Here is a 144,179-nt window from a genome sequence, read left to right on the forward strand (position 1 = left end):
AATACAAATCTCAAGGAAAACTAGTGAGGAAAAGCTAAGCCGTCACTGTGTCCACTGTCGAAAATAAATGCGATGGAATCTTTCTCTATCACAATGAATAATTGGTTTTATTTTTGCTTACATGCTGTGTTTGAACATGAGCTGGTCATGAGCAATAGTGTTCTCTGTCACTGAAAACACAAAACAACCAGCATGGAAGGATGACAATATCAGAAGTAGAACTGAAACAGGTCTCTCTCGATGTTTGAAGGGGGACTGGTTAAAATGAGGGGGTTCCGATGGCTAACTTGGCAGCCTTCCCAGAAGCCCTAGGGTACTTAAAATCAGCCACCATTTATTTCCCATAATGCTCTGGAAGATGCTATCCTTGGGTGTTGTGGAAAGGCAAATTAAAACAGTGGCTAGACAACATCAAGGATTGGCCAATGTCTGGCCGTTGTTGTTTTTTTTTTAATATGGCAAGCTCAGAGCAAATGTCACCAATGCCTCAGATGCTTCCCCGTTTTAATTAACTTTAACATGTTTATAATTCATGCATTTTATTTATTATTTATAATTATCAGATGCCAGACTGGTGAGTTCTCTACATATCCCACAGAACTGATTAAAAATACAAATCAGCAAGAAAAACCAACTGTATAATAAAAATGCAGGACAGAAATGCAGCTGGCTAACATCAGCAGGTTGGGGCCATCAGGAGTAAAACTGCAAGCTGGAGAGATTTTAAAAGACCTGGGACCACAAGCATGCTTTTGTCTGAAAAAGCAACAAATAGGGTGCCAGGCCAACTACACTAGGAGAAGCACCCCACAATTAGGATGAGTCTTCTCTCTGTGACCACTAATCTTTTTGTTCCGTCGGAAAGAAGATGATGACCGTGGTGGTGATCGTGATGATGGAGAAAGAAGAGGAACAGGAGAAGCTGACATGTTTCAAAGCAAAGTGACCGCCTTTAGCATCATTTTCATTTTCATTATAGTTCAGGATTGCCTGAGAGTGTCCATCTGTCTAAGAAAGAAAAGAGAAAGAAGAAAGCAAAGGTGCAGGTGGCAATCAAACTCAGGGACAAGAGGCAGTGGTAGGAAGCACACCCACCATTTTGGCTTGTGGTAACTGGGTGTTTTGTGGCTGGCAAAATGGGTGACTCGTCAATGAATGTTTTGGGACCAGGCATTTTGTGATTTGCAGCCTGGCTGCTATTTGGTGAATGGACCAGTCCAGTCCTTGGCAGCCACTGGCCATGAGCATCCAGTATATGGTTGACATTCCAAAATGTGTTTACCAAAACTTCTGAGTACCTGGGAGTCCATTGAGGGCTTGCTTGGTTCAGGTCAGATGTTTCCAGTGCATTCCCCATCATACATGCAGAGAGTATGTATTAAGTTGCTTAGGTGATTATTATGTATTTCCCAGAAGATTTTTTTATTCCTCTCCTCACTTTTTCCCTTCCCTTCCCTTCCCTTCCCATTATATAGTGAATCTGCAGGTCTTCTCCAGTAATTCTAATTTACAGTTGTATTATTAGAATATATTGAAATCTATACTTCTTGTTTCCTCATCTCCACTTACATTTATATATATATGAAATCTGCATATTGATAGCTCAGTGATTGTGAAAACAAAGGAGAGTCAATTTCAGAAGAGAGTTCCAGGTTGGCTGGATTAACTCGGTGTGCCTTTTCTCAATAGTATCACACAGTCAATCACTGTCTATGGCCCATCACTACATTCTGACAATTTCTGCCTCCGCTTCTTTCTGTGCATTCACATTAATTAGTTTATATGAATGTTCCTAGGAAAGCCTGGACTAGATTCACATCTTTGCGTCGTTCCTTTGGCAATAGCTATGATACAAAGCTATTTCGAGATTAAAACAGGAATGCCGATTATGTATTATCTGCTGTTCTAAGAAAAGGAGTTGAAATCAGTGGCTCTTGCTATGTTGCTGAACGGTGATGTTTATCATTCCTCACTACTGAGCATGCTGCTTGGAGGCGCTGGGATTTGTAGTTCACTAACATCTCAAGAGCCCCACGTTCCTCCACTCTTGCCTTGGTGGGAGACCAGAAAGACATATGATGGATCCATGAGAAAATAGCTGGATATTCATGTGATGTCTCTTGCTGCCAGTGGTGAACTCTGGAGGAGGAAAATACTTTGGAGAAAGCAATAAGGGGAAAGTAGAATGGCTTAGAATTTATAATTTGTGCCAAATTAAAGGCTTCATTTGCAGCTCTTCTCTCTGTCTCTCCCTATACCAGAGCCTTCTGCTTTAATTCTGAGGCTAAGTGGCCCATACAGAACTCTTTAGGCTGCCTCTGAGAGTTGGAGCGGCAGTTCGCCACCTCGTGGTTGCTTCGCAGTGGCAAAGAGGGGTCTGTCTTTACAAGAGAATAATTTAACGCTACTTCCAGTTAAGCACCATATCTACAGGGCGTGAAATTAGTTCCAGCAAGCAGCTAATAAAAATATTTAGCAATTCACTAGTCTTTAAATCAGCAGCAGAATATTTCTTTATTTGCATCAGTGCTTGTTTCTTCTCGTTCTAATATTTGATGATCAAGCCAGAACGGCACTACTAAAACTATAAATTCCAAAGTTATATTTTTGTGCAGAAAAAGTTTGGAAGATACCATGTATTCCTTTTCAGCATTATAAAATGGGGGCGGGGGCAGGGAATCATTAGCCCTACAGATGCTGGATTGCTCTCAGCCCAACCATATCCCCAGTGTTCATGGATGATGGGAGCTCTAGCTTGAAATCATCTGGTCAGTGGCAGCTTTCACAACCTCAACTTTTCTCAATCTGGTAGTTCCTTTCAGATGATCTGAAACACAATTCTCAGAATTCCCCAACCAGTATGGAGCAATTTCCAGAGGTGGCCTCCTAACACTTCTAAAGCATGTCAGGTTGGAGAAGCCTATTAAATACACAAGCCAAATTAATTTGAGCCCAGTGTTCCTTTTTCCAGTCCCTGTAACACTAGTCCACATTTGCAAACTTCTTTATAACTTGGATGGAAGTTGAAGTCCACACATCTTCAAGTTGTCAAGGTTGAGAAACACTGCTCTAAACTACCATTCCTCTATTGGGTTTAAAGGCCCCTGTGAGCTGTGAAAGTGAAATAGTAACATGTTGTCATTTTTGCAGTCAGACACTTTCTCCAGGATCACAAACTCTGTTTGTAGGCTGTTATGAAGGACTAGCTTGAGAGGCAGCCTGAGGCAAGAGTTCCCACCAGAAGAACTTAAGAATAGCTCTTGGGTGATCAGGCCAAAGCTGTGTAAATCTAGCATTCTACTTCTCACAGTGGCCAACAGATGCCTCTAAGGTGCTTGCAAGCAGGAACTAAAGACCTACTACTCTCTTGCTATTCTTCCTCTGCAACTGGTATTTGGTGGCATGCTAGAGGTAACACCAAATGTCCAAAACTAATAGCCCTCACAGGCCTGGCTTCCATAATTCATCCAATTTTCTTTTTAATCATCCCAAGTTTAGTGACCATTACTACCTCCTGTGGCAATGAATACTACAGGTTACTTATATACTGAGTAAAGTGTTTTCTTTTGTTAAAATGGCAACAAAATCAGTCAGTACAAATGAGAAAATAGACTATGCATAAACTCTGCAGAACTGAAATTATTTAAAAGAGAATACCCACTTTGGTGTGGTTTCAAATGAGCTGGAGCAGAGATAGAAATAAATTCACTCCCCAAAAAACCCACAAAACTGTTGTGAGATCAGACAGTGCTGGCTGGTTATTGATCCCAAGGTGACACAAAGGACTTATGTGGGACCGCATTGGACTTGTCCAATGAGCACATTAGAAGCACTAAGAAAGAAGGTGAAATCTTAGTTATATCAGACCCTGAAAACTAATATTTCAACGCGCTCTGGAAGTGTTGATCAACGTATCTTTTTCCCCCAGCCTCAAGCATTTCTATGACACTTTTGCTCCCACTTCTATTCTTTCCTTCAGATCTAAAACCCATAGTTTCCATTAAACCTTTAAGTTCCTCAGTGTGGCACCTGTGAACAACCTCCTTTTTTCATCCATCATGCTCTATGCTTGATGTGAGCTGTAACTTTTTCAGCTATTTTAATTTATTTTTTCATGGTTTGTGTACATTTGTATATACTTAGGTTCTTGGGCTAGTAACCTCCTTTTAGCTTCACTGGTTGAATGCAAATACTATGATTAGCCATGCTCTTCACGCCAATTATTTTGACAATAGACTAGCCCTATCCAACAACAGCCATTTTACTATTATGGATTGTGTCTTTTGGAACTGTAAACCTTGTTCTTACAGCCTGCAACTTATGGCCTCCAGATCTTGCTCAGCTTTCATTCCCAGCAGCCTTAGCTAATGATGGGGAACGCTGGGAGCTGTAGTTGAAGAACATCTGGAACATCTACTGGTCACCCCCTGGTTTTCATTAAGGATCCATCAGTGCGGGATGTAAGAAAAATAGTTTATCAGTACTGTTTCAGCACCCTGAATACACTGTGGATGATCTGGGAGCTTTCTACTTGTTAGATGTCATCTGTAATGTTTTCAGAAACTTGGTTTCTCCTGCCTCTTCCCCTGCTGCAGTTTTTCCTTGATCACCTATAATAAATGGCTAGCACCTTCTCATTCCTCAAGATCTTGTGATAACTGGCAAGAACAAAGAAATCAGGCCTAGAAGTAACAGCAAAGAACTCTTTGCCTGACTTTGAACATTTACAATGAACTCCTTCCCACATTCCCACCCCAATATCAAAACCCAATGAGAACTGGCAGAAGGCTCCCAATTTTATTTCCAGCTCTCTTGCCTCATTTTGTTAAACTTATTTTGGGAGGAGGGCAGGCGACCCAACTCAGATTATAGAGATGTATTAAACAAACAAAAAAAGGAGCAAGAACAGATTTTTTCAGCATGTCACACAATGGTATTTCCTCTCCTTCTCTCCATTTACTTGTCAGGCATCAGATGCTGCTTCTCGAAATGCAAACTGCTTAGACAGTAACAATGCAATTTGCTATTTTTGTTCAACTCACTTTCTTTCCATACAATTTCAGTTAATTAAAGCATACTTTGCAGAGTAGTAAACCAGCTCTTTGATCACCTTGTGCTGATTGTGATTATACGTTTGCACACCCCCAGCAGAGTGGGAGGGAGACAGATGAAGACAGCATGGGCTTAAGGTCCTACATTCTCAGGGTTGGTGCTAAATCCTGACCTGACCTGAAGATGATGACCACCTTCAGATCTTCTGAAGGGTCATTATACTGAGGATGGAATAGACTTCTTTGTTATTCTAAAGGTAGTACTAAAACTAGTGAGTCATAATTAAAGGAAGAAGATTTTAGCTAAATAATAGGGAACAGTTAAAATACAAGCTGTTTAGAACAGAACAGGTAGTCTTGGGAGAATGGGTTCTTCTTCACTAAAAGTACAGTATGGTGAAATGTCCAGAAGCTGGATGGATCTTTATCGGGGATACTTAGTACAGGTCCTGTACTTAGAACAGGATTGAACCTGATGTCCGATATTCCTTCTAGCCCTGTGATTTTGTGATCTGAAGATCTTTACTAGCCTTCATTATGGGGAAATCAGTGGTGGATATAGTAACAATGACCTATTGATGGGTTTGCTGTGAGTTCAGTGTGTAAGAAGCCATTACAAGGATATGAATTGTAGTGAGAATTCTTATTATTGTCCTTCCTTCTCCAGCTTTTTCTCCTTCAAAGTTTAGGATAGCCAGTTGCAATCCAGGAATGATCTCTCACTCTTGAATGTCAAATTCTACATTACAGCAATTCCTTTATCTGGCCTATCAAAATGTCACAAACTACCATGAACATCTTTGAGTTCTCCAGAACTGATTATTATATTAGGCACTGTGATGGTTTCAGATTCCCCAGGAATATGTTCAAGTCTTCAGGGATAAAGAAGCAATGGTTGTCAGTTCTGAACATTTTGTATTTTAAGTGAGTCCTACTATTTAGCTTGTCTCCACTTTTGAAAATATAAAATCTATCACCCAGAATTGTCTTTGACCTCAGAAAATTTTTCCTTTGTAAGGTTTTTTTTTTTTTTTTACTAAGAATTATATATCCCAGGAGAGAAAAAGATAATTAGCTTCTAATCTAAAATGCCTTAAAACATGGAATTTATCTGGGAAAAAAGTCTTCATCTTTTAATTTCCAGATATCTAATATATTGGGAAAGCTAAAGCATAAATTAATATTAGGACATGTTGCATAGATAGATAGATAATGGATAAAAATAGATAAAGCTTGATTTGTTAAATATACATATACAACAATTACTTCTGTGCAGGCACTGTTCTGCTGCTACAGTAGCTGTTAAGTAGTTAAGGGGAAAGTGAAATATTCTTTGGTTCAAAATATTATGAATTCAATGCTGTAGATAAATCACATAAAATGTTGCAATCTGGAAATGCATGGAACAACAATTGTGAAATGCCATTTTAAGAAGCCATCACTCATATATGGTCTTAATGCTGTATTTATTCTGCTTTGTTAAAATTGGCACCACTGTCTCCTATTTTCTCTCAGCATAAGGCTTCTATTTAGATATAACATCAGCTGTTGTGATTTCAAGAAAAAGATCTCCAGCTTTAATTATTTTATTGTTCCACTTTTGCTCTACAAGTATTCGACAATCTCAGCATTTGATTATGATCACAACGTAAGAAGAAGAATCTCACCTCAATAGTAGCACTGAGTTTTGTTCTTTATGATGTGATGATAAAGTTTTGAGCATTCTTCGTATATTTTTAGGCCTTGTGTAGCAAAAGAAGAAGTAAAACAAAAATGGATTCAGAGTTGGAAGGGGTTGGCTGGGTCAAGTCCAACTCCCATTCAATACAGGAAGTGAGTTTAAAACATCAGTTTTAAACATCTTGTTGAATATATCCAGCAAAAGAAAGTCACCATCTTTCTTGATTTTGATTCTTGAACTGTATCTACTGTTAGGGAGTTTCTCTTAACGTTCAGCTTGAATCTGCAGTCTTATAATTTCAGATCATTATTCCATATCTTTCACTCTGGAATTATACTGAACAGACCTTGACCACCTTCTGTGTGAGATCTGTTCAGATATTTCAAGTATGCTACCTTTCCCCCACTCCTGTCAGCCCTTCAAAGAAGACAAGATCAGAAAACAGACACCACAAAAACTACTGTAACTTTATTTTCTTGTTTTAGAGAATAATAACGGAACCTTGAAGGCCTGTTAGAGATTCCCCTTCCCCCCTCTTATACTAAAGACAATCAAGGTGGGGCAATCTTGAGTTTCTTCTTCCCACTCCTATCTATCTGGGCTAAGTTGATGCTTGAGTTCCTTCATCAAAGCCATCTCTGTGCTCCTCTAGAACATCATTATCTTTTGTCAAGGCTAAATGTTCCTAGTTTTCTCACTTTAAGTAAAAATGAAACATACAAATAACTTTTAACAACTATCTATGTATCAATAGCTTTATCCAGCTGATATCTTTCTATGTAGAGCTCTATGGGAGTGGTGAGCAGACCTTTTCTGAATCAAACATCACTGTAAGTTGGATGTCACTGACTAGGCGATACCACTGAGAAGCTGGTTCTCCATGAACACAGCTTGATTGTAGAGGAGACTTTACTTATATCAGGGTAATATGAAAACCACTGCATGGTTGCAAAGTCTCCATACTGTGGATAATCACACTACAACCATGGATGGCTCTCTGTGTACTATTGTCAGCCCCACTAGAAAGACCAGACCAAGAAATCAATTCCACAGAAAGGCTAAAACTACTTTTACTGAGATTGGTTATAATAACAGAATTTGGTAAGTCTGACTGTGCTGGACCTCCTCCCCCTTCTTATACTCCTGTGAATTAGTGAGATGTATGTCTGAGTCTTTTCTGAATATTTTCTGTCTGTTATGGACTTAAGATATGTTTCAGTCCTCATCGCTTGTAATGGAGCTTGCATCTCGGTCAAGGTCACCTTCCTTACTCTCTGCAACTGTTGTCACAATACAGTTTGGGGAGTTTAGGGATGGCTCATTACTGCTCATCTATTCAGTTCTATATGCAAGCCTATAACCTGAACAAGACTAACACTGAAGCAAATTTCTGTATGGATTAGCTGGAACAATTTGTGGGAAGAGTTGGGAGCTTAGTCGCTCATTCAATTGTTACAACCAGGTTCTTATTTTAGTGAGAGATGATGATACAGAGTTGGAGCGGGGCTTCAGAGAACTGCAGTAAAACTCCAGATCTGATACTCAGAAACCTGACATTCTCCATTTTGGGGAATAGATATTTAAATTAAAAGAACTATATATCCAACAGAGAAATTCATTGCCTGTGTAAATTTAAAAAAAGGTCAAAATAATCTTTCATTTTTACAAAGTAAAGACTTATTCTCGAAGCTGTCTTAATATTAGCATTTATGAGGCAGTCAGTCCCTCAGGGCATTTCTTATGAAGTACTGGCAGATCCACCCAGCCGGGAGTATAAATTGTTCATAGTTAAATGGATATTTGGCAGTTTTAAATTAAGTGAATTACACAGATCTGGAAGGAGTCTACTTCACTCCACTGCACTACAGGTAGTCCTCATTTAGTGACTGCCTTGTTTAGCAACCATTCGCAGTTACGATGGTGATGGAGAAGTAACTTTGTGACCAATCTTCACATTTACGACCTTCGCAGGTTTGTAAAGCAAAGGAAAGTTGAAGTAAGATCACAAGCACAGTCATGGTTTCGCTTACTGACTGCTTCCCTTAATGACCAAGTTGCCAGTCCCAACTGTGGTCACTAAACAAGGACTACCGGTAACACCAAATTCAGGGGATGGTCGGAAGGCACACGAGGAAGCAACTTGATGGGAACAGAATGGGTATGATTCTGTCAAAGAAAGAATGGTAGATTATCATCACCATCGTCATCATCATCACTGCATATACAGTATCCTGCTCCTCTATCCCATTTAGTAGTCTCAGCCCAACGATGAGGTCTTGTCAGAATAGGGGCTGTATGTGTGCATGCTAGATACAAATTCGACTTGCAGCAAGAGAAGCAGCAAAAGTCAAACAAGTCCCATGTCCCAGTTGAATTGGCTACAATTTTGAACTAAGGTGTGTTTTATTTTACTATAGCTCGTTGAATGAATTATAAATGGCTAGCTTCACACCTCACACTAAGCCATTCCTCTCCAACCAAGTACAGTGGTTAGGTTCACACAAAGCACTAAATCATAAGCCTAGCTTGTTGTGGTGAATGCAACACGCCATGGCCCAACATGATCCATAAAGCAAAACATAAGTCAGCTTCCAAACACATCAAAGAGGCCCCGGAGAGTTTCATGCCATGTTGGAAAAACAAACAAATTCAAACGGTCCTTCGTCATCAAATGAAACAATTTCAGACTTAAGAGAAATAAAACTGCAACTCAGCCTGGATCCTGGAGTTCAAATACATTTACACAAGCTGTCTGTGCTGCAAAGAAACTAATAAAATGTGAGACTCTTACACAGATTTTCTATTGCAGTGGAATTGTTGAGGGCCAATTTTCAGTGCAGAATCTCTCTTTTTGTTGTTGTTTAGTCGTTTAGAGACATTTAATGCAACTCCCCTTAATGATCGGGGTCTCATCATCATTATTAATTTTGCTTGCATGTATTCCTCCTCCTCTTCCCAGTATTTTCCCTCCCTTGGTGCCATAGCTTTTCAGCCACAGGCAAGTTTTAAGTATGGGGAATGCATTTTTTATGCCCAGGGTCCAGTACGTATTCTTTTCATTGACATTATGCTAGAAAGATACTGTACATACTTACTTTTTAAGTGTTGACACCAAGAATGTAACCATATAAATATGACCACGAAGAAGGGGGAAAAATTAGATACAATAAACTAAGTATTTCTTTTGCAATTTAATGAAGGCACCAAGAGGTTGCTATATGCTGGACCAGGCTGTTTCCTTCCTAGCTCATTGCTGCTTAATTTCAACCAGTTGGTTCTTCAGAGGTCATTCCAGTCATCTGCTGCTTGAGTTTTTTAAAGTCAGAAATGGTGAGGGCTGAACTTGTGAGTGTCTGCATACAGTATAAAGAACATGGTCTAGCCCTGAACTACAGCCCCACCCCCTAAATATGAGATGAAGATCTATCAGCTTACGTTCCAATAATTTTGGCAGTCAAATCAAGAGGAAAGCCGCATTAATGGGAAAGTTTATCTGTGGAATGTTTTCACTCTTAAGTGATCACTCAGGAAGGAAGTTGCTAATCTGGAATGTGTAATGAGTTCCACTTCATTGCTGAAGCACTTTTACACATTTCTCAGATTCTTTTCCTTCTCTGTGTTCTTTACTGTAATTTGGGTGAAAGAAGAAATGCGTTTCTTTAACAGTTTGGGGCGTGAAAAGGGGTTCCCCAGTTTTACCGTACATCTCGGTATTACTGAGAAAGCGCTAAACGGATTTATTTATTTATTTATTATTAAATTTGTAGGCTGCCCGTCTCCCCCCAACGGGTGACTCTGGGTGGCTCACAATTAAAATCAGAAACCCCATCAACAATTAAAAATCCCCCCCTAAATAGTTAAATAAATAATCCATTAAAAATCAAATCAGATTTTAGGTCAGATTATCTGAAGAATTTCCTCCTATATTACTCCTACACAAATTCAAAGATGTTCATCTGAGGACCTTTCCCAAGCACCCTAAGAAAATGAATGAATGTAGAATAAAGAGTCTCTTCAGCATTGGCACCCTGAATTCTGAATGCCCTCCCAAGAGCAGTTCATTTGTTTTATTGGCTTTATTTATTTATTATCATGTTGGCTTTATTGCAATTTCCATCTGTTGATTTGTTGTCATAATTATTATTGCTTTTATCTGTACAATGCTGCTGATTTATTGTATTTTCTTAATAGAGTTTTACCTGCCCAGGGATCAAAGGGTATTTAGTGGGCAGTTTAGAAATCAAGGCATAAACTAATAGATTATTACTACATTCTGGTTTTTTCTATATGAAATAAATCAATGTTTTTCTTTTGCTCATCTCTTGGCCCATCATAGCTTGGATTGCAACTCCTAATACATGGATTCAACTATCCATGTTCCATGCCTTCCATCTCGATGCCGTCATTGATTCAGGCTGTGGCATTCAACTGGATCATATCCAAGGTCTATTTAGTCCAGCATCCTATATCCCAAATGGCTACTCCCCAGCTCCTATAAGAAGCCCCAAATTGTTCTCCCACTGTTGTTCCCCTTTGCTCCAAAAGGTAGCACATATTTCCCATATTAGTGACAAGTGACAGAAAAATTGAAGGAGAACGTTAATTCTTTCCTTTTTTTTTTTTTAGCTGGGGGTGGTATATCATGCAGAGTACAAGCAACCCCCACGATCATGTATGATTTAAATGCCTTCTGATGAGGTTTAAAACAAACCAGAAGGATAGCAATTCCTTACACAAATCGCAAGTGGGAAAAGAAAGGACAGATGGCAAATTTCTCAGATTGATATTACAAGTGCTTCTATTTTAGATGTTCCCCTAATGTTGAAACTAAGCAAACACAAGCGTGAGATGTTTTCCTCTTATAACATTTTTAACACACACACACAAGTTCTTAGCAAAGTGGGATGAAAAAAATAATAACTGAAGGATGATCCCAATTAGCAGAAGTATTTAACAAAGCCCAAAAGAGAGACTGTTTTCCAAGATAAGCCAAGTTTGGTTAGGTGCTAACATGTTGCTGATGTTATTATAGTTTCTTAACCTGAAATACTATACGGATAATTTCTACACCAACTGGAAAGAAGATAACTGTTCCTGCAGTCTGTTCCTGCAGGTGCTTCAGTTTGACTTGCTATAGGGTTGGTGCTTTTTTTAAAAAAAAATTTTTTTTTTTAGCTAATCCTTAGTGCTTAACAATCAGCACGTTAAAAACTGCACCTATTTCAGTGCCATTAAATTGTGCTTGTTCTGCTTCTTTAACTCGGTGGACAAACTACTGGGCAGGGAAGGGCACAAGTTTATAAAGTAAGTTTTCTGATTAGAGAGAGAGAAAAAGCGGGTGGGGGGACCCTTTCACGTTGCCCCACAGTAGAAATCCTGCAAAGATTCCCCAGCACACAATCCCAAAAACTCAGACTCCCAGACTCTCAGTTATAGGGGAAGAAGGGACGATGACGACACGCCGAACGGGCAAATGCGATTGGTGCCGAGGTGCCTCCTCTGAACCAATCCGCAGGCATATTCGCGACGAGGAGGCGCGCTCGCGCTCTCTCTGTCTGTCTCTCAGCGAGGCTTCGGGTTGCCCCGAGCGACCGCCAATCCGATCCAAGAGTGAAAAAGCAAGACTAGTGCTTATTGGCTCTCCCCGGAGATATCTCTTTCAAAGCTTTGCCGGGATTGGTTAAGCATTGCACGCTTTCGGAGGGAAAGGAGATTGGGGGTAGGTCGGGCAACGCGTGGAGGGCCTTCTCTCATTATTGTTGTTGTTTTTGTTGTTATTTCTGTCTCCTGGCTCAATCCTTAGTAAAAATGTTTTTAGTCTGCCTTAGAGCAGGCAGGAATTCCACCGGGGAAACTTTGACCATGATAGCATCTCCCTGTTAGAAGTGCAGTAATTATTCCCTTAACCTTGTCTTTTAATCCTGTTTGTACTGTGAAGGCCACTTTGACTGGTTTGGGGTGGGGAAGAGAGGGAGAACTGAAGCATTTTCCCTTTCGTGCCATGATTAAAAGCAGGAAGAGGCAACGAGGTGCCCTACAAATATTTTAGGCAACAAGTCCCTTAATTCTTGAACGCTGGCTGGGACTTATGGGAGTTGTAGTCTGAAACGGTTCTCAGCTTTTTCCATCTAGAGTCCTGTCCATCAGTTTGTTAAGGAATGTGGGAGAAACAAAAATGTCTCTTGTTAAGATATACATGCATATATATAAATACATAAAATTATATATTATTTATGTGCTGACAAGGATTTCTGCATTACATTTATCACTTAGGGTTAAGTTTGAAAGACTTAACGTTTCAGTACCCTAAATTACTGAATGCCTTTTGGGCAGATTGGGGAGCGCTGATTTAAAACATGCAGAGTTGGATACACCAAGTTAGCCTGCTACCTTTTAGCACAACATGCTGGGTGAATCCAGCTGTTGTTTAGTCTTATGATAGTGTGCTGTACAAATTCAGAAAATTCATTTGATAACCATGCATAAGTTAACAGTGGACAAAGGTGTTGTGAGAATACAGGTACTGAGCTTCTCTTTCCCCAGGACTATCAGATCTGGGCTGCAAAAATCCACATGACTGGACCATGTGCTCTTTGCTGCCATCTAATTCTTTTTGGATTTTTCAAGTTCAGATCTGATAGTTTTGCTTCACCTTTTTGTCCCACCCTTTCCACCTTGGTGTTACTAACACTTTCTAATTAACCTATTTTACAGGCCTGGGAAAACTTATAACCTATTTTACAGGCCTGGGAATAGTAGCACAGCACATAAGTAAATGAAGCAACCAGAAAGAGTGGCATCTTTATTTCCTATTTGAAAGCAGAGGGGTCCTGATGCAGATGAAAAAGAAGTGGCAAGACTGTTAATAGGTAGGTCTGAATTATTCCTTTATTATAAATTTGGGACTGAGAAAAATGTAAGAATCCAGCTGGATTCAGTCAAAAGTCTATTCTTGCCCAGCACACTCTTATAATGTAGTGGTGAGACAAATGTATCTATGATGCCCAGTAAAAAGAACATAAATGCAACCATCTTCCTTCATTGCTCTTATCCCCCTCCCTAGCGTTCTGCCCCTGATCATGGAGGTTCTTTTCTCATAGAAGAATTGACTGGCCTCTCCTCTTGTATGAATTGAGCTAATTATTGTTTAAGGACATCCAAGCAGAGGGTGTTATCCTATGTATAGCCGAGATTTCCTAAATTAAGTTTCTCATAATTTTTGTTGAATATCCCTAAAGTACCAAATCATAGCCACTGTATCTTACTGAAGAATCCTGGCTTTGCAGACTTTGTATCCCAGATCTGAAAGGGAGAGATGGTATTATCTCTCTACTAGACCTTTTCTATATCAAATGTATCACAAGTATCAGATAAAAGGGGGAGGAGGGGTTGGGTTTCCCTTTGTTTTCCTCTCCTCCTCCTTTTTAGAGAGTGAGTGTATGTATATTATTTACTATTTTTTATGTGTATTTTTATATTTTGTAAATGTCTTTGAGGTATTTTCATAGCAAGTAACTTAAATATATTAAATAATAATAACAGGTTTACAGAAGCTTCCTTTGCCTTTTCTTGACCTTTCAGATAAAAGGATGACTGGTACAATACTTGGAGTTGGGCCTGGAGTATTCATTTTGGCTCTGGTATGGGTCTTGGCTTTACTGCTGTGCATGTTGTTATCCAGAGCTTCTGGACTCGCTAGGTAAGATCTCTACTACTGGCAAAATAAATGGAGGGGAAGTTACTCCTTATGTGGATTTTAGGCAAACCTTAAGAAAGCAGTCCTACCCCAGAGGAGATTTTTATGCAGATGCTTGGTGACCTTCTGCTGCAGATTCTTATCCTGAATTATCCTACCACTTACCTAATAAAAAGGAGATAAATGTTAACAAAGAGAGACTTTTCATGGTGATGAACGCTGGTAACCGGAGCAGCAGTGAGGTTATTTTTTTATTAGATCATTAAACTCTCTGGGGTGTTAGCTATGTCAGTTTCCAAATGTTTATCCTTGAGTATGTTTACCTGTCAGGGCAATAGCTCTTAGATAAGCAAAGCATGATCCAGTCTCCAGGAAGCTTCCCTAGCATTTCTTCTCCTGCTCATTCACCAAGTTCTATTTCTTTCCACTGCTGAGCATAATTCTGTACTCTTGAGTTGGCTGCAGCAAAGTGCTGCAGCGTACAGCAGTCTGGCCCTAACAAGGAGATTTTACATAGCCTGCCTGACTACCATTGCATGTCCCTGGTCCAGTGGAATGCTCCCACTTGACCATGCTGACAATTGGCCTGCTGACATGTGTACAAAGGTGATTTAGTCCTTTCAACAGAATCATTCCTCTCTTGCTCTCTCAGGCACCTGCTGTTTCTCATTAATGCTCATGTTGTCCTCTGTGAGTTTTCTTAATCATGTCTGGCATTGTTTTTTTGTATTAGTGTCACATTTAAAGCTTTCTTTGAAGTAGGAAAGCTTTTACACAATTTCAAACATCTTCACTCCGTGCTGTAGCTATATAGCATCTTCCACTTTCTGTTTTTTTTCCTTCATTCTGACTTGCTAGTGAACTGTTCTCTGAATATCTGGAGAGGCTATTCCAATGAGAATATTAGAGCCTGTAATAAGTGGTTGTTCAGTAATACCTTTTCTTCTCAAGCGAATGGAGCATTCTCATATTGTCTATTCATATTTAGCACTATAGTAACAGAAAGCCAAACTAGAGCTGCTTATGGTTGCTGGAAGTATCTCATAATGTACAATGTTAGGAAGTGGCTGAATTAACCACTTCTCATAATCCCTGAAGGTGACTACTAAACTTGAAAGAACCATGGCGTTCCTTTTTTTTAACCAGAAGTTTAATATGCATCATGTTAAGATTGTTTGTTAAGATTGGATGAAAGCATAAGAAATTTTTGTGAAATGTTTTGCACTTTGTTTTCAAAAATACTGTGCTTGTGTGACTATATGATTTTGCAGGAGAGAATATTGTTAAAAGGTACTCTAAAAAGTTACATGAAATGAAAATTGACAATCAGATATCTTGTACTTAATATAACAACACATGTAAATTCATTTTCTAGCTTCTCATGGCATGGCATAAATTATTAGACAACTGTTTGGAATTTCTTTTTTAAAAGTGAAATGGTATCAAATGGATTTCTAAAAACAATTTTTTTTTTACAACCTTGCTGTTTCTGTGTTAATATTCTTTGCAGTGGAGACAGATTCGCCCCAAATCAATTCAGAGCATCTTCATAGGTGTAATAGCACTTGTTCCTGTAAATTTTACCATTAGGTTGTAATCTTTAAAATCTTTGTGATATGACTAGGCCTTTAATTTGCTAGTAAATAGTTGAAAATAGTGATACTGCAATTCATTTGGAGAATTTCAGTAACTGGGCTGATTAGAAGTATAATGGATATATTTGTAAATGTATACATTATGTGTGAAGTTATCAGCTTATAACCTGATGCCAAGCACTTTCCATGGCTTCTTCCTTTTCCCTTCCTGGACCTGATGGTTCACAGAAGATGTTATGACATGGCTGGTAGAGGAAAAGATGGGAACCCCAGAGTTTACCTTCTTTCCTTCTTCATCAAAAGATGTAAAGACATATATCTAATTTCTAGCTTATGAGCAATAACTAATGTAGGTTATATACCAAATAAGTAATGCTGGTATTCAGATCTTGTGGTATTTTTGCATTAACTTTCTATTTCTCTAGGTTTTCAGTCATTCTGGTTTTCTTTGCTGCTGTGATCATCACTTTAACCTTGTTGCTTTTTCCTCGTGCCAGCAAGTTTCCAGCACCAGCTACTGAAATTAAGGTAAAAGTGTTTGAAAACCTTACACATGGTATCAACATGTTATGTCTCAGCTGTTGATGAAACCAAGAGAAACACAGTTTTTGAGCTGATTGAGCACATGGACTAAGTATAGTCTCAATGAAATACATCACCCCAAGCGGAGAGTTAATTGCCTGTTTCTCAACTGCTGTCAGAACAAGAGAGGCCTTGCTGGAGGTGATGAGAGAAAGAACAAGAGCTAGAATGCTGTTAGAAACTTCAGGCTGGGCTTGGCAGTTGGGTAAGACTTAGGCTAAGAGAGGGTGGATCCTTTGGATTCATGATGAACTTATGGCAGGCTAAGAGATCGAGGATAGGCTGGATGCTGTTTTGGAGCACATTGTCTGGCGGTAAAGAAGGAAAATGAAGTAGCCTCTCATAATGAGTTGTTTGAGAGAAATCAGAAGTTCCTGAAAGTTGCTTCTTTTACTTGCCTGAAATTATAGAGGTCTGATCAGACATTAAAAAATGAAGAATATTTTCAGAGTTTAACTAAAAGATCAGACTGTCTGGTTTAGATATCTGAATTCCCATTCTCTAAACCCAAACTATTTTGGGTGGTTGGAGGCAGGCAGTAGAAGATTCCCATTGGTTACAATGACTTGTCAAGTGACTTTTGCATCTGAAGCTTCTGCTATTTCTTACCCAGAGAAATCAAAAAGGAAATAGGAGGCATGTTGGAAACAGGGTATAGGCTTCCTATACTGGCTGATGGTTTATGAGTCTGAAATTTGATCCAGCTCGTCTCCGCATAAAGCATCCTACTTTATATGTAGCCATGTTTGAAGGATTTCTCTCCAAGATGTACATTTGCCAAGCAATAATGATGGATTCCTGTTGTATGAGTATAGTTGAGAATCAAGCAAGATTACAGTGCCATTATAATAGTTGTAATTACTAAGACTTGTATTGGAAATAAATTTACCACAAGCAAAATCGATTCAGATAATATTTCATGGGAAGTGTAACAGTGTTAATGATCTTCAGGATATATATTTTTTAAAAATAACAGATTATGTTTGATTTTTTCCTGCTATGTATCATTATATCAATCTGTATAAGGGGTATTGTAGTTTGGCTGAGATTAGTCAGAGGCTCCATTTGCAATACACATAGAATGTCCCATCTGATATTACTCTTGCATTCATTTGCTTCCATTATTTTGCTTTCTTCCAGTGTTGAACATTTTATTTGCATCTGTTGGGATTTCTTCTTAGGGTAGTGAGAACTTTTGATAGTCCAAATATCCAGGAAGTATGTGGAGGAGAAGGGGGAAGAGTTCAGTTCACATTTTTGCTCGTAGAAGGTTCTATCTGCACTATAGGTGGGATGGATTGTAGTTTGTTGGTGAAGCACACTTCTACTAAGTACACATCCATATGATCCAACCACCTCTACATTTTTCTTTCATACTGATTACTTACCTTTGTATTCCGTTCATATTTGTCTAGCCTCTGTTCATTCTTGACCCTAATGTATCTATCCATTTTTCCATCTTAAGTAAATATTACACAGTTTCCCATTGATTGCATTTATTCAAAATGTTGCACCTTTTATCCCAAAACTCAGCTCTGGTTCTTTCATCATTATCAGTCACTTAAGTGTATTGTGCATCTGTCGCCAAGCTATGGATTTTTATTTGTTTGTTCATTCAATTTGTATTGTCATATGTGACTCTGGGCAGCTCACAACAATTAAAAACAACAGCAAGAACAATAAAAAATATATAAATACGAGCAACAGACATACAACCATACTAAAACTGCTATTAAAAACCCAATTAAACACAAAACACAGCAAGTAAAAACAATTGGTACATCCAATTCAGTATAACCATTGGAGAGGCTCTCCACTACCACCAGACCCCTAAGCACAGTGGTACAGCCATGTCTTCAAGGCCTTCCTAAAATTCTTACTTTCATACACACTATAACAACCCAGAATATATTCATAGTTTCTGAAATGTATTTTAGGTCTTTCATTCTTGATTAAACCTATACCTTTACTGCTTGTAACCATCAGCTCTACTCCACAAGATCAGACCCCTTCATTCAGATCTATTACATTCTTCCCTTTTCTTTCAGTTTCACACATGCACAAAGTTTCTAGTTTTCTCTTTCATTTCATTCATTAATTCATACTGTTTGCCATTTATTCCTCTTCTATTTGAAGTCAAAATCTTCCATACACTGATCATTCATCACTAGATGGACACACTGATATTGACCTCCTCACATTCATCATGACATTATGTGAAAGTTTGGGCTGACCAAAGCCATGATGAATGGACAAGGAGTTTAAGACAGGTAAGGTGCAGACTGGTTACTAGCCTTAGCATCCATGCCAGATTCAGCACTCCTTTAAGGAGAATACCAGTAAGGTTTGGTACATTTTGGACAGTATTTCAAAACTTAGTTTTACCCAAGCATGCTCACACTGTTCTGTGTAAATGATGTCTCTAATCTAGAGGCTATCTTGCAAGTCAGCATATTGTTGCCCTGCATACCACCAACTCTGAGATACATGCAGTGTAACTGATATATACTCAGGATGTTTGGGCAAACAACATTTAAATTTAACTTCAAAATGAACAAATTCATTTAATATGATCTCCTGACAAGTATTTAATAATAATTTCCCTGTAACACATTAACAATTACAAAAAATTGGTAACTTTTGAAGGGTTTCTGGCACTGTAAGTTTTCGTTTTGATGTAAAAGGTACAGTGGTACCTCGGTTCACGAACTTAATTCGTTCCGCGACTCTGGTCGCGAACCTAATTGGTCGTGAACCAAATCAAATTTTCCCATAAGGTTCAATGTAAATACGGTTAATCCATTCTGACCCCTCCGAATTTGGTCGCGACCTGATTTTTGATCGTGTCCTGAATCAAATTTCCCCATAAGGTTCAATGTAATTACGGTTAATCCGTTCTGAACCATTTTTTTTAAAAAACCGCAAAAATATGACACAAAGTACAGTACGAAGAGAGAGAACGCTAACCTTGCTCGACACGACTTCTGGCGTGGAGGACAGGAAGGCGGGTGGGGAGGCGGTTACTGCTTGGAGGGAGAGTCCCCCTCCCTACAGGAAGCCGCGACCACGTGTCACGGGAGGGAAAATGGCCGCGGATCCTGTTCGTAACCCGATCCGGCGTTCGCGAACGGAGGCAAAATTTTGCGAACGGAGCTGTTCATGACCCGAATTGGTCGTGAACAGAAGCATTCGTGAACCGAGGTACCACTGTATTTGGCAACCTCATTTACAATGAGGATAAAAGATTGGGCTAATAGGTGATGGAAAATACTTAGAATCGTGGAGAGCCACCACCCGTAACAGGAAATAATATTAGGCTAAATTAAGGTTCTTTTATTCCGTTGGATACTGGAGACATCTAATTCCAGACTGAAGTTTTGTTGTTGCTGTTCTAACATTGGGACTGGAGGGTTTTTTTTGTTTTTTTTAATGTTTCTTACTGAAACTAAGTGGCTCTTTACCCCCAGACATGAAAAAACAGCTATAAAAAATAAAGTGTTTAAGCTGGAAAGAGAAGTCTTGAAAGGAACCCTTACATTACTCACCATATTAGGTACCTTAAGCAGCCCTGTGAGAGGAAATGCTTTTACACTGAGGTTTGTTTGCAAAGGGAATGTGCTTCCATGATGGGTTATTCATAGGGATTTTTTCCCCCATTAGATACAGAAAATGCCTTGCTTTTCTAGGTGTCTGTTGCATGTTAAAAGGAAACTTCAGTTATAACTGCTTGTTAAACTATTGGAGAAATTGTCTCATTTCTGCTTCACCTCTTGTTTTGATGAAAAGATTCTTCAATAGTGTCAAACAATTAGATTTGCATTCTGAAGTTTAGATTTCATACAATTTCCTACTTCCTGTCTCCTGAAATTCTGTTCTTTCTGCCTATAATCCTGATGTGGGACAGACTAATAACACCTAACCTTGTACTTTTTTGTTAATTTGGACTTGCACATATATTTGATTTGATAAATAGGGATAACTAAATGCACTCCTGGTGTGAGTCATCGGCACTTCTGTTGTGTTCATTTGAAATACTGATTTTCCAGTCTCCTGTTTTGTCCTAATACTTCTGAACCACAGGTAGCACACTAAAAAGTGAAATACAGTGGTGCATATCATGATCAGTCATGGTTTGATTAACAAGTCACAGTTCTCTGGGCATAAAGAACTGTTTTATAAATTACAATGGCTGGGTTTATACACCATGCTAAACCAAAGCCAAACAGGCTACATTAAGGCATAGTGCTGTATTTGAAACCAGCCAGTGTTTCTTCCCTGTCTTTGACTTGTTGTCCTGTTAGCTTTTCATACAACTATTTTATTCCACTTTATCTGTTTGCAAGGAAGGTCATAATTAACCCAAAGCAGCATTTTGTCCAGTATGTTGTCTCCCGTAAAGACTAATTAAATGACCCTACGCAGCATATTCAAAGGATAAGAAAGCAATGCCTTTGTGTTAGCTTTGCTTACAAACAGTTGGCGCACAGTTGAATATTGCCTCTGAACATAAAGATTTCATTTAGTCATCATGGCTAATATTTATTATTGGAGACATCCAATGTGGGTTTGTTTTAAAGTCAGCGGTCTTTGCTGTAATTTGCAGCATGTTCTGCTAATATTGTATTCACCAAATATTACAAAAATTGCCCTTAATGAATGCCTCTTTTCATAGCTTTTTATAACCACTAATAACCCTGTGTAATTTGAAAACTATTTTTCACTATTCTCCATGGTGGGAAGTCTTAAGCCAATGCTGTTCCTTTTATGGGACTGTCCCATATCTGACTCTTCACCTAATAACTTTTCTGCTTCTCATAGTCTCAGATACCTAATCCTACAATTAAATAGGGAAATTGATGCTTTATTATACAACATGTATCAAGCGGAATCTTTGACCCAAAGGATTCCTCGGTTTCTTCATTTTCTCTCTCTCTCTCTCTCTCTTTTTTAAAAGCAGATAAGAACCCTGGCCTGTTCTTTTACCTTTGGTTTTTTAAAAATTTCCACACTGAAAAGTTCTTAACTGTCTGAGATTCAATTTTTTTTAACTACTATTTTTTATCTAGAAATAAGACCCACCTTCTTTTGCAAAGAATGCTCTGTAATTAATTGGCAGTAAAGATTGCATTTTAATTGTGATGAACACAACTAGTCGTCTTTAATCTTGGGAGCTATTTTTATTTCTCTAGGCACAGACAGTTGGCTGGTGCTTTTACCTTATTAGAGAGCCCCCCCCCCCATCCTTCCTCCAGGGGCAAGTATAGTCCTACCTGTTCCCAGTGAATCACACTTTTACTAGTACAGCTGATGCTTCCAGCAGATTCCACCAATAATCAGATGTTCCTCTAGGCTTTTACCTGCTGCTAGATTAACCCTCCAAAGTGGTCTGAATTTCTGTTAAGAGCTGTGTGTCTCTTTCTCAGATCAACTTCAGAGGAAATTGATTCCTCCTTCACAGAGATTTCTCAGATCTAATTATTTAGATTCTGTATTCATTCTGAAGCCATTCGGTCCTTGTCTCCTTGATGATGGGAGTGCTGTGCTTCCTGCAGGGCTCCTTCCTGACCATGTTCCTGCACATCTCTGCCATCAGCACACTTGAGCAGCACAGAGGATTGTCTTAGCTGGAGCTTTCTTCTGAAGGGCTTTTTATCCAGTGCCTCAGTTTATAGGACAGCCAATGCTGCCCTTCACCACAAGGGAGGTAGATGTCATTTCTGAAGGGAAAGCATCTGTAAAAGCTCCATGTGTCTTTTTTGTATTGTTTTGTTTAGATTATTCCATGTTTCCTATGTCTAATTCAGTTATATATTCAGTCTAGCACTGGCAAAGAAAAAACACCCATCCAGTCTGGCCCATTTTTGATATTGAAGACAGGCCAATCACTACTGACTGCTAGATGAAGTTCAAGACAGGATGCAGGTAGAACCCCTGGTTCTGCTAGAAACAAGAATAAATCTATCCTTCGCACATCTCCTTGGTTTTTTAAATCAGGAGTAGCAGTGGAAACTGGACAGCAGAATAGCAGAATGTGTGGGCTTGAGAGACAGGGCAGTACCACAGAAGAGTTCATTTGGGGGATCTTTAGAGTTAACCTTAGCAGGAGGTTAAGCACAATAGAATGTCAATAATGCCTGCACAGAGCTTTCAGCACCCAAAATCTGCTAATTGGCTAATTAAAAAGTAAAGCTTGTTGAATGAGCAAACATCTCACCCACAGGAGGTTTGTCCTGTAGCTGGAGAGAGGTCAAACTTGCATTAATCTTGTTTTGTGAAACTTGCCTTCACTGTAAACACAGTGGGTCATGGAGGCCCAGGAGCTGGAAAGGTGATTTTGCATTGTTTCTCTTATTGCAGAGGCAAAGGTAAATTGGATCTTACTCTATGCTTTTCATATTGGGGGAGGGGGGGGTCTTTTATGTGCAGACAAAAGTTTTTAATTCCTTTTGTCCCCTCTGCCCTGGCTTGTAAATACATCTGCATTTTTAGGATAAATTGTCCATAGTTACTGTCAGAGCTCTGAGTGACTTATGCAGGCAAGGTGCAGTTAAGGGTAGCCAGAGCACAAACATATACCTGTACTGAAGTCTGAAACTATTTCACCGTGGATATTTCCTTGGTTTGCTTATTCATTCTTTGCTTATTGGTTCTTTTTTCTTTCCAACCCAACAGAACGTTGGAAAGAAATTATGTAAAGGAACTTCAAATTCCATTTGTTAGTAGCATAACCCTCCCCCAAACTTATGAGACTGAATTGAGTGTTAAGAAGCGAGCAAAAAAGTCGCTGGAAAACTGGAGCACGAAAACGTCCTGCTTGTGGGTCCCCAGTGAGATATGATTGGCCATAGTGAGAACAGATTGCAGAACTAATGGTTCTTTGAACATATCCAGCAGTGCTATTCTGTTCATAATGTTTCTCTATTTTGCCTATTTACATACTGTATTTCAGTTGTGTTTAGTCAGTATTTTAGTTTGAAAAATAATACAATTAGTAAAATCAAAGCAGTGAGCAAAATAAACCCATCCTATTAATAATTTTTTTAAAAAAAAAACCTAGCTGTTAAAGTAGATTCCGGCACAGAGGTTGTACCACAAAGTCTGGTAGAATAAAATCCCCCCAGCACAGAAAAGCTCGAGCAATAATATCAAGCGAGCCTCCCTAAAGAGGTGATTCTGGAAGTGGGGTGCCACAAATGAAACAGCCCTGCTCTCAGTCACCAACCAACTCATCTCAGATGACAAGAAAACATGTAGGGGAGCCTTAGCATGTGCAAAAAGTGATACAAGAAGTAGCATTCTTTCAGTTTAAAGACATTTAATGCTGAAGAGATCTTCTGCCACAATTGTGACTTATGATGTTATATTCTCAGATTGTAGACACCTTCTTCATTGGTCGCTTCATCCTGCTCTCCATTTTAAGCGTGGTTTTCCTGGGATGCTTGTTTTTGCTTCTGACTCACCACCTTCTGCAACCTGTGTACGCCAAACCAATGAGATCCAGCACCTAAAATAATTGGCTGCTACTCTTTGATGGTACTTGGCCATAAGAACATTTCCCATTCCTGTGACTGAAGACACAAGATTTAATTCCATTAATCAGAATGTATTGTTCACAGATGCTTAAAATATACAACATTTGTATAATATGGTATCTTGAGTTTTTCAAGATATGAGAAGTTTCAAATACAGTAGAATAAGTACAACCAAATGTAACATGCGTTCTAAGTTTTTCCTTTTGTTTTCTACCTTCAGTTAACTGAAAACGTATTTGTACAAAGATGTGTTTGAATAACAGTTCAGATAATGCTGATTGAATCTCACACAATATCTGTTGTAGTATTGGTAACTGCCCTTTTGCCAGAGCAGTATATTAAATAAATAAAAATGCATTCACATTAAATGATTAAACGTCAATCTGGTTTGTAACCAGTTTGTTTTCCTCCAGGCTCTGTATAGAGAAACCTTGCTTGTGAATTTCTTTTTAGTACTTTCTGTATTTATTGGATTTAATTTAATGGATCCCCAAGGGCTTATTTATTGTCTATCCCTCCTTCCTGATACAGGTGAGAGATGCTAATGAGTCCCTCTGAGCAGTCCCTTGGCCAAATTGTTCCAGGAGGACAAAAAAGAAACAGATCATTTTTCTTCACCAACAGATGATCACTGTTGCTAAAGTATAGAGAGAGCAACCCATATCATATATTTGTTCTGGGGGTTACATCTCACAGATTTGTTTGGCTGAGACAATATTCAGTTTTGTATCTGCCCACATACACAAGAACAAAATGCCTTAATAGGTGAGTCAGAAATGTCAGGTGCACATCCATACTTACAGTTTGATGTCCCCTACTGGATTCTGGATTTCGCATGTTACATTGTTAGTATGTCTTGCATGAACATATTCGTAAAATTCCGTTCATGTTAATTGCAATTATTCTCCAGGAATCAGATGTCCAGGACTACATACATTCTAGTGTGTTGGACTCATAATCTCTCATAATCTCTAACCAGCATGAGCAGCCTGGCACGGAATATGTAAACTGATTGAAATCAGTGGGCTGAGTCATATCTTAACTGTATCTTACATGTCAAATTAATATGCTGCCTTTCCACTAAAAATAATACTCAAAAGTTGGCTAATATTAAAATGTGCAAACATTACATCATAAAAACATAAAAATACATAAGAAAAAAAAACCCATTACTTACCAGATTACAATGTCACATGATTTCACAGTCATGATCATAAGGGCTATAGTTCTGCTTTACTATAGAATGTAGAAGCCAAACTTAGTAGCAAATTGTATATTATCATTACTTGACTTTCTATATTATTATGGGTGTTTAGTTGGTTTTGTTGATCATTACTTATCATGAATGTTTTAGCTGTTGATTTATGATTATGATTATAACGCACCAGGAGTCACTGGGACATTAGATGGTATACAAATGGAATGAATGAATGAATGAATGAATGAATGAATGAATGAATGAATGAATGAATGAATGAATGAATGAATGATATTTGTATCATGAAGCTGCAAAATTGTGAAATTACATTAATTTTAATGGTGGCTCAGTATTCATGATATTGTCTCTATAGGTTTGTTATCATGGTATGCCGTTTTGCATGACATTTCTGCTGTATGCACTTTTAAGGACATTGCAGACCCAGATCAGATCTTTATCCTAATATTCTACTTATCTCTTTGGGGTCAGTGCCTTTGCTTTGATCATCTAGGTTCTTGTTCAGTCATCCTCCTCAGGCAATTCCAGTGTCCTTGGACTGAGATCCCCCATTTTATTGGCATTAATCACAGAATAATTTTAATATGGGGTAAACCGAATAAAGTTGAAATGGAGAAGAGACTCTTACCTCTCTTTCCTTAATGAAAGAGGTATGGGAGATGGTCAAGGGCTCTTTCTAACAAGATTGTAGATAAGATATCCTAACTTCATTAGATACTTGCCTTGGGAATGAATAATAATAATAAAAAAAAACCTGACAGGATAATTTTAAAATAGCTGAACCTTCTTTTTAACAAGAGAAATAAGTGGGAAAGTAATTGGCCAACTAAGGAATACTTAAGAAGCCAGCAGGGACAGCTTCCTGAAATAGATTCGTGGTGTTTCCATATCATATATTAATTGGCATCAGATGACTTGGAAAGCCATAAAAACCAGGATGGGGGGGAGGTGGCAAGTCATTACAAATTATGGAGATCCTGGTTCTTCTGATTTTATTTTTTTTAAAAAGTGTTTTTACAGACCAAAATGGCAGTGGTCTTAGTGATAAAGTATAAAACTGTATTCATTTCTTCAGAGTAAAGGTTTAAAAACTAGGTGCTTTGGTGTTCCAAGAAGCTTTAATGTTACATCTTTATTATTTTTTTAGGTTTTTTTCCCATCTAAGGATGAACTTTTTGTATGCTCTGTTGAAGTGAATCACTTCGCATAATCTCCTGCTTCCCCATCTTTGCTTGAATTCTTTTTCTTTCTATCATTACATTGAATGTATTAAATTCTCCACTGATTACTAACTGTTGCTTATTTGATTGGCTTATATTTTATTAGCCTCAGATATTTTGAGGGGATGAATTCCTTATAATTGTCAACTGTGTGTTGTTTGATTGCCGTACATACTGTACATCTCAAATATTATTTAATCAATTGTATTGATTGGTTATTAATTATAGTTTCAATATTGGGCTTCCAGAATGCATAAACCCGTTTAATGACCTACAGTATAATATTATGGTCCCAATGGCACCGTTGGAGTCTTTAGCTCTACATGCAGCTGTCCTCTATTAAAAGGGCTATCCAGCCTGCATAACTTTAGGATTAAAAAAAGCATAAGGGGGAGAAGACTTTGTCTATAAGACGTAACTCCGAAGAGGCAACTTCATTCAGACCCAGGGCCGTATGTGGCTGTGAGCAGTTCTACATCCTGAAATAATGGCAGGAGCAGAAGAAAAAGATGACCACATCTAGGACAGAAGCTATACGTGTTAATTTAGTTGCCACATTTAAAAAGAGCTGGGGGGGCAAGACCCCAGGGATTAGGAAAGTGTATACTGTACCCGATGCTTGATGTTAGGTTGGGCACCCGTGATAGGGCACCTTGTCAGATGTTTTGCTGCTCTGTGAGGTCAGTGCAAACGAGCACGTTTCTGTATCTGTGCTTGCTTTTGTCCTTTATGGATAAGTGCTCAGCCTAACCAGGAACTCTCACTGATGTGGGGAAGAGATTGTCCTGATGGGAAATCTCTTCTCATTGACCTATTCACAAGACCTCAAAGGAAAACATCCTCTTACAGTCTTTCCAGCCTAAGGTTGTTAAAGTGGTGGCTCAGCTCTTTCCTCCCCTGTTTGTTTGAACAGCATATACCGCTGGTCTGAGCCCTGAGAGGCTTAATTAAATGTGTTAATTCTGCAGCCTCCTGCTGCAATTTGTCAAGTAGCTCTGTTTTAACTCTCACAACCCTATGGTCCGAGAAAGAGTGTCTGGGGAGACAGAAATGCTCCATTGATTTCTGAAGGTTTCCAGTGTAATATCCTGATTGGTTTGCTTTTATTTTCTCAGCATAGGACTGGCCCACTTGCTACATAAAGCACTGCTGGGGATTCCTTGGTAATGGTAGCATACAAAGCATTCTCTGGCACAACTGGAAATGTGTTTCATTCTGTATCTGGGCCCAGAAGTAAAGGGAAAGAATCCCTCAAGCCAAGCTCGGATCCTGTGGACTACCTAGATCTGTCCATCTAGGCATCTTGGCAATAGTACGCAGTTTTACACTGCCGCCTTTTTTGACGTGTGGGATTACCCTTTCAAATACTAACCAGGTCCTGTCTCTGCTCAGCTTTTTTCAATACTTCACCTTGGTAAAGTATTCCAGTTATAAGGAGATCCTGCTAAAAAAGTCTTTTTACCAAGCCACTTCTAGATCTAATTTTGGATGGGCCTAATCCCTTAGCTACTGTTTTCAGAAGGGATGGGAAGAGGGATCAAGGCCCTGACTGGAGAGACGGTAAGTAGTTTGTGGATTTTGCCAAAGGTTCCCCATCTCCCGTATCCACTATAATGAGTGCACTCATAGAAAATAAGGGTGCCAGAGATGTGATGGCTCTCTGCAAGGGATGGGTAGAAAGAGATTAGGAGTGCCTAGTTGTTCCCTAGGTGAGATGCAACGGATTGGCATGGGCAAAGGCAGTCACTGGATTGTAGAATCTTTGTCTTCTTGATTTGCAAAGAGTGGAATACTGAATCCACTGCTTTCAGCAAGCAAATCCCCCCTTTCCATCGCTGAGAAGGACATAGCTGCAGAGCTAGACTTTTCACTGGCAAGCGTCACTGGGCCCTGCCTCAGTTTCTGTTTTCAGTATAAACCTCTGGTTTCACGAGTGAAGGGGAGTCTGGCTTGTGCAGAGAAGCCTACTTGAAGAGCAGCACCACTGGCTACCTGAGGACCAAAGTGATAGCACAAAGGACCTGAAGTCGCCTGAGCTAAAGTCAGCCCCCCCTCCGCTCCCAAGGTGTTGATATGCTCAGGCTGCCTTCTTCTAGTAAATAACAGCGGTGGCACAAAGCTTATCCTGATAACTTGCAGAAGAGGCCAGGAGAACGCAGAGCCAACTAGTGAACAAGAAAAAAATCAGGAATCGGACCTTCTACTAAAAGCAGCTCTGTGTCTCCCTCTTGAAAGATATGTGGGAATAGCAGCAAGGCAATGACACTTTCATTCTGATAATCTTGTTTGGGCTGCCTTGTTTCACCTTGGCTCCGAGCAGTTATTGAGATCAATTGGACCAGAATGCTGCAAGAGCTGACTGTGCTTTCTTCTTCGACTCAGAATATCACCAAGCAGGCATCTGTTTCCTGCTTCTATTGTTCCAGTATTTCAGTAGATAGGATATTAGATATGTTCAAACTCCCACCCCTGTAACAAATCAAGAATCCCCGTTCTCTTCCTTGCATGTTGGGATCCCTCTAGAGATTCTTTTCAGCATGTAACCATCCTGTCTTTTTCACAGAATGTTAGGGGGCATCCAGATGTAATGGCTTTCATCTCATTTCCCCCCACATTTTACTTCTCACCAAAATAATAAAAATAATATCCATTATGGGGGGGAAAGCAGAATAATTTTGGATTGGCAGCACAAGGAGATTTACATCTGAAAGGAACCTTGGCCAGTTAGAACACCCACCTTGGGCAAGGCAAGATGGATTCTTCTCCATCATTCAGTGACATGACATCCTTCCAGAAAACAGCTATAATTTAGTCTGGATGGTACAGTGGAAATGTATAATCTTTACATGCATGCCAAATTGTCCTCCCATAGCATAGAGGTTGCTTGGTATTCATCTTTCTCAATAATAATATATACTGAGAAGAAATAAAAATGTATTCATAGCAATAAAAATAATAATTAAATGAAGAGCAATAAGGAGCTCTTGTGTAACATCAACCATCAGTTGACTAAGGTGGCCACATCTCCCTGCTAATCAGTATGGCTGGAGATGGCGGTGGCTTCTTTTTGCATCTGCCTGTTTTTTAAGATAATCTTCCAATACTTACTCTAACAAATATAGCCTTCTAAGGCAATTTAGGTAGGAGCTAACCATGGGCATAGGATCTTTTCAGTGTGGGTGCTGGTTTTTAGGGCTATCTTCTGTTAAGATATTAAGTGCTCTCTTGTTAATATAAGTTAATTTTTGTGAGCTTTCTGGGGTTAAGTAACATTGATCTAGAGCAGTATTTCTCAACCTTGGCAAGTTTAAGATGTGTGGACCAACTCCCAGGATGCTGGCTGGGGAATTCTGGGAGTGGAAGCCCACACAACTTAAACTTGCCAAAGTTGAGAAACTACTGGCCTAGAGGATTTTGCAAGTTTTTTTTCACTCAACTTTTTGTGCTTCAAGTTTAATTATTTTAAAGTTTGCAGGACACCTTGGCAGATGGAAATCAATATCCTTTCAAGTTAAAAAATCCCAAGCACAACAAAGAAGGGATGGAATGTAACATTGAAACAGTTATCAGAAGGGAATCACAGAGAATCGTGTACAGTTCAGTTCCAGAAACCAAGAAGTCTAGTTTTAAGAAATCTTGCCATCAGTCAGGGTTCATGTCCATCCAGGAAATTTCATCAGATAACAGATGGTAGCATGAGCTGATAAGAGGACAAAGCAAGGGAGGAGAAATGAAAACAGAAAAGTGATATGCCAAACGGACAGGAAAGGAACATATGAAGGTTTAAGGTCAGGGATAAAGGATCTGAACAGCCCACTCTGAAAGATATAAGCAGCTTCCTGCAGTTGAGAAAACTGTCCTTCCATTTTACCTGGTAAACGTAAACTGCAAAGATTTTAAAGAAAGATTTTAAGAAATTGATTTTATGCAAATTGCAGCATGGAGGAGTCTTTTCCACTACTTTGGGGAGGGAGACAACTGGCAAGGAGAAAGCCTGGAGGGGCCTCTTTCTTTATGCAGGCAACATTAATGATTTTATCACAAGTCTTATAATACTTGGTGGTATTTTTAAGCCACTGCTGCTGAGAACAAATGCTTAGATTTAAAAAATCAGATTTTTTATTTTTCCTTTTTAAAAAAGATTGGGAAGAATTTAAAAGTCTGTGCATGTGCTTAAAAAAACAAAAATGTATCAGTAAAACAGAACAATGATAAGGCTTTAAAAATATTTCCTAATAGAAACTAAGATTCTACAAGTCAGAAAGAAGAAACTGAAAAATAGCTGATCCCAGCTGACTGTTTCCTGACTAAAATTTGGCTAGACTAAGAGGAAGTTTAAAGTTTCAGTCTTAGAACACAAGGGAATAAGCAAAATTGAAAAGAGTAGAGCTTACTAGCATATAAGCTTGGACATTTTGAAACAGACACCCAAAAAAGCATACACTATACTAAACTCTAATGTGATTTGCTTTTTGTGACTTAATATGTTGTGTGAATCCACCCAAATATGGTTTATTAAATCATAGTTAAACCCTACCTTACTGTTGTGCATGAGCTTACCATTGGCTACAACGGTCTGTAGCTGGTGCTCTTTCAGCACTCTTTTACTCTGAAATGGCACAGTGAAAATGGACCTATTTCAGTGTTGTCCAAACTTGGCCACTTTAAGATGAGTGGACTTCAACTCCCAGAATTCCCCAGCCAGCATGGTTGGCTGGGGAATTCTAGGAGTTGAAGTCCACTCATCTTAAAGTGGCCAGGTTTGGACAACCTATTTGATTGATCTGCTCCAGGCACCTCATGTACCCTGTAGGGTTCCAGAGGGAACTTGGGCTTGTCCCCGAAGCTCTGATGCACTGTTTGACCGAGCCTTGGTCACTGCTTGGAAGAAGAGGGTGACTAGGGCCTTGGATCAGATCGTGCCTGTGAGGATTGCTCTGTTTGTGGATCCTAGTGGATCTCCTGGTTTATAGAGGACCTCCAGAATATGACTTCCTAGAACGCTGCTGGAGAAAGTTGAAGAACGAATCTGAGCGAGCACAGGTAAAAGCCTTTCTTAAGGAATAAAACTTGTGGCAATAATGATGTACTGCCACTGAGAACTTTACTTCTCCACTCTAATTGTATTTATCGATTGCCAGCTGGCAGTGTTGTTTATGGTGATCCAGTCCTTCAGGTATTGGGCCAAAGACGTTAGAAGAGCCCATCTCAGGAGGTGAGTAGATGTTGCCATGCCCCGATGATGAGTTTGTTGTATTGATTGATTTTCTGTTGTTTGGTTGCTGGCATTAGTATAATTTTGTTTTTACTGTTTTATGCCACCTAGAATCGTGTTTTTGGAAGTTGGGCAGCTATATAAATCTTTTAAGTAAATGAATAAATGTTCAACCTGCATTGTAAGTAACACAGTAATCATATTGCAAATGTCAATATGATTACAACGATATAATAATATTCTCTGTTCTGGGGACTATCCTGAAAAGCCTGCACTGAATGTCTGCAAATCTCTGAAGACAGAGAATGAAACCATAGTGACCAAACTTCAGGGCTCTGCACATTAATCTCATTCTATGTGAGGGAGTGCATCCAAAGGAAAGATCCATTACACAAAAGGGATGGGCAGCGAAGGGGGCGGGTGGGGGGAACTGTATTGCAGTGATCGCTTCCTAAGGGCCATAGCTCAGTGGCAGAACATCAGTTTTGCATGCTGAAGGTCCCAGGTTCAATCCTCTATATCTCCAGGTAGAGCTGGAATCCTCAGAGAGATCAGCACATTTCAGGTTAAAGCAGATCTTTGCAATTTCCATTTTAAATCAAAACCTGCATTCTTCACCCTTGCTGCCTTTCATTACTGTTAAGAAGTAGGTGTCCTCTAGATCTCATTATCATTCACTGCTGTGAATTAATGGGCAAGAAGAGAAACACTTCCAATATATACAAAGAGATCGTTTAAGAATTCTGATGTCCATCATGCACAGTCTCATACAGGAGAAATCAAGGTATCTGAAAATATGCTTTGGGGGATCCAAAGGAAGTTCCTCTAAAGCAAGATGAGCAGAACAAATAACTGAGGGGAAGAGCCAAGCAGAACAAAAAACAAAGGTGCAAATGTTAATCGGGGGCTGTGAAGAGTATAATGGGTTGTACAGAAGCTGAGATAAAGCTGTCCATAAAAAAAGCAAGCTGAATAGGTCTTGATGCCTTTAACAGGCAGCTTCATTCTTTATAGTCAGAAATTCTGGCTCCCCTGAGGAAGCCCCAGCTTCCGTTACTCTGGAATGCAAAGACCTGTCAGGAAGCCCCATTAATCAAAATTACCTAGAGTGATTCAACATCCCAAGCAAGAATTTTTCAGAAGGGTGTCATGTGAATTCTGGAACCTGCAGAGACAAGGGCAAGTCTAATGGGATTGCCCACTAGGCTCAAGAGATGATGAAAAACGGTTAAGCTAAAATTAGCAGCAAGTTTGACTCTATAGTAGTTTGGTGAGTTTAAGAACTGGCATTTCCTACTCCACTTTGGACGTTTAATGAACATAGGAAAGCTTAAGAAATAATAGAGCAGTGATCAATGTATGCTGCATCCCTTTCAGTTTTGCATGGAAATATCAGATTGTACTGTTTTATAGTTCTGGGGCATCACTATTAACCCATTTTCCCTCCTCTATATCTGATGAATTGAGCTCTAGCCTACAAATGCAAAAGGCACTTTCTGTTAACTCTTAAAGGACACATTACTCTTGGTCAGCAAGCTGTTCTCCAAGTGTATCATTGGCAGTAGGCAGGTGAATGCATGTAAGCACACCTTATAGCAGTGTTGTCCAAACCTGGCCACTTTAAGATGAGTGGGCTTCAACTCCCAGAATTCCCCAGCCAGCCAGAAGTCCACTCATCTTAAAGTGGCCAAGTTTGGACAACACTGCCTTATAGCTTTGGTTGTTTCAACATCAGCCAGACAGAGGCAACTGGACATGCAGATCATTCAACAAGCCATCCACCCATAGACACCTCCATTCCACCCAGCCATCAATAGACAGTTTTCATTTGGTCATATCTGAAGGGAGCAATGAACAGTCTGTTGGGGGGGGGGGGGGATAGCCCTGAGTCCTACAGAAAGTTTCTACAAAAAAGGCGCACTTTTGGAGAACTATCACATGAGGTACCTCTATGTAAGTTTTCACACGTTTCATTGCTAATATCCTCAACCCTCATTAACTAACATAGTAATTTTCTTGAAAGGTATCTATTTTGAATGATTTATCCTCAGGGAAAGAAATTCTTCATTCTGGTTGCTGATACATTTATGTGCTTAGGGTATATGTTTGTGGAGGATCAACATGAAGCCATTTTGTGAATCTGTTGTTTCTGCAGCTTGATTTAGTTGAATGTAAGCATCTGTGTAGAACTACAGTTGACCTGCATATCTTTTAGGAACCATGAATTTATAACTGAGAAGGGAAGAGATAAAATAACAAATTGTAGAGGTGGAAGAGGTGCAAACAAGGCCAGTCATGAATGATCCAAGGGCAAGTCCTCTGTGAAGAATGGTTATTATGCTTGGCATTATCTAATGTAAATGAAAAGAGTATGAAATTTGATCAAGATTTAGAAAAGTATTTTTGGTGTAAGGAAAATGGACAATGAAAAATGTAATACGTTCCCTTGTAAGGCTAGGATTTGGGAGCACACAATGAAATTAATTCACAGTAAATTTGAGAAAGACAAAAGAATGCTTCACACAATGCATAATGAATTATTGTTTAATTTTTTTCAGATGTGTTTGTTACTTGGAAATGCATTCACTTGACAACACTGGAAGGTCTACAGAAGCTCCTAAGATAGTTCTCATAACAGCAGTGCCACCTAGTGACATTGGTTAGAAATACCAATCCAATATCCATTTTCCAAATTTCTCTTCCCTGATGTATTGTAATTTGTAAGACCTGGAGTTGGAACAGGAACAATTTGAATGATCATCCAGAGTACTCAATACTGGCATGCCCTGAGGTGTTGAAGGACCTTCCTTGATGGCTTTATTTGTCATTTATTTACTCTGAAGTTGGAAGGAGACAGACAGGGCAAAAGCGAGGAAGGGATCGTGCTCACCACTCTCTGTGCCATTTTTTTCAGAAAAGATGTATTATTTTCTCCTGGGTCAAGTGTTGTGGAAAGTTCGGAAGGATCCTTCAGCTCCAAAATTCCTTCCTGCCACACCCTTTTTGAACCAGAAGCTGGTGGGAATATAACAATTCAATGAAAATGTTCTGCCTCTGAAGTCAGAAGTTTTTCTCAAATATCAGAGAAATCCAATGGGTCCATTTTCTATTCAGTGGTATTTACTTCAAATAAATTACATCTTAACAGTATAAGCCTGTTCCTCAAATATACCTCTCTTTCTTAACATTCCCAGAGCCTTCTCTGACCACATTGCCAATGGTTTTAGACAGAACATAGATTAAAATTCTTTATGCTTTGGAATAGGTTTAAAACATTGAACCAAGTGTTAAACCCCTCCAACCCTGTCTCAAATCCACATGATGTAGCTCTATCCTTATTTTAAAACCCAGTTAATATTTGCTTGCCTTTGATATTCCAATATCAATAGATATTGTCTATTTGGAACCAAGTCCCATTATGTTTAATGAAGTACCCAGTCCTACCCCAAGCTACTATGTTATAGGACTACAGCCTTACTGTTAAGTTGTAGTACATCAAATTAGAAGTTCCATAATTTCAATGGTGCATTCAGCTATCTTGGGCCCAACCAAGGCTTCAATGGAAAAATTCCCTGGGACTCCACCCCTGCCAATACTCTCATTGGGAAAAAATACAGGATATAAATGAATGAAATAAATGTACGTTTTGGGCAGGACCCAGAATTTGGTCTTACAATTTGCTTTGTGGCCCTCTTCCTTCTCTTCCCCACTCCTTGTCTTTACTGGTGGAATCAGCACTTAGTAAAATAACATCAAGTACAAATGTTCCTCTGTGTGCTAAGTTCCAAGGAGGTGAAGTCAATTATGCTTTAAGTTTGTGCTGTACATAAACACTATATTTGGCACCCATCATGTTTAATACTAACAGTGGAAAGCTGTTTGACTACAACCTTAGCTAACAAAATTTCTCAGAAAAGGTTGGGTACTTTTACGTAAAGGAGTCCTTGAAAAGTGTAATTTCTTTCCAGTCCATGTATTACCTTAAAGATTGTACATAAAGCCATAGCTCTCATTTGAAAAACAAGCTGATTATTATCCATGTGTTACAATATACCTACTAATTAACAGTTGTAGTACTGGACTTGATCAAAGCTGAACATCAAATGCTACTTTCTTCCTGGTCCACTTTTTCAACCATTCTAGAAGTTGAAGCTATTTGGTCTAGGTGGCCTAGATGTCTTCTGGACTGCACTCTTAATTGCAGATTGATGGGGGGCGGGATGTATTTAGATTCACCCTGATGGTATGGTAGCCATCATAGAGAAAATGTACAGCACTTCAGCTGTTCCAATTCTCCCTTTAAGAAATCTTCTCTTAAAAACTGTATATAAAGTGTAAGAAAAGTTCTCATCCCCCACTGGGGATATTCCATGGTAAGTATTTAAGGAGCTAAACAGACATGCAGAACAAAAAAAGAGAAGGGTAGTTAAATAGTTCAGAGGCAAATCCAGGGGCTGTTTTGAATAGACCAGTACTATGTTATAAATGGTGGATGGAATTGCACTGAAGAAATCAAGCTGCAGAGATGGCTCCAGCCTTAGTCACACTAGGTCACTGTTTGTTTAACCATGGCTTCTGAAGCAAGTACAACGTCTGAATTCACTTAAAATGCTATGCCCAAACCAAATAAACTACAGGCTTAGTATGATCTATGAAACCCATCACAGAGATTGAAATTGAAATAAAGAGACACGTTAAGGAATGGGTCTGCTCTACTTTAGAGCCGGCCATTATTCTCACGCCACAGCAAACCTAAACAAAGTAGGCTACAGTGTAAATACAATTCACGGTGAGTCTTTACTTGTTACATGAATTGAACTAGTGCACCACAAGATTTCACCTCCAGCAAGTTGTTCTACATATAAGATGGCAAGCATTATATAAACTACCCAGAGCTTTCTGTCAGCCTAAAGCCTATCATGAGTTGTTATGGCATAAACTTTTGCTAGTGGAGTTCATCATCTTTCTTATTTGGCTGAAATACTTTCCAATTTAACTTGGCATTTTTGAGCTTACTGCTCTTTTGATCCCTTGCTTGGTTACCTTCACTCTCTAATCTGGAAAAGACCTAATTTGGAAGGGAGGAAGACATTCCCTTCATGAGGCCTTCTGTTGTGATTTGGAGTACAATCCCAGAGTTGGAAGGGACCAGTTAGAAGAAAGAGATGCGATAGAAGCTGCAGCTCTTGGAGAAGATGGCTACTTAATGAAAGACAAAACACATTCCTGGTCAATTTATAACTGAGTTAAAGGGAAGCACCCTGTGCCAACTCCCTATGAGAATTTCACTAGCATTTTCTTCTCCCTGGGGGAAAAATTCTTTTCCATAAAATTAAATGAGAATGTTTAACGAAAGCAGAACGGGGGCTCCACAGAGACCTAATTCCTGCATTCCTTCACATCTAACTCTAAGGAGTCTCCATACAATGGATGATCTGGAGACAGGTGTTTTAGCCTGGAGACCATCCTGAACAAACTCAAACATTCCCAGAGGAATGTAGTGTATCCTAGATCATAATGGAACCCCCCATTCTGCTGGTTTGAATATTCTTCCAAACTTCCAGTGTGAATACTTTACCACACAATATACATTATTTGCCCTGAGACAATTGGGGTAAACAGAGCATAAAGTGATATATATGTTGGCCATGTTGCATGCATCAAGAGCAGCAGCTCTCTGTATTGGTGTGAACTATGAAAAAAAGATGATGCACAGACAAAGTCTGACTCTCTGAAGATGGGTGGTTTTTATTCCTGCCTGTCCAAATAGGCCCAGTTGGTCCAAGAACTCTTTACCACAAGCAGGGGAGGGTAGAACATTAAACATTTCTTTTAAAGAAGTTCCCAGATCTTTCAGTAAGAAGAAAAAATTGCTTTCCAGTTGGAGATATTTCAAGGATTGTAGAGGACATAAAGCAGGAATAGACAACAGGTTGATTTGGAATCTTCTGGCAGTATTGTGGAAGTGGCCTGCCATTTCCTTCTTCCAAGAAGTTCTGCAGTTAAATCTGCAGGTTCAACAAAAATCTCTTGCCATGCCTCACTTTGTGCAAATCACTAACCTTTCCCTCCCAAAAGTTATTCGCCTATAGAACATGAGTTCTGCTTACTGAGTTTAAGGATGGTTTATGGGTGATTAGCTCCATTCTGTGGCCACCATGTGATGGCCTCTGCCCGTGGTATTATTTTGCATCTAGCTTCATATGGCGGTCCTTGTAGTAGAAACATCTATCACTAACATAAAACTTTTAGTAAAAAAGAGTGTGGCTTAAGAGGAAAATTCTTTTCCCTGTGTTATTCTTGTAATTCAAATTGAAGACTTGGCAGTGGTTTTGCATAAAATAAAACCATCTCCAGAGAAGAAAATAGGACTGTTGGAGAGGCAGCAATTACAAGAGGACCAAAGTCTTTTCTTCCTCCAGGTAGAGAAATAAACCCTGGACTGGTTCTCTGTTTTTAATAGTAAAAAAGGAGCAGTAACAAAATGGGATGCAGCTGGCAACTGATAGAAAAACAAAGGCCTGGGGACTCGACCTGGATCCCAAATACGCCCATTTTTTTTCTCTTGTTGCTTCACTTTTCCTGCTTCCCACTGTCAATCATTTTAAACAACAGAAGTGCAGCCAGAGATTAATCTGGCTAGTGTTTTGCAAGAGAGTTCTGACTCTGGAGCACATTTGAGCTTCATTAATTCGTCCCACGTGAGTTGGGTGGGTGGGGGCAACAAACCCGGCCATCTTGGCAATGCTCTTCTTTTTTGCCCCGATGGGCTACCTTTGGTCAGGCAGGCCACATTAAAATTCTTTAAAGCTGCAACACACAAGGAAATAGCGTTAGAAATGCCGTCAGCTCAGGCAGCATCAGTGTGCAGAATGGATGGCTATCGTTCCAAACGCTTTTTGGGTGGGACCCAGACAGACAAGTATCTGAAGTTCTTCCCAGCTTGGACTCTATTTGGAATATGGACAAAGGGTTTGGGATGCCAAGAACTGCATGGTTTGAATTCTGTGTTGGGTCAATCAGTAATTTTAAATTTATTTGGGATTTCATTTAAACTGTCTTATGTACACTACTTCCCTAAATAGACCACTTAAAGGACATAATAATGAGTGATTGACTGATTACGTGCCATCAAGTCATTTTCGACTCCTAGCAACCGCATTGATATCTTTAAATAATAATACTAATAATAGAAGCAGTCATGCAAGCTAATCATGAATTCAGGTTGCAGGTTATGATCCTTAGGTAGCCAAAGCTGCAGGGGTATCATCAGGAATCACCTGGCTTGGGGACGCCCTAAAATTTGCAAAAAGATATCCATACACCCAGATTCTTTGCAGAAAAAATCGAAGAGGACTAATATCAGTGAAGTCAGGAAATACCCAGTGTCCACAAATACTGGCTGACGGTTGGAGAGATGAAAATAGGGAATGGGAGGGACAACTGAATAGAGGATCCAGGAAAAGGGCATATGTAGCTGGACCCTGAAAAGAAGGAGCAGTCCACACTAACATTCATTTGACAATGGTATTATTATTGTTGTTGGTCGCACAGTCAGCCAGATGTTTAGACTGGATGATGATGATGATGATGATGATGATGATGATGATGATTAGGTTCATCTAAAATTCGATTCCCAGTCAAAGGCTGGTGAAAACTTAACAATTCAAGTCCTAACCAAGGACCTAAGAATTATTAAGTAGTGTCTGAGGATATAGGCAGTTCCAAGCAGGGTATGTATGTACAGTATGTGTGTGTGTGTGTGTGTGTTTGTGTGTACATATGTGTGTGTGAGCAAACTCAGGGAGGCAGTGAAGGACAGGAAGGCCTGGCGCAATATGGTTCATGGGGTCATGAAGAGTTGGACACGACTTAACGACTGAACAAAAAACAAGAAGTGTGTGTGTGTATTGTAAAATTAGGGTGTTCAGGTCCAATAAATTCAAAATTTCCAAATATCAAGGGAGTCTTTTAGGAATTGCTCCAAGGGCTCCAATCACAATTGGTATAACAGCAGATTTATTTTTCCATAAGTCTTCAACTTCAATCTACAAATCCCGGTATTTTGTAATTTTTTCCGATTGCTTTTCCTCAATCCTAGCATCACCCAGCACAGCAACATCAATGAACTAGACTTCTTCTTTTCAATGACTGTTGTTGTTGTTGTTACTGTATTGTTATACATGGCATGAAAAGACCTGGATTTAAAATCTCCATTCAAACATTAAACTCCTATGTGAAAGAGAACGTCTCAGGATCCCAGCCAAGGCCAAATGTTGCCATTCACACATCCTACTCAAGAGTCACACCAGCATTTTAGGGTTAGCATTCAAGAGGCAGGAAAAGAACATGTCAGAAGGTTGATGTTAAGTTCTTCCTTTACTAAGAAAAGAGTGCAGAAAGCCAAGAACTCTAACCATTGTACAGGGCTCTTTCTCCACTCTCTCAGACCTCTTGATTTTTCTCCACCACCAGATGCTCAAGAAATAAGAGTCCCATTTATTATAAGAAGGTGTAGAAGGCCAAGAACATCTTTAACTATTGGAACCAAAGACACCCAAAACCAAGAGACTTATCAAGGTACACCAGGGGCTTGAAACAAGGACTTACCAGGATTTATGGCCCCAGAGCATGCCTGTTCAAAAAATGGTGATTGACCTGTAAATATAATCAACATAAAGTGGACCCAAGTTTCTTGGAGCAAGTTGAGGAAGAGTGTGCATTAGATACTCAGCAGGGCTCCATGCTTTTAAAGTAGTGGTTCTCAAAGGTCGTGCATACTGTCCCCAGGAAAGGGCATCTCCCATTGTCGCCTGTCTGTTCCATGCACATTCCCCCAAGCAACATCTTGTAGGAACTTGTATGTTTGCCAAGGCTGAGCTCTTGACCTGTTGGCCTGCTTAGGCTAGTGACCCTCAAATGCAGGGTCTTTTCTTTGGTGATGCCTTGCTGGTGGATTACCTTCAAACCAGAAACAGGGCCTATTTAGTAGCTGGGCCCTGATTTAAAGAAGAGCTTTAAAACAGCTGTTCCTACACTAAGGACAATAGCCAGAGTTAAAAAAAGAGAAAAGAAGGAGGGGATATGTGGCCATCACTGTTTCTAGTAACCAACACAGGGAATGAGTGCTGGCAGAAGTATGATGGAAACTGCTGGGTGTTGTTTTTGAGTCAGGCAATATAAAAATATAAGAAACAAACAAGCATAAGCCAAAACAAGATCACTGATGAGCAAGAAGGAAGGATTCTGATGCATGCAAAAATCTCATTCTCCCTTTCTTCCTTCCATCTCCCTTTTGCAAGGGAATTGCAACCCACCTCCAAACTCCCAACCATGCTTAGTAGACACCGATTATTAAGTAAAGATAGAGAACAGGACTAGAATGGAAGACACATGGCTGTCTGGCTTGAACCCTGAACATTAACATGATTAGGAGGTGAGGATATAGTGCAGCAGATACCCATAGTAAGATGCAGTAGGTTTTTGAAGTTCCTTAGTGTCCCCTAGGATAGAAGACATTCTGTAATAGCCAGCATGAAGATTGAAGGCCAAGCAAGAATGGAACACGTACATGATTGGGAAGTTTGATAATTAGGTTGGCCGTGTCTAAATATCTAATCCAACCAGGACATTATCTTCCATAACGATGGTCCATTCCTTTCTTGGGAGGCTCAATGTTGAGAACCACTGCTTTAAACTGCTCAATTTATTCATCTCAATTGCACACACAGACAATAAAAAATCAATATTCTTTGTTAGGTGATTTGTTAGTACACAAAGCATAATCATGGAACTACTGATGATTGTGCAGACAAAGCCAAGTCCATGGTAATGCTGATTGTTTCCCAAGATGTCTTGCTGTGAAGTTTCCTCAGCTTGAAATTCATTGAATTCATTAATTTATCTCTAGATGAACTAATTAAGGGGCTTAGTAAAGAAGGAGACCAGCATGTGAATTTTATGCCATAGGCATGGCTTGGATTATCCTTCCCGAAATTCATGCCCTCCAACCATTGGACTTTTAGCACTCATCCCCAGCCAGCATGCTGGTTAAGATTTATGGAAACTGAAGCTTAATACATCTGTAGAGCAACAAGTTGGGAAGGATGGTTTAGCAAAACAAATTACCTGAAAATTGTGATTTACTCAAGTGAGTTCTATGCTGAACTCAACATTTTCAGACTTGTGTGGAAAATACAGTAGCACATCTGACATCATTACATTGTTGGGGAAAAAACTACTATCAAATGTGCATATTATTTCAGGGCTGGACATGGCTTTCTTGCTAAGAACACTGAACGTTGCTTTATAACTGGTCAAACTCTTTTTTCATTTAGCTTAGCACTGTCTATGCCAGAACTCCCCAAATCTTGGCACATCTTCTGCCATTCTAGCTTGTCCTTTGCATTTTTTTAAATACAAGTAGGCCACCAAAAGTATATTTTGCTCACAGAATTAGTGTGTTGAATACTGTCCAACTTCCCTCTACAACTGCGCACTGACCTCACAGACACCACAAAGGAGAAGGAAAATTGTTGGGGCAAAGAATCATACACTGAGATTTGCACATTTTTTTTCCATTAAATAGGAAGAGAGAAACAATGAACATACTCACACACTGTAAACTATTTTGTATCCAACAGTACTGGGTGAGTTAATGCCAAACAAGCACTATAATGACACACGGAGAAGGTTACTGTTAGTATTGGTTAAGGGGACATCCCAAGGTTTGGGGAGGGGAGATTTTTGTCTATCTCATGGCTAGAGAGCCAGTTTGGTGTAGTGGTGAAGGCACCATGCTAGAAACCAGAAGACCGGGAATTCTAGTACCGCCTTAGGCACAAAGCCAGCTGGGTGACCTTGGGCCAGTCACTCTCTCAGCCTTAGGAAGCAGGCCACGGCAAACCACTTCCAAAAAACCTTGCCATGCAAACTTCTGGGCCTTGTCCAGGCAGTCACAAGGAGTGAAAAACTGACTTGAAGGCACACATCTCATGGGTAAAACTCCACTTAGTTCTTTTGTACACCTTCAATATGACTAGATATTCTTCATGGTATGGCTGAAGTAAGAAAGTTCAAGCAACCAAATTTTGGCTTAAAAAGCTAAAATGAGCCTTTGCTAATGCATGAAGCAACTTTGCTTCTGCTTTAGGGATAGAAAGAAATGGCAAATTATGGTTAACAATTTTGGAATAACTCAGAATATTACAATTTCAAATCATGGTTTTACAGTCTGTCTTATTTTGAAGCTGCTGGCCATAATTTTCCAGCTTGGAGGAAACAGGAAACTAAAGCTAGTGGAAAAGATCCTGGGTGGTTGGCTCATGTGCACTATTGGAAGAGACCGTGTGCTTGGCTAGAATACTCATACATCTCTACTTAATAAGCTGGAATATGATCATTCAACTGCGATCAATAAACCTCCAATCCTAAGATTCTGAAATATTGTATGTATTCTCAGGACATCATTCATTCATTCATTCATTCATTCATTCATTCATTCATTCATTCATTCATTCACTCACTCACTCACTCACTCATTCATTCATTCATTCATTCATTCATTCATTCATTCATTCATTCGATTTTGATGCCATCTGGCTCCAACCAACTGGGTGATTCACAAAGATATCACCTGTAGCTTTCCTCATCCAGCATCCTAGGATAAATTACTTCTTAACTCTACTTCCAATAAAAATAAAAAGCAACTGCTCAAACTGGACATTTGTGAGGTACTAAGAGTAAAATATGGGTGGAACTCAAAACTGTAGTCAGTATTTAAGATTGAATCCTATGCATAGTACCTAGGAATGAACCACTTCCAAATAAACATGTATTAGATTGTGCTGTAAGAGCTATTGCAGATCAGCAAAACCAAGATGGTTACAGTCTGAGCAAAAACTCCTCTTGAAGAATACATGCCTACTCCGGACTTTTGAAGCGCTAGGCCGTTGCAACATTTAGCATATGGATGTACATTCAAGATCATGCCACACATTACAACAAAACATATGTGAGCATTAGAAGGGTAGAAACAGATGCTGTTTTTCCTTATACATCAGCCAAAAGGCTACTAGCTTTATTCTCTAAAATTCAACATGCCAGCTCCCATAGCCAAGACTTTTCAGGAAAATTAATCAAAAGTGTGATTCATAAACTTGAAAATCTAGGGAATTTTCTAGTAGAACTTTTCCAAAGGATTGGAACACAGGTTATCAACACCTCTAGGAAAATGGCTTTTTCAAACACCTACCCTCTTTTTCGTGTATAGCAGCCACACCATCCACGCATTTCTTTGAACACCACTCGTGAAAGGAGCTGGAAGCAGAAGATATACTCGAAATTACCTTTTTTGAATTGTATTCAATGAATTTTGTAGGCTGTTGCAAAGGTTGACATTTATCCCATTTCATTTTAATATAAACTTACTGAATTCCTGCTTGTCAAACCATTATCTTCTATTATTGCACCTTTCCAAATGTTGTGATGCAATTCCCCAATTTGTTTTTTTTTTTAAAGCACAATTGGAGAGAATTCACATGAAACTCTAGTACGTTTGATCATAATGTATGAAAATCCATTACCATTAGGTAACCCAGCTTGTAAATAAAAAGAACGTATTAGGAAAATGGTGTATATAATGCATAAACATTTTTGTGCAGGGTTTGTGGGGGAGGTATGAAAGACAAGGTGATGCAAAACATGGACAAAATGAACTTAAGGTAGGCAAAGTAAGGAAGTGGGCAAGACCATACTTAGCTGCTCATAGTCCCTTAGCATTCATTCCAGGGAATTGCAGGAATATACCTCTTAGTTAAAAACAGATCTCAGATGTTAAATTAAGTGACAATCCTGCCTGGACATATAATAAGAAGTGCTTTCTTAAAATGATAATCTCTCTATTCCAATACTTGAGCGGCAGCAACTTTTCAAATGGAGATGTACCAAGTGAACCTGGGATGATCTGCAAGCAAAACATTTGTTGTTTCACAAGGCCAGGACTGGAGAATCCATGGCCCTTCAGATGGTGCTGAAGTAGCAGCATGGCCAATGGTGAGTGTGCTACCGATTGCACCCCTTTCTGAGCAATTGTTTGGTGCTTCATAGGCTCCCCCCTCATCCACATTAATTAAACAAATGTAACTGATTGCTAAGTGAGAGCAGAATACACCATGAAAGGTACTTACTAAACAAGCCAAGATATCAGCTGAAATCAACATGTAGAAGACATTGTCCCAGCCAGAGCTGGAGATCAAACCCGCTAGCAAGGGTCCAAGAGCAGCACCTGAAAATGGAAACCGTGCAACAGATCAGCAAACAAGGAGCCCAGCTCATGTCATGGAGATGGCCCACACCTTCCAGCATAGTGGAGTTGGGAGTCCTTGATTAGTAACTGTACCCAAGGAGGTTGGGGGGGGGGCAGGGATGGGGAATGAGGCATCAAGCATATGGCTACAAACCATGACATAAACTGCCAGGCAGGAATAAGGCCCTTAGCTAGAATTCTGAAGCAAACAATGAACAATGAGATGTCTTTGGGAACCTTCTGGGTGGTATACAATCATGACAGCAATTCTTAATGTGGAGAGTGAATTGATAGATTGAACTATATAAGTTAATGTGTCCAAGAAGTAGTTCTTTCAGATGCAGCCACAAATGCAGGAAAGGGGTATGAGTATGCATGTGTGCACACATCCCTGCATGTACAGACATTTGAATATTTCTGGGACTGGGCAATGTGGAATTTGTGTCATCCGTTTAAAATTATTCTAAAAAAAAGAATTTGTGCCATCCATTCATGGAGTTGATTTAGACTCAAAATGGATCATACTGTACTAGCAAGGTATGAGCAAAAACCCTTGGACAAGGTTACTATCCATTTCTCATTGTAATGATCCTTGGAGACAGACCCCCCCCCCCAATTTTACTGAGATCTCTGACCAACCAAAGTTTCTTAAAACACAATCATAGATTAGACTGGCTGCCATCTAGCTACTGACCTACAGATCCGGTTCCATCAATGATGGCTGTGACTGTGGAAAGAGCTTTTGCATTTCCCTGGAGACTTTCATGAGTACCCTGATGTGGATAAGAGAAAACGAATCAACTAACAAATACAAAGGAAAAATAGCACAGATTGCACAGATTACAATTAGTATGGTATGCGTGCAATTTCACAGAGCTCAGAAATATCCTAAATTCTATCCTCCCACCATTCCATATGATTTGCCCATGGCTGTGAAAATGCTTAAGTTCTATTTATTTTGGGGACTGGCAAAGGAACGCGTTCTGAATCCCACAGGAAGAACTCAGTGCTAGAAACATTTACCAAGGTCTGGTAATTTATTTATTACATGTGCAATTTCTATGTTTCTCTATTTTTCGATAGAAAAAGGACTATCTTGTACAGGTCCTAGTGACAATTGCAATTCTTGCTACAACAAAAGTCCTCAGTTAGAAATGTATCAGTCTCAGCCAAAAATACTCGGACTAAAGATTTCTTTACATGAACAGTTGCTATGGAGAAGGATTGGCCCACAGGAGAATTTTGCAATCAGAAAACTTTCCAGAATATCTGGTGGATCACTGGAACTGCTTTGAATCAGATCTCTTCCAAGTTTCAAATCCCTTCCAAGTTTCAACTTCTATGGGTTGCTTTAAGCCAAGAATTTTCCTCCTCCTGAAGTTCACTCAGCCATGGTGTCGTGTTTATACTGAGTGCAAAGAAATTTCCTAGCTGTGCCCAAATAAATGAACCACTGTGCTGTGTATGTGAAATCTTATTCCACTGAGTCTGTTCCAGCCCAGGAATTTTAAAGCAGATGGATGCAAGGTGTATATGCACAACTACGTATATCAGCAGGCAGGGTGTCTCACATTTGATGCCAAACAAGGCCTGAACTACATATTACACTGATGCAGAGTCCTGCTTGGTGCTGGAGAAGACTCTTAAGAGTCCCCTGGACTGCTAGGAGGTCAAACCAGTCAATCTTAAAGGAAATCAACCCTGACTGCTCATTGGAATGATTGATAATGAAGCTCAAGCTCAGATACTTTGGTCACCTAATGCGAAGAGAGGACTCTTTGGAAAAGACCCTGATGCTGGGAAAGATTGAAGGCAAAAGGAGAAGGGGACGGCAGAGGATGAGATGGTTAGATAGCATCACTGAAGCAATGAGCATGAAACTGAGCAAACTCAGGGAGGCAGTGAAGGACAGGAAGGCCTGGCACAATATGGTTCATGGGGTCACGAAGAGTCAGACACGACTTAACGACTGAACAACAAGAAGAGTCCTGCTACCATTTTTATTCAATTAATTACAGTTGTGCAAAGTATCTGCTTGCTCCTGGAGTGACTGAAATAAAAATCTACAAACACATACATGCAGAGCTGCAAAACTGCACTTGAGTGAATTAAAAGTTGCATGTTACATATAAAGCCAGTGCTGACATTGATACTCAGGTGTTAAGCCAAAAGGTTGCAGGAGTGAACAAAGACAAGTTCATTCTTACCAAATCAGCTGACACTGCTGTCGTAATGAGAGCATACGGTCCGTTAACAAGGCCACCACAGATAATGAGCATCGCTAAAGAGAAAATAGAATATCAGCTCTACAACCCAAACAGGTTATTTTCCAGTTAGGTATTGAACAGATATAGTTAAACAACAGTGCTTCAATTACTTCTACATTTTATTAATCTGCTACCTCCTGGGACAAAGTCTGAAGGTGCTTTGCCCTGGGCTAAGGGTGTCTGCAGCAGAAGTAAGGCACCTGTAGGCCACCCAAGGAGTCTATGTTTTATGCCCTCTAAAGCCTACTCCAACCATAATTACACAAAATTGGAGGCCCAGTCCTGGTGCAGATGGGACTAGAAGGAATGGCCTCTCCATGTTTTGGATAAGCATAAGTAAAATGGCATATTCCATATATTTCCACTTATCACACTTGTGCAGTAAATATCTTGTTCAAAAGCTTGCCTATGAAATGGGGAACAATATCATTCAATATGCAATTCTACTTTCATGTCTAGATTTACATTCAGACCTATTTATTTTTCCCCAAACACACAAAAATGTAGTCTGGATCAAACAATAAATATTGCTCTTCAGATCAATGTAATGTGAGAACTGGTCCCAATGTTCTTTTGGGAAGTTAACATGCATTTCCAGCAAAATTCTCCAGAAAGTAATGCATTCTTACCTATGGATGTACCTAGTCCATTTTGGCCAACATAATTGTACAAAAAGAGCTGGAAGAAAAAGCAAAGCAACAAGTAAGAATCCCCAACCTTTGTAGAAGTCACCATCTGTTATTTGCACAATTATGCAGAGAAGCACTTAGATCTCTATTAACATTTGCCTCTGCCACTGGAGTTCAGTCCCTTTTTTATTATTAGGAAAGAAATCCTACCCAACAATTAAAAATTCTTATGCAATATCTATAGAGGAGATCTTTGTTCTCTTAGTGGACCCAAAATATTCTTATTTCAATTATCTACTTCTTGAAAGTCAAATACATTAAGACTTTGAAGTTGAAAAAAAGGGTGTTTGTGGCTATCATTTTAAGGACAAAAACCAGCATGGTCAGCAGTTAGAGCAGCTTTCCCCAATTTGATGCCCCTGAGATGTTCAAACTTCAGTTCCCATCAGTTGCTGTGCTCACGCGAGATGATGGAAGCCCAAAGGCTCAAACATCTGGAGAAACCCAAAGACTGGAGAAGACTGTGAGAGCAACATCTAGGGCAGAGGAGCTACAGCTGAAATCTCCACTTTGTCTTAAAGTTCATCACCTGGATTTTGGACCAGCCATCATCTTTAAAGCACAACCTAATATCAAGGTTATTGGAAGTATAAAATGGGGATGGAGGGAAGTTAGGTCCACTGCCCTAGGCTTCTTGGGGTAACTGCAGGACAGAAAGGTCAAGAAAAGTAAGGGCGTGAGAACCCAAAGGAGATAATTATATTATTTCTATTGCTGCTTAGGAACAACATCCCGATGCTATCAATCTAACCACAAAAGAGGCAATTCACAACTGCTTTATATATATAATTACTTTTCCTGCTTGCCCATTCAAACTATTTCTTTAGCCAGAGGATGAAACTTCCTAGCAGAAGGGCAAGAAAGAGCAAAAATAAGAGGGAGAGGTGTCCAAAAAAAGAAAAAAAGAGGCAAGGAAAAAGGAACAAAATGTTCCATTCACCTAGCACCTTTTTTTCCCTTAAAAAATTTTGTTTTTGGTGAGGCAATTAAAAATTGTGTGACTCAACTGCCAGATAAAATAGCTACAAATAGTACTGTAAACAAATCCAGGATCCAAAAGTCAGTCTTCTTATATATTTGGTTTTGTTTCAGCATAATGTAATTTGTAAAAATCTGTACTTTCAAATGAAAATATGATGTGGCTTATTTCAGTAGTCCAAAAGGAAGATACTCGTCATTAGAATATTTTTAAAAATTGTTCAAATATACATTGAACAGCTGACATAATGGAAAACACACCAGGAACCTGGAACACATCCTCCTCCTCCTCCTGAAATGGCCAGTGGCAATTGACCCTTTTTATACTGGCAATTATTTTTGATAATACCATCTTCACAGAATGTCTGGGACTTCCTTGGACTTTCCATCAATTTTAGCCAGCATGGCTAAAGGCAAAGGATTGTGGGAACTATACTTCAAAACAGCAAGACAACCTAAGGTTGACTGCTATTTCTGGCACAGAAACAGGACAGGAGCTTGAAAAAGGCTACTTACCTGTAAAATATAGGCCAATGACATTTGAATTGGGCTTAGCTTGTTGTACAATCCCAGCCAACTGTGGTTTATCTGGTTAAACATATGTCAAGATGGAACCATGTACAAACCAGATTACAGTATATAAAAACTGCCTGAACCAGGTAAAAAGTGCATTTAATTCAACATTGGCTTTTCCATCAGTGGGCAACCAGAACACTGCATGAAGGTAACAACCTTCTTACATAGTTACTCCTCCCAAAATGACCTTCAGTGATATAGAACTCATGAACCTGAAGGTTGATATGGGAATACTCACCATGGGAGCTGCCAGGATAAGCATTGCACAGCATGTGGTGGCCCTGCCACCAGTGTAGTCTGAGACGAGACCAGCCACAATGCCCCCTGCATGACAAAAAGCCATGTTTTCACTTTCTGCAACAGGGTCACAACAGAGGATGCAAAAGCTAAGAGTTGGTGGGAAGGGAGAGGCTGAACCTAAACTCAGTCCAGACCTTTGTTTTCCAGGGCAGAGCTGAGCTCCCAGGCCAGTTGCACAAACAATCATTCCACTTTTTCCTCCTTCCAGCTACTTTCCATTAGGGCTACCAGATCTGGGCTGCAAAAATGGAGATGGCAGCAAAGACATAGAGAAAAGAGTAACCTGGGCACAGAGAGAACTGCTCCTGTCTGTGCTCCTGCACTCTGAAGATGCCGGTCACAGGTGCTGGCGAAACGTTAGGAAACAAAATTTCCAGAACACGGCCACACAGCCCGGAAGACTCACACCAGCCAAAAGAGTAACTGTTGGCTGCCATCTAGTGTTCATCCACATTTTTCTAGCCCTAATCTGGTAGCCCTATTTTCATTTCAGCAACCTAAATTTAAATGCAGGGAAGGCGTTTGATGATTGCTACTTGGGAGTCAAAAAATGCTTTGTGATCTGTAAATCACTGAGGAAACCACCCAAAGATTGCAAATCACTTCCTTCCCACGCCTACTTTAGATCAGCAACTCACAGCCCCAACACAACCTCTTTTCCTAGACTCTTGATGCAGAAATGCAAAGAAAGCACCAATGAAAATTAATTCAACACACCAACAATGCCACCAGCATCAAACAAAGTTGACATATCTCCAGCTTCTTTTGCACTTAAGCGAGCTGCAACAACAGAAAGGGAGAGGAGGAGACATGAATGAGTGATGGTCATTGACCAATGACAGAGAACATGCTTTGCTTGGCTGTGCAGTACGTAGGATTCAAAGTAGAAAAGGTGTTTTGGAGTATGCAGAGACACAAAGAGCACCTCTTGGCAAATCCTTAAAGCAGCCAAGTCTTACAAGTGCTATGTGTGCAACTCTTTGCTCGAAAGCCCCTTTTTCTCTTTGGATCTGAAACACTGCACAGCCACAATTCATTACATGCAGAAGAATCCAATCCCTCAAATTTCCAATTTGTTTTAAAAAAGGATCTTAATTAACAGTATTGGGAAGACCACTGCTGGTAATCTGAGGAGACATGATGAATCAACCTTGACAATAGTAAGGGATAAATCTAACTTAGTTTGATCTAAAGAAGCTTGGTGTGTTCCAAAATAGTTGTCTTGGAAACCTTCAGCACATGAGGATCCACATGGCACCAAAACATTCTTGGATTTCTGTTTACTTTTCTCATTCAATGTTCTATCAACTTGTTGGGTGATGTTTCACCGACCAGGGGCCACATTCAACTTTTTACAGGGAGGGGTTAGGACTGCAGTAGGCAAAGTGATGATGTAGAATGAGCAAGACCCAGTGCCATTTGTGGGTGGATTCTGGAATTTTTAGTGTTAGGAGATAAAGCCTGTGTCTTTTTCTTTGTTTTTTAACCTGTTAATCCTGATTTAGAGTTGACACAACAGTTTTAAACCTCCTGCAGTTGTGCCACTAAATTTAGCTGGCATGCAACTGCTGGAATTTGATAGCTACGTGTCAAAACAGTCCTTGGAAATGTCATGAATCAAACTTGCTTAAATAGGTCAAAACTTCCTGTACAATTGTTGTAATTTGGGGATCAGAAGTAACTTTCTCCCAACTCACCTACATTCACGATATAGAGGGGCAACCAATAGAGAAAGGTGTAGCTGACTAGTTTGGCAAATAAGAGGCAGAAGGAAAATTCGATCACTCCCTGCAATGGTGAGAGAGAAAGAGGGAGGGATTAATCATCAGAAAATATCCAAAACCAGCTGGGAGACAGAAAGAGCAAGATCAGATGTAGGACAGAAGATCAATTATCTATTTTCTCAATTTCCTGTATTACTGCCCTTAAATGCCGCTGTGAGAGTTTTGAATTTTAATTTGAACAGCAAGACATGGAAAAGAACCAACCTAGTCTTGCAGGAAATTCTTTGATTCATTTATTTTTGTTAAGAGCAGCTCTGATTTTGTTCAGAGCACAACCGCAGAGGAGAAGTGATCCGATCTTTGTGCCTCCATCCCATTTAACCCTCCCCCCTCTGAGTGGCCATCAACCCCAAAGAGAATGCTAAGCATAAGAAAGTGAATTTCCCATTTGGCTCAAAATCACACACATCCAGTTGCTATTAAATCCACCGTGCGAAATATGCAGGCATGATCCTTTTAAACTGGTTGCCTGCTGAGAATAATTCCAAGGAAGAGGAGAGTGATTGAAATCTGACTCTGTATGTGGAGAGAAAGGCTAAGCATGGCCCTTCCCCACACTCTGTTTAGACCAAAATCAGACTGTCATCCATAGATGTTGGTGGGGGAACAAATGATATCACCCAGGTCATGACATCATCATGCAAATGATTTAACTACATCATTTTCAGGATGATGTCATGACACACTGATGTCACTTGGATGTCACCGTGGATTCTAACTGGTGTCTTGACTGCCATCCCCACTGCTGAAAGTTGGACATCCACTTTTTTAACCTCCCCTCTGGTCTGTAACAGTCTTTACAGCTTACTGGTCAAGGCTGCCTGCAGGGCTGTACTCACAGGTATCTTGAGGGCACCAATGAAGCTGATGGCTTCTCGATCCTCCCCAGAGTCTTTGGGGTTTTCCACCATGTCAATGATGTTTTCTCGGCTGTTGGTAGAAACATTCAGGCTTCCGTCACTGATGGAATGTCCTGCCTCCAGACCTTTCTCATCTGAACTGGTCTCCTGTAAAAAAAAAAAATGGACTCAAATGCTTCTACCCCAAAAGGCCAATACAGCCCATCTGGGGCTCCTGAAAGAGACACAGTGCTCCTGGTGGTCAAGCTTTCCTTCAAAGAGAGCCCTGTGATTCTAATTATAACCAGACAGTCCCCCTCATTAAATGTCCCCAAGGACTGACTTCCTTTCCAGGAAATTCTCATTAGTAAGAAAGGCACCATCCTAAATTTTCCTTTAATGGTTTTCCTTTAAGTGTCCAAAATCATGGAAACTGAGTTGCTGACTCCTAATTTACAGACTCTGAATTTGCACCGATCACTCCACTTGCTCTTTAAAGTTGAATTTTTTTCTATCAGTGCTTTTGGTGATACGTCCCCAAAGCCACGCACAAAAGGTTAAAATGTAAATCAAAACAATCAAAACTGGGCAAGCTGCTAGTCCGTAGTAAAAAGAAAAGAAACACAGTTTTCCTTCTCTAACAAAAGGCATTGAGCTTCAAAGCAAAAATAAGAAACCTTCTGCAAAGTGTGGATTCCAGAGTTAAGTTTCATTACATTTAACAGAATGTATTCCCAAATAAAACTTACATGGTGAAGAGGTGGGCTGCAGTCAACATCTTCTGGATCTGAAAGATGGAGAGACAAAAAACATATTTCATTTTGAAGGAGGTGAAAACTTCAGGGTTAGTGATTTCCCCAACAGACTCTAATTTAGGAGCTGCAAATAGGTGTAGATGTACATATGGTTGGTAAAGGAATGATAAATAATAAACAGCAGTGAAGAATCATGCTAGTTACCCTTGGATTTGCTGATTTTGTTACCTGCCACTAGGTGGTGACCTCCACCTACATAAAAGTGGCTCGTGCAAAAAGGAACATTAGAGGGGCCCCATTCATTGAGCTGAGCTCATTAGCACATCATCAGAATGCTGCTCAGTGTTCATGTTGTGACGGTTATGGCTTGCATGATCCAACATGTGACCATTGCTATTCTTTAAACTGTCACATTTTTGTCCAATTTTGTTTTGCAATTTGAGAAACTGATATGGCCTGATGCAATATGTTATTTACACATATTTATATTAACTATTGTTTACCCATCATTTCTCTAGCAAAAACCCTAAAGTGCTAGCCAGACAACTTACTAATTTGAACTGGATTTTTTTTTTCTCTTGGGTCAAAGTAAGATACTTAGCAGTACAGACAAGTGTACATTTGGGCTAAAAAAAGTAATTTTCAGGACCATTCTCTGGTGAGGGGAAAAATCAAGGTTTTTAACCCCATCCCACATATTTTTCACTTTGGGAGTGGGGAGGAACTTGGTTACAATAGACCACCTTGGGAATCCTGACTGCTAGCATTAAAAGTTACCTTTTATTCAGAAGATGCCAGAGTAAGGACAAGGAATATTAACATCGCTCTGAATGGGAATATTAGCATCACTCTGAATGGGCTTCATGACAATATCACAAAGCACGATAAAGCTTAATCCAAGTGAGAGCAATACTTCCCACTGGGCACCCAGTATTTTAAAAACTACAACAAATCTTCTGACCTCAGCAACAATCCTGCAATGGCAGGCCACTGTCACTGTCCATCTCCAAACAAGCAAAGCAAATCTGATTTCCTACCATGCAAAAAAAAAAAAAAAAGGAGAGGTTATGCTTCATGCAAGACTTACATTCAATGAGGAACAGGAAGCAGATGACACCCATCATGGCTATAATGATTCCAGGTACAATGAACGACAGCCCCCATGCTTTTGAAACCCAGATGCCAGCAATCAAGGAACCCAAGATGTTTCCGACAGATGTGTGTGAATTCCAGATGCCCATGATTAAACCTCGCCTGGCAAGAAACAAAAGCCAAAATGGCTTAATCGGTGCTTCCACTAGGACTCAGTTTAGGCAGTCTGCCCAGTTCAGAATTAAAAAGAACACGTCCCAAGCAAACCATAGCAAACCATTTTGCATGTCACAAGCAAATCATAGCAAAACAAACCAGCTTCCCTGCTTTTGGGTCACCTCTCTAAGCATCCAGCTCCATTGGTTCCTACATCAATTATGAATTAACTTTAGGCAAGGATTCTACACTCACCTTACAGTTCAGGTACTCTACTAAGCTAAGGGTAAAAAGCCACTTTAAATATAATTTCTCATTCTGCTTGGGTTACTGATTGTGAACCCTAGTTGTCCCATTCAGATACATCAAACCATCATTCATTGTCATCAAACATGTCTGAACTGTGTTTTGGGGTTTGCAGTATTATGCCTAGGAAATACTGAGGCCATTTAGATCACGACTCGAGGCAACCAGGCTATGGGATCCTCAATGTTTAGTAACAGGGAGACATCTACTTGCTGGAGTCTCATTAAAAGGTCTACAAGACCCAACTTTATCATTATAGCTTAGGCTCAGAGGTAGTGACTGGCCTACTCTGAATATTACATTCTAGGTGTCTACTCCTAACCATAATGATGAAACATGTGCTGTGACATCACAACACAAGCTCCACCATTTCACATTTGCATCCCATGATGACACTAAACCATACTGGAAATTTCTGGTTTTTCTAGCTTAGTTCTCAGAGGGAGATGGAACCCACATGCTGTGGCTCAGCATTTTGTGTGAACCAATTTCATGAGATCTCTCTGGCAGTTTGACCAATGCTTCAGTTGACAGGTAAACTTTCCAGAAATTTTGACCGACAGTCCCATAATCTCTTACCACTGACCATGTTGGTTGGAGCTAATGAGAACTGATGCCCCAAACATTTGGATGGCACCAGTCTGCTCCCCTTTTTTCTAACTACATCACAAGTATACATCCTGCTGCCCCAAGGATTATGCCACTCCTGAAGGACTCTGGCAATCCTATTCACTTTGCATTAAATTAAGTTAAAAGAAAACTGAAAAGAGAATTAAATTATCGTTTAGTTTGTGTTCTGGCCTCAGCTCCATCATTATCCTGATTGTGCCTAAATAGCATTGAAAGGCTAAATGCAGCTCTGGGCCAAAAAACACTGGGCAGCCCTGCACCCTGTTTGAAAGCCATGTGGTACAGTGGGTAACAGGTAGTTCAGTTTGGATTTGAGCAATCCAGGTTCAGATCACTGCCCAGCAATCAAGCTTATCAGTGACCTGTGATCAGTTATCTGAACCAGCTTTGAGCGTTGTTGCAGAGATCAAACGGGGCAGCTCTCCTCTAGGGCAGAAGTCATGCGGCCAGCATGCTAACCATAGGAAAATATCAGGCAATCAATCAAGCCATTGTCCCATTTGACAGCATAGCGTTGCATTTCCTGTTGGTGTGGGAAGAAATCAAAGACTTCCTCTAGGAATGAAAATGAAGCAACTGAGATTGGAAAGAAAACAACAATCTGCAAGGCATTAAGAAACCAGACTCACTTCCCCTTTCCAAACCAGTTGCCGACACACGTCACCACCGATGGCCAACCAGTTGTCTGAGCCAAGCCGTTCAGGATCTAATAGACGGCACGAGACAGAAAGTTAGTTAGCTGGCTGAAGTACACACACACAGTGTGTGTGTTAACAATATGCTGGTTCTAGAGAGCAAGCTTTGTTATCTTTTGCAAAGAAAAATTAAAAACCCTAAGAGTCTTGGGACATCCGAAAGATTAACACGCTGATTATTGCATAAGCTTTCAAGAATCACGTAGGAAGTGATAGGATGGGCCACCAGGAATGCTGTTGGGGGGGGAGAAAAAGGGAGTATGGGGAAAGTAAAGGTGAGGGCGGTTTTTTAAAAAGTGACTATAAAGGTGAGACAGAGATTCCTGCACTGAAGAGCCAGTTAAGTCGCCAGATGAAAAATGTGAGAGTGGAAACATGTAATCATGTCAAATCACTAAGAGTTTCCAGAGATGGGATGGAAAAACTTGGGACTTCTTGCTTAACAGACTACCAAAATAGCTGAGAGCTGGTCACTCTGTCACGGCCCACTTGAGGTCACAGGGTGATGCTCTGGGGAAGAAAAGGGGAGGAAGAGCACTGTAGATGCCACTTTGATCTCCTGAAGGAAAGGCAGGAGATCTAGAAAACAGGTAGGAGGTGGGCAGATCTCCAAAGCACCAATTAGATTTTGCCACTGGCCTCTGGCCACCTGCCACCCCAGATGGTAAGGTGAGGTCAGGATGTTATTTAGCTGGTTGGGTCTGGTTTACATAAGCCAATTTTTTTTCCTAATGACTCCACCTGGCTGGAAATGGAACTTGCTCAAGGCCACTGCACTGCCAGCATGGGCTGCCCAGGGACTTCTAGGCAGTCATCATCCTGACGAAGCAGCAATGGCACAACTTGGAGGGCATGCATAGTCCCTGCTGTGTGGTGGCTGCAGCATTCTTCCTCCTCTTGCTCCTCCAACAGCTGCGGTTGGGTGACTCAGCAGGGGCTTTTCTCCAGCAAGTGACAAAAGTCGTTCCCTTCTTCCTCACCGAGCTTTTTTCTAATGCTGGCCTCCTCCAAACCTCCAGCTGCTGCCATTGCCAAATCCTCAGCTTCTTGTTGCCTCTCGCTTCCACCCAGCAATAGAAACCAGAGGCTATTCATAAATGGACATGGCTTTCTTGCGTAGGCTGCCTTTTTTAAGTGGGGAGAATGGATGGCCTAGTCACAAAACCGCCCATCCCCTTCTTTCAGAGCTCAGTGGGGAAAAAAGAAAACTCGCACCTCTTCTTATTTCAAAGTTCTCTTGGAGGCAGAAAAACATCATCACCCAGGAACATCACTGTCTAGGAAGCATGGCTTCTCTGTTGCAGTGCCTGCCTTCTGGAAGAACATCCCCCTCAAAATTCATTGGATCTCGTTCCAAAGAATTCTTAAAACTTCCATCTTCTTCCAGGCCTTGGGTGAGAGTTGAGGGTGGGCGACTTGTGGGTTATAGAGGGCTATTTTATTGTTTGGAGGGGTTCTGGAAGCTGGTTGTTCTTTGGTTTATATTTTGAAATTAAAATTTGCGTGGTATTAATGTTGCATGCTGTCCAGAGTCACAGTGGAATTGGATGGCCTTATGTGTGTAATAAATAATAATAAGTAGGCAGCGTTTGGAGCAGTGTTTCTCAACCTTGGCTACTTTAAGCTGCGTGGACTTCAACTCCCAGAATTCCCCAGCCAGCCATGCTGGCTGGGGAATTCTGGGAGTTGAAGTCCACGCAGCTTAAAGTTGCCAAGGTTGAGAAACACTGCTCTGGAGTATTTAAGGAGGGCAGCAAGCAGTTGGTCTGACTTCCTAATAATTTCAGCTACAGGATTTATGTGGATAGTGGCAAAATGTGACCCACATCCACAAAGTGATCGCAGGAGTTATTCAAGGACGATGGTCTCCGCTGTAACTCAGTGGAAACACTGGTTATGGGACACCAGAAGTATTTTAAATATGGGCTGCATACAGACCGTGTGTTTTGCCTCACAGCTACTATCCTGAATTAGCTAGGTGAAGTGGATGATTTCATTCAAGGTTTTACTATGCATGGATTTCTTTTTAAAGCAGGCATGGATTTTTTCGTAAATCATGCACACATCTTTTTTTATACATTTAGAGGAAATGCCCTCACCATCTTCCACTGCTCTCTCATTATTTCTTCTGTTCTTTTTTCCTCTCTAAATAGAGACGTTTTGTTTTTCCTAACTTGAAAAAAAAAAATCCATTAAGGAGGAAACAGGGAAAGAGTTCTACGCTGCCTTTGATCAAACTTATCAAAGTTCCGTTTAAAAAAAAAAAACAAGTGGGCAGATAAGCACAGAGAAAAGCCACAGGGTCACCGCTCCCACAAACAGGAGGGTTCACAGAAGGAATATTCCTGAATCATTGATTTTTAATTATAGATAAACATGGGACTCGGATGCTCAGACACCATCTGGAAACACCTCATCCGGGGTGAACTCGATAACCTCCTATTTGACTGCAGTGTCTCATGTACACAAATGGGTCTGAGATGGAAAAACAGCCTCTATCCCTTCCCTAATTCCTTCCAGGGGCTAAATATATCTGCCTTCTGTTTGTCCAGCCTGTAAGCATGTGACTGCTAAACCCACAGAAATGAACATCAAAAACAGATTTCCTATGACCTAGCAGGGATGGGGGAAAGACCACATGAACAGGACAAAGCCGTGACCCAGGACATGGAACCAGGAAGGCCAGAGGGGAAGTGTGACAACCCCATGCCTAGGAAAGGACTTCTTTGAGGTTGGGGTCACCTATCCGTGCTCAGCCTCAATAGGATTTGTTGATTTTGGCTGGGTCTGCAACACCCTCCAATTTGTGAACCACGGATGATGCTTTACTATGCTGGTCAAAAGTAAGCTAAGATGCTGTGAGCCACACTGGGCCCAAACATGGTTGTGTTGCCAACCCCCAGCATGGCTTCCCTAGCTGTAGCTCTATCAGGAGATGAACCCATTTTGAAAAGGCATATATATATGTATGTGTGTGTGTGTGTGTACAGAGAATGGTGAGCAACAAGATGGATTAATCCAGTTACACCAGCAGAGGTGCACCACTGAAAAAGACCAGGTTGGGAACAGATGGTCCCAGAGAAAATCTATCTATGTGGCCATTAAGAGTCAACACCAACTTGATGGCACATAATTGATCGATCTATAGATGTGTGTGCGTGCATGTGTGTGTGTATGTGTATGCCTATGCCTTACACTTACGCATATATGTTTATGTCTATTTAAACTCCATTGGCCTTTATAAGCTCTAAGATAACCTACGACCGTGTCTGCCAGCCAAGCATTACAGATAAGGGGCGGTGGGGGGGCTTTGAGGACCTCGCCTTGCTGGGTGCTGGCAGCAGCAGAAGTTCTCCTCACTGGCCTCCTTGAGGCTGTGCATATTGACACAGGTCTAGGGGCCATGCAATGCAGGATGAGACCAAAGAGATGGAGGTGAATGAGGGCATCAGTGTAATTGGGAAGAAGGAATAATCTTGAGGAATAGAAAGAAGAGCCACAACCAAGACAACTGTCAGATAAAAGAAATCTGAGTCCAGGGCAAAAATGTAATTTGCTAAAGCATCTCAGACATGACCCTCCCTAGTTCTCACAAAGATAAAGGGAGTGAGGAGAGAAGCATATTTAGACTGGCAAGATTCTGTTACTATATAACCTTATAATAAAAGTAGTATTAGCATTCATAACTTTGGTTTCCTAGGCTGATCTGCCTTGGACCGCTGACATACAGGGAGGCAAGTGAGAAGCTGTCAGATGGAACAAGCAAGGAAAGAAGGAGGAAGTGACCAGATTGGAAATGGGGCCCCTCTGAACTATGACACCTGCTGGCTTTCTTAATCCCTACCAGGACCCACCATTTTAGTTTCCAACCGTGCCCTGGAAAGTCAAGGGCAAACCACTCTTTTCCCAGGAAAATCATCCATGGGTGAAAACAAGTATCTAAAGGTCTTCTGTTCCTGGCAGTCCTGTGTGGACTTCAACCCCCAGAATTCCCCAACCAGCATTCTGGGAGTTGAAGTCCAACATCTTAAAGTTGCCAAGTTTGAAAAGCACTGCCTTGAATGACCAGAAGGTCCAAAAGAACCTCAAAAGAATGATGGCCACCAATCTCTGGTAAGACACAGTACTAAAAACAAACAAACAAACAAACAAAAAACATGTCCTGAATGCTACACTTGTTTTGGTTCCTGATGGGAAATTAAAACAGAGGCTCTTGATTATCTTGTACTTTTTAAATGGTAGAAGGCGGAGAAGGCATGAATGGGGAACCTTGAATGAGAAATGCCTCCAGGTGCTGCTGTACAATTTTAGCAGGGCTGACCAGAGCTCGCCCATCCCCGTATAAAATGTGGAGAGAACTCGATTAGCAGATGTGATAAACGTCCATACCTGTACAAACACAAAGTACCATAATTGATGGATATTCCAGTAGTAGCCCAGTCCAAATAAGGAAGTAAACAAGCCACTCAGCAACATGCCTCCGGAGAGGTAGTAGCGCAGGGGAAGACGCTCACCGAAAATCCCACTGTGGGAGAATGGAATAGATAGCTTGTTAAACCACAGTTTGTTCTCTCATGTCAATGCAAAAGGATAGAACCCTGGAGCTGAAGGGGGCTTTGGGAGTCATCAAATCTTGGCCATAAAGAGACTGGGTTGACACTTCATGCAGTGCCATGACTTATTTTAATCATGTTTATTAAAAAGCCACAGAGACCTGGTTCTTACATGATTGTAAGCAACATTGTTTTACAAACCAAAAAAGTTGGGTTTACCTATTACACTAAGCCATCACATGATTCATCTGATCTTGGCTTAGCATGATGTATGAACCGAGATATCTTGACGATAAGACTTGGATTTTGGTTTTGAACTGTGGGGGAATATACAGTATTCAATTGTGTCATCTTCAGAAAACCATGAACACAAGGTGAGACGTGAACCCAGTCATTGCTGACCCCTGGCCTTGTCTGACTGGGGCTGCATGCAGAAGCTTGTTGTGCACATCAACATTCTTATGCAGATCTGTCTGAAATCCCTTAAGCTCACGCCCTAACTTTACCTATGCTTTCTTTCTGTCTCTTCAGAGCTAAAAGCCAAATAGTTTTGGCTTTGGGATGTAGGAATTGGTCTTATACACACAAATTAAAGTGGAGGGAACGAAGGAAAGGAAAGAAGGAAAGAAAAAAGGAGGGAGGGAGGGAGGGAGGGAGGGAGGGAGGGAGGGAAGAGACCGCAAAGTTGTTTTCAGGCAAAATTAAGATAAAAAATGCAGCACAATTTGAAATGCAGTTGCTGAAAATGGAACTGGGTTTGTTGTACACAATGCAGGACTTCCATCTCAAAGCTGAAGAACCTTCTCTTTAATCTGCCTACACAATCCTGACGTATCAACAGCCTTGCAAATAACCCTATGAAGCTCTTTAATAACTACTTAGGAGACCAAAGAGTCTGTTTAGTTTTCAGTAAACAGAATCCATCACCTGGAAAAGAATCCTGTTGACATTTCAGGCTCTCCATTAGCCGATTTCTTATCTGCCTGCTATTGTAACCCCAGTTAAGGGAATTCTCTATCTCTCAACTACTTTCCTGCAGGGTTGAGAAGTGGGTTGATTGCTCCTGAACGTGGCCGGCAGTTGTCATGTTTGCCAGAGTAATCAAACATGATAGATATGTCCTAAGAGCACCCTTGGATTACTGGATGTTTTGAAACCATCAACTTGAGCTGCCAAGGTGCCAGGTTGCTGACACTCTCCATGACAAATGGTTGAAGTAGTTGATTATGGAAAGGTCCTATCAGTAAAAGTCAACCAAGATCAAACCTTGACTATAAATGACGCCAAAAGAAATGGTGAAACTATCAGTAAGAAACTGCCTTGCTAAAGCAAAGTCCAACACAGGTGTCCTTATGAAGAAAAACACCATCCTGAGTGCAGAGTCTCCAGACTCCACAGGTAAAATGCAGTTGTGCAGCAGTTGCTGGAAAGCGACAATAAGAAATGGTTGGTAATCATTGCCCTGCATGCAGGATCCCAGAAGCATTGGACTGCCCACTGCTGCCTTCCTCAACCTGACACCCATTTAGAGGGCACCTGGTTGGGCTGGTCCATTAGATCAGGGTTCCTCAACCTTGGCAACTTTAAGACGCGTGGACTTCAACTCCCAGAATTCCTCAGCCAGCATCTGGCTTCTTAAAGTTGCCAAGGTTGAGGAACCCTGCATTAGATGAAACAGGAATAAGACTAACTAGTTTCTCTAATCTAGCAGCCCTCTTGTTTTTCCCCTTGCCGCTCTAAGCAATACCTGGATGCTGGGACAGATGGCAAAACAGATGACATCATTTCAAACTATAAGTAGCAGACAGGCACCCCTCTTTCCTGCTTCTCATTTTAAAAAAATTCCCTGGAATTAGAAAACTTGTGCATCAGGAAGAGTGTTCAGGCCTTTCCTTTCCTGATTATGTATGTATCTGTCTGTCTGTCTACTTTCATAGCTGTCCATTCTTAACCACACTGATGCCAAAATGATGAAATCACAAGACAAGCCCCGCTCTTCCATACTTAGGGCAAGATATCACACACAAGGATATGTGTCATGATGTCACAATGCATGCTTGGTCCGTTGCCACCCCTTAAGGATGCCTACATTTCCTCTGCTTAATAAGAGAGCATTTAACAACAGGGTGGTCTACACGCTGTCCAAAGTGACAGCTTTCATCCTACAACTTCTGCATACTACCAATACTTCTACAGCATCAGCGACAACTGAAACAGCTTCCCCACTCCCAGTAAACCAGACCGGGAGACTCAGTCCAGTCTTTAACACTTACTGGATCCCATCATTTTGAATCGTATATGGAGGTGTCATGTGACTAGGAAATCAGCCAGACAGGTTGCATAATTCAGTTCCTTACTGATCTGTTCTCCCTCTCCCTAATCCCAGCAAAACTCCAGCCTCATTGAGGAAGAGATCAAGAATGTACTTTGCTACCTTTGTTCCAACATCTAAGGGGACCCCATCATAACAGAGGGGACTCTGTTTTCCAACCTTGATTCTAACTGAGCAGAGGAACCAGATGTCCAGTGAGGTGTGCAGGGAAAAACCAACCTGAGATGTATAGTGAATGGTGCTGCTAGAAACGTTCTTTTCTTTTTCTTATCTCATGCCTTGGTTCCTTTGTCTTACTACTCCTTACTGCTTTTCTGTGCTTTGCACAGCACTGCTTCCCCCAAAAGAAGAACGCCTAACCCCATGTTGGTAATGTATGTAGGAATACACACCTGATATACATTCCAATAGCATAAGCAACCAAGAAAGCATTATCCAGGGCTCCAAACAGCTCCTTATAGTTATCCTGATCTGGGAAAAGATAGAGCATAGAGTGAGTTCAGGGTCTTCCACCAAAGGAGCAATTTACACAGTTTTCAGAACTTGAACAAGTGGTATTTGGAAGGGGATAAACAAGAAAGGAAAACCCTAGGAACAATGCTTGCCTCCCAAAACATTGGCAAAAAGATGGGATAAAATTCCATGAAGAATTGCACCAATGAAGAAATGCACCAATAAAGAATCCATGTGGTCCTTGGCTTTGTCTTCTACATTCCCAACTGCAAACAAGCTTTTAAACAGACTGATTTGCACCTGACATCCCCCACTCTGGATTCAGTGATAAACACTTTGCTGTCACAAGACATCAGGTCAATCACCAACCTTTCTAGTTAAAAAGGATCAGAGGATGATGAGTTCTTTTGAAGACTCAGGATGTTAACGTTCCTGGGGCTGTAGTTTAGTCTTATAGGATATGCTTTCTGATTCCATTTGATTATAACATTACTCGGTTGGATGAAAAGTAATAATCAATCCTCACTTCAAATCCTGCACAATATTAAGGTGGGCCCCAAACTGATGAGGATGACTCAAGGCCACTGCTTCGAAAGCCTTGGATGAGTAGCACCCAGAAGAAAGCTTCGGATCAAGTTATCTGTTTGAGGCTGTATGTCCCTTGCAGGTGGCAAGCTCTCCCTTTTTGGCCTAAGCAGCTCTGTGAAGGTGCTCGAATTGCTGATAACATGAAAGATTTTTAATTTTTGGCATAATTTTAATTGCCAAAAAATTAAATATTTGCTAATTTCCAGCCACCCCAAATCAAGGACACTTTATGTGGCTCTCAACAATATAGAGAAGTCAAGGTTCAGATAAGTCATCGCATCAGAACACTTGGAAGGCACCGTTTTGTTTAATGGACTGTACTGGGATCAAGGCTTAAGGTGGTGATAAAGGCTGCCCTACAGGTGGTCTGGTTTCTGCTACAGCCCAAAAGCAAAAGTTGCTAGAAGAAACCTTAGAATGCAAAACACCTCTTCAATTTTTCAAGCAGGAGGAAGAATAGCCTTGAAAAACATACTGAACAGATGGGGAGTAGTAAACACCACCAGCCAAGGAAGGACAGGGCTTCTGTTCCTTCCCACCATACCTGTAGATACCAGGATAGGACAGAATGCAGAAAAGATGCTCTCCTCTGAGCTACAACCCTTCCCCATTTCACAGTGCCTTAGTCTTTACCTATCCAGCCCTCCTGTCCTACAGCAATTTGATGACCCAAGATGACTCTGGTTTTGATGGGAAACAGATACTAAGAAATACCTTACCAAAAGGCTTCCAGTCACACCACGTGGTGCTGTTTGACTCATTGTTTGGTCTGGATCCCCGTGAAGAACAGTTATAATGCAGTTCACTCTGACAAAAAAAAAGAATAAATACCAGATGACGATGATCATCCTCATCATCATCACTATAGTGATATCACTTTTATGACATCAGCATGACTTTTAGGAGTATGTAAGGACAAATCTGTTAACAAGGAGTTTATAATCTGGAAAATGAGACAGAGAGAAAGGGGAGGCAAGAGTAAAACAGGAGAAAAATATCCATCGAATACTGCTAAATATTTACTTGGAAGTACTACATTCTCTTTTCCAGTGTTTCTCAACCTTGGGAGCTTGAAAATGTGTGGACTTCAACTCCCAGAATTCCCCAGCCAGCCATGCTGGCTGGGGAATTCTGGGAGTTGAAGTCCACACATCTTAAAGTTGCCAAGATTGAGAAATACTGCTCTGTTTAATGGAGATTGTTGGCAAATACAGTAAAGATCTTCATCATGATAGCCAAGGAGTCTCCCATCCTTGCATGCCTAAAATACAGTCTTGCACCCTGGGTTTTTTTTTATACCTACCTTTACAATGCTAATGGGTTTCCGTGAGAGATGAAAAGTCGTGTAGCACAGGAACGTTAGCACCAGAATCAATCCCCGATACCTACAAAACAATGTTCATGAGGTAGAGGGATAGATTACAGAAGGATGGAAATCAATGAATACTTCACAGTAAAGTTGCCTCAATTCACAGAGGACAGGAGTGTATAAATTGTGGGTCTCCTAAAACTTGGGCTGCCAAATCATAATTATTAATAAGACAGGGTAAGCATTGAATATTTGTCTTCATCTTACTCCATTCTTTGTCCTGACTCCACCTATTTTTTTGGAGTCTGGCTTTCAGCCCTCCACTCAAAATTGCGTCCCTTGGCCCCTTGAATGGCCAAGGATCTCCTGAGTGGCGCCTGCCTTGCGGAATCTATTAAGGAATAATAGAAGCACATGGAGAATTAAGGTTTAACTAGCTGCCTAGGGTCCTCTAATAGGAGGACAGCTTGGATCCAGATTCAATATGGCAACTTAGGGTGCAGCGACTGCTCTCCAAAGTGTCCCAGGCATTATATGTAAGGGAAAATCTTTTAACTAAGTTGCTAAAAAGCAGAGGACAAGTTATTGGTCTTATCCTGGTGCCTGGAGGCTGCGAGGGTCTGGATGGGGAACAACAGGCTTCAGCTGAATCCTGGCAAGACTGAATGGCTTTAGGTTTTGGAGCTTTCCGGTGCTAGGACTATACCATCTTGGTGCTGGATGGGCTGGTGTTGCCCCAGACACACCCAGTGCGCAATTTGGGGGTCCTCCTAGACTCACAACTCCTGCTCAAAGAGCAGGTGGCAGTTGTGGCTAGGAGGGCCTTTGTACAGCTTCATGTTGTGCTCCAGTTGTGCCCTTTACTGAACTGGGAGGCTCTGCTCACAGTCACTCATGCTCTGATTACCTCTTGCTTGGACTTTTGTAATGCGCTGTACATGGGGCTGCTCTTGAAGACTATCTAGAAGCTTCAGCTGGTGCAAAATGCAGCAGCATGGGCAGTTATATGTGTGCCCCTGGAAGGGTTCACGTTACACTTCTGCTCCGTGAACTGCATTAGTTGCCAGTTTGCTTCTGGGTCCAATTCAAGGTGTTGGTTTTGACTTTTAAAGCCCTTCATGGCATGGGGCCGGGTTATTTGAGGGACCGCCTCTCCCCAATTACACCTGCCCGTCCCATCAAGTCTGGCAGGGAAGGCACGCTGTGGGTCCTGCCTGCCAGGGAATTCCAATTGGCAGATCCCAGAGACAGGCCTTCTCTGCCGTGGCGCCCGCCTTGCGGAATCTTCTCCCCCGGAAGGGAGATCAGCTCCATCCCTCTCAACGTTCCGCAGCTCCCTCAAGACCTGGCTATGTGATCAGGCCTGAGGGTCCCAGGGGACCAGGGAGATTTTGCGATGGCTCCCTTACTGTGGTTAACATCCTCCTCTCTTGCTCTGTGTGTTTTTTACAGTTTTTATACTTTTAATAATGACTGTTTCATATCTATTTATTGGTGTTCTTTTTAACTGAGTGTTGTATGCTGCCCAGAGTCACTTCTTTTGTGCGATGGGAGGCTATACCAATATAATTAATTAATTAATTAATTAATTAATTGCTGTTCCTATTGGGAATTGGAAACTGTTAAATAAATAATTGCTGTTCCTATTGGGAATTGGAAACTGTTCCCAATCTAACTTCTATGCCTCTTTGCTGCTCTGAAGCAGGCCCTGGATTCTCCTTCAGTTGCACATCACAGGCAAAGGTCAGAGTACAGGAACATACCATTTTCAGACAGTCTATATTGCCATTTATTCTTGAAGAACCTTTCTAAAGCTTACCAACCACTCACTCAGCCTTTTGACACTGGGAAACCAAAGGTCTGACTTTGTTCAAGTCAGCTTCCTATGAAATAATTAAGTCCACTGCTAACAACCAGAATGAGGTTGGGAATCTCTGGCTCATACTGTTAACCTGCCCTGCCAGGGTGGCACATCCAGCCTATGGGGACTTCATTCTGCCCCCCCGCCTCCCTCAAAATGGTCCATAAGCCAATTCTTTAGCATTCAACATCTGAGGTCCACAGTTTGCTTATACCATGCTCTGGAATGTCTTTTCTTACAGCCACTTTTCGACACAAAACAACTGATCTCAGATTTATTTAAATCACGACTGATTGAAAACAAGCTAAGCAACATCCCAAGTTTTAAACTTCCTCAAATAAAGCCAGAACTACAAATGTTCTTTCCCCCCTTCAGCATCCTTGTTACTTCCCTTACTTACAGTCTTGCTAGCTACGGTGCGACTTCTTTACAATGATAAAGATTTGGTAACCTCACCATGATGGAAACAGGGGCAATTTTTTTTAAAAAAAAAATTGGGGGTGTGGTAGGGGTGGGGTGGGGGGAATAACTAAATGCCCCTTCTTAGATTTTCTCCCTTCCCAAGATAAGGAATCCGGAATGCTTAACATAACTCCAGAGGCAGAATCACCCCAGAATATTTGTCTCTTCTTTGGATGGGACAGAGATATGGTCTGTATGAAATTGCTTCCTTCACTGCTGCTGGATTCAGACATAAGGATTAAATGAGAATCCCTGGTTTAGCCTTCAATGTGATTGAATCCATGTAAATGAATGCAACAATTGCTCTGCAAGTAAAGAGGAGAGATTCAACAGTCAGCAAGCCAACTCGTCTGCCACTTCCTTTTTTTTTTTACAGAAGGAGCAATGCAATCTTTCCATCGTGGAGTCCTTGGTGCTCTCCAAGCTTGATGAATCATGCTCAGAGGGCATGAAGGACTCTACAGTTCAGCCCTGAACTGCATATTCTCATATATTCTCTTCCATTGGAATCGTTCCATTCTCCAAAGCAAGTCAGCACAAGCATATTTTCAGAATCACATGGGGAGTGACGATGGAAATTAAACCATACAAGGAACGTTGGTTTTGGTCTTCTGTGTGCTGCAGAAACAGGAAGAGGCTCACTCCTGCCTTCCTCAGTGAAAACAGATCTCAGCCTTATGTGAGCTCTTGCTGATCAACTTTTGCAGCAAGATGACCAAGAGACAATCTCTGAAAGTTGGACTCAGAGAAGCTTCACAATGATATGCAAAAAAATTGTGTGTTTCTTCATCAGAAATGTTAATAGGATCTTTTTGAGTGGAAGAACAAATGGGAAAGCAGATGTCAGTTTCCTGTATTTAAATGATCCTCTGCTCTGGATCATATTATTGTTTGGTTTTATTTTGTTTTGAATAATGTGTTTTATGAAAGACTTCTGGATCTTGATACTGATCCTGTTTATAGTGCTCAGTTCATTCAAAGTCAAAATTGTTGGAGCAGTGGGTGGCTTATGATAGCACTGGATTCCCTACGCATTTAAGAGAGTCTCTTTTTTCTGTGTTGGGGGGATTAATCCTACTTGGTCTTCTCAGGAAATTACAAGCTTGGTTCTCTTTCTTCTTGTTACAACTGCTTTCACTTCTGCTTTGAAGCCAAACTGAGGTGTTAAAATAGATTCTGAAAATTGAAAAAAATAAGACAACTCTTTAAAGACCAAGAGCATTATCTGGCTCAGGAGGGACACGGTTCTTGTGTAGCCATGTAGGTTGATCCCCCTCAGCCACACAAAGTTGAAAGCCTCCTACACACAAAACCTCAAAGCCTCCAGAGGTCACAACCAACTGATAACCATTATTGTGACTGGAGAGGAAAATTATTAAACGCATAGGATGCAATTGTATAGATGGAATTTAATTACTTCAATTGTATTTGTAATTAAATGCCACTTAAATGAAATCAAGTTTAGTTTTTATCCTGTCCCTGTCTACTTTGTGGGGGGGGCGGCTACAGCCCCTGGATGGCCCTTAGAGGTCACATGCAGGCCCCTCATGAAAACAAAGTTGCTATACCAGTATTATAACTTCATGCCAGGAAATTATGAAAACGACACGGCTTACTAAACCATGCTGAAAATGCAAATGGAGACTCAGCTCTCAAAACATCCACTACAGCAGTCAGCGCTGAAATAGTCCAGTGTCTTGTTGGATGGATAATGACCTAACCTGGTGGCTGCCAAAAGAACTGATCTCAGATCCCATCATCTCTAGCAATGGCCATGCTTCCTACAGATGATGGCCTTTCTATTATTACTTTCCTGGAATGTTGGAGAAGACTCGTCTAGTTAGATCATCTTTTTAATAGTTCCAGGCTCATAATTATTTCTGGTTAGTTTGGTTCTCCATTTGTCTTCTACTTATATAAGCCTTCTAGGAATATAGGTCACTATTACTGGGCCATTCCACTCCCTCTGGCAGTGGCTGTTTGAAGCACGAACAGTAATGCTCCATTCATAATTTCATAGCATGGCCAAAACTCTATTATCAGAACTTCAGAGGTTCAGCATCCTCTGTGTGCCAAGCATTTTTCTGCACTCTTAAACACTAAATAAATATCTTTTGACAGCAGGACAGTTGATGGAATCTCTTGAGGCCTATTTACCTCTCTTTTATCTATCATCTTGCCATACAGCTTTGCCAGTTGTATTCAATTAACTGGGGGAAAAAGAGATGCAATTATAATGAAGAGAAACAGTTTTTGTTTTTTTTAAAGGAGCTCCTTGATTGCAGAGGAAGCTTTTTTAAAAAAAAATATCAATTGTTTGAGGAATGTGCACCAACTGTAATGTATGTGGAATGACCTTGGGAGACAGGAGGAAGAGCCGCAGACTGAACAACCGGTGTGTAAACGTTATCTCAGCCCACAGAAGGAGGGAGGGCATAAGAAATGTTTCAGAAGAGACCCTCCCTAGTTTTCCAGAGAGTAAAAGGAAAGGAGGGGAGAAATACTTTCAATCTTGCAAGATTCTGTTGATGGAACCTTATAATTAAGATAGAGCTATTTACTCCTGGTTGTGCTTCTTGTCTGGACTACCTCGAAGGGCTAACACAGCCAGACAGCTTGGTAAAACAATTTGGTGCAGAGCTTCAATTAGAGTCAATAAACCTTCTCATACAAACTCTGAATAAGGCTATTTGACTGGAAGAACTTTAGGAATCAGATTTACACAGTACTGAGAGTTCAGATTTTTTCATAAGCTGATAGAAACATGCTTATTTAAATTCAATAAAACAATTCCTTTGACCTTTGGAAGGTCTTATTAGGACAAAGCGATGACCCTACTTATAGCAACAGTTTTGATCCATACGTCTCCATGGTTTTGCACGCAACTGTCTTCAGACAAGGAGAAAATACAGCCAGCTCATTTTGTTTACTTTGAACTTTATGCTCTCTGCATAAAGTAGAGAGCAGTAAGGCAACTAAGGTTACATTCATATATAAATAGGCAAGAAAACTCAGTTTGCCATGTTTATCCTTGAAGGAGGTGTCAAAAGTACTGATGTCCTTAAAAACCACAGCAATCCTCTGTTGCTTTCTGTTTCAATCGGCATCTTAAGGGAACATCTCTCTCCACTGTAGTTAGTCAATGTCCCAAGGGGTCATAAACACATTCATTACACTTTATAGGAACAAAGTGACAAATAAGATTTTCCCATTTTGAAAAGAGATCTTCTCTCTTCCAGTAAATAGATGTATTTGAAACCGAGTATCATTTCAAAAATTCATCTCAAATTGCCTGATAATTTGATCAGAAAAGTTGTATGGTATTTAATTTAATTTAATTAATTGTAACATTTCTATAACCTTCCTTGTGTCCTTGGAACCTGAGACAGATAACAAGAGAAATAATACCTGAAACAATGAAAAACATCTTTATAGGTTTAAAATACAACCCACAAAAGCTTAAAATGCAAAATTAATGGCTGATAATAAACATAGCATAGCAATCGAATATGGAACATCTCCAAAAGGCAGAAACAAATTAAAACAGCATTCCAATAAGATTATGGTAAACGTTTTCCTAAAACGCATCCCTCTGTATTATAAGAATCTTTATATTACAAAGCATTGCATTAAGGAGATGTGTTAAAAAATAATATTTTAGGGAACTATAGGCATAAAATGCCTATGTTGGTGAATGTGACACAGGCAAAATTTGTGCATTTTTTAGGTGCACTGTAAATTTTCAGTGGACTTGGCTTCTGACTGAATGCATGAGAAGCTGACAAGGCATGATAAAAAATTATTAATCCAGCTGTATATAATGGATGGGATCCTTAAGAGCAAATTTTTCTGGCAAGTTACTTTAGGGAGTGGGCTACCAGTACCTTTTCCTTATTCCTTTATCAAAGTAGACCACCAGAAACACAGGAAACTGAGAGACAGTCATTGAGTTCACACAGCATGCTAGACCACCATGTGGTTTCTTTGGTTTTGATTCAACATGTTAGTGAAACCACTGTGAACTGTTATTTAAAGGTCAGGGAGCTTTGTGAATCAACAACTGTGGTTTATTTAACCATCCAGATTTAAGCAAACTATAGCTTAATATAATATGTGACCCATTCAATGTTTGAAAAAGCTACTTCTCTAAGAGATGTCACTTTACTGTTTCTCTGGTGCAGAGCTACCAAAAGACTTCTGACATGAGATGTGATCTTTGTAATATGTAACTTGAAGATTTATCAGAAGTCTTACTTGATGGGTAACATCCAAGAAGAAAAAAAATAATTTGTTGCTCTTCATTCAACTGTATACAACATTTAGCCATTATTTGGGGGAGAGGGCTATCTTGATGTGTCATTGAATTCATGCCCTTTAAAAGTCTGTAGACTTAAAAAACAGTAATTCGTCCATGTCACTGACCTTTAACTTCTCTCTTTTTGCTCAAATCTGTGTTACATGAGGACAGAAATGTCATTATAGTTGGGTGGGAATGAAAATAGTGATAGTGATAGTTTATTGATTAATTAGTCTTATGACCATATAAAAAAAATAAAGATAAAACATAAGGTCTATTTCCAAAAAAAAAATGGGCAAAAGAAAATACAGTAATAAAATGTGCTAAATACAAAAAATCAACGTTCAGATAAATCCATCATCTTTACACGATACCCTGATCTATTCAATCTAACGGATTCTTAGCAGAATTGCCTTGTCTATGAACTTAGCAGTTCTGCTCACAATGTATATGTTAGAGTCCAGGAGGAAATAGGGCAATTTGCGGTTCAGGTCCTAGTAGGCTGTTCTTTCAAGTAGGGATTTTGAACATCTAAGCCTAAAAGGGCATACAGTTGACAGTCAAACAAAACATGAGCAATATCTTCGATAACTGGGGCACAGCATATACACGTCCTCTCGTGATATGGCAAGTGATGGAAGCACCCATATTTGGCCCTGGAATCCAACAACTCAAATCCTGCTCTAGAATAGGCCTTTCTCAGGAATGGCGTCAAACTCATTGACAGGTATTTTTTGGTTTGGAAAATGGCTTTGTTCTTAGCCAACCAGTTTAAAGATCTATTTTAATAAGCAGAACTACAAGGATGTACATGAATCTCTTCTGAAAGCTTATTATAATTATATCTCTTTCCAACTGTGCCTTTGGCAATTAGATGAACCAGGTCATTTGTGTTGCTTAATATGCTTATTGTGATATTCTCTTTAGCTATTCATGACATTTAAGGTAGAGATTCTTGAGCAGAAGGGAGGGTCTGGAGCACCTGATTTAAATGCTCATTTGCTGATATCTCCAGTTGAAAAGATCTAATAGAAAATAATAAAAAGATGGCTTGAGAGCCTGAAGCTACTGCTGATAAAATGGATTAATAGGCTGGACTAATGGGTTGTCCTAAGACATGATGACTTTAACCATATTTGGTCGAATAAGCCAGAACTGTCCATTCACACAACACACAACAATAGCTTACACAGCACAACAGCTGGGTTCATGCAGCACTAAGCACAAGCCAAACCATGTATTGCCTTAGTTCAGGTGTACAGATAGCCAGAGCTTTCTTTAACAGGCACAAGCTCTTTTGCAATTGACTGTCATAATCCTCGCGACCACTCCTTCACACGCTAGGCGCTGATGAGCCATTTCCAAATCTTCAGGATCGATTAAGGGCATGGCAGTGGAGGAAATCTGAGAGCTCCAACAATCTGCGTGGGAAGGATTCAACAATCGAGGGGGAGGGGGCAATGAGAGAACTTGAATTGGGGTTTGGCACATGGGGAATTTAGTTCCAGCTATTTCTTTGTACCTTAGAGCTGTGTACTACTCTTTTCTCAATAAATCTACTTGTCTCTGAACACGTATTGGTTTCAATGAGAGTTGCATTCATTGAGGACTGAGTACAGCGGTTCTTACATTGACAGTCTAATTATGCAGCTTTTTGTAAGGCAAAGGTAGGTTAGTGGGCCATTTAGAAACCAGAATAACTGCGTTGCACACTAGCTTTCCTCACCCCCATTAGGTTAATAGGTTAATTAAGAGATGAGGGTGTGAAGATGTTACAGCCCCAGATAATTGAATGGATTTAGGTTGGGACAAAAACTGTTCCTGATTGCTTTTCGTTGGTCCTGAGAGAACAGAGAAGATCAAATTTGGATAGAAAAATCAAAGCTGACTTTTCTTCAGGTGCTCTACTGCTGTGGGGCCATAGGCATTGCAAGGGGAGGGGGGGGGGAGAAAGAGCAGCTGATGAAACACATGTTGCAACACAAACTCTGCCCTTAGGCACTTGCATGTGGTTATCATTTGGGGGTCACTGGTTAGGAATGAACCTATCTGTGGACATCCTCTGAAGAACAGGATGAACTAGGAGTCAAACCATTCATTGCAGAAATTAAAAGTAAGCAAATGAATCTACAAGTTGCAGTTATTCAAGCATGTTGCACTTGAATTCACAGAATTCCCACCCAGAACAGCAGGTTTGCTGAAAATTTTGGCAGACTGGGGAAAGTTATGGCAACACCACCAACCAGATTTCCTAACCTTCCTTTTTCCATGAGCTGGAGCACCAAAAACAACTGCTAAAATAAAGCCAAATAAATATCCTATTAAATGAGTCATTTCATGCCTGCAGAAACTGAGTCAAGCACAAGAGAGGGAGAACTGGGTTTCACCATTGTAATGGCAGCCCTCGCAAAGGAAGAGAGGAGAATGTGGAATAGCCAGAAGAATGTTATTTGCTGCCTGCTTCAAGCTTCTGGTTGGGCACTGTGCAAAACAGGATCTGAAGGAAAATAGACCTTTGGTCTAATTCAGCTTCTACACATCACCAAGTCTTGCCTAAGAGCTGTGCATGTGAATATACTGATAAGATGTGAGGGATCTAAATGCTTAAGATTGGCAGTGATCTTGAAAATCCAATTTGAGCCAGGAAGGTCTAGGATGACGCAAATGGGAGGGGCAGGTAGATGGAATTCCCAATAAAGTTTCAGTGCTCTTAACTGTTATTCCCTGTTGACTGTGTGGCTCAGTGGCTGTTGCATGCATATTCTGCCTTAAGTTTTTGGGAACAGGAGTTGTGGCTCCCTCCAAATGAATATTCATATAAAAACAATTCCTGCATAAAAGGCTCAAAATCTGAACAATGGGTTACACAATGATATGCTTAAGGAATTCTCAGAAAGATAACAGTTTAACCCTGTGGCAACAAAATTATAAAGATGTGCAGATATACTACGGTATATGCTCTTTGCAACTTATTTGCTTACTAATCTCTTTAGAGGATTCCAACACAGAAGTTGCAAATAGTAAGGATGACAGCAGCCAACAATGACAAAGGAATCTGGTCTGCTTGTTATAAGCACCAAAGAAACTATATCAATGCATAGAGAAAGAATGCAGACTGCATGAAAAGAATCCAGTTTCTGAAATGAAATGATAGGACATCATGGCAGATGATCTTTGGAATAAGATCTTCATGGAGAAGGCTATGTTTTTATAGGACTAACAATCTTTGGGCACTATGTAATTCTTGGCTTTGGAAGGGCTGGTCAGTTCCTTCCATCCTTGCTTTTGGACACTAGTGTAACAATGGTTTCTAGGCTTAAGGCTGTTATGCCATCTTTAGAATCAAAAAAAATATTTTGACTTTCACTTAATGCTGGTCACTGGAGAACAATGATGGGAGACCACTCTCTGTAGGCTTCTCAGGGGCATTTGGTTTGTTAGCATAGGAGACAGCTTGCTGAATTGGTAAATAGACCATCAATCAGATCTAGCAAGGTTTTATTTAGCATGTTCCTAATTCCTAATATAAACAAGTTTGGTTATGTATGGTTTCACTGCTTGGAGAAGGCCACGCCCAAGTCTTACAAGCCCAACCTGCTCTCTTACTGGTGCGTGGGTGCTGGCTCGGTTGACAACCAAAGGGTATGAGATGAAATGGATGCCCTTTCTACAGTGTTTCATCCACAGCAGCTCGATCCCAGATGCAAGTCCCCTGGCCAATCCTGCAGTCATCAAGGCAGGAACATGCCTACTCAAATTAGCAGCAATTGCTCCCTTAGAAAAATCTACCACAAATGCCCCAGCTATTTCTTTTTCAGTGTTTTGCTTGGGATTTCTCATTAGAAGCTTGATCTATTCATGCTATAAAACAGCACCAGAGAGAGATGACCTGATTGCTTTCCACTGCTGTACAGAAACACTACAGAGGAGGGACTTGTCCATCTTGTAAACTCACAACTCCGAACTTTTTTGCACGTAGGCAAAACTAGAACAAATCAGTCTCAGAAGACAAGTATAATTTCCATTGTAATTGCTTGCCCGTACAAATCATCATCACTGTGTTTGGGGAAATTAAATGGAGAGAGGTGGTATCTTTGGACAACCAATGTGATATTGCCAAGCTCAATCAAATAAACCGTAATAACCTGTTCCAGTCTGGGTCACACAAACCCAGGATGTATTTTCCTTGTGACACTTGCAGAAACTAGGTAAAACGTAGCTGACCCAGGAATCAAATAAAGTTGATTTTATATAGGTTGCAGACACTCAGGGGAACTAAGGAGAGAGAGGTTTGGATGCCACGCTGTTGGAAATGGCAAACAGCCAATGAGGAAAGAAAGAATATGTCAAGGTGGGCATTATTGTCACTGAGAACAGGAAAGCGAGACAGAATGAGCCTTCTTATTGCTTTGTGGCCAAACCAGCAAAGGTTAAGACAGATCTGAATGGAAATAAAAAAGTCATTTAGGATCACAGAGCAAAGCAATCTTTAGCCACCAGTGACTCAATTGCTGCTCGCTTTGGGACCTTTTTGGCATAATGATTTGCACCCGCCCAGTCATTTGGAGTGATTTCCAAACATGTGAAGAATGACATATTGGAAAGACACCCTTCTTATATTCAGAAGGAAAACCACACAAGTGATAGCTAACATGGATTTTATGATCTGGTTCCAGGTCTTTCCTACAAAACCTGATGTAGCACAGACCTTGCTTTCCCCAGCACTCCTTACTTTTCCTGCCATTCAGCTAACCAGGAAGAAAAAGTAAGGGTCACAAGGAGATCCCAAGAGCAGAAGGGACTGTCTCTTGGCTAGGAGTTTCCTCACTCCTGCTGTAGACAAAGAAGTTAATAATATGGGCTGCACATTCAATCAATGAGATGTAGCGTTCATTTCTACACACAATGTATGTTGCCCCTTAAGGGATACCATTAGGGAAGATTCAAAACAATTCAGCTCAACTTCTGCTGTTGGAACCTCTGCATTATGGCAGATGACTGTCTCCATGGAAGTCGGCATCACTATTTGACTTGGACATGGCAGGGACTGAACATGGAACCTTGCATATATTCGGCCACTGATCTATGGTTTGCCCATCCTGTATACTGGAACTGGAACTCCTTCCAGCTGGAAGATACCTGGACATTTGAGGACTAGTCCCAACTCACCTTGAAGGCTTAGATTGGGCAAGGCTTTTCTCTCCAAGAGAAACAAGTTTGTGAAGGCACTGCAGATGCCAGATAACCAAGCTGGTTGCCTTTCAATAATATTATATAACGTCATACTAATACACCTACCAAAATTGCAATAACTCCACACCATCCTAGTCTGTTTCCACAGAACCACAAGCAGCTGCCATATTCCAAATCGGACCCTTGAACTCAGGGCAGTCGACTCCCAGCTGGATCCACTGAATAGAAGGGTGTCTGATTCCGCCTGCCCCCGTACCCCAAAGGAGGAAGCACAAGATACCCAGGAATGGATTCTCCCCTAGAGAGACTGCAAGCTGCACTGGATTTGGGGGCTCCGAAACAAGCCCTGATGGATTCCAGATCCTTTCATTCTAAGGGCACGAGTGGATCCTTAAGGCGGAGGTTCAGGATCTCAGGATTCTTAGGAACCGGGAGGGAGAAGCGGCTCCAGGGAGCTTCGAGTCTGCCCGCCCTCCTCTACCCCCGCGGCTCCTCTGCCGGCTTGCAGCCGCGCGGCTGCCCCCACTGCCGCCGAAGCCAGCCAGGAGCGAGCCGGCCGGGCGTCTCTGGCACGTGCCCCGCTGCTGGGCTGCAGGCGGTCCGCCCGGGGCGCTTCTCTCCCGCCGGGCAGCTGCACGCAGATGGGCTCGGTTCCCGCGAGCGCCGGCTCTTTGTTCGAGCCAGGAACAAAAGAGAGGGACGGTTCAGGCCCGGGGCGATCGCGGCAGGCCTAGCGGAGGACAAGGGAGGCCGCCCGCCTGCCCGCCTCGGTGCTCGCCGGCTGGCCTCCTATTCTCCACCCCACCCCGAAAAGCCCCGGTGAGCTTCGGAGTCGTGGCCGAGGGCCCGAAGACAGTGGACGCGATGGGGCGCCCGGGCGGCCGGCGGCGAGCCCGCCCCGCGTGGGGCCCTCCTTACCAGCTGTCCCGGGAGAAGGAGCGAAGGAAGCGGATGCCCGGCGCAGGGATCGCCCGCATGGCTGCTGAGGGGGACCCGGGCGAGGAGCGGGGCGAAGCAAGTCCCGGCCGGCCGGCCGGCTGGCTGCTGGCGTGGGAAGCGACCGCGCGCGTTCCTCTCGGAGCGGGACGCGGGCGAGCGGGCCGGCTCTTGCTTCGTTCCGGCGTGGCTGGCGGCGGCGGCGGCGGCGGCTGGCGCTGCTTCGGGCTGCCTCCCGGCTGGCATTTAAATGCCCCGCTGGAGGCCAGCCGCCGGGCACACGCCGCTGATTCAAGGCCGCTTCCCCGCCCCGGCGCGGGCAGGGCCAGGGCCAGGGCGAGGGCGAGAGGGGGAACTGCCCGCCTGGGCTGCCCCTCCCTTCCCTCCCCTCCCCTGCCCTGCCCGGGCCGCTGGCCGAGCCCGAGTCACGTTTCGAGATGAGCAGCCCGCGCGCCGCCGCCACGGTTTTCTCCGGGGCTGGCGCTGGGCTTCCACCTGGGCAGCATCGACCTCGCCCGGCCGGGGACCACGGACCGAAGCAGCCGCTGCCTTCTGCCCGCGGAGCCTGGTGGCCGTCTTGCTCCGGATAGGCTGGGGTCGCCAGCATCACCTGTTTGAGCTGAGCCTTTGAAGGTGGGGTCACCACGGGAATCAACATCTTGATTCGATGTTTCGTCCAGCCCCGTGGAAGTCCATGGGTACCTAACCAAACAGTTAGCCACCTGTCTGTTGTAAGCACTTTGGGGACATTGTAAGCCAAATGGAGCTGTAATCTGTTAAAGACACAGATAGTATTTTAAATTGCTATCTTTTAACATGGAGGCAGACCTTGGCCATTCTCTGAGCTTGGGAACTAAGCAAGGTGAAACCTGACTGGTACTTGGTTGGGACACTAGCTGGGAATCCCAAGGTCAGAGGCTAGCCTAGCAGTTGAAACACATCTTGGAAGAAAGCAATGGCACGCCACATCCTTCCTGTTGCCAGGTAAGCATTGCCAGGATGGAGATGTCCATGAAGTCACCAGGAGCCAGGTCCTCCCCAAGAGATTTGACTTTCTGTACCCACATACATATTACCTAAGACCTAGAGAATACCAGGCAGTATACAATGGCATCTCTGTGTACAGCTGAAACACAGATGAGATAAATATGGTGGCTATTTGGGGCTAATTACGATGCATGCTAATTATTGTTTTGAAAGGTCTCTGAATTTATATAGTACACATTTGAGCTTTGTGTGGACACATCAGCTCTTCAGTGCAATGCAGTACGTTTGCCCCCTTGAGCTTAATGAGACTTACTCCCATTAAATATATAAACCAGCCTTTCCAAAAAGTGTGTCTTCCTGGCTTGTTTGAATACAACATTTATATCCCCAGGAATGCTTCTGGTAGTGATTTCAGTGCCCTATAAACAAAGGCATTTCAGGGGAATGGTGAGGACAAGTCAAAGTAGCCACTATCAAAACTGGAAAAACAGAAGTGTCTACTTTATCTGTGGTTCATCTTAATTTTATTTTTGGATTGATGCCTCGTGTTCGGATAGTTACTATAAACTAAATAGATTTTAGCCTTTCGTATTTTACAAGGACAATTGAGGCAACTTTCAACAAAATAAAAGGCATAAATAGGTGAAACATGTCATTGTATACAACTGGATTTTATGACTGAGATGAGGAAAGATAGCAAGACAAGGTGAGATTCTATTGGTGATGGCTCAAATACAGTGGATACCTTTAGCAGCTGGCATAGATTCATTTTAATCTCAAACCACCAAGGTGGCCATATGTTTGGTGGATGAGATCTGCATTGAAAATAATTGGGGCTGAGGAGTCCTTGGGGTTCTCTGAGTTAGACTGCTTTCTTGCAAAAATTTCGTTACCCGGCTAGGTAACATCTTCAGTGCACTGAAGATTTGCAAGAAATAGGCAAGGAATTCCAGCCTGGTTTCGTCTGCAAAGAACTTCCTGGATCAGATCTTAGAGATGGCCCTCTGCTGTGCAAGGTGTTTTGGTTTTTTTTTTGCTACCTTCTCCCAGCCCTCTTTAATACCCATCTAGATCAGCGTTTTTCAAACTTGGCAACTTTAGGATGGGTGGCCCTCAACATGTCTTGAAAACCAGCCAGCATGAAAAACACTGATCTAGAGGAATCAGAATCAGAATCTAGAATCAGAATCTAGCGGAATCAGAATCTAGAGTGAAAACTGAAAGCTGGCTTGCTACTTATTTTCTGTTAGAATTATTCAAGTATTCATGCTACTGTTTTGATTTTCCCCCTTTAATTGACCCAAGGGCTAGTTTTTGGAGAAAATGTAACTTTAGATAATAGAGAAAATAGTATGCCATTTTTTCCCCTTAATCCTTTAATTTCTGTTTTAAGCTATATCAAGGATCTTATAGGACAGAATAATAATGAGCACATGATTACCCTTTCCAGCAACAGAAACTAAAATAGAATCTAAATGGAAAAATGATGTTTCTTTGGGTAGGACAACTTGCATAGGAAGAACATGGAATTCAGTGCCTATGGTAAATTTTACTCATCTGATAGGATTTAGAAAAGGCAGGAAATTAAAAATACATTTATCGATATTTGGATTTTCCCTGCCCTCCTTTCATCTTCTGAAAGAAAAGAACAGACCAAATGTAACTAATGAATAATTGCATTAGCTTTCTTTGAATCTAAAAATACTTGATTTTTGTATTTGAATGGAATGATAATCACTTGCTCCCCTGAGATTCTATCTCAATGACCTTTTTGTAAGTTTCATTTTTCCCTCATCTGTGTGGCAACTTAATTAATTAATTAATTAAATTTATCTCCACCCTTCTCCCCCTAGCTTAAAGGCAATTCCACCTCCATGCGTATTTGGTAGAGTAGCTTCCTCGTGCCTGGTGTCCTCTGGTGTGGTGAGGATTGAAGCTCCCCAAATACCCACCCAGACTAGCTGTCTGGGAATTCTGGTAATCCCATATCTGCTAGACACAAAGTTGGAGACGACTCCACAGGAGTGTTTATGTAAAATAACAATAAAAAAAAAAAACCACTTTCCACCCACCCACTTTTTTTTTTTTTTACAATTAGTCTTAAAAAAACAAAACAATGAACCTTCTCATTTAGCACATAGATCAACATAATTCAGAGCTTCCAGTAAACCTATAAAGCAATCTTTGTCTCCAGCCCATAAAAGACATTTTCTTCTCTTTTTGATACTATAAGACATCTTTGTTCAAAGTAATATTGTACAGTCTCATACTTAATCTCAGTATTCATACTTCAATAATATATTACTGGATTATTAGCAATATTTGGGGATTCTTACATGGTGCATTATAAAAATAATGTTGAGAGAGTCTTCTTTTGCTCTAGACAGAGATGACATTTCATCTCTCTAGATGCAACTTCTTCATCCCCAAACCTAATTGAAAAATTATCGGGATGATTGCCAATTTGAACCTTGAGACCTTCTTTAGACCTGTTGCAAATTCCTCGGCAAAGCGGGGGTTAATTGCTGTGAGGAAGCATTCCCCCCCCCCCAATAGCCTTGCCATGAAATACCCTTCCAAAAGAAGCCCACGTGGATCTTTCTTTTCAGCATCAGCAGAAGCCATTTGATTCAGCCAGGCCATTTAAATCATTTGTGCACCTTTTTTTTTTTTTTGTGCAATTATGTCACTGTTCTGTTTTTGGATTTGGAGAAATGAGTTGGGACCACATCAGCACTAGTGTCATTCATGCTAGATGAAGAGGGTGGCGACTTTTATGATTTCTCTGTAGTAGCCCATGCTCCCTTGTGTCTTTTGAAAAAAACTGCTCTGGAATGCTAGAGGACCTTTGAGAGCAGCCTGCGAGGTAATATGGGGGGCTGAGGGTGTGGGAAGGGGAGTGGAAGCAATGGTCTCTCTGCTGCTTTTCTCCACAGATGAGCCTCTACTGAAACTTGGAGATTTCTGTGATGAAAAGGAACACTTTAGTTCTTGGAGTGCCGAGTCTGGACAGCATCAATATGTTTTTATTTATTTTGTGGGTCGTTGAGCTGCCAAGGAAGAGATATTAGATAACCTGTCTGAATTCAGTAAATGTGAGGACCATCACACACTAAGTATCTCTACTGCATGTGCAGTCTTTTTCCTGGCTTCATACTGAGTATTTTCTTAGTTGTTCTAAGTACTCGCGCTACCACGCTTTATTTATAATCCCTATGCACAAGCTGTCTTCCATGTCCTAACATCTTCTCCAATAGCCTAGAGGCATTCCATTCAAATCTTGATAATGGTATCTGGAGATAAGGGGAACTGCACTTCATTCTGTTCTCGATAAGCTATCTGCAAATATTTAGTCAGTCCTGCAGAAAGGTGGGAATAAAGGACAGGTTTAACACATATGACCACCTTGGAGGACCTTGGAATAGAATATGCATTCTTTAGTTTTCCATAGGCTACCTTATTATGAGCACTTACCGGAAGGTTAATTGGGAGATTAATTAATTAGTTAAGTTTAATTGGCCCTTGAAACAGTCACTTATGCTTTGGCCATCTCATGACTGGATTATGGTAACGCAGTCTACGTGGGGCTTCCCTTGAAGACCACTCAGAAGCTATAGCTGGTCCAGAACACAGCAATGTGAGCAGTGATGGGCATGTCACAGGATAAGCATGTGTGTCAGGTTCAGCCCAAGAACCACAGTGAGACAATCCAGGAACAGCTGTTACTTTATTAGCTTACACCTATTAGACAGAATCTTGCCAGACTAACTCTAACCCCCACTGACAGCAACTATAACCCTGAATCCCTTAGGGAGGGGCCAGTCTCCTTCACACTCCGGCTGGGGGCTGAGATGCTTGGAATGTCTCTCCCCCTCCCTGTAACCTTGAAGCTCCATTTCAGAATCCTCCTCGCTCATGCCTTCCATCACAATGTGTCCCTACTACTTTATGAGATGCACTGGTTACCAGCTTCTGGGTGCAATCCAAGGTGCTGCTAATCACCTATAAAGTCCTTTGCAGCATATGGCATGGCTATCTGAGGGACCACTTGTCTCCATATTTCCTCTCACCTGTGAGATCAGGCACACTTTGGGTCCTGTTGATCAAACAATATATTCTAGGACCTAGGAAGCATGCCTTCTCAATGGCAGCCCCTGCCCTCTGGAATAACATCCCCTCCAGAGGTTCATACTGCTCCTACCTTATTGACTATCAGTAAAATGTTAAAAAATTGGTTGTTCTCCCAGTCCTTGGGATAGTATGGTGGTCAAAACTATATAGTATGGTTTTTTTTAGAAGGGGGACATGGAGTTGGTCTTGTGGTTACGTATATTCTTTTTTTATACACGTTGTTTCCTTTTAATTGTAAGCCTTCTGGCTCCACTGAATGGCCTCAAAATTGAATTAAATAAATATAATAAACCCACAGAGAGGTTGCTTATTTAGAAGTAACACTGGTATGTGAGATACACAAACACACACACACACACACACACACACACATATGCATGGGCATACAGGCAATCCCTGGGTTAAGAACCAGTTCCATTCATAACTCTGTCTTTAACTCGAATTTGTATGTAAGTCGGAATTTGTACTTACAAATGGACTGCCTGTTACTAAAAATGGCGGATGGCATGGTCCTTCCTTGAGCCGACAAACTGTTGAAACCGTGCCATGCTTTCAGGAACTGCTGAAAATAGGCTGCATATTAAAAACGTGCAGCTGCACCATTTTTAGTAAAAGGCAGCATGTTCGTGTCTAGAGGCTGTCCTTAAGTTGGACTTTCTTAACCCAGGGACTGCCTGTATACACACAAAATCCATTAGGGTTACCATGTTCCAGGCACCCTCAATTAAAGAATACTGTTTGATGGGGCTCAGGAAGTTTGCCTTCTCTGTCCCTGAACCTGCCCTGTAGAACAGCATACTAGAAATTTGGATGGTCCTGATCCTGATGGCCATCTATACGGCATTAAAAACTTGGGTTTTCTCCTGGGCATTGGACTAGGAAATTGAGTCCATTACGGGGGAGTGCTGATGTGGATGCTGCCCAGGTGCAACTGGTTTTAATTTCTTGTTGATGGTTTTATCAATTTGTTGGTCTCCACCCAGAATCATATGTCAAGGGGGCAGCCATACAAATTAAATTAATAAATTGTGTGTGTGTGTGTGCATGCGCAGACGTGCTTGCGCTCTCCCTATTTCCAATAGAAATGTTTGTTTTCTAAATGAATCAGTGGGGGAAAGTAAAGCAGAATTCCCATACCCGGACAGAATGGCTCCTTCTCTTTCTACAGATAATAACTGTTTTGCAGACTGGTTATTTTGTCTCAGATTTTTCAACAAATACAGACATCAGCAGAACAAGTCAAGAAGCTTAAAGAGTCTTGAGAAAAGTTCTTATTTTGTTCAAATGGAGAGTAAATAATTCAAGCACTCATGAAGCAAAGTAATTCAGGATTATGTCAACTTACTTCACAAACTTGAAATATATTTTTACTTACTCAAATACTGGATTTTTAATTGGATATGTTTACAATTCCACCAAATATTGCAACACAGAAGTTGAGATTGCAATCTGAAAAGGTGGTCCTCATAGTGTTACCTTTGAAAAAAGAACATATTTCCTTCTAGAGAATGAACAGAGAAACCACAGCTCACTGAATTGTCTTTCTGAAACAATTTTGTTTTAGTGATTTGATCTATAAAAATACATTTGGCAAAAGTGTGAACAATATATATTAGGAGATACGAGCATAAACATGCTTAGGAAGGTTGTGAGAACTTAAAGATACACAAACTGACAGCAGTCCAAGTTAAGACTGTTCTTTCAAATTAGAACTTGAAAGCGAAACTGATGAATTTGTCCACCCTTCAGATTCTGCAACTGATTCTAGCATGAGTTGCCAGATTGCAGCACCCAGCTAACCTCGGCTGACTGACTTAACGTTTTTGATTCTTCCTAATCAACTTTCCACAACCTGGTGCTGTCTAGAGGCTGCTATGTTGCTGGTGATGCTGGAAGTTAGACCAACAAATCTGGCAAGCATCAGCTTGAATTTGGGGAGGTCAAGATTAGGGCACAGCTGGGGTTTGCAGCTCACTGTTCTTGCAGAAAAGGGGAAATAAGTTACCTGAAATTGCTCCTTCTTTGGTGTGAGATCAGAAGATGATTTCTCATCACCCTTGAAGCTGGATCCTGTTGAGCTTGGAGAAATTGTTTTGAAGTACAAATGCATTAACTGATAGACTACATCTATCAGTAACACTGGGAATTCAGAGACAGAGAATCTATGTTTGTCTTTTGCAACTAGATTTGGGAATTTTGGATTTATTGTAGAAAATTAGAATGCAGCAGTTGAACTGATAGAATTTGACCTAATTTTCTTGAAGCAGAATGAATAGAAAGAGAGAAGTAGTTGCACAATATTTTACAAATATTCACCTGCTCAGAAATCCAAATGAATGACCCCAGATATAATACAGAAATGAATAAAATGAATAAAAGCAATCATCTTTCCCTTATACCTAGCTGACAAGAGACTTTACTATCTAACCAGAGAATGACTGAAATTCTACAATTTGTGAAGAGAAGCTAATAAACTGGTTTTCGGTAACCTTGGGAATGTATGAAACCAACAGATAATTCTCTTAAGCAAAGACAATATAAATAAATGTTTTATAGATTAATACTGACGAGTCGATAGGGAAGAATAATTAAAAGAACTTAGATTCCTTGGGAACACCAGTTTTGAAGGAAGCTTACAGAGCATTTCTTATCTCTGTGTAAAACTGACAAGTATAAAAAAACGGTTTTGCTCTCCCAATTTCAATAGATATGCTTGTTTGCAAACTGAATCAACAGAGTAAAGTAAAGTATAAATCTCATGTTCTAACAAAATGGCTTCTTCCCTTTTTACCAATAACAATTATTTTGCAGACTGGTTTATTTTATCTCTGAGTTTTGAAGAAATGAACACTGGCAGATTAAGGAGTCTTGAGAGATTTCCCATTTTATTTAAGTGGAGATTAAAGAATCAGGTGCTCAGCAGAACAAAGTAATTCAGGGTCATGCAGACACTTCAAAAACTTTAAAAGTTTTTACTTATTTCAGAAATGAATGTTTAGCTCACAGGAACTGAGGATTAAAAACCAATAATTTGAATAAGTTTAAAATTCCATCAAGATTTGCAACACAGAAGTTGAGATTAAACCAGAAGATGTTTCCTTTGAAAAAGGGTCATGGAACTGGGGAAGAAACATCTGCAACTAGAGCCTCTAAATCAAATGATTCAATATCATTTGATTCAGTATCATGCAGTAAAGCGCCAGCCCGGTTGCCATTCTAGAAAAATATATTTAATAATATTCTGCCATTCAAAATGTTTTGTTAATTTTGAAAATACTGTGCCAAATATTCTCATCAAGAAAGTTTTATTTCAGCTATGTGTTTACTAACATGTTACCAGCACCTGTATTTCAAGCTGACCATTAAGTACTAGTCATTCATCAACTACCAATCAATAACACTTTCTGAAGGTTAGAGTACTTTAATGCACATTTAATTCTAAGAAACATCTGTAATAGATGTTGAGATTACTGGATCTTTTTTTTTAATGCTTTCCTTACATAAGGGCAGGGGAAAAAACTCTGATTAGTACAAAGTTGAAAGTTGAAATGATTTCTTTTGGTTCCTATGAATCCTTTGCTGTGGCATTATATCTAGAATTTCACAAGTGTTTCATTTTGGTTAATGTGTGTACCCCCTCCATGTTCCTTTGCTAATGATCAAATTAATTGGGGCCTTTCAAGATTATTGTTTAGAATTAGAAACTGTCCCAAAATCGTCCTAATTATAAGCTGACAGTTCAATGCTCAGATAGGGGCTAACAGTAAGTAAATAAAATACTTCATATTAGAGATTTCATTGATGGTGTTTCTTGCAGGGTTGGCAAAAAATATGGGATTTGATTTTAGTAAGTCTGAACCATTCTGTCCCTAGAAATCAGTCCAGGGAATGTATTTATCTATTTTGTTCTAGGCTACTATATTATGTGGCCATTTCAGCTAAGATAATTCTCTTTATCCAAACGTTTCAGATAGGCTTTATGCCAGAAAGTGATAATTAACCATTAATGCTATCTCTCTCAGTCTAGGAAACTTGGTCAATGACCCCTGACTTAGATTGGCCAATAAGGCATTAAATGATAATTTTCAATGGCTGTTGATTAAAAAAAGAAATTTTGAGTTCTAAATATATGTTGGATTTATATTAGCAACAGTTCCTTCAGCTTTGGCAGCATTAAAGCAGTATCAGTTAATTGTCAACAAATTAAAAAGTAATCTTCCAGTTCCAGTTTCTAATTCATTATATTCTAGTAACTCCAGGAGTTAAACCGGCTGATGTGATAATGAATGCTTTACCGCCAACATTTGTTTAAAGAGCTGTACAAGGAAAATTACTCTAAAACTTATTTGGAATTATAGTTTATTTTTAAAAGTTAATTATGCATAATTATTGAAAAAATAAATAGGATGCTGCTTATAATATCAATTGTGTTTGGAACAGTGTTAGAGGTTCCTTGGAATCCAAGACAAGTTTTGATTGCCACAAAAGTCTTCTCTCGATGAGATTCTCTCTCCTGTATGGCCACTGGGTATAGATGAAGTTGTCAATTTTATTAGGCAATTAGACAACAGGTAATACCACTTGGCTGATGTTAAAAAAAAAAAGGTCTAAGCCATGTTGGACAGGTTAGTTTCTGGAAGACTATCAGAAAAGCTCAGGGTTGTGGGCTAGATTGGGAAGTTGAACAATGTATTAGAAGATGATTATGGCAAAATGCTTGCATGTTGTTGCCAGCAAAAATGATTTGTCCAAGTAGTAACTAGAGCTGAACTCAGAGGAAGACTGTATTGTTAGCCGACTATGTTTTCTGTGTTAAATTCTTATATCAACTTGTGTGTCCCTGCTATTGCAGATCTTTTCTCATAAACTGATAAAACATAGATAATTTTTTCTAACTGGAGTCTTGTCATAGATGTCGCAAAATATGCACATACATATACACATTCACGTGAGCAAGATTCTATCCTGGGGATTATCATCAGTTAGTTTACTTACTGGGATCTGCATACTTTCTGCTATGTGTATATAAAATAAACTGTTAATGTGGTATTGAAACAGAGGACATAGAAACATTAGAACAAACTAGACTTGGATAAGGTCAAAACTCTACTGACAATAATTATATTCTGTCTTTTTGATAGTGACACTGTGGGCTAAACATGCTACAGTATTTCTGATTTTCCCCGATTATTACTGTTATTGTTGCTACAGCAATATATGAAAACACTTGCACAAGATATGACCATTTTAACAGCAATTTCTATTAACTGAGTAGTTCAGTAAGGCTTTATACTTTTGAAACCCTTCCTTTAAAAGAAGATATTATTCTGCCAGCTCTTCCAAATTTTTTGGGAAGTGTCCTGTTTCAATACAGGTTATGTAGATGATAACAATAGGTTATTACAATATTTTCCCAACCTTCATTCAGCTTTAATTATTAGCTCAACATTAAATATGAACAGTTGGTGCAATAATCTCCAATCTTTAAAAAATGATTGTATTTATAATGTTTCCTAGGAACAAGAAAATATTAAGGTGGTGAATGGATTGTCATAAGCTGGAGTAGGTAAAAGAATTGATATTCCATTTGCCACCTAATACTAAGGAACAGTAATTTAAAGTAATGATAATTTACATGTCTTATTACAAGTTTGCTACTGTATATCTGCAAAGTTTGACTGCAGCTATTAAGTTCCATTAAATCCCTACCATATTTGAACTGTGATTATAATTTTTAAGGGTTATCTTTTTAGCTCAACTTTGGAGGGGCAAGTAATTGGGGGAATTGGAAAGGTATCTTGTTTAGTACTGATAAAAACTTTTAAGAACTTCTGAAATATCTGTGCTTTTTTACAACTCAAAGCAGGTTTACTATATGCAAATCTAGAGTCTTATTTTGAATTTCTGGATATTACTCAAATCTTGTGTTTAATTAATGAGCTCTTTGCCAGTTCATGGGAAGAGAATGTTCTAAGCAAAACTTATTCTCTGTATTTCTCTATCCATCTATTAATTAATGTTATTAAGGAAAAAGCCAAAGGCATTTTAAAACAGTGGGATTAGATTGGAAGGAAGCTTTCCATGTAGGCAAATATTACTTAATAGCTATTTAAGACTATTCTTGCAGTATTCTTCAAAACTATTGAGGACACAGAAATGCAGGGTGTGCCTGTATTCATGGAAATAAAACTATGTATGTCCTGCATAGTTGGTGTGTTCTTCTGTTCACCAGTGCAGCTTGTACCCACACATCCACCATCCTTGTATTGTTTAAGCAGAATGAGATAATTATAATGTTTAGATATTTATAAATAAAACAATCAGAGGAATTTTAGGGGCAAGCTTCCTAGAAGGCGAGATTAGGACTTCATGCTCTTGTAAAGTCTGGGATGAGACTGGAACATAAACTGAATCATCCAACAATATTTTACTCCTTGCTATCTGCTCAGAGAATTTGAGTATTTTTACTATGCTTTATTATTTGTTATCCTTTTCTTATCTCTTTGGTCTACAGTTTTATATCTCTCTTGTAGCTTTTCTAGGATTGGCTTTTGTTGGGCAGCTAGTCAGAGCTTCTTAGCAAATTGCATGTGCTAATATATAGCTTCACATTTAGAGTCTGTCCTTATAATTTAAATGTTGTTTAAATATAATTTAAGTGGTGCAGCATTCTACTGCAGATCCAGTCCAATCCTTGACAAGTCCACGACTCCTGGCTTTTAGCTTCTGAGGCTTTTATTTGAAAACAAAATCCAGAGCAGCCAAAGGTGAGTACCTGTATTTTACCTAGGACTCCAAAAAGTTTTTGATAAGCTTACTCATAAAAGTTGATTAAGTAAGAAAAGGTTAGGGCAAAGTTCAGCTACTGAATCAAAGGTTCTCATACAATTAAAACGTGCTACCTGTAACTTATACCAGAGCCTGACCAAGACATGCATCTGTGCGTGTGTATGTCCCATCTTTCATGGAAGAATTTTCTCTTCAGTGGTCTACAGCCCCCTCCCCAAAGTTCCTGCATTTCCATTCAACCCTTAGACATCAGATGGGAACTCCTTCCATTCAGCCTTTCCACAATAGGCTGTATGGTAGGCCAAGGAGACTACTAAGTGATGGAAAGATATGTTGCCAAAAAAAAAAAAAACCCTAACCAAAAGCTGTAAAATAATCTTTAGGAGCTGTATGACAATACAGAAATTTAGAGACTACATAGGAAAAATATTTGCCTCTATTGGTACATAGGAAAGACTACAAAGCTCCATGACAGACCACCTGCTTTTCATGCAAGAGTCCCAGGTTTGGCCCCCAGCACTTCCAGATAAGGCTAGAAAAACTCTTGCTCCAAACCCTGAAAATCTGCTGCCAGCCAGTGTAAGCAACAGTAGGCTAGAAAGACCAAAGGCTTGACCAAAGCACTTTTCTATATAGCTAACACGGTAGTTAATACAGAATTTTAAAGCAGATGATTTCTGTCTAAGCAGACACATTAGTTTTTGGAGCTAATGGCACTGCAAAGATCACCAATAATCATATTTATTTTGGCTACTGCATGTGAATGTAGATTGCTTGTTCTTAGAAATCCTATTCTGCCTTGCAGATTAAAAACAGAATAGACAGTGCAATGGAACATACATTTGACCTTCTGTTACTTATGTATTACAAATTTAGAAGTCTTTGAGAGGTGGGTGCATTCATTTTCTAGCATCACAATATGCATGCTTTTGAATCAGAATGCTATGAATGTTCTCCAGGATTTACAGATTTTTAGACTATAAAAGTAACTTTCCATCTCATGTCTTGCTTGTAGAGGAAAAAAAAAATCTAGAGGAAAAAAGAATCAAGGGGAAAACAACTGGTCTGGAATACTGCCAGATTCTGCTGCTCAATATTTCAAGTCACTATTTAAAATAAGAATCAACAGCATCTGGACTAATTGTGCTCAAGGACAACAGAAAATCCCCTATACTTACAAAAAAAAAATAAGTTTCATCTATACTTTGGTATATCCAAAAATAATAATAATAATAATCTAAGGAGTTTATATTGTAGAGATAAATTGTAAGATTTATTTAACAGAATATAGTTCTGGCATGCCTTATTCTGTTAAGGATAACTACAGCCCTCCTTCACACTGACGGCTGGAGTACTTCAGCAGAGAAAAACCTGGTACTGGAGCTTGCCTCCCCCCCCCCCCAACTCTCTCTCTCCTCTTTCTTCACCCCTTTTCCCTTATATGTGCTGGCTGTGAAAGTAGAAACTATCTTACTACTGAGATCTGTAAATCACACTAAAATAATGTTGTCTAATGTACAAATAAAACAGTCAATGGTGTACATTCCTATCAGAACATAGGAATATGCATATACACCTCCAAAAAGAAACCTTCATTTCCTTTCCATTTGTTTTATAATGAATATGGGGAACAGCCAATCCAACTCCTTTTCTGAATATGGACCCACAGATTTTACTATAGAGTTCAAACCTTCTCCAAGAAATCCACTTTATGGCTCTGGAGAAGGTTTGAACCCCATATTAAGACCTGTGGCCACACACATCTGAAGATACCCAAATAGGATGACAGTGGCCACATACTGTGTCTTGGTGATCAATGTAAGTATCAACTCTATATAGTAGATTAGACATGATATACATATGTATATAATGCATAAGTCCCTGTGGACACAACAGACTGTGCCACAATAGTTCTAGTTGTGCAATACATTCCTTGTCACTGCTACCACCTGAAAATCCAGGGATGGTTTAGAATTAAGGCATAATCCCCAAATAGAAACCTGCTCTTTCAGGGTACTATAAATTCTTCCAAACAGAATGGGTCCGCATATTGCCTTCAGCTGGAGTTCATTTTAACTATGGATTATCAAAGAAACAAGAGCCTGTTTATTATTTCTAATGTATCCAGTAACCAATATTCTCTGAGTGGACTACAACATTTCTTAAAACTTTAGAAGGTTAGTGAGTCCTGTTGGTTAGTTGTTTGCTATATGTCTCTTCGTAGGATTGGATTTACTTAGATCTCTCGTGTACTATGTTTTCATTGTTATTGTAGTTGGTTTTAATTGTTCTAATTGCTGGAGGGTTGTTTGATTACTGTTAATCATCCAGAGCCACTTCCGTGAGTTACACAGCCATATAAATTGTTTAAACAAATAAAATAAAGTGCTAAAAATATTTAAAGTAATTTTTAAAAACCAGGAAAACATTAAAACGTATGGTTCAATGGATGGGTTTACACAGCCCATTAAGCTGAATTCAAGCAAACCATATTATTTTTAGCATGACCCCATGAACTCGGTCAAACCCAGCACTGGAGCCTGATAAATGACAGAATGTCTATGTTCCTACAAATTTCTACACACACACAAACACAAACTATACACACACACACACACACATTCTGTTATATCTAAGTAGGAGAGATTTTTTTTCCTTTAAAAATATGCAGAAAAAATAACTGCATGTTCATTGGCTGTTAAAATACACCTCTGGTATAAAGACCTTGAATATTTATAGGTGGTGAAACAATATAATTTTGTAACAATGTTTATTCAATTAAATAATGTGTATTACATGTTATAACTATACATTCCTTCAGGTCTGCAATTCTTTAAGTAAACTAGTTCTTGAGATGGCAAGAAGTTATATAATGTGATGAAACTGTTACTCATTGCCCCAGAGACCTAAGGGAATCACGCTCATAAAATTTGTTAGCATAATTCTCAGTAACATTATGAAGATAATATACCTTTCAGCATAGTTTTGCAACGTGCTTTTCTTCCCAGCAATGCAGGTATACACAGTGTCATCACACAGGAGCTACTGCACAATTTGATAAACATTTGTTCCCTCCCCTGCCATGTCTGAACCAAATAAACGGTATCTGTTAAAAGATCTATAAGAAATGTTGCAGAAGGTGGCTTCATGAGCCCTTCCCTTGTCTTTTAAGGACGTTTCCCTCATATTGGTGATATGCGCATGAAGCAGTCCAACTCCCTTTGAACCGCCAGGCAAATGTGATTATATCCAAAAGAGAAAACTAATGATCTTCCTCTGTCTGGACCACGACCTGGTCTGTATTATTAGGAAAGATGGGGAACCTCTGGGCCACAAATGGTAAGTGGTCAACAGGCTTCATGTAAGGCCCTTTATTTTTCCCTATGCGCAGAACAAAGAGTACAATTACTTTGTGTAGGAGAGCAAATAGCAGTTTCTGTTTGGGGGAGTCTAGGAATGATCACTCCATTCCTTCCCTTACAGCAAGGAAGGGGCTGCTCTTAAGATACCCAGAAAGTGAAAGGCATGTTGGGAAGGGCTTTAATCAAAATCTAGAATCCTTGGAATCTGTCTTGCTTTAGCCTTCTCTGTACTGGTGCTCTCTAGATACGCTGGGCTATAACTCTAATGAAGGCCATTGGTAACAAGGAATGTAGCCCAATGCACATGGACGGATATCAGTTTGAGAAAGACTGGCCTAAGAGAACCCTCCATATAACCTGTCTTTTTTTCCTAACTAAAACTGCCCATTTTCCATCTCTTCCTCACTAACCAGCATTCCTATAACCACCGAGCCTTATAATCTAAAAACAGAAAATGAAAGATTGTGTGAGAGAAAAGAAGAAAAAAGAAACTCAGCCACCAGTTTTTTTTATGCTAAACAGTTGTCTAGGAAGAAGAAAAATCTTAAAAGAAGTTGTTTTCAGCAGTGCTGAGAGAATAGCCCTAATCTGTATATCAGCTAGAGAAAATGAATGGAAGTGAGAATGTGTGTTTATTATGTGATAACTTAAGTAGCTATGAATTCATTCCTGGCATTCTGATTTAGGGGGCAATTTTCTGACCTTATTTAGGGTCAGAAACTAAACAGTTAGTACTTGGATATCAGGGTTAAAGACAGATTATGAAGTTCAGACAAACAGACAAACAAAAAACTCAAGAAAGCAGTGAGAAGCCACTTCTGCACTGCTGCCAAGAGAACTGAATGGATGTCTCTGTGAGGCACCAAAGATTGAGGTCAACTTGGAGATTTCATTTTTATCTTACTCTGACTTGAACAATTTTACTTGTTTGTTTTACTTTGCCCCAAAAGTATAGGAGTTCTTTGGAAAAGAGAACTAATGCAAATGGAAAGGTTTGAGATCCCTACGCAGATAAATCTGCTGTATTCCTATATGCTGCACGTGAGCAGCAGAACAGTGCAACTAAGTCCACATATCATTTTCAGTATAGGACAATTAGACGTGCCGAACAGCACTGTATATATTACAAAGTGTTAGAAATGTTATTTTCCCCCTTCTTGTGCAAGTTCAAAGAAGGGGCTTCCACAGCCCACAGTAAAAACCATCAGCTCTTTCTGTAGTCTTTGATTTGTCTAACAATGCCTCCTGGTGGCTAATAGATGGTTGGTTTAAAAATAAACCACAGAAAGAAATGAGTGGGGAAACATTTGAGGAGCTGTTTTCACCATGACCCTTGATTTATGGTGGCAAGAGTCAGCATCAACCCATGCATACCTCACCCCCATTCAGAAAGGCCTATAGGATCAATTACTGGGAATATCTTATGCCAAACTTATGCTAAGCAGGTGACCTCTTGGAACATTATTAATTCCTCATTACTTTTCATTAAAGTTGACCCTGTTCCAGCCCACATTAAAGTTCATTTTCTTTGTTATCTAGGGATTGGTTACCACTCCAGAAAGAAGAGTATGACTTGCAAAGGGCGAGACCCTATGTAAAAAGTATCACCGCATGCCTTAAATGCTTTATTAGGGGTTTGTTGCTCTTGCTGACGCAAGTGACTCATGAGTTATTGGCTAATAATTAGCATTAAAGGACACTATTAGAGATATAAATGCTTTTTTGGTTTGTGTTGGGCGAGACAAAAGTGCAAGGCAACAGAAAAGCAAGCTTTATAAAGTACTGTGGGAAAAACTTGCATTGTAATTGTTTTTTTTTTTAAAATCTTTGGATGCAGTTACTTAAGGGAAGGGGTATTTTCCCAATGTTTATGCAAAGGCAGAACAAATGTGAGATTACCTGTTCCTGGGCTAACAACAAACACAAGAGGATTGCATTAGATTAATCTGATGTATGCTCAGTGTTTTCCAGGAGCTATGTGTTTATCTACCTACTCCAATTTGCAATTGATCTCTTTTTGCCGCAATGGAAACTCAAGGTGGTTAACTGCATCAAAGCCAGCAGAGTTACACTAAAGCTCATAAACAACTTATATCCTACTGACTGAATGCTCCTGCCATTGATATGTGCCGTAGCTCTAATTTCTTTAGGGTTTGGGCCTTTGTCGCTTTCAGCACTGCCATCTTCTTGTAGAATCTACATGACCTAACAGGGAGAAGATGCTCCAAGTATCCATCCTGAAAGAAGTTGGGCAGCTGCAACCCAGGAATTGACTTTCTCAGTAGATAGTTTATTGATTGATTAGTCTTATGACCATATAAAAAAAATAAAGATAAAACACAAGGTTTATTTCCAAAAGAAAATGGGCAAAAGAAAATACAGTAATAAAATGTGCTAAATACAAAGAATCAACGTTCAGATAAGTAAATAAAGCCTTTACACGATACCCCGATCTATTCAATGTAACAGCTTCTTAGCTGAATTGCCTTGTCTATAAACTTAGCAGTTCTGCTAACAATGTATACATTAGAGCCCAGAAGGAAATAGGGCAATCTGTGATTCAAGTCCTTTTCAAGTAGGGATTTTAATTATCCAAGCCTTATCTAAGGGACATATAGTTCACACTCAAATAAAACATGAGCAATACCTTCGATGGCTGGGGCACTGCATATACACATCCTCTCATGATATAAGTGGTGGAAGCGCCCATATTTGGCCCTGGAATCCAACAACTCAAATCTTGCTCTAGAATAGGCCTTTCTTAGGAATTGCGTCAATCTCATTTCAGTTTGGAAAGTGGTTTTGTTCTTAGTCAACCAGTTTAAAGATCTATTTTTTGCCAATAACTCCACATCTGTTTGGGCACTGATATCTAGGACTCTATTTAAAAATGTCCTTTGTCTGGGAGGCAGTTGAGAGTAAATATTGGGTGGAAAACCCAAGCCGTAAAATAACTTTAGTAAGTCAACTTACCCAGGAGGTGGGCTGAGCTATCCTTATCTGTTCAGCTGAACATGTTTTGGGGTAGTCTATCAGGGTCCATTGAATGGATCCTCTGCCAATAGGTAAACATTTTGATTGTTGAGTGGCTGTGTATGGAGTAAAGTAAAGTAAAATAATCTTTATTGTCATTGTACTTCTCGTACAAGATTAAATGCCACCCCAGTGCAGCTTTAAAAATATAAAAACCATAGAATACATAAACACATAAAACACATAAAACACAATCTTCACATTCCATTCACCATTGCACAACCCCTGATGCTGCATTAATACTGCACTATACGATAGAGTTCAGTATAGTTACAGCCCTAAAATAAAAGCTATTCTTCAGCCTATTTGTCCTTGTTTTCATTATCCTGTACCGTCTGCCAGATGGTAATAGTTCAAAAAAAGAATGTCCCGGGTGGGATGGATCCTTAAGAATGTTTTGAGCTTTCTTAAGGCAGCGGGAACTATAAAGTTCTTCCAAAGAGGGGAGAGGGCAATCAGTGATCCTCTGGGCAGTGGTGGTAACCTCTGGAGCACTTTCCTATCTGCCACTGTGCAGTTAGCAAACCATACACAGGTGCAGTAGGTTAAAATGCTCTCTATAGTACAGCGGTAGAAGGTCACCAGCAGTTTTTCATTCAGTTGTTGTTTCCTGAGAAGTCTCAGGTAGTATAATCTCTGCTGGGCCCTCTTAACCAAGGCTGCAATATGAGCGCCCCAGGTCAGGTCCTCCTTTATGGTAACACCCAGAAACTTAAAACTGGCCACCCGCTCCACTCGGTCTCCATTGATAACCAGGGGCTGGACATCTAATCTACTCCTTCTATAGTCCACTATAAGCTCCTTGGTCTTATTGATATTAAGAGCCAAATTATTGTCTCTGCACCACAAAAGCAGCCGGTCCACCTCATCCCGGTAGGCAGGCTCATCTCCTTTGGAGATAAGCCCCACCACTGTTGTATCATCTGCAAATTTAATGATAATATTGCTGAAGTGAGTGGGGGTACAGTCATATGTATAAAGAGTGTAAAGTAAGGGACTCAACACACAGCCCTGTGGTGAACCAGTGTTGAGAGTAAGAGCTGAGGAGATATAATTGCCTAATCTAACCCTCTGGGAGCGGCCAGACAGGAAGTCCAAAATCCAAGAACAGATTGAATATGGAAGCTCAAGATCAAAACAAGTAGATACTTGTTTCTGCTCTGACCATGGGGGCTGACATGTTGTTATCAGTTTCCAGTATGCTTCTTAAAAAATGGGTCTGAACTTGTTCAAGTGAGGTAGTTTTTGTAAGGCCCCACAGTTCCGCGCCATAGGTCAGTATTGGGACTATTTCTACCCTAAATACTTTCAATATGGCAGTACCTGGGTAATTGTAATTAAATAATTTATATAATTTTTTGGTACATGCCTTAGCCCTCACCAAGCTTTTTTAAAAATGATTTGCCCATGACCCTGTGTTGGTAAAGGCCGCTCCTAATCCAGCTGCCAGTTTTATTTCATGCTTTTTTTGCTAAACACCATGACTAGATTTGGTTTTATTGATGTTTAAAGAATTGAGAAGGCAATAGGTATTTAGCTTTCACAACAGTCTTCTCACTTTGGGAATGTGCCATGAGAACCATATCGTCAGCATATAAAATAATATTAATAAATTTATCATGGATCTTTGGCATACGAGTGTCTGGAGCATACAGGAATCTTGGGATATTGTTGACATAGAGGTTAAAAAACATTGGGGCTAGAATACAACTCTGTCTAGCACCTTTCTGGGTAGGTATACTCTGAGTTAGAGAACCATTTACACTAGTACAAACTTTCAAGTGGGTGTTTGAGTAGGGGGCCTTAACCAGGAGTAAGAGTCTGAGCTCCATGCTTAAGGTGGCCAATTTCTTCCACAGAATGTTTCTGTTTATGGAATCAAATCTGCACTAAGATCTATGAAGGCGGTAAACAGTTTTTTGCCTTTAATTACTTGTTTTCTTATGAGATGGTATAAAATAAAACAATTGTTTATTGTGGAACGCTCTGGTCCAAATACAGCTTGTTCCTCCACTAAGAGATTTTTTTCCCATCACCCTTTTATTTTACTCAAAAGGTGTTTTGCATACATCTTAGCCATGAGTCCGATAAAGCTTATAGATCTATAACTTTTTGGGTCACTCGTCTTTTTTATATATGGGACTATAATGGTGACTTCCCATCCAACTGGGATGCAACCTGTGTTATTTATATGGGAGAACACTGCTACTAACAATGAGGCCCACCAAACAATATGTGTCCTGAGGAGTTCTGGGGGTAGAAAATCTTCTCAAGGTGCCTTACTGGGTTTCAGAGATTGAATGATAGATTTGATTTCTGATACTGACACAGGAGGCCAGAGGGAAAGTTTTTCAAAGGCTAATGGGTCAATGATTTGTTTATGTGGGAGGCCCTGGTTAGGATCAGCAAATAAATTTGCGTAAAAATCCTCCGAAACTGAAGCTGGACTTTCTCAGTAGCAGCCCACTCTTTCTGGAACAGTTTGTCTCTGAAGATTGGGTGTGTTCCTTCCCTGATGTTTCAGAAGATGAAAGCAGACCTCTTTAACAGAACATTAGGACTTTTTAAATGGCAGCTATACATTTATTTAGTTTTATTATTTATTGATTTTATGAATAGATTTTATGAATGTTTTATTTTGTATGTTCTAAGCTGTCTGGAATTGGAGTAGGTGGCATATAATTTTTGGCAATTTATTCATATAATAATTATTTAATGATATTTGAAGGGGGAAAGCTGCTGGAAAAAAAACATGCTTTCCCAGCAAAGATGGACATCTCTACACAAAGTCTTTTTTTCTGATTTACATTTTAAAGTAAAGACACCTTTCTACAGAGTCTTCATTTATGAGGTAGTCCAGGGTCTAGGTCAGCCAATTGGCTCATCAGCTATAGTTATTACAATTGCTACTTCAAGTTGAAACTTATAAAATCTTATTCACCATTTTGATCAACTAATCAGGAAGCTTCAAATTTTAATCACAGTAGCTAAGAGTTAAGACAGATTTCCATTTGTCTTTTTAAATCATTCTGGATCTATTATGGCATTTTAGAAGTATTTAGAGTAGCATTTTCTCTATTTCCAATAGTGAATGGGAATACTTTGGGTTTGTGTTTCTTTCATGTAAAGAACAGAACTGATGTTTGGATAGTAATGTAAGCAATAACTATTCACTGATTATTATAAGCTTAGTTGTTTGTGTAAAACACCAAGCTAGATGGTAGCACCTAGCTAACTTCAGTTGTTTTTTAAAAGCTAAGCGGGTCAGAGCTAGTTAGGACTTAGATGGGGACCACTAGCTAATGCTAAGTTTGTAGGCTAGACTAGGAAGTCAAAACAGGGAAACATCTTGGAAGAAGACAATGACAAAATACTTGTTTTGTTACAAAAAACCCTACATGAATGAATTGATGAAATTACTAGGAGTTGAGACTGATGTCAAGGTGACTTCAACTTTATCTGCTTAAAATAGGAATGTATTTTTTCCTTGTTAGCCAGAGTGGTCTAGAAATTATAATAAAAATAATTGACTTGCAGATTCTCCTGAGCTCTAAACTTTGGCTTAGAAATGGTGTATTGGAAAGCATACTTAATTATAACTATTGAGTAATCTAGGAAGGGGAATGGTTGAATATCTCCATTGGCCCTAATTGTTGCTTGCAAACTATGATCTATGACTTAGTAGTATTTAACTGATAAGCAAAACACACTGCTTAAATTTGAGATACAAAACCACCATGAATTCTATAATGTAGAAGGTACTAAAGTCTCTCTGTTGTATCATCCCCAAGCTATTACAAGACACAAAGAAAAACCTCTCTCATGATCTAAATAAATAGATACTATATCAAGTAGATCTATCTATGTATTAATCCATAAAGATATGCAGGCAATGAAGATCATCAATATGATCATTACTGTATTTATGGCTTGGCAATGGAATAGAAAACATTGGGACCAGTATTGCTAATGGCAATACATGGAACTTCACATAACTCATATGTGAAGTATGTATATTACAAATGTCATTAGGGAATAAACATAGCCAGATTTGCCTTTTCCATAGAGCCAGGTGTCACTGCAAATGTGTTCTTGGCTCTTGCTCCTTTACTCAGGAACATTCCTAAAGGTGAAGCCAATTAGACTTTGCAAGATATGTCCATGTTTGTCTGCTTCTAGAGGTAATAAAAGTATTTCAATCAAACTGCAAGTAGAATGCCTAAACACTACAGTTTCTATCTGCATAGCCAAAGGCATTCCAGGGCCCTCATAAATTATTCTTACTCCTATGGAACGTTTCTATAGCTGTACGGCTGCACTTCATTCTCATTAGCAGATTAATGCCTAACTTTTATCAACATTACCACACAATTAAGTGACCCTCTGCACAGCTGAAGAAAAACACAGGTTGCTCTGGCCCTACTTTGGCAGGCCCCCACCCTTTTAACCTTTTGGATGGCCATCAAGACCTGGCTTTTTACTGAGGTGCTGGGATAGGATAGAATAGAATAGAAAGAATGGAATGAGGGTAACTGGAGCTTGCTGCAGGGCATCCTAAGGGGATGATCAAGGTTTTTGTTTTTGATTGTTTTACTGTTTTATCGTTTTATGGTTGTTTTATAGTTACTGGTTTTACTGTTGTTGTGAGCTGCCCAGTGTTGTTTAAGATGGGTGGCCATAGAAATCTTTTAAATAAATAAAATAAATAGATATCTAGCAAGGTTATTTCAGGCAAGGTGAGACAAAGAGGCCCATTTCTCGGGGGGGAAAAACACCTAGCCAATAAATCCCATGCTCTATAGCATGAACTTTCCAGATCCTTAGTCCTAAATATTTATTTAAGCCTACTTATTAACATAGTCCATGATGTTATGCAGACAGTGGCAACCAGCAAGGGACTGAGTCTTTTTAGTATGTCTGAACCAAATCTAAGCTTTTAAATGTTTTTATAGTTCTTGCCATCTCTTGAATTCTTGGGATTTTATTTTTCTCACCCTTGCTACCATGTAAAGCCATCTAACAGTATACAACCAACATTTAAACATGTTATTTATTTATTTATACTGCCACCCATCTCACTAATATGACTCTGGGTGGCTGACAAAGATAAAAATACAATATAAATACAATAAAAAAAGGTTTCCCCCAAACACCATGCTATAATTTGTAGCTTGCAAAAAACAATGGCTGGATTCACAGAACACACTAAACCCAACTGAACTCTAACATATTATGTCTTGCTTCCTGTGTGAACCAGCTCATGCTTTCAACACAGTCTAATGTTATGGCTGGCCTTATCTGAATTTATACTGCACATTTTTTGGTTCAGGAGTCATAGCAGTCTGAATGAATCCCAAAGGTAGAATTTATTGCTTTATTGACCAGGCAGAGAAACCCAAGGGGTTTTTTCATACTGTATACATATTAGCCCAAAACAATCTAGATGTTTTGTGCAGCTCAAGTCACAGAGTTACACATGTATACTCCTTCCTGTGCCTGAACACAGCAGGAGATCAGACTTGATTCATATGACCTGTTAACTTTAGAGTGATGTCTGAACTAAAAAGGAGTAAATATAATTCATAACTGCAGCTTAATGTAATATAGCTATATATCTTGTACACACAGATGGGATATTGATCTATAGCTGACTTTCAGCCTTTGGACACAGAGATAGGCGGCTAAAGTAGCTTCAAAACGCTATCAACTATTTTCTTCACCTGCAGCAAATTTGCAGAGAAAGGAGGATACAAAGGGGACAACTGAAGCCACAGGTTTTTCCCCACCTTGCCTGTAGTGGCTCTGATAGTGCTCACCATTCAAAACAAACCTTTAAAAAAATACTTAAAAATCAGAAAATGTCAGCCAGGTACACAGAGGTCCATTCCACCAAAAGCTCCACCACTTTCATATGTTGTCTGATGTCACAACACATACAAGCAAATGGGCAGAGCTTGTTATCACGAAGTTTTTGTCATTTGCCCCTCTGCACTCCCCTGTGGATACCTTTGTAGCTACCATAGCTGCCCCAAGAATGGTGGACATACTGACCAAAATGGAGCACAATTAGCAAACCTGGCATACCATGATTACCAACATCCATAGTCAGTGCCAGACTTGGTTTAGCACAACGTGCTCTTAAGCTCCAGCACCACAAAACCTTTAGTAGAACAATGGTAAGAATATTAGAAAAGCAATTGTCCTTTCTTTCACCTACCACTTCTTAAATGGAAATTAAGATAAAGGGGGGAAAAGTTGCTTATTATCTAAGCAGTTTATAAGAGCCAGTTTTGAAAAAGCAGTAGAACCATTTCCAAAACTAAACAAAATCAGATCATGTATTAGAAAATGTATTTTCTATGAAAGACATAACAAATTACTTGCCCAAGATTGATAGGAATTTGTTGAATGAAAACATAATTTATTGTACTGGCAGACCACAAAAATACTGATACCACATTTTTGTTACTACTTTGTATCTGCTATCACATTCTTGTTTTAACTTGTGTTTGCTTTTTTATTGTAGCTAAAGTGTAGTTGATTTAATACAGGATCATATTTTTTTATATCCTTACTAACACTTTGGGCTAACATACCAATAACATAATTTATAGAAATGGCATAGCAGTCTAATTCCATGACAGAAACAAAGGTGAAGATACAAGTTTCCAACACTGCTTTTGTAAAATATAATCTATGCCAGAGTGCAAACCTTTAGTAGGAAAACACCAAGATAAATAAGTACAGATGTAATTTTTTCCACCCATTTAGAAAGTTATTGAGCTTTAAAATGGTGCTAAAGTTACAAGACAAGACTGTCCTTGGGAATGAACTATCTGAAAAGACGTAAAGAACTTGCTATAACTATTAACCTTTAAGTATGCCCAGGACTGAAACAAAGGTTTTTAACTTCTATATTGTTCTATTGTTTAACTTCTATATATCTGTTTGAATTAATGATCCTGTTTTGATACTACTGTCTAAAGAAAACTGAAGGATAAAGCTATATGCCAAGATTTATATGGTTTTAAAAGTTTACCTTATTTTCTTGTTTTATCGGTGAAAAATGATCTGAATGTTTTAAGAAATCTTAAGCCTGCATAGTAACTCTGGAAGTCTACTATATCTGCTGAAGAGAAAAGAACAGTAACAAGCATTTTCACTATTGAGGATTTAATACTTGTTTTGTTTTTTCAAGAGACTGGAAAGGTAACCAACATCATCAAATACAGTGGTACCTAGACTATCATATAAAACTTGGGAGTGGTTTTACTCAACCATAATGCAACTTGGAATACTGTTAAGTCAATACCATTTTGTTAATTTAAAAATCTGGGTTAAACAATGGAAGAATATAGCATCTGAAATTATGCAAGGTATTTTTATATCATCACATATTGTGGGAAAGACACACAGACACTAAAAATTTAACTGTATGTTATAGTCTCCTCCCTTTTTATTGATACATCATTTTTATAAGCAATTCAATTTATAAGGAGTAAGCAGATGTGGTTTATCAGAAAATATTTTTCATATATCATTATTCCCAGAATTCACAACAGATAAGGAGAATTGACAGTAGACACTTGGATATAAAATACAAAACACTTTTATTGGAATATGTTTGGAGCAAAGAACTGTCTTTCTGCATGTTACCTAACATTTGCATCTGGAAAGGTTGAAGATCAAACAAGCTGACATCTCATAACAATCTCCTCTCTCAACAAGCACCAAAGACTCAGCTTTAAAGTTTCACTTTTTACAACATAGTGTTCAGAAGCATTCCTTGTTCAAATATGTATCCAAATTATAATTAAAATGCATAGAAGGGTGTATCATTTCAACATTCTTAGTTGTCTTGTTACCTTGTGCAGATCACAAACAAGAGACTCCCAATATACAGCTAACAACAAATTAAAAAAAAAAAGCTCTGTACAAGAGACTTATTCGTTTTATTCTAGAAATTGGGTTACATTCTCAGTTTCTTAAATGTGAATATTCCTTCATTATGTCTTGACATTTACTAAGCATTGTCATGATTAGTAGCAGTTCTGCTCTTTTGGAGTAATCACTTTCAAAACTTTTCTGCAAGACCAAGGTCTTACAATTTACACTTCCAAATCCTGGAGGAAGTGGGGTGACTCAGTTTAAAATCTAACAGGAGACAGAGTACCTTAATAATACATCCCACCTCCAAAGCACAAAACCCACCTAAACTTTGGGCACAAGTCTTGCAGGCTGAAAGATACAGGTAAGCAGGGCACAAAGCTGATCCAAGTACTCTTTCCACCCATGAACAAATAGCAAAGATTTAAAGTTTTTGACAAATCAGTATCTTGTAGAAAACCAAACAGTCTCAGAAAGGGAAAGAAATACCATGTGGGAAGACTTCCCTTCCGAATTTACTTTAATTCAACCTGGGACAAAATTCAGTCACCTACTTTCACAGACAGGGTTGGGGAGGAGGCACCAATTCCAGAATTCTGTCAGGAATTCTTAGAACGAGCATGTACAGCAGCAAATGTATGGACGGAAAGTCTTGTGTTTGAGCCCCTGTCCAAAATATCACAAGATGAGATGACAGTTTGCAGAGCTCGAGCATATGCTGAAAGAGAAATTAGCTTTATTAGGATATATACTGTTTTAAAGGCAAAAACAGAGGATAGCATGATGGAGGTTTCTACAATGATGTGCCATTTGGAGAATAAACAAACACTTTGTTCTCTACAATAGTATAGGCTACAGATTCAGTAAGTATAAGAGCAATTCGAACAAAGTTTCTGGATTTCACTGCCACAAGCTCCAACCACAGGTTTAGTCATTGTTTAAAAAAAATGAGAATATAGTAAATGAAAATGAGTTTATAAAATGGCTTTCCTAAATGCCAATGTACACCAAATTTTAGGGAGGTAGCAGTTGGAGTGCGACTTCTATTTTCATTGTTTTTGTTTTTCCCAATCGCATCTTGTTGGTCAGTCAACAACAGATGCCATCTGAATAAACCTTTGACCTGACTCAGCATGGTGGTTCTAACTGCAATCAGTTTGATACAGTAAAGTGGTTTTTTCTTTATGATGCATCACTTGTCCGCAAGAATCATTGTTCAAAGTCTTTGCATTATTCACAAAGTCAGGAATTAAAACAAGGAATATAGCCTTTGTTTTATACAAAGGAGTTTCTCCTAGGGAGAGAATCTCATTGGTTTCACAATAATTAAACAATTTACTACTGTACTGTATGGAGCAGCAGGGATTTTATATGACCAAACAGAAGATACAGCTGGGAATAGGCAAAGAATGAAAGCTAAGTGTGAGCAAATTCCACTGTGAAGTACAGTATCCCACCTTCACTTCCTTTAAGCTTTGAAAATACAAATATTTCTTTAACCTCTGAACGAAAAATACCATACCACAGCAGGCAATCTCAGTATATATCTTTGTTTACAGTGTACACCTACAGATTTAGAATCTGTCCGGTCAATTGTTTATGTAGTACTTAAATGCCAATGTTTCTTAGCGGGTTACTACTGATTGTGACTTAGGCTCAGAGCATTCCCACTCACAGAACTCAAATGCTCTCAAGCTGAGGCAGAGACAGAATTTGTTTCAAATCTTGTATTAAGAACTGCAGAGAAAAGTGTGGAGGAAGATATTTTACTCAAACTGTAGTTACCAATACCTTCCCAGGGATATGGCAGATTAGAAGTAGTAATATCTCACTCAATGTTGGTTTGCATATTTTTCATGGACAGTGATATCACTGGTGGTGCAGTGAGTTGCCTTCTCCATTGCACCAGCTGTTTTAGAATACATTGTGAGTAAAATCCAAATGAGGAGTACTGGTACTAAGCATAATGGAGCAATAGAGACTTCCACAGATCTGATACCTTTGTGGTTTTTATAGAACATACAGTTGTTGGCACAGCTATCGGGATGAGTATCCCAGAAATCTGATCCACAGAAGCACAAGGGAGGCAAATGTATATTATACATGTTGATCTTCTCTCGCATCTGGGCTCTTAATGCTTCCACGTATCTGGAAAACACATTTTTTTTTCCCTGTTCAGTGATAATTTCAATGCCTTAGTGCCAGAACCAACTTTCTTGGTTGATCCAGAAACCCATTCAACATATTTCAACTACTTACCTTTCTCTTGCAGCAAACAAGCAAACAAGGAGCTATAAGGTCACTTAGGTTTATTTATAAGCTTTTATGGACTAGAATCAAATCTGCAAGATTCATAAAGTGTTATTTTCAATTGGTGTGGAAATTAACATAAGCTCCTGAAATAAGAGTTGTAACTTTTTTTTTAAATTACTCTGTATCAATTACTTGGGACATCTTCAATCACATAAAGCTACAGAAAAGGTATTACAATCTAATAACTACAGGAAGATAAGAATACAAATATCAGATAAGAATCAGCAATACAATGAAATCTTGATTTAACAGATCTTGATGCAACAGATGAAACTCCCCTTGTATTTTCATCATGATGTTAAATGCAATTTAATGGACATTCAGAAATAGCAGACATTCCCTCTACCCTATTGGTCTTTTAAAGCAGCCTTTTATTTATTTATTAATCAAATTTATATGGCCGCCCATCTCACAAAAAGTGACTTTGGATTCTTTACTGTGTATCTAAAATGCTCGGAAAAATCTGGGAAGGCCATCCACAATCGGCACAAAACTCTAAATGTCCTCTCCCTTACTGATACCTTCCTCACTCCTAATCATCCAGATGCCCACAGAAGATAGCTGCAGGGGATATCAGTAAATAGATGGGCTCATAGAGAAGCAGGCATTTCTCTAAGTACTTCTTGTATTCATGTTCTACAGTGGATATGGAGCCTCAGGTGCCTTCTGGATATTCTGCTTGAGCACAATCACATTGTGCTGTCACACCTGACCAGTCCTACAACTATCAACCAACTTACTGTGATATCCTGGAACAGTTCCAACTGGAAAGGTTGATTGGAAGCATCTGCAACTATTTTGACCAGACACTGGTATGTTTGCTGGTACAGCAACTTGATATAACTCTTTGAAATACTCAGCACCTGGAGAAATTCAGCTGCTTTTGGTTAACTGGTGGGGCTCCTCATCAGTAATCTCCCAAATAGATACTAGAGACAAAGAAGCACCTTTGCCTTTAGGTTTTATCAGGAGCTGGACTAGGTGAATGTTTGGTGTGGCCCAGCAGTGCTTGTAAATGCATGCTGATTGGATTCAAAACTTCCACTGATACTTTAACTCACCTAGAATATTCCTTATTTTTTTGTATTCTTTCCACTAGCTTTTTCTTTTCTTCTGGGTCTTCCAGTTTCAGTTGTTGCAGTTTTTCACAAGTTTTTTCCCTGGGGTTAGCATTTTGTTGTGAAGCCATCTCCTGTGTCCTTTCTTCCTTAGCTCGCTGCGCTTCCTGTATCCTCTGTTCCTCTGCACGGCGCTGATATTCCTTTTCTTTCTTAATTCTGTGACAGACAGAATTTTATCCAATCATTCTAAGGTCACATTATTGGAGTACAGAATCAAAAGTCAGAGGAATGCAACTATCCATTCTGTTTTGCTGTTAAATTTCTATATGAAATGGAAGATTATAAAATCTGGTTAAAAGCATATTACCATTACTTTAGTTTCAGCAAAGATTGAAAACATATCGGTCAGCTCCGCATCTTATTAAGCACGTCTCTGCATGGTATACTTGACTGTATATTCCACATTACAACTTTTTTTCTCACCTGCAACTGTTTGGCTTTTAACCAGCTATATATCAGAACAAAAAACCTCCAAACACTAGCTAGTATAAAAGAGCAGCTAGGGGAGTATGCAAAACAAAACTTGTGGAGCGTAAGGATACCCTGACAAAAAGGGTATCCCAGCTAAAGCATTGTGTATACAGGGGTGGTATAACTTAAAGCTTTCCTAGTAAAATCATAAGAGATCATCAAGTTCATGAAGGATGGGACTATCGCAACAGTATTTAGTCACAAAATTAATGGAAACAGCCATATTCAGAGGAAAGATATTCCCAAATATTAGTCACCAGGGCACAAACGGGTTATTGCTTTTATGCCATTTCTAGGCTTCCTAGAGGGGTCATTGAATGAGTGGCTAGTCGCTGAATGAAACAGAATGGTAGATGAAATAGACCTTTAGCCCAAATTAGCAGAAGGCAACTGTGTAATTGCTGCCTGTTTACTAATCAAAAGCTCTTCAAATCAAGAGAAAAACACACAAATTTAAAAGGGAAAATATTTGCTTTATAAAGCCACACTGCTTAGGAAAACTAGTAGCTATTTAATTCTGCTGTTTCTCCCCTCTCTCTTTAAAACTCAATATTTGTACAGACTTTACGGCATCATTGTAAAGTTTTCACTAGTAAAATGCTATGGAGCAAGGGCAAGTTAACCATGTACAATCATAAAACAGAACATTCTCCTCTATATAAAAAGACTCTGCCAAGTATGAATTTATTATAAGAGAAGATTCCTCACGTGTTATGAGAAAGTGAATCTACTACTTCAATGTACAACTTGCTTAGGTGACCTAAGATTCTTTTGCCACTTTATTTTTTAAAATATATCCAATAAAAGAAATTTCCTCTGGGGTCCAGCTGTGCTTTTAAAAAATGACAATGACATAGCCTGTTTACTAATCAAAAGCTCTTCAAATCAAGAGAAAAACACACAAATTTAAAAGGGAAAATGTTTGCTTTACAAAGCCATACTGCTTAGGAAAACTAGTAGCTATTTAATTCTGCTGTTTCTCCCCTCTCTCTTTAAAACTCAATATTTGTACAGACTTTACTGCATCATTGTAAAGTTTTCACTAGTAAAATGCTATGGAGCAAGGGCATGTACAATCATAAAACAGAACATTCTCCTCTATATAAAAAGACTCTGCCAAGTATGAATTTATTATAAGAGAAGATTCCTCACGTGTTATGAGAAAGTGAATCTACTGCTTCAATGTACAACTTGCTTAGGTGACTTAAGATTCTTTTGCCATTTTATTTTTTAAAATATATCCAATAAAAGAAATTTCCTCTGGGGTCCAGCTGTGCTTTTAAAAAATGACAATGACATAGCTTGACACCATTTTTTACTGGCTTCATTTTAGTGTGGTTTGAGTGAGATATTATTGCACCAAGGCCCCATAACTATGACAGAAAAGGGAAAGCTATAGGTCAGACCAGCTGTGTTGCCAGCTGTCAGGATTTCGGGTACTCCCCAGGCCACTAAAATTAATGAAATGAGAAGCTGGCCTGCTGAACAGTAAAGTACCAGCCTCATCCTTATTTCCAAGAACACCTCTGAGTTCCACAAAGATATTTTTAGAAACCAAAAATGGTGAGTGGCTGCAACCCTTCATCCAGACTGATTTTTTTTCAAAAGTATAGAGCAATATTATTTTGTATCTTTTACATTCATAGCACAAATTGAACTGATTCATTTTATCTTCCCAAATGAGCTAAGAAAAAAAGAAAAACTAAAGCCAGAAGTAGTAAGACCACTGAATTAAAAAGGTTGACTGCAAGGAGAAAATGTTCTCAAATACCATTTTCATTAAGTTGAGAATTTTAGTTAAAATCAGAATCACCTCATCCATTACCTACTTATGCAAAGGCATGTTATCATTTTTTACATTCAAGAAATTATAGGCAAAAAGAATGGTCATCTACTGAATGTGTACTTGTCCATTTTCCTCTGCCACTCCTTCTGTCTTTGCTGCTCTTTCACTTGCTCTCTTTCGATATCCATGAAGAGGCGTCTGTATCTCAGATACTGGCTTTGGTGCTACAAAAAAGGAAGAGTTTCAGCTTGATCCTAACACTGGATGGTGCTACTCCATAGATACCACAGAAAAAACTTTGACTTACTCTTCTTCCTGACTACAGCAAAGGCAAAGATGAATACAGCATAGCCCACACCACTGATTTAACTTGCACCACCTGTCATTTGGTTGTGTTCTCAGTGGTTACATTTACATCCTTATGAAATAATTAGATGAAGAATTAATGCATGATGAACCAGCATATTTTTCTGTTCCTTTCCTATCTCATCTGAATCCTGACTACTAGATTGCAAGTCAGTGGGCAGAACTATGTTTTTAATTTTTTGCAGTTTCTCAACTTTATCTTTAAAATTAGCACATAATATACAATTTATCTTTAGCTTTATTAACACAAAAAACTGTAAAACTTTATCTCTCTTTCCCATCAATCAAGGAACCTGCGTATTTTATATAATATTAGGATTAGAAAATCTAGATGTTAAATCTGGCCTATTTTCAAAAATGAAGTATTGGCCATTGTCTTTCCTGATATTCTTTGGATTTGTTTTTCACACAAATTCATTATCTCTGTTATCTTACAGTTTAAGAAAAACTTGCTAGTGCTTGCTCTTTTCAGCATTCCATAATTAGAGAGTTTCATCAATGGTTACATATTACAGGGTTATATCATTATAATTTATTGGAGCTTTTCCTCAGTTAGATCTCTTCAATTAGACTTCCTTCTGCTGGCTTGTAATTAGAGTACAATTAAATAAAGACACCCTCAAATCTACTCCTAGCAACTGCACATAGGAAATCTTGGCAGTGTTCCAAAAATGGTTTGTCACTGCCATTTTCACAGAGATAGATAGATAGATATAAATTTGCACTACCCAGCCTAACAGTTTTGAAATTCTCAGTCAGCCCATCCAAGCTGACCTATGTTGATTTTGCTTAACTTCTGAGATCAGCCAAAGCTAGCTGGGTGCTGTCACCTACAAATAGAAACAAATTGTTCTAATCTTTAGTCGGGGATCAGCAATGAGGTGCATAATTATGTACCTTATCAAAGAATCCCCCTTTCATTCATCATAAGGTGAATTAATGTAGGACCATTTACCTGCTTCTTTGATTGTTCCTTCTCTAACCCAGGCCAGAGTATCTGAACAGCCTGAGCCTCAGTATCAGCTGGACTACTACCTTTCAAGATCTCACTATTTACCTGGAAGAAGGGAAATACAAACAAAGGGAGTAAGCCTCTGAAACACTCATACACGCAATCATAAAAGGCTAAAGTTGAAACCTTAATTTATGGCTTTTTTTTAATGTATTTTTCAAGATATTTCTTCTTGCATGTTATACAACAGTGAAAACTTTAACATACCCATACTATCAAGCTAAGAATAAGAAATATCACCCCCACATCCTATTACTGATATTAAATCTATTACCAATATGGGAACAGCTTTCTTCATTTTGATGAAGAGCTATACTGTACCAAATCCCCAATCTCTGGACAGCACCCCAACAGTTTTATGTATATGATAAGTAACATGGAGAGCAAGATGGAACACTCCCCCTCAACCCCCAGGTCAGCTTTTCCCCCCAAAGTGCCCTCCATATTGTTAAGATCACAACTACAGAAACTTTGGTGGCAATCTCATCATAAATGGAGGGGGTCAATTCAGGAAACCCCTTGTAACCCTCAGCCTTGGCTATAGTGTATTTCACCATTACATTGCAGAATAATCCCTGCAAGGACAACCAGAGCCACCATAAAATATTTACCATATAAAAATGTGGTATAATAACAATACACAATCATACATTGTTGACAGGACAAAAGAACAATTTACAAATGGATAGTGAACCTCTGCAATACATCAATAAAAGTCTAAATTACATTTCAGGGACCTATTTTGTCAGGACTGAAAAGACTGAAAGTTGTTTTACTATAGCTAAACAGTTACTCATATATCGCTTGGACCTTGAGCTACATGTCTGTACTAAAATAGAAAACATTTTAGTGTTCAGTTCAAGAATTCAGAGGTAAAGAAGAGCGTCTTGCCATTTCAATAATATAGTCTCTCAAGGAAGATAACAAGAGTATATTCTTCCAAAGTGTTTAACATAATTCAGGTTAGCTGAACTAGATGTTAGTTACAAGTCCCATAGCTGAGAAGTCTTACTTTTTGAAATTCTACAGTGTTGTCCCAATTCCTTCCCTCCTGTTCTTGAACTTCTGCTGGAAGATCATGGTAACCCTTAAGAGGAAGTTCTCCAATATCACCCTCTTCTGTGCTTAGAGCTGTTGTATTGCAAGGTTCTGAATTCTAAAAAAAAAAAAAAAAAGACATTGTATCCAAAGTATTTCTATAAATTCATATAAAAGCTGAGAGTCAGCAATAACCCTAGATTGCAACTGTAGTCTTCAAAAATTATAAAAATATTGAATAAATCACAAGATAGACACATCAAGAATCCGGGTTCTTAGACAAGATTTATTTTAAAATTGAGGGTAGCCAGGTAATTATAAGTAATGCCTGGGGCACGAAAAGGATGCTAACTCAACTTCTGAAAGGAACATTGCTGCTAAGTATCTAAGTATGTATCTATGTATCTATGTATCTATGTATCTATGTATCTATCTCTATCTATCTATCTATCTATCTATCTATCTATCTATCTATCTATCTTTTGGCAACATGATAGCAGATCAAATGTCAAGTCTAATGACAGACATCTTTTAATTTAGCTTTCTGCAAGTCACATGGAGATTTGTCCTTCCAAGATTATATAAGTATTTTGATGATCTCCCATACAAGGAAGATCCTTTTCTAACCTAATGACTTCCAGTTGAGTTGGGACTACAGTTGCCAGAATTCCCAGCCCGTAGACTCTTCAAAAGTAGATTGAAACTTCTATCGTGCTTTATAGTTAGAGGTAGGCAAATGGTACCGTTCTTGCAGTTGTCTTCTTTATCAATGCCTAATTTTCCTGCCATGCCTCAATTTATTGTTTTAGGAAAAACTAAATAAATGGAAACTTAATTCCCTGCTTTACAGCCAAACAGGTAACACAGTTCTTAGCATGTATGAAATTATAAGCATTTCTATGGTAGTGACCTGTCTTCTTGGAGGACTCTGCCAAATACCTCCTGGAAGTTCTGGAGGTTCATTTCCTTCTGAAACAGCTTTTCGAGAAGCCAGTTTGTGACGGACCTGTTGCACTGTTTTCCTTACCTGGAAGAAGAGATTTATACAAAGAAGCACATAATACACAGTATAAGCAACATTTACTTGTCATTAATGTATTACGTCAGATAATTAAAAACAGAAAAAACATTTACAGTTTTGGCTTGCTCTGAGAACTGCTCTGGTATGTAACTAGCTTGCTGTACACAGATGACTTTATCATCAGAACTGCCAATGGCAGAATCTGTATTATATCTGTAGAGGCATGTATTCTTCTTGGGGGTCAACCGCAATGCAGAATCTGAAAACCCTATAATAACAGAGCTTTCCTTTAGGGCCTGTGAAAGGAGAAAAATAGTACAAGTATTAGCTGCATCAAAACTTAGGATGATAATGAGAAAGAAACAGGTATCAAATGACTTGGAAAGCAAAAATATATTGTACAAAGAGATCAGTAGTTTTAAATTGAAACAGATGCATACTGTTAAAAATAATTCTTGAAGTATCGTTTTATTGACAAATGGATTCTAGTAATAAATTGTTTTCTTAACTAGTTGGGAAAAGGCTACCTGGGAGTGAGGCTGCAGTAAATAATCTCAAGAAAGGCTTAACAGCAACAGTTGAATTGTGTAATTAAATGGCCTGTGGAACAAAGGAGTGGTGCAGATATTTCTTAAAATTCCAAACCCAAGATCATTCAACAATTTTCTAATGTCATTTATGTTAAAATAAATAATTGCATTTATTTATAAGAAAATAAACAGTTTGGGACATTACAATAACAGTAATCCCCAAACTAGATTAATGCTTCTTTAATGTAGCACAGAAATTTAGTTTTCAAGGAGAAATCCACATACATCCTTAACAGCAATAGAATCTTACTGCTTCATAAGATGCCTTCAACTGTTGTTTCCTCTTCAGATTAATACGTTGGTTCACCCTGTGTTTTACCTCCTCCTGAAAACGTTTCAATGTTTTCTCTTTTTCTTTCTGTTGTTGTTTGTATTCCTTTTCAATCTGAATAGCTGTAGCCTAAATAAATAATGAGCATTAAGAGTGAGATAAGCAGATCACCAGTGAACCAAAGGCAAACTTCAAAACTGAGTAACAAGCTTGCTCCTACTGCTTATTAAGATTTGGTAATACAACACACTTGTCTTCATGAAAGCATTCTTAGGATGACTTTGTATAGGTAGGTCCTATTAATACTGAAGACACATATTAAGCATATCCTTTGATTTGCAGCACTATCACAATGATGGACAAAGGTTCAAATTAAAACAAAACAGCAATCGGTGGCCTTCCAGATGTTAGATTCCAGTATCTCTGGGTCCTAACCAACATGGATTATTATCAGGGATGACAGGAATTGTAGTCGAACAGCAACTGCAGGGCCACAGGCACCCCATTTAGCTTAATTAAGAAGGAAAGAGTAAATCATAGCCTAAAAGCTATATTATGATTTGTTTTTATGTTTACCATTCAAAAGCATACTGCCATTACAGAATACCTCAGAACAGAAGTAACTGTTAGATAACAATTACAGTTTGAACAAGTTTTAGATTCAATCTCTAAGACCTCTTATTAGAATTTTCTGGGATTTCATTGAACCACTGTCAGTTGGAGAAGAAAGTGAACCAGATGGTTTAATAGTCTGAATCAAATTTGAATTTTTGATATTAATTTAGGTAACCTGATGCTTAATACTCACAAAAGCTGGGCTCTCTTCTTCTCCATCATCTTGGGCACTCTCCACCCAGGCCCCAACAGGTACTATACACTGAGTTCTTCCTGCTAATACATTCCAGTTGACTGCCTCTGACTGAGGCCTCACTTTTGACTCTGAAATTTTCTGGGAACCATGCTGTTGTAGCCCCTTCTTGGGTGGCACCATCCCAGCAATAGGGCAGCAATAAGGTAGGGTTTCTGGAGGAAGCCTCTATGGAAAGACATCATTGTGCTCAATAAGCATTTGTTTATAAGAAAAAAAGCCTAGCTCTATTTATGTACCAGAATCATCCTTTAAAGGCAGCTTCTGGTATTCTACTAGAAACATAAGCTTACTAAAAAATAAAAGCTGTCCTGCCCTGTTTCTGTCTCTCTAACAGCACTCCAGTTTCAAAGCCAGCAGGTGAAGCTTTTTGTGACATGGGAACATGATCATCTGACTACTGCTGCAGAGCAGAGTGCTATAAAATGGAAAATAGCAGGCATAGGTTAAGATTGACAACTTGTTCTAAGAGATCAAGTAGCCCTGCAGCACTGAGATTCCCAGAGCCCATTTACTGCCCTAAGTTAATTCACCTATATGCCTAAATTTAATTTTTCTTACACAATCATTACAAATATCTTCATATCCACACAATCCCTTGTTTGCTTAGCTTCATCTATCACTAAGTAACAGCCTGCATGAACTACCCTTAAAAGCTATAACTAAAACAAAATTAGGTCTCTCTAACTGGCTGGGACAAAACAGTGGGAGTGGGGGAGAGACAGCACCTTAGTTTTCTCCTTTTGTTTCCAGTAGAGATTTAAAGAGCATGGGCCTGTATTGACCAGAGCTAAATATGATCCTTATCTTTGTTATGGGAGGGTGTTTACACAAACACACACACTAGACAACCCTGTGGTCCGTTGGGTCATCCTTTGAGAGAAAGGTGGTGCAGTCTGATGTGACCAGAATGACCATTACATTTCAGGCTGATCTTTTTTTTTTAACCTAATGCTGGACGGTCCCATGATCACCTAAGAAGAGTATATATCATAAATATAATTGTAGTGGCAAATGAGCTTCAATAAGAAGTCAATATTTACTTACCTAAACAGATAAACAGAATGACCACAGGTGGGAAAAAAAAGCAGTGGGAGTAGGACCAACTTCCTGCCGGCTTCCCCATTGACTTTGCTTGTGGGAAGCTGGCAGGAAGTGTCAGAAATTGTGATTACATAACCGTGAGGATGCTGCAATGCCCACAACTTTGTAAATAAACTGGCGTGAACTTCTTGGAAATTTCAATTCCACAGGACTAATGGGTCCTGGATTTTTTACACATTCTTTTAGAGAGCGGATTTTAGGTACCTTGATTCAACAACTGTTGTGATATAATGCACTGTTTGGGCTTGACGGTCCAAACAGACAAAAAGATGAAAACAATGAGTTTTAGCAGTGTCTGTGTACATGCATATATATACACACACACACACATGCTTTTCCCATGCTGTGCTCTATGGCAAAAAGATGGGATATACAATTTAAAAATAAATACAATAAAAATTGCATAGATGTATTGCTCATTTGTTTGAATGTGTGCACAATACTTAATATTAAAGGTGACTTTTGCTTCACAGACCTTACTGAAGTTGGGGCACAGTATATAAATATAGATAGCCAGGAAAGTACAGGAGCAGCTTCAGGTTTCACATGAAATCATTGCTTTGGGGCTTCATGCTGGAACGCCTCCCTTTGGCCCCCAAGCCCCTCGCCCAAGGCTCCTTAATCTGCTTCCTCCCAACCTTTTTTATACTGTAGGCCATTTCTGTGAGGCTGTGGAAGGGTCGCCATCACCAGCCACAGCACCCGCCGCCCAGGGAACCCACTGGGAAACCTCTCATTCCAGCCCCAAGTCCATGAGGCGCCTTCGCGGCCCGCGGGGAACCTTCGCACCTGTCGGCAATAACCCTTGGAGGAAAGGCCGCGTTCCTCCGGGTTCACGCCATCCCAGAGGACGAGCTTCGCCCCGCAGCTTCCTCGTCTCGCAGGGACTCGGACTCCGCCGCTACCATGGCAACCCCTCCTCCCGCGAGATTTAATACCGGTATTGCTGGACCCCTGACGACGCTACCATGCCAACCAGCTCCCTCCACTTATGCGCGCGCATTCACATAGCTTTTCTCACCCCCAGAAACCTCCCGCTTCGCTTCCTTCTCCAACCGTCGTTTTAAAACCGCGCGCCGCTTCCGCTTCAACCGCGTGAAGGCCCCACCCTGAGTTCCACCGGGGACCAATCCGGGAAAAGAAGCCAGGCCCAGCCGTGTGGTTGGTCGGCATTACCTTTGGTCGCGCTTTGGGAGGAGGGTCCTTTGGAGCGTTTGACCCCGCCCTTAGCTCAAGGCCGCGCCCACGAAGCATTAGTTCCGCCAATCAGCTGCCTCGGTTTAAATTAAAGGAAGCAGCCCACTTTGATGGCTGAAGCTGTTATAGCAGAGCTGATAGGCTGGGGAGCCCGAACGCGCCGGAAGAGGGGATTCCCGGCTTAGGAAGGGCTGCCAAAATATAGACGGCCGCTAGATGGGCCTAGAGAGATGCAGAAAACGTCTATTCGTTGCCCCCTAGGCGTGATCGGGAGTTTTGCAGCGCAGCCCAGATTTGGTTGCCCCAGCTAGAACATATACATCACAATTATAACCCTCAATCAATCCAGTGCAGAATGCAGATCTCTACCGGCTTTCCAACTGCTTTGACAGCTTGGAAAAAAACTCGAGTTCACATCTTTAAATTGAGGAACAGTATCTGCCCAGCATTTCCTGGGTTTTTTAGGATCACTTGGTATCCTATAGAGCAGGGTTCCTCCACCTCAGCAACTTTAAGATGGGTGGACTTCAGCTCCCAGAATTCCCCAGCCAGCCATGCTGGCTGGGGAATTCTGGGAGTTGAAGTCCACCCATCTTAAAGTTGCTGAGGTGGAGGAACCCTGCAATAGAGAATTGATGTCCACTGCTGATCTCTTAGTTGGGCAATATGGCCAGCACATTGCCATTTCCGTGAACCTTTCGCTTCATTATGTGACATGGTCCTACCTATTGGCAGATCCGTATATTTCTTTTCTCGTCACATTGTGCTCTTTGCCTAACGTTTAACTTCTGCACAGCTTTCTATTTAACGTCCCAGTTTTGCAACTGTTTATCGCCACAGATCATATATACCGATTAAACAATTTCCTCTTTAAGCAGGGTGGTGTGCTCCTTTGAATACAGCATGGAATTGTCCAAATGCTTTCCAACCTAATTTTATCCCCAACAAATCAGCAAGCTCAGATCAGAATGTATCAAAGACTTTTAATCTGAATGATATGTGTGCATCACAATACATAAATAAAAAAAGATAAACTACAAGATTTTTTAAAAAATCAATATAAGCAGAAGTTTAAAAAACTATATTTCTAAAAAGCATGGTATTTCTAAGGCACTGGCTCCCATTCAGAGGCAATCTTGTTATGACTTTAGGTCACTTTTAGCAGAACAGCAGTTAAGCAGATTAAACTCATAGATCAAGGTATAATTTTAAGGCGTTTGTTCATGCTGAGAGGCACTCTTATTATTTGAACCAAAGCTTTAGTTACGGTATTTACATCCTGTATTTCTACCCATTTATGTTATCTGGTTCTCCCCACCCTTTCTATCGTCATAATATCCTTATGGGATGTGTCAAAATAAGAGGTGACCGTGCCAAATTCTCTCCCTTGAGAAGCCAGCATCTGAAAGCAGGCTCATTGTAATCCTGTAAGGCTATGCTACATCGTGTGCAGTGTTTCCCTTTGTACAATGTGATTTCTTTCTCAGTTCTGGGAGTGGGATGAGCATTATGGGGGTTCAGTTCATTATATAATCAAAAATGCTTTACAGAAAGTATTGATAGGCCACTTGGAATGCAGCTTTCAATGGGATACTGTCTTCCTTTGCTAAAGACCATGAGTTCCTGACTCTATGGAGGCACAGTTGCGCATTTTGGTTGGAGAAAGTTGTTTCTACAAAAACATCTGGAGAAAATTAAAACAAAAAACAAAAAACAACAGCCTTTCTCCAAACAAACAATCTCTCATAGATCAAAACATATTGAAATGGGCTCAGCAGCCTGTAGAGTACTGGAAAAGCAAAGATTCCCATAGGAAACAGCATTTAATGCTATAGTTTGGAAGATGTAGGCAATAAACAATGTAAGAAGTCAAATGAGGAACATTTCTTCCTTCCTTCCTTCCCTATTTTTGAACTATTGGTATTTTCCCTTGAACAGTAAATATTGAATTTTATTAACGGCAACAAACCCACAATCATCAAAGTGCTGGGTTCTTTTCAGCCATTGGCACTATCTGGTAACCAGGCCTTATTCAAAAGTTTGGGGACAATAAAAAGAGTCTAACTGGCACCCCAAACCTGGAATGCTGGCCTTAGGAAGATGTAGGATTAAGAACCACAGAGCCAGAGCTGGAGATAGAAAAGGCTTAAGAGAGGAAACAACTATATTAAGGTGATCCTGTGGCTAACTATGTTTGCAATTGCTTGATACTGCAAAACTTCTAAGACTGGAGTTGGCACATATTATTTCTAATAACTTCTCCAAGCTAGCTGTTTTTATTTTGCTCACATGAACATTATTTTCTTTTTAAGGTACAACTAGAGTTGATTCGCTAGTGAATGTGGAAATAGGTGTTAGTGCTGGAGAGCATAATCTTTTCTTATGCCAAATCCACTTTTTTAGCCTGAATTAATTCCTTCAAAATAAAGACCAGGATAAACCTAGTTTTCCTCATCCTCGTTCTGGGGTATGTGTGTAAAACATTGCAGTCTGAGTAACAGCCTTTGAATAGAATATCAGAGGCCCCACAGAAACATGGGTGAAGCCAGGATACCTTAATTTGTTTTACATTTACATGTAATTAAAACAAACTTGATTAACTATGGTTGATATTTCTCTTCTTGTATTTAAGAATTTTCCTCTCCAGCCCTCTTAAAAATATAGTATGGTAGCAAGTGTGGAAGTGTTTTAGAAAACAGAGCTCTTGCCTCTCTGTACTTCAGTGACCATGCTGGCTGGAAAGTGGGGGGCAAGGGAAAAGAGATTCTAGGTGTTGGGCCAACACATCTGAAGGATCTGAATGATGTCAACTTGGGGAAGGTCTGTGGTGTCATGTGTATTTTGCTCATTTCAGAGGAGAGATCTTTGTCAAAAATGACAAATGATTGAACTGGCAATTTGGTTTGTGTGCTAATGAATTCCTGGCTCCAAATACTGAAGCCCTGTAAGATTTCTGTGGCCCAATCTAAGTAGCAAAGATGGGTCATACTGGCATACTTGTATGTCACTAAAAATGGGTTTCAAAAAACTTAGCCCGATATTGGAATAAAGAAAGAAAATGATCTCTCATCTCAAACCACGGGAGGCTATAGTTCCTATTCCCCATAGAAGTGAACCAACCTGTCCCCCAATTATTGACTGGAGAAGGAGAACTTGCAGGGATCTTGTTTCACCTTTCTCTACCAGAAATGGCACTCAGTTCTAACAGAAAGTTGCTCTGTGGCTGCAGAAATGAAATTAAAGCATGTTCCAGTATCACCTATCTGTTAGACGTGTTTCTCAACCTTGGCAGCTTGAAGATGTGTGGACTTCAACTCCCAAAATTCCCCAGCCAGCCATGTTAATAACTGTTAATAACTGTTAATGTTAATAACTGTGTTAGCAGATGAAGGGTTTTTGACTGTGTGTATGGGTAAATATGCTTTCTGTGGTGGGGGTGGGAAGAGAGATGAGTTGCATTAGGAACTGACTTAAGGATCACTTAATGGCAAGGTTGGGAATATGGAGGCATTGCCGACCTCAAAGGAATGCCCCTGCTGGTGTTATTTTCTCCTTCACAAGATTTTAGAGCCCTTAGTCTGGGCCACAGCAGTTTGTCTTTAGCAGTCCCACTCGAGATAGATATCTTTAAATACAGAAATAAATATTGCTCAAGGGGACTTAATAGTTACTAGGCTGAATGAGATTTGAAGCTGGTGTGTGAACATGTGAGCATTGCCATCTATTATGTTTCTTGAAGATAATCCAATCTAAGAAAGACAGGATATAAATCTTCAAAATAAATAGTACGGAGATGAGCTAATGTCTTATACATCGTGTGCGATTAGGAGATGGCTTTGTTGGAAAACCACATTTCTTGCAAATCTCCACTTTTTTTTACATGAAAAAATAATTATTCTCCTCCTTTCCTGTTGATATGATTGGATGGGGCAGGTTTGCTGTAAAACAGCAAAAACTATGTAGAAAAGAGAACTGTGGCTGTAACAAACACACTTGCATTTTAATGCCAGAAAATGCAAAACAATCAATTTTTTTGTCACATACTGTATTATTTTATTTATTTATTAAAGTTATCTCCTCCCATCTCCCGCTAATGGGGGACTCTTTTGCAGGGCCACAATTTTGTAGGGCCACAATTGATTGGGCCACAAAAATGTACTGTTGATACAATGTGGCATGCATTAAGTACCTTTGAAATACAAGAGAGGCTAGAGGCTAGCGTTCTCTGGTGTGATTCATCCTTGTACTTCCCAGTACACGTGGGACTATATAACTTCATCCTGGTTGGGAATGGTTGTGGGGATATATTCTCATAAATCTAGGGGAATCTGCATTGGCAAAATCTGCTACCAGCAGTGGTCAGAAATGTTTAGATTCCGGGTCTCCCCACAATTTTAAATCAGGACTTTCCTGTGATGTTGCCTTTGAAAGTTAGAAATACAGTCTGTGTTGTTTTTAAATATGATTAGCTAATCCCTTGGCACTAGGACTCCAAGCTGACCAAGTCTTAGGTCTGACCCAAAGAACAGAAAAAGGGTAAAAACATAAAATCCAACAACACCCTTCCACAACAACACATAGAGCTCTGTCTATTGAAAGAGGACTTGGCAGAGTTCAGTGGTAGCAGGACAACTCCAAGCCGTACTAAGAGACGTGCCTGGAGTAGACAAAACATGCTAATTGGGTGCGAGAAGGATCTAAAGCTAAACCCAAAATGAAGAGAGAAAGAGAAGCTTTGTCCAGAGTTCTCAGCAGTCCGGGTTTCGTACATATCGTTTGCCTTTTTGTAATCTACTTTGCAGGTAGGAAACCAGCATTCTTAAAAACATTTGGGCAAAAGGTATTTGAGTTATGGATTGAGGAAATGCTCCTGCAAAAGTGGTGAAGGGTTCTGTCTGGATGCTGAATGCCTGGGTATGAACTGCCCAGCTCCTAGGCAGGGAGGTGAGACTGGTCCAAGCGCCTACTTTGTCCCTTCACATAATAAAGTCTCTCTGGCACTGAAATAAGATGGCTTTACATGCATGTCAGCATTGTTTTAAAAACTGATTTAATAAACAGTTTTTTACAGAATAGATTATAGATCTGTGCATCTCTAAAATCCAGGGAAGTCTTTGAATGAATGCATCTTGAGTACTGGTTCTGCTCAGGTGAGTTTTTAAGACAAGGCAGTTTGATTTTGCAAACTAAGTTGGCAATGTTTACAGAAAGAGAAGCGATGTTGGCATAAATAAAAGGATAGAACTTAGTGGTATTTAAATACCCTGTGTGTTTATGTATATACTTTGAAGGAAGTCTCAGTGGATTTAGTAGAATTTTCTTTTGAATCAATATGTGTAGGAACTGTTTATACCTCCTTGGACGTCAGCTTTATTGAGTTCAGTGGGAGTTCAGCTTCTGAGCAGTTGTGCCCAGGGTTGCACTATAGATTTTGTGATTTGCCCTTCCTGGATTATGGAATATGTTCCATTGAGATTAAGTTGCTGAAGAGCAGATAGCTGTAAGATTCCCAACTATATAGTGAACATACTTCTGTATAACAGCCTTTTTCAGCTGTAGCTTGCAAGTAACCTACTTAGAATTGGTATGTGAAAGGTGAACATGGATATAGCGGCTACTACATAATCTGTTGCAGACTTTCCTGGTTGGGATCATTGGCTGGAGATGATGGGAATCTGGAGGGCATCAGCTTGGGAAAACTGATTTCTTGCCTAGTTCCTTTAAAGGTAATTATGTTATTCTCAGTTATTGCCACATCTGTAATTTAGGAATCTCTCCTATCTTGGGCACAGAAAAAACATTGCACCAGATTGTTTAAGGCACATTTCCTTCCTTCCAGGCTTACATACTTCCTCTATTCTTTCTACTTCCGACATTCAGGAGAGGAAACATTCATTTCCAATTTGAATTAAAGAAAGGTGAACACAATATTCTATATCTAAATGATGGTTCATCTTAATTAGATATTGAAACAGTTTATTCAACCTTAACATGGTTTCCTGAGGTGAATCATAGGTAGCACTAGCCATGATCAGTCAAGTTAGGATCACCTAGCAAGCTGTATGTTGTCATAAATGGAAGCAAACATTTCTAAGCCTCTTCCTTGTGACCATGCTAGAAAAAGAAGACAGAAGGCAGACTCAGGGTTAGCCTAGACTTCTTCCGGGTGTATCATGATTTCCTGAAAGCTGCCACCGATTCATGCATTATACTAAAGCCATTATGTGGTTTCCTTGGTTTGGACTTAACGTGTTGCATGAATGCCACCACTGTAGTTCCTAAAACATGGTTTACGGCTCTGTGTTTCTGAATGCAGCAAATGGTGGCTTAATGAATATTTAGCAGTGATGGGTCTCTGAGCTTCAGATCTAACTTTCTGGTGACTGCAAGAAGAAAGTAACTTCAGATTTGGCAATTAACCAAGGGTTTCCCCTCCCTTTTGTACCGACAATGACCCTGTAGGAGGCTGGGCTGAGAGAGAGAAGGGCTGGCCCAAAGTCACCCAGAGCATTTCCATAGCTGTGTGTAAATTAGATCCTGCGCTGCTTAGTCCTACCTACTCCAACCACTACACCACACAGTTATATCTGGACTGTTTTTCTCCCAAACTAATTCAAAAACCTCAAAGTTCTTTGGCAGATCCAAGCAAGACAAGAGAAATATGGGTGGGGTGTATGTGTGTGTCAATATTCATTAGGTCTTCATTTGATGTTTAGCCCACTTTCATTTTGGTTTACTCAAGGTAGCATACATACCTAATGCTCCTACCTCCTGTTTTCCCCATGAAAACCACCCTATGATGTTGACTGAGGTGAGAGAGAGCAACTGGCCCCAAATCATCCAGCTGGCTTTCATGCCTAAGGGAAGACAAGAACTCACAGTCTCCCTGTTTCTAGCCCAGCATCTTAACCAGTACATGAAACTGTCTCTCATTATATGAAAATCTAGTTCTAAAACATATCCCAGATGTACACAGTGGTCTATTATTTGGATAGGAGAGGCAGCAACAGCTACATAGGCCGTACGATCAAGTCTACTCTGTTATATGAGATGTTAAAATAAAAAAGAAAAATATTTCCTTGGATCAAGCTGGACTCCTGGTGATTTCATGGACATGTCCATGTAATTTTTTTGGTAGCAATATGAAGGGGGTCTACCATTGTCTTCTGACTTCCCAGTCTTTTTTGACTCCCCAGTTTAGCCTATAACTCTGTGATTTGCTGGTGGTCTCCCATCCATGGATTAATCAGGCCCAACCCTTCTTAGCTTTTGTGAAAGCTTAGTCAAGGTCAGCTAGATATCACCATCAGCTGTGTAGTATCGTTCTCTTTTTAGTATAGTAATTATTCTGAGCCAGATAGCGAAGACATAGATATTATCACATTCATTTTATACAGGTTAATGTCTCCTTTCAACCTGGGTTGTTAGGTTGAATTGTTTGCTTTAATTTAGGGGCATTCATGTCTTCTTTGGGCCATTTTTAAATGGCCGTCCTGTTAGGATTGCAACCTTGTTTTTATTTGACCCGCTTATGATATGTGGGAAATGTGCGTAAGGAAAATACATGGAAAAGTGACTTATGTGTATTCACCACTACAGTAATGTAGATGGACTGGGGCTGCCTAGGTTGAAGAATGTCAACTAGAAAAACCCAGACTTGACGTGAAGTGGATCTCAACAGTTTCAACACCTCTAAAACGTATATGGGGTCCTCAGGCATCCCTCAAATAGAAGAAATGACGAGCAGGTACCTCTAGCCCAATGCTATGTTTTGAAATATAGCCGCCTTCCCTCCCCAAAAGAGAAAAGAGGACTAAAGGAAAGGTCAGCCTTCTGGTCAAGGTGACTTTGTGCAGGGCCACACCCAACTTAGCAACCATTTTGATCTGACATGCTCTCAAAATTCCAAATTGGATCAAAAAGGTCGCCTATTTCTTTGAGATATACTTCATCTGGTTTGGCTGATTCTAATCTAGACAATTTAATACTCCAGCCACATTCTCAGCAGCAGCTGCTAAAAGCCCTGAGCAGGTGCATTGCTAAGGACAAGGCCATTTTGGGCTCTGTTGAAGCCACGCCAAACCAGAAGCATCCCTATCTGAGGCCAGAAAGCCTCAGCTGCCTCTGCTCCCTTTGTCTGGCTGGTGATGTTGCCAAGCCCTTCATGTAACTTGGTGAATTAGAAATGCTGCTCTTTCTTATACTACAGCTTTTTAAAGTAGAGCCAGGAAGGAGCTAAGCTCAACAACCAAAAGCTTTGTCCTTGGCTCCTGGCAGTCTCGAGTCTGCCCCCAAACGCTGGATATGATGCCTAGGAGACCAGCACCCCCTCCCTGTTTCCAGCAAGGAACTCCTTTGCCCAGGATACAAAATGTACTAGAAGTACCCAGCTTTCAAAACAGTCAGCTTGAATGACTGCCAACAGTTTCCAAACATCTTTCAATGAACAAACACTCCTGATTCTATTCATAGCGTCCCAACCCTAGAAGAATCCCCTCAAAGGAACATCTAGCAACTAGTTTAGCCCACCTGCAGTGAGGCAGGACCACCCAGTTACTTCGTCCTCCTTTCCTCCAGCAGCCTAAGCTAGTTTTCCCAATGGGGCGTCCTCCAGATGGGGGGTGACATCAACCCTTGTAACGTACAACCAACTTGGCCAATGGAGGGCACCAGGATGGAGAAAATGAACGGAAGACAAAGCACAGACCTGAGATGCATTTAACGACGGGCTGGGGGATAGAATTGAAGGTGACAAGGCAAAGAACAGAGAGAAAGTGGCCTTTCCCTCTCGTGACAAAATCTCATACTCTAAGCTTATAAATATGGCCTGACTTTTTCCCTGATTGCATAGAAGCCACTGGAGTTTTAGCTGAACAACAGGGAAAAAAATACTACTAATAAATAATTCAGTTGGATTCAAATCAGACAGATGCAGGAGTTATCAGACAGACCAGAGCTTTGGCTGGCCTGCTCATTAAACACCTCCTAGCAAGAGAAGAAAGAGGGCTGGTGGTGCTACTCAGGAGACAGGATCAACTACTATATTAAGTTGTTAAAACAGTTTGAGAGTAATTGATCTTACTTCTGGCTTATTTACACACCCACCAAGAGGTAAAAATGTGTATTTCTAAAGGCAAAAGGAGCTCTATAGCAAAGTCTTTAGATTTATGTGTTACAGCCTGAAAATCTGGCTTAATGTAGCTGTTAAGAAGCATTGTGGCTCACTGATCAGGGATATCCACAGGACATGGTCAAAAAAGTCAAAATGGCAGCCACAAGGCACATAAAAAAAACAGATGAAGCTTCAGTTACACTATTGTGGCCATCTTCATTTTTTTGTTTTTTAATCATACGCTGTGGACACCCCTGTACAATAATTGATTCTGCCTGTTGATTGTCTGAGTTTTGAGAAGGGTTGGAATAGAATTACATGCTCCAATAGCAAAATCATGTACTTACCCTCTTTAATACGGTATTATAAATTTTCTCCACTATATCTTTCTATGAGTTCTATAAACATATAACTTGAGGGCTTTTCTAAAAGAAACCTAACCTTAGGCCTGCAATGACTAGTTGGTTATAAAATTCAAGCTGCAGAAACAGAAAAGTCAAGTTGTACGTCCCTTATCTTCTCATTCCTGGTGATAAGTATCATATAGCTTGTTAGAAAAATTAAAATATTTGTGTAATTTGTATAATCCAAAGGCTACTATGTTGCTATCAAGGAACACATCCATTATTACTCCATAAAAGTACCCTTACAAATTATAATGTGCTAGTTATAATGTAATCAAAGTTATCCTTGATTAATATTCTATGTAAGACCAGTGTACCATTGTAATGCTTGTTCGTGGCATTTCTGGGTGCAAGAGACCAATGACTCATTGTAACCTGCTAGCTTTGGATTAATAAACAATGGTTTGAACCCTCTCTGGTCTGTTCATTTCCTTCGTGTGTTATTTTGACCACAACACTGTCAATCCTCCATCACCTGTTAAAACAGAAGGGTAGACCTTTCTGCAGGTGACTTCTTGGAGGTACTTGTGAAACATTCTGGAGCCCAGATGTTCTTGTGTACCAGAGTTTGTTTAGCTTTCCTGCTGTTCTCGCACACTGATGAAGCATGGATATAAGGGCAATGCTTGTTTAGGTCACATACAAGCTTGGCGAGATGGGTGGCCATATACATCTAATAAAATAAATATAAATAAGCAAATGGTGGGAATGCGGGAAAGTGTCTGGAAATGTATACCTACCAGTGAATGGTAAAAAGCTAAAGATGTGCTTTTGCTGAGCTGAATACTGGTAACTTCATCTATGCAGGGTTTTTTTGGAGTGTTACAGAAATGACTTGCCATTGCCTTAGCACAGTGTTACTTAACCTTGGGAACGTTAAGATGTGTGGACTTCAACTCCCAGAATTCCCCAGCCAGCATGGCTGGCTGGGGAATTCTGGGAGTTGAAGTCCACACATCTTCAAGCTCCCAAGGTTCAGAAACACTGCTCTAGTCTGATTCTTCACAGTAAAGAGCCTCAACCAGGCTTTCAAATTAAAACATTTTTTCCTAATATCCTATTGCAATATTCATCACCAACCTCCAAACCAGGATTTCTACCACATTTATTCTTTCGAATCCCATGCGACGTTGGAAAGAAATATTGTAAAGAGCCTCAAGATTCTGGGTCTGGAAACTGAATCGAATGGGACCAAATCTGGTGTGGGGGGAAAAGCAATCAAAAGAAAGGTCAGGTTTGTAAAAGAACTAATTTGGCCAATGTATGCCGAATTTTTTCCCCCCAATGCAATCCTAAAGGAGAGGCTTTCTCTTCCTGGCTGAAGAATATAATCAAGTTAAGTTCTTGTTAACTACATAAAAAAAAAAAACAGTATGGTGTACTGGTTATAGTAGTGTCAGCCCTTCTAGGTAGTCTAGGCAAGAAACCAAAACTATGAGTACTAACACTACTATAATTGTAAGGTTACAATATCTTGCAAGTCTGAAACCACTTCTCCCTTTCCTCGCTTTTATTTTCCAGACAACTAGGGAGGGTCCCTTCTGAGGTGATTTCCATGCTCCCATTCTTTCTGTGGGCTGAGCTATCTCTTATCTGACCATTGCCAAGGTGGCGGCTTCTCCTCCTGTCTCCCACATTATTCTCACAGACCATTTTAAGTAGCCACACTTTAGATCAATTGGACTACAGCTCTCATCCCTGATCCGTAAGGCTAGGCTGAATGTAGATGATGGAGCAGTCCAACTTGCCTGGAGGGCAACTCGCTGGGAAAAGAGGGTTGAGTTGCAAGGAACCATTACACTTCTCTCCTGCAAAGGTACACCCCTTGATCTAAGTGCATATCCTGACATAAAACTGGATACCTTGTCCTTTAAAAACCAAAGCACCAGTTTAACTAGAATCTTACCAAGACCAATATCAGATGAATAAGCTTTTTTGTGTGAACGTCACTATATGGGGTTAAGGATCTTTGTTATTAATGCAAAGGAGAAAAAGAGCAATGATGAGGTCCCCCAAGCCACTGGATGATTAATTAAATTCAATAGAAAATAAAGGTTTGGGTTGCAGTCATGTGCGCACGCAAGTGTCAGCATGAAGAAAGGCTATAGGGTATGGCTGGCATTGCATGATGTGTTCATTATGGCATGCTTGTTTAATTATAAACTATACATTTCATTTCAGTGCTGGTCATGTAACTGGCTAATTAACAGGGGTTTCTACAGCTCCCTAGCAGAGGCCTTAATGAGACCCCAAAGCAAAGAGCCAGAAGGGCTGAAAGCTAGATTGGGCTGATGGGCGCAGCACAAACAATTAATTCACCATGCCTAAATGTAACCTCATTTAAACCCTATTCAGACACTTGCCGGAACTCACCTTCTTAGCTTCTGGGAGAGAGAGAATCAAAAGAGAGGAAGATATAACATGGTTGACCTTTCTTTTCCTTAGCACCCAGAAGCGTGAGACTGAAATGCTGTGACAGTGTCACTGCGTTGGCTCGGATGTGCGCTGTTGTATAAAGGAATGAGTTCACTGACATTTAGGCTGCCATCAGAACGATAACAAGCGGAGGGACAATTATGGCAAAAAGACTGCCAACAGAAAAAATTTGCTCAGAGGTTTTGCGTCCAGCATCCAGGATCCAAAGAATTCTATATTCCTGGATTTTTCCTGCAAATACTCCATGTTGTTTGGAAATACCGACTTGCAGACATGCTTTTCTGGAGCTCCTGTTCATTTCAGTGGGCTTTGGTAAAGACTGAACTGGCATACACTGCATGTATCCTGCAGAAAAAGTCAGTCTAAATTGAAAACAACTGGGTGACTTTGGGCCAGTCCCTCTCTCTCAGCCCAACTCACCTCACAGGGTTGTTGTTGTGGGGAAAATAGGAGGAGGAAGGAGTACTCGGTATGTTCATCACCTTGAGTTCTTTATAAAAATAATAAAGGCGGGTTAAAAAAAAATCTAAAAAAAGAAATAGGTTCATAAATCCATTTTCCATCCCCACCACTTGCTGAATCACTTTTAGGATGTGGATCCCATCATGCTTCTGCTGATACCATCTGAAATGTAAAAGGTACTTATGGGCCTTTGAAGTTCATCCCATTTACCTGATACCATAGAACAGGATATAATTAAGGAAATACCTAGGGGGGCACTTTACTATGAACACCAAACTGAAGAAAATAGAGGTAGAAGTGAAAAGGAGGAAACATTTAACTGAAAGTACAAGAAACAAGGAAAAGTCTCTGTTCTGATTTGCCTAAAGACTGCCCTAAATTAATATATTCTTGATACTAGGCGAAACTTTTTTCAACTTCTCATGTTTTATATTACACAGAGGGGAATGGGGGAGAGAGATTCTGTTGTTTTAAGTCTGTTCTTCAGTCCAGCATAGTTCGGTATGGATCTCTTGAGGTTTCAGAAGGGATGACTCCCAAGACTCCATTTCTATAGATGGAATTAGGGACATGGGGTATGTGCACACATGGTGGAGCAGGCAGCAAACTAGGATACATCAGTGACCACAGTGTTGGGACAGAACACCCATTTAGTGTCCTATGTGCCATTTTTGGAACAGCTTCAGCTGCCCAAGGATCAACATGTGGCAGATAGAAGCCTAGATCCTTCAGGTGACAATCAAGTCCTAAATTAAAATCATGAGATCTATTAATACCCAAACCTCTGTTGTTTTATCTCGTGTGCTTAGTTCAAGGCAAACAGAAGGGAAATCCTATGCTCAAGAATGATGCAGTTAAAGAAAATGAGTGGGAACCCACATTTCTGATTTAAATGTATTTCCTTGCTGTATCATGGGAAGTTTCTGAGCAGATCTCCTTTTTTTTTTTATTGCTGTAAAAGCACCCGTGTGCAAGGGGGATGGATCAAGGAGAGGCAGAGGAACAAAAGCAGTTGGGATAAGAACAAGTAATGTCAAAAAGTGGGGGGGGGGGCAAACAAAGCAGTATCCTCTTGTTCATCCTGCTTTTCTTGTATTCAGATCTATTTGGTTTTTTTAGAAAAGACAAAAAAAAAAAAAAAACCCAGTAGCCTGGGATTCCCTGGAGGTAGGACGTTCAAGTACTAGGTTTCACCCTGGATAGCTTTTTGAGATCAGTCAAGGACAGCTAGGTGCTAGACTGGAAAGTTTAAACATATGCTAAGGCAGTGTTTCTCAACCTTGGGAACCTTAAGATGTGTGGACTTCAGCTCCCAGAATTCCCCAGCCAGCCAGGCTGGGGGATTCTGGGAGTTGAAGTCCACACATTGTAAAGTTGCCAAGGTTGAGAAACACTGGACTAGAGGCTCTTGATTATAATCTTACCAGCTGTGGATATTGTCTTGGCTAGCAGGATGAATACCTATATTAGCTACTTCAAATGAGTCATCTCTTATAAATGTCAGTTACATTTTTGTTTCTTTTTCCCTATTAGAACTGACAGAGGGAGTCAACATCACCAGCCCGGTATTACTGATTCATGGTACCGTCGGCAAGCCTGCCCTGCTCTCTGTGAAATACACCAGCACAAGCCATGACAAACCCGTGATCAAATGGCAAGTGAAACGCGACAAGGCTGTGACTGTGGTCCAGTCCATCGGCACAGGGATCATCGGTAACCTGCGCCAAGAATACAGAGATCGGATAAAAATCTTTGAGAATGGCTCTCTACTGATCAATGAGTTGCAGTTATCTGATGAGGGGATCTACGAGGTAGAAATCTCCATCACAGATGACACTTTTACAGGCGAGATGAACATTAATCTTACAGTGGATGGTAGGTTGGTCTTGAAAGAACTAGATGTATTTATTTTTCTTTTTGAAAACCAGTAGACACTGGATTTACTGGTTTATGTCTCCTCTTGTCAATGTGAGAAGTTAGCCTGCAATATAGGGGACCACTCTTCTTCATTCTGTGGAACAGGGCTCTAGATATCTGCCCCAAATTTAAACTGGACAGCATCATCATCTATAGTTTCTATCCTCTATTTTTTTTTCCCCCCAAAGTCAGAGTTGGGCTGGAGTCAGGCAGCCTATACATTTAATAATAAATAAAGACAGCTTTGTCCAATCTAGAGTTTTCCAGAGATGCTGAGATTGTAATTCCCAAGAACTGTCACACAAGAGATCACTTGGGGTATACTTGGGGTATTGGAGTCTCAACACCCTGACAGGCCTCAGATGAGAGAAGACTGCTTTAAATTACATACTACCTTACATGGATTTTTATTTAATATTCCTGGGACCAAACAACATACAATTATTATTATTGTGGTTGGCTGCACAGTCAGCCAGATGTTTAGACTGGATCTGGCATTTTTGTCCACCTATCGAGTCCTTCCCAAGGATCTGAGATAACTAGATGTGGTTGTTTGATGGTGTGAAAGGTATCGTTGCAGGATGTAAGCTGTTCCAAGTAAAGCTGCCTTTTACAATTTACTGATGGTGATTTTGTCAATGCCAACAGTCTTCAAGTGGTGCTCCAGATGTTTTGGGATTGCACCCAAAGCACCTATTATTATTGGTACTATCTTTGCTTCCTTTTGCCACAGTCATTCTACTTCTATTTGCAGGTCTTTATATTTTGTGATTTTCTCCAATTCTTTCTCTTCTCTTCTGCTCTCTCCAGGTATTGCAATGGCCACTATCCAGACTTGTTTGTCTTTCTTATCGACAATTGTTAAGTCTGGGGTGTTGTGTGGCAGGTGCTTGTCTGTTTGAATTCTAAAGTCCCAGAGCACTTTAGCTTCTTCATTTTCGATTACTTTGTCTGCCTTGTGGTCCCACCAGTTCTTGCTTGCAGGCAAATGGTATTTCTTGCAGATGATGATGATGATGATGATGATGATGATGATGATGATGATTTAAATTTGTATGCTGCCCAACTCTCAATGACTCTGGCAGCTCACAACAAAGAAATTACAATAAAATCAATAAATGGTAAAAGATGGCAAGTGTGACAGACCAGATGGAACGAAGTGAGGGGTCTCACTCTCCCTTACCAAAGGCCTGGGTGAAGAGCCAGGTCTTCACTGCTCTTCTGAATAACAGCAGAGTGGTCATCCAGATATTGGGGGGAACCTCATTCCAGAGCAGGCGCGGCTACAGAGAAGGTGCACTTCCAGGTCCCAAGAGATGACATTGTTGAATCGAAGGAACCCAGAGCACGCCAATGTTTCAAGATTGAAGTGACAGGTGGTCCCTCAAGTAACCAGGTCCTATGCCATGTAGGGCTTTATAGGTAACAACCAGCACCTTGACTCACACCCGGAAGCAAACTGGCAACCGGTGCAGCTTGTGAAGCAGAGGCGCTACACGGGCATACCAAGACATGCCCATCACTGCTCATGCTGCTACATTCTAGACCAGTTGAAGTTTCTGAGTGGCAGCCCCATGTACAGCACATTGCAGTAGTCAAGCCACGAGGTGACTAGGGCATGAGTGACTGTCTGAATGTATAGTTTGTTCCTGCATTTATTGTTGACGTGTGTGTGTTTGGAGTGAGTGGGTAATGGAATGTAGTTTGACTCAGAACAAGGGGAGGAAATGCTGAGCCATGACAGAAAAGATATTTGGGTCTTCAGAAAGTAGAAGTGTCAGAAACTTCAAACAATTCTGCCTTGATTGTGTTAGGTATAAGTCAAGGTAGAGAGGGCCTTTGACAGGCTTTCAAAATCCTGTTAAAGTACCCTAATGGCATTAAAGTACATTGTAAAACTCCTGGCAATTCCTGTTTCCTGACCTTGCCTACCTCAAAGGGCTGGCAAGGAGATTAAACCCTCACCCACATCACTGTGTTAATTCAGATCAGGTCTGATATAACTTTAAAATGAAATCTTCCATCATCAAAGTTGCATGGTTTGGGATATGCTAAAAAAGCATATTTCCGAATACCCCTTCGAGGAACTGGTACAGCGAAAGTATAATGAAAATTATTTCCAGCACATGCAAACTGAGAGAAAGGCTGGAGACATCGTACCACTTTGTCCCATAGATTAGATCCTGCAGCTGACTTGGGCTTAGTGGTAAAAGATCCATCTGGAGTCATTTTATGCTCAGCAGTCTATATATACAGTAATTAAGGTCAGTTAAGCAACGGCCTTTGATTGACTGTTTTTCTCTTTGAGATTTGTGAAGAATCTGTAATGGAAGCAGAAAAACGTTTGATTTCATTAAACATTTTTTCCCACCAACCCCCTTCCTCCTCCACTTTCTGCGTCCTAAAGACCAACAAGGTGCCGTTTCTCTTCTTTGTTCATTCTAGTTCCAGTTTCAAAACCTCATGTGGCCTTGGCCTCCTCAACTGTCCTGGAGCTCAGTGAATATTTCTCTCTCAATTGTTCCCACGAGAATGGCACTAAACCCACCTATACATGGCTGAAGGACAACAAGCCCCTTAGCAATGACTCTCGGCTGATCCTCTCCCATGACCAGAAGGTACTGACCATCACTAGAGTCCTGATGTCCGATGATGACACTTACAGCTGTCTGGTAGAGAACCCCATCAGCAGTGGGAGGAGTATTCCCATAAAACTGACAGTGTACCGTAAGTATGGGATTTACAGATTTATAGACATGGTGGTATAACAAGTGTTATAAAGAGAAGTATGATAATCTTCATGATAATAACAAGAGCTTGGGGACTGGCTAGCTGTTCTGGCAAACTCAGATTAATAGAGTAGTCCCTCTTTACGATACTTCAAATTTCAAAGGTTTGTGTGGCGTGTTCTCTTTGTTACTTTCCTCCTCAGCCAAGCCTTTTGAATTGCAGCGATGATGATTAGTTAAGAGTGTATTTTTAATGCCTATACTTAGATCTGTTCACTACCTTGAAAGCCTTTGAAAAGGCAGCTGCAATTGAAAATACTAATGAGGAAGAGGAAGGGGATGCCGCAGGAAAAGTAAAGATTGTAGTGGGATATAAATATAAAGAGGTAAAACAAGGGAAGCCATGAGGTGGCAGCACTTAACCAACTTTGGTTGATTTCAAAAAAAGTTAAGATCAGATTTGGTTAGTAAACTATGAGGAAATCCCAGTCAGAAAAATATTCCCAACGATGGCATTAGCAAACCACTTTGGTATTTTTGCCAAGAAAACAACATGGATGTGCCTGCATGGTCAACAGGAATCAAGTTTGACTCAAGGGAAAATTTATTTTATTGCCCAGTTTGCCTTCTTCTCCCAACTTACACCCCATGACCATTCCTATATTCTGTTGCTTCAGTGCAGGAGGAGGAGCACCTGAAATCCTCCTATACATGCCTGGGTGTCTGCAGAGAGGGCAAGGAAGGGCAAATGCCAAAATGTGTGCAATGATATCATCACTGAAATGCTGTGACTTACATATGGAGTATGGAGATGACCTTGAAGAAGAAATTCTGCTACTGCTATGTAAATATCAGCTTAGCCCAGATGGACCAGAGAGGGTGAGGAAAAAACTCAAGATTGCCTTGCCTTAATTCTCTTTAGTATAAGAGGGAAGAGAATCTCTGCCAGACTTTCAAGATTCTGTTACTGTATCCTATAACAATAAAATTTCAGTAGTTCATGCAGTGTCTGTTTCCCGACTACCTCAAAGAGCTGATACAATCATTTAATGGTGGCATTTGCATTATGACATCACTGCATGGGTACCATCATTTTGGCACCATGGTGGTTTGCTGCATTCACTGTAACGTCCACGGACAATTAAAATAAGTGGCCCACTTAACTTTCCACAGCTTTCTTTTCTTGTCCTTGCTCCCAGAGTTAGGACACTATTATTCCCTGTACAAGGTAGTCCTTTTTTAAAGCAAAACAAAACACCTTTTGGTTCAAGAGTTTGACCTGACCCAGGCACAACCCCCCTTGACAGTATCCTACAAAATAAGGGAGAGCTCAGCAGAATGGAGATGTTTTGCTGATTTTTAGCTGGCAGTAGGCAGGTAATGCCAAAGAAGGCAGCCAAGTCTCCATGGATTCCCTAAAACAAGGGTGTGAAATATTGCCTCTAAATAAAACTCAGGAGGCAGTTATAAATCAAGGGTAAGATCGGAGTTGTACAGACTGTAGCCAGATGGCCTTGGATGGTGTACTTTGCAAAATGTCTTTCACTGGACTCTTGCATGGTGTGAATTTCTAGTTCCTGAAGGAAACACATTATTTTTGGCAGACTTTCCCTTGCCATGTAATATTAAGGTGCTGAGGCAGAGAACTCAACAGTAAAATGGAATTTGGCTACACTGACACTAAGATTTCTATGGCACGCTCATTTAAGGGTATTGCTTCCAATGAGTCCCTATTCCTCTTGCCAGAAAAACAGTCAGAGCTCCAGAACAGGAATATTCCTCAGTTGTTATTATCAGACTGATATGATTCCGGTTCTATGAACGTGGCCAAATTTTGTCACACTGCAAAACCAGACACGCTTTGATTGTATCAACTATCTAGTAACTAACTGTTTTATTTTGCTCTATCTGCTGTTGACTGTTGTATTCTGGTCAATGACCATAATGAAGATATGTCTGCATGAGTTCCTCAGGATGCCAGCAAGGGAAAAAGGTGACTTCTCTCTCCCACCTGTCCTCATGTTGATTATCAGAATGATATGTCACACTTCCAGGTGAGCATGTAGAACAGATTTTCCAGCTGGCTCATTTGGTCTGTAACTCCCAGGTGGCACAGCCTTCAGCCAGAGTTCTGAGCAAAATCTTCTCCCCTTGCTCCTCATGCTTGTAATTTATTTTTTAAAATCTGATTTACCATCGATGGGGGGAACCTGGACTTTATCTATTATACTTGGAAGATGAAGATGAAGGAGCAGCCTAACTGGGGTAGAGGAAGATTAAGGGCAGCAGAGCTGGGATGAGTGGACATTAGAGTGGCAGGCTAGGAGTAGGAAGACTTAAATATAAATCTCCACTCAGCTAGGAAGGCCTTATTGTGGGAAGGTGGCCTTCTCCCTATCTAGCTCACATGGAAGTAAAAAATGGGATTTAGATCTTTTGATAGATTTCTGGGCGTTAAATGGTAAAGGTTTCTGGTTCTCAGTTGTTTCTCAACACTAATAATAAACCTACTCTAGTGACAAATTTCCCATATATGTTGTTTGCCCAAGGAAGAAAACTTGAGAAAAACACAAATAGATTTTTGCATGAACAAGTATGAGTAGCATTCATTTTAGCCAGAGGCATCTTCAGGAGAAGTGTTAAAAAAGTCAATGTGGTGGGTGTGACCATGCAATCAAAGCCCCACTCCTTTTTTACATGTGTGCAACACACATTGAAAAGGGGTAGGGCTTCAATCATATGGTCACACCTGGCTTTTTAAATTCTTGGCTTTTTAAATTCTCCCCCTGCCCTCTGATGCCCCTGATTGTAGCATACAAAATGAATCCCTGAACTCAGAATTATGTAGTCCTCTAGACTGTAACTGAAGCAAAATGCAAACATACCTGAACACTGTTTACCTTTATCCTACTATAGAGTTTCTGTGAAAATAAAGGATGAAGACTTGTAGGATGGGGACCATGAGATGGCTACTTTTCCTCCTTGGAAGATGTGTGTGTGTGTGTGTGTGTGTGTGTGTGTGTGTGCCTTCAAGTCAGTGTAGGCTCCTGATGACTGCCTGGACATGTCCCTGCAGTTTTCTTGGCAAGATTTCAGAAGTGGTTTGCCCTTGCCTGCTTCTTCCTGGAACCGAGCGAGAGGGACTGGCCCAAGGTCACCCAGCTGGCTTTTTGCCTAAGGTGGGACTAGAACTCATGGTCTCTTGGTTTCTAGCCTGGTGCCTTAACCACTAGACCACACTGGCTCTCCTTTGGAAGAATAGCAGCTTATATTAACCATGGGAAGGCAGGCAGGCAGGCTGCTTTCAGTTCTCAGGGGTCTTAGCCTGATTGTTATAAGTGTATGTACAGTATGTCTGTAAATGTAAAAGCAGAAGCTTTCATCAGACATCTTCCTGGTAATTTTCCCTTTTCCCTCAGAGATCTGAAATATAGCGTAAAGCCACAAGCTTTTAGCTTAAACCTTGAGACTTAGGCCAATCTCAAGTGTTACCCTTTTCATTTAATTAATTACATCTCTAATACAACTTTTGTCTTTCCACAGGAAGAAGCTCCCTCTATATAATCCTGTCCACTGGGGGAATTTTCCTTCTGGTTACCTTAGTGACCGTCTGTGCCTGCTGGAAACCTTCCAAGAGGTATGAACTTGAATGCACATTATCTATAACTTAAACATAATGTCCCTATTGGGAAAAATGGATCTGGGCATTATCTACAATTACCAATGTCCTCGAATTCATCCCAGATGAAATGAAACACATTTTAAGACAAGCTATTCTCTAATAGCAGATGGTTTAATTTTTGCTTTATTGTAGACTTGGTGAAACTGTGTTGGCACAGGTGGGGTGGTATCCGAGCTGGGCCAGTGCTGCACTTACATGAATGGATCTGAAATGATAATACTTCCAAAATGATTTCCATCATATTGAAATGCACCCATTTGTCTATTTTTCCCAGCAAAATCGCAAAAGGGAATTATTGGTTTACTTGCCTTGCAACAATACTCTATTAAGAAAGCAAATCCATGCGTTTAGAAGGCGTTTAACAGTGCAGTCCAATGCATATTTAATAACTAAATCCAATTGAACTAATCATGTTGAAGAATCAGCAAGACAAGGGAAGTGAAATTGGGGTCCAGAGACCCATTACGCAAAACTGTTTCTTTTCAAATGAAAGTCATTTTCACCCATTTTTGATTGCATCACCATTTCTTGTTAGTGCTGTCACTTTTCATTGCTTATATCTCTACCGCAGCTTCAAATATGTGCAGCCAGGGTTTTCTAAGGGTGTACATGTGACTAGAACAAACCCCAGATCCTGAAGTGGAAAGGGATAATTTAGCCCAGATCTTCCTTTTCCCTGTGCAACTGCTCCCTGATACCAAATGTTAGTGAAACTCTGGATGAAATCGAATCCTTTATTGTGATCAAAGATCAGAGCTCCACATAATACATTTCAACTAATGAGAGGTAGCTTAAAATTTTCAAATAGGAAGTATAAAATAATATTAAAATTAGTTGAAGAAATCAGCCATTCTCACGTCTTCACTACAGCTTGACAATAGATGGCAACATTCCTTGTTATACAGTTTCTTGATTGGTATCTGACTGTAGCAGTTTAGTGTAAAGCTCCTCTGTTTTGTGGGAATCATTGGAGGATGATGTTAGACGGCATTCTGGAGAGTCTCTGTAATAATCACAATCAAGGAGCACATGCTGAACTGTCTCTCCAGAGATCTCCAGAGTCACATGGGCATAGACGTTCGTGTATAGGGATTTTGTTATAAACGCTAGATCCAACTTATTTCTCCAAAACTCTGGAGAATTGCAAAGCATGGTAAATCAGACCCACTCTTGGGTGATCCAGGACAGACTGTTAGTCTCTGCATACCACAAATGCTGAGGCTATTAATGCTTGAGTTGTCCTTAAATAGAATCCATAGTTCTTATATCTCAATTCCTACAACTTTAGTTTAATGAGACCTTCTCCATGAGCCTCCAAAAATGTTGACTAAAGGCTCTGACAAAACACAAGAAGGTAAGACCTTTGGCTACTTGCACATTACACAGTGATTTTTCTCATTTTTCTCCAGTGTTTTGTTTACAGTATAGGATACATCATCCGATATAGGGAACTAGTAGAAAACATATACTGTATGTGTATGAGAGAGTTTCTTAATTTTTTTCCCCTTGTAGTAATTTCTCCCCAAATCTATGTTTTTCTTGCTGAAGCAAGACATATAATATGCATGGAAGGTAACATTTGAGATGGAACTGCAAGTTGTCCATTGCATGTGGTATCTCATCAATGGGCTATCAAGATGACTTTACCATAACCAAACAAAATCACTAAGACAAGTTCTTGGGATTTTTTGTTGCAGGAACAAAAGGAAATTAGAGAAGCAAAGTTCCTCAGAATATCTGGACCAGAATGAAGAACACTTAAAACATGATGGTAAAATAATTCTCCCCATCCAGACTGGGATCCTCTAAGACAGCCTTTCCCATCTCCAGACGTGTGGGATCACAATTTCCAAAATTCCTAGTCAGCATATGATTGACAGCCCATCTTATTAATATCAGGCTGGGCCCTAAGTTGTGACAGGGATTCTTAATTTACCGAACTTTTACATGAGGATTACACAAATGTATGGAGGATAGCCCGTCAATAGCTCTTAGCAATGAGTTAAAAATGAACCTTGCTTTAATTTGGAGACATTGTGTTTGTGCTGCTGAAAAAGCAATGGAAGAGACAGGCTATTTTGGACAAATTAAATTGAAGTAATCTAGTCAAGTACATCAAATTGGGTCAATAAGAGCACCATAAACCAGAAGAGGTCAAGGCAAGCCACTTGACTGCAGATTCAGTCTTGGTAAGGGGAAGTACATTACGTATCAGTCACAACCACAGATATATATTAGCAGAGCTGGGAAGATCTACAGCCCATGGAAACCTTAAAGCAGAGGTAGAACTGGGTCTTTTAGCAACAAGGTTCTTATGCTGCCTATCACTGGCATCTTCCCAGCTGGTTCACAGGAATTGTTTTTACACATTAAAAAGACCCTAAAAACAATACCAATTTCCATTCTTGCTTTATTGTGCAGTTGAGGTGGTTCCTAGAAGCGGAGAACATGAACGCAAGAATCCAATGGCTTTGTATATCCTGAAGGACAAGGTATATCTTAGGTTTTGTGGTTTGGGGAATGCTTTCAACTCACATGCCAACAGTTAAAGAACCTTCATAGAGATGGTATGGACAGGCCTGCTGAATGATCCAGCATTGCAACATGACATCTTCCAGGATGAATGTGGAACTGGAAGAAGATTGTGGCTGATCTCTCTTTGCTATTGGGGATAACTTTGTTTTCCTCGTAGCAATATAAAGAATATAATGAACTAGCCTCCTATAGCCAAGGAATCCTTAATAGATTTATTTATTTATTTATTTATTTATTTATTTAAATAACTTAATATGACTGCCTATCTCACCTAATGATCCTAGGTAGCTCACAACAACCAATAAAAACAATGGAATAAGAACAGAACATCCTTCCCACCGCGTGTCAGACCAACCAAACTATTGGCCGCCTGACTCAGCCCCATCCTAGCCTGACACTTGGGGGAAGAGCCAGGTCTTCACACTAAAAGAGTAGAGGCCCTCAAATCTCAGGTGAGAGGCTATTCCAAAGGGCTGGGGTGGCTACAGAGAAAGACCACCTCTGAGCTCCCATCAGATGAAAGGATTTAAGGGAAGGGACCTGGGGCAGACCCACCCTATCTGACCTAGTGGAATCTCAGATACTTTTGGGGAGAGGCAGTCCCAGAAATAACCTGGCCCCGTACCATGTAGAGTTTTGAAAGTGATAACCAGCCTTGAATTGCACCCAGAAAGCAACAGGGAGCCAGTCAGCTCACAGAATAGTAGTGTTTTATGAGCATAATGAGAAAAACACACACACATACACAAAACAACACCCACACTGGGACATTCTGGACCAGTTACAGCTTCTGGATGGTCTTCAAGGGCAGCCCTATTTATGCTGTGTCTGCAAGAGACCAGACTGGCACAGTCTCCTCCTCCTCCTTCTCTTTGATGTTGACCTTGTGAATTGAGGGCCTTCCAGGAGGTTGCTATTTCAATTTGTACACAACTATAAAGGCTCTACGGTACACCCATTGCAATCTTCCTCCCCCGTTGTACCCAAGTGGGGACTTTCACCTTGGCACTTCTTTTCTTCAAAGTTCTATCCATAGGAATATTGAGAGGTCAGATTAGGTCAGTATGTGATTTTCAACTTCTGCAGTTTGGGATGCCAATATTACTCCATGGGATGCAGGTTGGTGGGTTGGAGGAAGGCCAGTAGCTTCACCCCACATCTTCCTCCACAGTACAGACTTGTCAGCTGAGCTAGTTTTGGACACAGGTTTACCAATCTTCCAGGACCCTGCTAGGTAGGTTTACCATTCTTCCCAGCACCTGCTTCCTCCAGCACCAAGGTCGACCAGAGCAATGCTTTGGGAGCAATGGCAGAACTGGACGTTTTTGACTGTTTAGTTGCCACATGGCAGTTATGACCCAAGCAATTGACTCTCAGCTGTCAAACCTTGGCAGGAGGCTTCAGTGCAGTAATTTTGGGGGGTGGGGGGGAGAATGCTATTTTTGCTGTGGGGTATCAATCTCTCAATCTTCCAGGAGATTGGGAGATCAATATACCCTGGCAATAAATGCATTTTTAAAATATCACCCTGAGGTATCCCCCCAAATCTCTGAAAATATTCCATCTGACTGAGTAGAAGGACAGATGGTGGATGAAGAGGGAGGTAGACCCTGGAGTCGCCCAACCTTGCCCTGCCACATATTCAGGAGAACAATTGGTGATTGCTTTTCCTGCTGGTGGGTGATGCTGGATGAGAGGGGAGAGGATGGCAGAGAACCCACTAATGGTTACTCTGAAGCTACCTTGAACTGACCTGTGTGTGGGCAATAATATTGACCCTTGCCAAGGCCTGCATGGGCTATGGAGAGAACACTTTCCTTACTTTACTCCCAACTCAAGGATAGGAGGAAAGCAGACTTTGAGTCCCCAAACCAGTTATGCCTTAATGTTGCCACTAGGGGACACAGCAGAGAATAGTTTTACCACATTCCCCAAAATTGCTCATTTGCATGGGAGTGAATAGGTAGGTAAGAGACAGAGAGTCACAGGACATGGCCTAATAGAAAAGAAAGAAGTTCTGAAAAAGCAGGATGGCTTGTTGGAAGAAAGTGATTGACCTGAGCAAGAGAGGATATGTTAAAACTTTTTGCTGCAGTTCCTACTTTTAGAGAAACCACTGAGAAATCTTTGTTGTCAGAAAAACATATGCCATGGCACAGTTTCTTCAATTACTTCCAGAGTAGTGGCTCATAGAATAAATCATTCTTTTCTCAACCCCTACCCCTCTCTTTCACCCTGAACTCTTATCCCACAAATGATCGGGTACTTATTCCTAACTAAATGATTTTCCCTGGATCTCAGGCACTAGATTCCAGTTCTCCAGCCCAGCACTTCCAGTAGCTGTTGGCCAGGATCATTGGGGGATGTAGCGCAAGAGATCTGGATGTTGATTATGTACCCCAAAATCTGATAGCAATTTTTAAAACAGTCTGCTCTGCTGAGCACAGACTGATGACAACCATAGCTTATAAGAGCCACTGTGGTCCATTGCTACATTTGTAAATCATCATCATCATCATCATCATCATCATCATCATCATCATCATCCTTGGGAAGGACTTGTTAGGTGGATAAAAATGCCAAATCCAGTCTAAACATCTGGCTGACTGTGCGACCAACCATAATAATAATAACAACAAAATCATCATCAGTCAATTGCAAAAGGCAGTTTTACCTGGAACAGCTTCCATCCTGCGATGGTACCTTTAACGCCATCAAACAACAGCATCTGCCTATCCCAGGTCCTTGGGAAGGACTCGGTAGGTGGATAAAAATGTCAAATCCAGCCTAAAAATTTGGTGCGGCCAGCAATAATAATGTAGTAATTACGTACTGCTTTTCCTCTTAAAGGAAGCTAGTAGTAACATTTCAGAGGATAATTTGGGAACATGGAACACAAATGAATGGGATATGCATTGTATGAACCATAATAATAAATGAACTTCATCTGCTTTTCTAATAGCTGTCAGCATGCATGTGGGTAGTTAGAGCCTCTTCATTATATCTGACTGGAGCTTCCTGTATTTTCCTGTTTTCCAAAGGACTCTCCCGAAGCTGAAGAGATATCCCTCCCTGATTCCAGAGAAGCTGTTCAACCTTCACCACCCAGTTACTCCAGCTCTCCACCTCCTCCTGGAAGATCACCTGGACTGCCTGTTTGGGCTGCCCGTAGACACCATCGTTCCCCAGCCAGGTCTCCAGTCACTTCCAGAACACACACCTCCCCCCCCAGGCCCTCCAGCTCACCTGGGCGGGCCCCAAGCGCCACTCGCTTGGTTCGGACTGCTGGAGTTCATCTCATCCGAGAGCAGCAGGGGGAGCCCAACACCATGGAAATCAATGCTTAAAGACCGCTGGCCGAGTGTATATATGTGCCTGTGTATATAGAGACAGCCTCATGCGCCTGGGAA

At 40.1% G+C, this 144,179-nt stretch overlaps 4 protein-coding genes across 9 annotated transcripts; 2 read left to right on the plus strand and 2 right to left on the minus strand.

Moving 5' to 3' along the window:
* Positions 1 to 12,346: 12,346 nt before the first annotated feature.
* TMEM218 (transmembrane protein 218) lies at positions 12,347 to 26,627 on the plus strand. Its single transcript, XM_007432072.4, has 5 exons — positions 12,347 to 12,451; positions 13,447 to 13,601; positions 14,314 to 14,431; positions 16,449 to 16,551; positions 23,976 to 26,627. Exons 3-5 carry the CDS (start codon positions 14,322 to 14,324, stop codon positions 24,111 to 24,113), a joined length of 351 nt encoding a protein of 116 aa, XP_007432134.1. The 5' UTR covers positions 12,347 to 12,451; positions 13,447 to 13,601; positions 14,314 to 14,321; the 3' UTR covers positions 24,114 to 26,627.
* A 7,687-nt stretch (positions 26,628 to 34,314) lies between these two features.
* On the minus strand, positions 34,315 to 78,500 carry SLC37A2 (solute carrier family 37 member 2). 4 transcript variants are annotated; one of them, XR_015795850.1, is made up of 20 exons: positions 78,128 to 78,500; positions 65,391 to 65,472; positions 64,807 to 64,894; positions 63,439 to 63,517; positions 60,551 to 60,686; positions 56,096 to 56,172; positions 54,370 to 54,536; positions 53,277 to 53,314; positions 52,528 to 52,695; positions 51,602 to 51,692; positions 50,622 to 50,684; positions 49,843 to 49,928; positions 47,991 to 48,039; positions 47,302 to 47,375; positions 45,789 to 45,867; positions 44,976 to 45,073; positions 44,042 to 44,106; positions 42,404 to 42,459; positions 40,399 to 40,446; positions 34,315 to 38,598 (listed from the first exon to the last, which is right to left on the minus strand). XR_015795850.1 is itself a non-coding variant. In XM_088139094.1 (19 exons), exons 1-18 carry the CDS (start codon positions 78,184 to 78,186, stop codon positions 40,428 to 40,430), a joined length of 1,518 nt encoding a protein of 505 aa, XP_087995220.1. In that variant the 5' UTR covers positions 78,187 to 78,500; the 3' UTR covers positions 34,315 to 38,598; positions 40,399 to 40,427. The 4 variants fall into 4 exon arrangements, 3 of the variants coding, with proteins under 3 accessions (XP_087995220.1, XP_087995219.1, XP_087995221.1); XM_088139094.1 differs by lacking the exon at positions 42,404 to 42,459; XM_088139093.1 differs by lacking the exon at positions 40,399 to 40,446.
* Positions 78,501 to 103,874: 25,374 nt separating this feature from the next.
* On the minus strand, positions 103,875 to 117,469 carry CCDC15 (coiled-coil domain containing 15). Of its 3 annotated transcripts, none has more exons than XM_007432075.4 (11): positions 117,317 to 117,469; positions 115,132 to 115,359; positions 114,303 to 114,452; positions 113,576 to 113,758; positions 113,352 to 113,468; positions 112,416 to 112,559; positions 111,347 to 111,448; positions 110,146 to 110,249; positions 107,709 to 107,924; positions 106,334 to 106,482; positions 103,875 to 105,052 (listed from the first exon to the last, which is right to left on the minus strand). In XM_007432075.4, the coding sequence occupies exons 2-11, from the start codon at positions 115,312 to 115,314 to the stop codon at positions 104,934 to 104,936; spliced, it is 1,467 nt and encodes a 488-aa protein (XP_007432137.1). In that variant the 5' UTR covers positions 115,315 to 115,359; positions 117,317 to 117,469; the 3' UTR covers positions 103,875 to 104,933. The 3 variants fall into 3 exon arrangements, with proteins under 3 accessions (XP_007432137.1, XP_025024861.1, XP_087995222.1); XM_025169093.2 differs by lacking the exon at positions 117,317 to 117,469 and adding an exon at positions 117,085 to 117,290; XM_088139096.1 differs by lacking the exon at positions 117,317 to 117,469 and adding an exon at positions 116,904 to 117,014 and having other exon boundaries at positions 115,132 to 115,272.
* Positions 117,470 to 122,206: 4,737 nt separating this feature from the next.
* On the plus strand, positions 122,207 to 144,116 carry HEPACAM (hepatic and glial cell adhesion molecule). The gene is made up of 7 exons (XM_025169088.1): positions 122,207 to 122,294; positions 131,440 to 131,781; positions 134,269 to 134,550; positions 138,096 to 138,189; positions 139,932 to 140,005; positions 140,656 to 140,726; positions 143,811 to 144,116. Exons 1-7 carry the CDS (start codon positions 122,207 to 122,209, stop codon positions 144,114 to 144,116), a joined length of 1,257 nt encoding a protein of 418 aa, XP_025024856.1.
* Positions 144,117 to 144,179: the final 63 nt, after the last annotated feature.

The sequence above is a fragment of the Python bivittatus genome, unplaced genomic scaffold (genome assembly GCF_059951505.1).
Source record: "Python bivittatus isolate LINGU-HERP-01145 unplaced genomic scaffold, Pbiv_v1 ctg000320_np1212, whole genome shotgun sequence".
NCBI classification, from domain to species: Eukaryota; Metazoa; Chordata; class Lepidosauria; order Squamata; family Pythonidae; genus Python; species Python bivittatus.

Bases quoted from the DNA above. Each gene is read 5' to 3' on its own strand.
- TMEM218 (XM_007432072.4), top strand. From the start codon at position 14,322: ATGACTGGTACAATACTTGGAGTTGGGCCTGGAGTATTCATTTTGGCT. The intron at 14,432-16,448 runs GTAAGATCTCTA...CTATTTCTCTAG, and splicing joins AGAGCTTCTGGACTCGCTAG to GTTTTCAGTCATTCTGGTTT. The intron at 16,552-23,975 runs GTAAAAGTGTTT...TTATATTCTCAG, and splicing joins CACCAGCTACTGAAATTAAG to ATTGTAGACACCTTCTTCAT.
- SLC37A2 (XM_088139093.1), bottom strand. From the start codon at position 78,186: ATGCGGGCGATCCCTGCGCCGGGCATCCGCTTCCTTCGCTCCTTCTCC. The intron at 51,693-52,527 runs GTGAGTACAGCC...TCACCATTGCAG, and splicing joins TTGGTGCCCTCAAGATACCT to GGAGTGATCGAATTTTCCTT. The intron at 45,868-47,301 runs GTAAGAATGAAC...TATCCACATCAG, and splicing joins CAGCAGTGTCAGCTGATTTG to GGTACTCATGAAAGTCTCCA.
- CCDC15 (XM_088139096.1), bottom strand. From the start codon at position 116,954: ATGGCCTACAGTATAAAAAAGGTTGGGAGGAAGCAGATTAAGGAGCCT. The intron at 114,453-115,131 runs GTGAGTATTAAG...TTATTTATTTAG, and splicing joins AAGAAGAGAGCCCAGCTTTT to GCTACAGCTATTCAGATTGA. The intron at 107,925-110,145 runs GTACACATTCAG...TGTCTGTCACAG, and splicing joins TGGCAGAGGAAAATGGACAA to AATTAAGAAAGAAAAGGAAT.
- HEPACAM (XM_025169088.1), top strand. From the start codon at position 122,207: ATGAAGAGAGAAAGAGAAGCTTTGTCCAGAGTTCTCAGCAGTCCGGGT. The intron at 122,295-131,439 runs GTAGGAAACCAG...TTTCCCTATTAG, and splicing joins TTTTGTAATCTACTTTGCAG to AACTGACAGAGGGAGTCAAC. The intron at 131,782-134,268 runs GTAGGTTGGTCT...TGTTCATTCTAG, and splicing joins CATTAATCTTACAGTGGATG to TTCCAGTTTCAAAACCTCAT.